General features: G+C 33.4%; 1 protein-coding gene and 4 long non-coding RNA genes across 16 annotated transcripts; 2 read left to right on the top strand and 3 right to left on the bottom strand.

The window, feature by feature from the left end:
* Positions 1-16,456: 16,456 nt before the first annotated feature.
* On the top strand, positions 16,457-18,504 carry LOC125062940. The gene is made up of 2 exons (XR_007119428.1): positions 16,457-17,845; positions 17,974-18,504. It is a non-coding gene; the product is annotated as an uncharacterized LOC125062940 (long non-coding RNA).
* Positions 18,505-45,927: 27,423 nt separating this feature from the next.
* On the top strand, positions 45,928-89,066 carry LOC125062932. 12 transcript variants are annotated; one of them, XR_007119415.1, is made up of 14 exons: positions 45,928-48,741; positions 53,036-54,573; positions 58,867-60,404; positions 64,392-64,519; positions 64,698-66,235; positions 70,224-70,351; positions 70,530-72,067; positions 76,056-76,183; positions 76,362-77,899; positions 81,888-82,015; positions 82,194-82,382; positions 83,145-83,731; positions 88,572-88,699; positions 88,878-89,066. It is a non-coding gene; the product is annotated as an uncharacterized LOC125062932 (long non-coding RNA). The 12 variants fall into 12 exon arrangements; XR_007119414.1 differs by having other exon boundaries at positions 76,362-76,550; positions 77,313-77,899; positions 82,194-83,731; XR_007119418.1 differs by lacking the exon at positions 83,145-83,731.
* Positions 89,067-89,965: 899 nt separating this feature from the next.
* On the bottom strand, positions 89,966-93,760 carry LOC125062910. Its single transcript, XM_047669120.1, has 2 exons — positions 93,743-93,760; positions 89,966-93,494 (listed from the first exon to the last, which is right to left on the bottom strand). The coding sequence occupies exons 1-2, from the start codon at positions 93,758-93,760 to the stop codon at positions 92,238-92,240; spliced, it is 1,275 nt and encodes a 424-aa protein (XP_047525076.1). The 3' UTR covers positions 89,966-92,237.
* Positions 93,761-98,936: 5,176 nt separating this feature from the next.
* Positions 98,937-100,531, bottom strand: LOC125062904. The gene is made up of 3 exons (XR_007119361.1): positions 100,351-100,531; positions 100,042-100,211; positions 98,937-98,966 (listed from the first exon to the last, which is right to left on the bottom strand). It is a non-coding gene; the product is annotated as an uncharacterized LOC125062904 (long non-coding RNA).
* A 3,942-nt stretch (positions 100,532-104,473) lies between these two features.
* On the bottom strand, positions 104,474-105,118 carry LOC125062906. Its single transcript, XR_007119363.1, has 3 exons — positions 105,059-105,118; positions 104,718-104,957; positions 104,474-104,519 (listed from the first exon to the last, which is right to left on the bottom strand). It is a non-coding gene; the product is annotated as an uncharacterized LOC125062906 (long non-coding RNA).
* Between the last annotated feature and the right edge of the window lie 39,061 nt (positions 105,119-144,179).

Genomic DNA, 144,179 nt, shown 5'->3' on the forward strand with positions numbered 1-144,179 from the left:
GTCTTTGGCACATTTGGGAATTGGAAATTTTTGTACAGCTTCGATTTTCTTTGGATCAGGTTTCACACCATGTTCGGTAATAATATGGCCTAGATACCCCACTTCTTTTCGTAGGAATTCGCATTTATCGGCTTGTAGTTTTAGGTTATGACTTCGAAGTTTTTGAAATACGGACTTAAGATTTTTAATATGAGACTTTAAATCATATGAATACACTACTATGTCGTCTAAATATACAAAACAACGTTCACCTTGAAGACCAGCTAGCACGTTGTTCATTAGTCTCTGAAAAGTCGCTGGTGCATTTTTAAGGCCAAATGGCATACGAGTAAATTCATAATGACCTTGAGGTACACTAAATGCCGTCTTATTAGTGTCCTGTGATTTTACCTTTATCTGATGGAAACCCGAGCTTAAGTCTAAAGTTGTAAAATATTTGGATTTACCTAATTGATCAAGGATTTCAGTGATGTTTGGTATCGGATAAGTATCGCCTATAGTGATGTCATTTAGTTTGCGATAATCAATAACAATCCTCCATTTTTGGGTTCCAGAAGCATCTATTTTCTTAGGTACCACCCATATAGGTGCAGACCATGGAGATGAAGATGGCTTAATTATGCCTTGATGTAGCATTTTTTCGACTTGTGTTTGTACTTCCTTTTTGTGTGCCTCTGGGAAACGATACGTTTTTACACTTATAGGATTGTTTGTGTCGGTATTTATTTCATGTTGTAGAGTGTCGGTTGCTGTCAACGATTCGTTTGGGAAATGGAATATATCAATGTATTGGGCACAAATATCAAAGAGGGACTTAGATTCTTCTTCATTTAAATGAGTTGTGCGTAATGATTCAATTACTCTTCTCGAGCGGTCAATAGCAGATTCAGAGAAATGATGTTCAAGATTGGGTGTTGGATGATATTCAATTGGATGCAGAGTAATTAACATATTTGGATTTAGTGATATTGGGTTTTCTGACACATTAACAATGGATACATTTACTCTATTATTCTCTTTGACTTTCACGATACAATTTGCGAGTAATAATTTGTCTGAAACGTATTCATCTAGTATAAGGCCTTCTTTAACTTCGGGATTTACGACGGAACATTCTACAATAGTCTCAGATCGAGGAGGTATTTCATAGGTAGGTTCGTTAAAGTGGAGTTTGATTTTATTACCATCCGGTCCTTCTAAGTGTCCTGTTTTATAATTAATTTTCATGTCGAAAGTTGTAAAGAAGTCATTGCCTAGTATGCCGTCATATTGAAGACATATTTCCTCAACAATATGAAACTCGTAAGAAATAGCAAGTTTATCTACCTGAAACTCGAGATTTGTAGTACCGAGACTACGGATTGGTTCATCCTTAATATCTACTCCTTTAATAGTAACTATGTTATTTTTATTAATTGTTTGAATCTGAGATAGGCACGAGCGCTTAAGCAAACATATAGAGGATCCAGTGTCTACTAAGAGATTTATAAGTTGATAGGATTTAGAGGTTCGTAATACAACACAAGGTAAATATCTTTTAGAATTCGTATTGATTTTATATATTTTTTCAGCTCAACTCAAGCTCAATCAGACCTAAATGTTCTATCTTCTTGGTTTCAACAAAATCTTCTAACAATTAATATTTCAAAAACATCTTATGTAATATTCAAGGCAACAAATAAACTCATTCCTATCTTTCAACCGCTTAAAGTTCAAGACGTTGAAATCAATAACAAAAAATGGGAGAAATATCTGGGTCTTAGAATGGATACAAATTTAAAATGGAACTTTCATATATCACACATAATTACCAAACTAAAATCACTTATAGGCAGATTTTGGTCAATATCTAAATGCATTCCGCAATCTGTACGTCATTTGATCTATAATTGTTTAGTCAAGCCACATTTCATATACCTAATTGAAATATGGGGTACAGATTATTATTATATATTATTATATATTATATATTGGGGCCCATTAGACTAAAATTAGGTTAACTGATGACGACGTGTATCTCGTTCGTATATACTTAATATTAAATTTCTCATGTAAATAAAAAACAATTTTTGTAATGAGAAATAAAGTTCTTTAAACATTAAACATTTCAGGAAGATCATTTGATAATAGTGAACCAGTGGGCATAGTGCTCATTATAGGTTTAGAAATGGTTGACGTAGTTGATACGGTGAATGCGAGAGTTTTGGGAACTGTGGATAAAGAGGATACAGTGGACACAGTGGGTTCAACGGATGTAGAGGAAACAGAGGATACAGAGGATGCAGTGGATCTAGAGGTTGCAGTGTTTCTACATAATGTAGAGGATATAGAGGATGCAGTGGATACAGTGGATACAGAGGATGCAGTGGATCTAGAGGTTGCAGTGGATCTAGAGGTTGCAGTGTTTCTACATAATGTAGAGGATACAGAGGATGCAGTGGATACAGTGGATACAGTGGATACAGAGGATGCAGTGGATACAGTGGATACAGAGGATGCAGTGGATACAGTGGATACAGAGGATGCAGTGGATACAGTGGATACAGAGGATGCAGTGGATACAGTGGATACAGAGGATGCAGAGGATATAGCATTTCTTCGCAATACAGAGGGTTCAGTGAATACGGTCTTACTATATGATGCAGAGGATACGGCGGATGTACTGTTATTGTATGATGCAGAGGATACAGCGTTTTTACGTGATGCAGAGGATTCAGTGGATACAGTGTTTTTACGTGATGCAGTGGATACGGCGGATGTAGCTTTTTTATATGATGTAGAGGATACAGTGTTTTTACGTGATACAAAGGATTCAGTGGATGTAGTGTTATTATATGATGCAGAGGAAACAGTGTTTTTATATGATGCAGTGGATACAGCGTTTCTGTGTGGTACAGAGGATTCAGTGGATACAGCGTTAATAAATTTGGTATCGGCTTTGAAATTATTATTTTTATTTCCCGGGCGATACCATTCGGGAAACCGATTTAGTTTAAATTACCTTGGGAGATATATTCGTCACTATTATCCTGGTAATTAAAATGTGTGTCAATATGTTTTATTTATTTATTTATTTATTTAATAACAGCACAATGGCCAAACTTAGACTAAAAAACACAATAAACAATACAATAAAATACAATTAAGATTTACAAATTACAACACAGGGTAGCATTACCCCCTTATCCCCTCCAGGTACACTCTGAAAGCACAGTATACCACCCCCATAAGCTTCCTAAACAGGTCGCTCTCCGGTGAAGAGTCGAGAAACCCATTAAGCAGTGAGAGTAGCCGGGGAATGGGCGCTTGTTGTCGCTGGACAGTGCGAGCCGAACGCACAGCGAAAAGGTTATGTTTCCGGCAGCGGTAATATTTGTCCGGGACGTATAGCCTCATGATCTCTTCCAGCAAGTATGCGCTTTCCGTTTCATTCTTTGTTGTGCGCGATTCTGAGTAAAGTTTTGATTGCGATTTTGATTAGAGTTAGGATTACGATTAGGGTTTCGGCTGTTATTATATTGTCTTTTACGGCAATTTTCTATACTATGACCCATGTTTTTGCAATATCTACAAGTTATTACGTTTGCAGTATTATTTGAGGAGAAGTTTGGTCTCGAGAAACGATTAGGTGTTGAATTAGGACGTGGTATGTTGTTATGTTTTTTATTTGTCATACCCAATATCTTTTCTTCTGCTATCGCGAAAGCAATTGCTTCCGAAAGCGTCGATGGGTCCTTGCATCTCACTATTGTGGAGAGTTGTGGCTGAAGGCCGGTTGTGAAAATGTTTAATGCTAAATCTTGCATTGCTGCTACGCGACCTACGAGTTCATCCTTTTTTTTCGTGGGTATTGATATGTTTATTTCAGCCAATAGTTTTGAAAGGCATGACTCCACCTTCAGGGAGTATTGGCTGATAGTTTCATTCGTGGACTGTTTACAGTCTTGTAAGTCTGCCAAAAGATATGCATAATGTTTCTTATCGCCGAACTGGGCTTTTAAGAAATCCTCAAGTTGAGGCCATTTATTAAAATCTCTAATTGAACACGCTGATTCTGCCTTTCCTTCTAGCCTACTCAGAATATATTTTAAAAGGACATCGGTTTGCGATGGTGTGGCCATACTCATCGCATTTTGACAATTTGTTAAGAATGGGCCTAACTTTTCTCGTGACCCATCGAATGTAGTAATGAACTTGAGTAGTATGTTTAAGTCGATTTCTGACATTTTGCTGGAACTACTGTCTTCGGTTTTTAAGTTTTTAGACATATATTTTTACACAAAATAAGATATAGAAAAATGAACGAGTCACAAATGAAAAGAATACACTGTCTCTTAGACTACCTAACTCTGAGCTCTGATAAGTGTTTGGGACTTACAGCGCAACGATGATCGCAGTAACCTTGAAGAGCATAACTTCACTGGAGATATATATAACTTGTAACACTTTACTACACTCACTTAACAGGCCAAATAAAACTATTGTTTAATTACCACTTGAAACACACACGAGATAATTATATACGGAACTTCGGAGTCGTATTCGGGTAGGGGATTTTCGTATCCCACCGCTGCCACCATTTAATGTTATATGGGTTCTTAAAATAACCTTTTTAAAAAACAAAATGATTTTATTTAGATTTAGTAATAGAATACAGAGGTGTAACCTTAATGGATACCGAATAAAGACTGACCCTGCTCCCGCTTGCTATGCTTATATGCTTTCCTTTCGATTACTTGGCATATTTAGATAATCAAGAGGTCAGCCATTACTCCTACATATTAAGGGTATAACAGTTCCGAAGGAATCGGAGGTCACACTTTCCCCTTGCCCGAGGAGCGCGTCCTAAGGGTAGTTATCAAGGGCATCCCGAAGGAAATAGACTCCGGGGTCGTCCAAATAGATTTGACCGAGCAGGGATACCCCGTAAGGGATGTATTCCGTATGCTAAACCGCACCACCAAAGAAGAGTACGATATGGTACTTGTAGTCTTAGACCCTACTCCGAGCGGGAAAAAGATTTTTAACCTTCGGGAGTGCTGTAAGTTCTCGGGGTTGAGGGTTGAAACTCCCCTCAAACACTCTTTTACACGGCAGTGTCATCGCTGTCAACTCTACGGGCACGCAGCCCGAAACTGCTTTGCGAGGGCGCGGTGCGTCAAGTGTTTAGGCGACCATGGCACCTCGGACTGTAAGCGGACACTCCCGTGCGCTGAGCCGCCGGCATGTGTGCTTTGCGGGCAACATGGGCACCCTGCGAATTATCGCGGTTGCCCTAGAGCCCCCAAGGCGCAAAAGCCGTCGGCTAGGCGCATGGTGGGACGCGATGCGGCCCGTCGTGGCATGGGAGCAAAGCCCACTTACATACCGGCCCCGCCTCCTGAATTTAGTCCCTGGGCCAAGCTCCCCGCTACGGAGGGCCCTCCCCAACTCACGACAGAAGCCTTCCCGCCTCTGCCATCTAAACCGGCAACCGCAGCGCCTTCCCAGGTCCCTGCGCCAACCTCCATCCTAAAAGAGAGGCCCACATTAAATGCGAGCCCTCCCACCAAAGCCCTCAGCCCTCCCGTGAAGGCATCTGAGGAATCAGGCAACGTCCGCGACGCCTTTAATCTTGCGTTTAGCGTAATAGGCGCTATAGACTTAGACGCACTCGTCGCATTCGCGGAAGCATTTGAGTCCGCTAAAAGCGCGTCCACCAAGGTGGAGGTAATAACCGAGCACGCCCTGCTCCTTAAATCCGTGCGGCAATTCGTAGATTCTAACACACCGCAATAGCTACGACCACGTCTAGGGTCAAGGCTCGATCACTGTCCGTAGTGACTTTCAACGCAAACGGTTTCAAGCCACAGTCAGATTTAGTTCGGGATTTCCTCGTTCGTCACCCAATTGATATTTTCCTAGTACAGGAAACGTTCCTAAAGCCCAGCGTTCGCGCACCTAGATTCGCGAACTACGTCGCGGTGCGAAACGACCGACCCACGGCGAAAGGCGGTACGCTCATTTATTATAGACGTGCGCTTCACTGCTCACCGCTAGACCCGCCCTCCCTAACCAACATAGAGTGCTCTGTGTTACGCGTGGCTATGACCGGTCATCAGCCTGTCTGCACTGGGCCCCTCGGTCTTACTGGCCGGGGACCTGAATAGCAAGCACGGGGACTGGAATAGTTCAAAACAAAACCCTAATGGGCGAGCCCTCAGTAGGCTCGGCATCTGATATGCTTACTAGTGGCTATATTCAATTGCCTTCTCGAAAACTGCACCTTCCCGGCGCAGTGGAAAGAGGCCATTGTAATTGGTATTCACAAACCAGGCAAGCCCCGTAACAATCCCACCAGTTACCGCCCTATCAGCCTTCTCAACACGCTAAGCAAGCTATTCGAGAAGGTAGTTAAAAAGCGCCTCCTAGACTTTGCCCTAGAAAAGGGGCTCATTCCCGATGAGCAGTTTGGCTTTAGACCAGGCCACTCGTGCGTCCACCAAGTCCACAGAATCACGGAGCACATCCTTTCCGGGCTGAATAACAGCACCAGGAGACCGAGAGCCACGGGTGCGCTCTTCTTAGACATAGCGAAGGCTTTCGACAAGGTCTGGCACAACGGCTTGGTTTACAAGCTCTACCACCTTCAAGTGCCATTAAGACTCGTGCGTATAGTACACGACTTCTTGTCCGACCGCTCTATGCGCTATCGTGTCGAAGGGACGTTATCGTCCCCTAGACCCATCATGGCCGGAGTCCCTCAAGGCTCGGTCCTCTCGCCCCTTCTTTTCACGCTGTTTACAGGCGACATTCCTATGGCTCCTAACGTGGAACTAGCCCTCTATGCCGATGACACCGCTCTCTATACCACTCACAAAGACAGAGGTGTCATCGTGGACAGACTCCAGACCGCTACCACGTCGCTAGGCGAATGGTTTCGGAAATGGGGCTTCCAAATAAATCCCGAGAAAAGCGTCGCAGTTCTCTTTGCCAGGGGTAACCCCGGTGCGAACGCTCTTTCTCGGGAAAAATTCCGCCTCAAAAAAGAGGTAACCCTATACGGGCAAGCCATCCCGTGGCAAAAATCCGTCAAATATCTAGGAGTAACGCTCGATAGCGACATGTCTTTCCGTAAGCATGTAGCCGCCATTCGAAAGAAGGCCTCTCTCGTCCTCTCTCGCCTCCATTTCCTCCTAAACAAAAGGAGTAACATGTCCCTTAGACACAAGGTGACATTGTACAAGGCCTGCATCCGACCGTGCATGACTTACGCTAGCGTAGTATTTGCGCATTGTGCCCCCTCCCTTATCCACCGGCTACAGGCGCTTCAGATGCGATTCATGAGAGTTGCGACCGGGGCGCCCCTCTATGTGAGAAACGTCGATCTCCACCACGACCTGGAGCTCCCTACCATATCCCAATGGATGAAGTTGGCGTCCGCACGCCACTTCGACAAGGCTAAACACCATCCCAACCCTTTGGTGCGTAAAAGCATCAACTATTATCCCTTCCCGCCGACAAAAAAGAGTCATAGGAGGCCCCGACACACACTAACGGATCCGGATGATCCAATTACCGTAGCAAACAATAAATTAAAAGCCGCCCGCGCGGCCAATAATAACAATCAAAGTATTCAGACACAGATTAGGGTTAAAAACCGCCTTCACCGGGGAAGGCGAGGACCACGCACTTCGCACTTCGCTCACTCCAGTGAGTTTCCGTCCTGCCCTTCAGGCGATTGACCACCCCGTGACGGCCCAAGCCGAGGTTCGAGTCTCACAGGAGACGCCCTTGCGCTAGTCGCGGGAAAAACGCTCTTTCTGGTCGAGCTACGCTCGCCAAAACAGCCCGAGCTGAGCTGTCAAGGCCCTAAAGGCCAACAGCGAGATCCCTTCCACAAAAAAAAAAAAAAAAAAAGTTGGCCTTTTTCTGCACGCAGCCGTCGAAGCGTACGAACGTGTTCTTCTCAGAACACTTCGGTATCGTAGCCTTACGATAACGCTAAAAACTGTCCTTTTCAGGACAAATTATCGTATCTCGACTAAACGTCTAACAACTGTCCTTTTCAGGACATATTATTCTTGTTTCACGACGAAAACGTTTAACAACTGTCCTTGTCAGGACATATTACCGTGTCTTACGACACGATGAAACTGTTCTTTTCAGAACACACGACCGTATCTATTCTGATATGTTCTTCTCAGAACACATCACTGTTTCAATACGACACGTTAATCAATCACCTACAGGATTCCCCCTCTAGCGAAGCGTACCGGCAGGCGTATAACGCGGCCTCGGCGAGTTGTCTTTGTAGGTATTGAGTTGTTCCCAATGTCTTGTTGTTTCAGGTCGTTGTCATTTTGATGTTTCAGGTTGTTATCGTTTTGATGTTTCAGGTTGTTGTCGTTTTGATGTTTCAGGCTATTTAATGGTTCATGTGTTTCGTTCGCACTTGATGTGATTTGCTTGTTGCAGGTACTCGGTATTGTATCAGTGGGCACATCTGGCTCGGCGATTATGTAGGCGGGTTTGAGTCTGTCAATAGAGATATTGGTTTCGCGGTTCGGTAACTGCAGCGTGAATATCTTGCTGTCTCGTTTCAGCACGCGATAGGGTCCGTAGGGTGCTTGTAATGGCTTCTTTACGGCGTCTATGCGTACGAATACGTATTCACATGTTTGCAGGTCGCGGTGTATGAATATAGGTTTTGTGTTGCTGTGTGGTTGGTTAGGCATTGGTTGCAAGTTACGTATTGCGTCGCGCAGCTGATCGATGTAGGCAGAGTCCATAATGACGTTATCGCGGGTCGTTGATAAGAAATCACCGGGTAAGCGTATGTTGCATCCGTAGGTAAGTTGGGCGGCGCATACGCCGGTGTCACTTCGCATAGCGGCGCGTAATCCGAGTAAGACGGTTGGTAGCTCGTTAATCCAGCTTCTTGCGGTCTGTAGTCTTGCTTTCAATGCGGCCTTAAGGACACGGTGCCATCTTTCGATGATACCGTTACACTGTGCATGGTATGATGTTGTACGCGTTTTCTCAATTCCGAGTAAGCGAGAAAGAGATGCAAATACTCTGCTTTCGAATTGGCGTCCTTGGTCCGTTGTAATTGTAGCAGGGCAACCGAAACGGGAAATCCAACCTTCGTATAATGCTTTGGCTACGTCTTCCGCTGTTATTTCGCATAATGGGTATGCTTCGGGCCATCTCGTCGCTCTGTCGATCATTGTCACGAGGTATCGATGACCGGTGGCCGCGGTAGGTAGCGGACCAACGATATCGATGTGCACGTGTTCGAATCGTTCGGTTGGTGAAAAAATTGATAATGGACTTGTTGTGTGGCGTTGTATTTTGGCACACTGACACTGTAGGCATACTTTTGCCCACTTGCCGACATCTGCGTTCATTGAGGGCCAAAAGTAGCGTTGCGTAATTATAATCAGCCACCAACAAACCTTACACAAACCACATGTCTTTGCACTGTATCAGAAAACTTAAGACACGATCCCGTGTTCATTTGTGCACATTTAAAACCTGTTATTCAAAGAATAAAGTTACTTACACCAGATTTGAAGCAGCTGCATGTACTCAGTGATGGGCCTACTACCCAGTATCGTAATAAAACAGCAAATCTTAGCAAAATTTCAAAAGCAGAAATCATTAACTGGCATTTCAGCGAGGCAGGACATGGCAAAGGTGCTACTGATGGGGTAGGTGGATGCATAAAACGGACATGCGATAATGCAGTTACAAATGGCCAAGATAAATCAAACATTGATAGTTTTATTTCATGTTTAAAAGGTAACTGTGAAGGCATTGAAATTATTCGTATTGATAATGAAGTATCTAATATACAAGAAATTGCAAACGTCAAACTTCGTCCTTTTTAAAGGGACCTTCAAGATTCATCAGGTTGCACGGAGTGCAAAAGCACCTAACATTATACGTTGCAGACGATTGAGCTGCTTATTATGTGCAGCCCATATTGAATGTACCCATTTTGAAATTGGACAAATAGAGGTTGAGGGCATTTCGTGTAATTTTATAGAAACACAACTTCTACAGAATTTTACATCTTCTTCAACCCCCAGTCCAGCAACCACTAATAACACTACATCAGCCTCTACAGCCACTAGACCGACAACCCCAACTCTGCTTGAACCCTTGTTTAATACACCATCATTGGAATCATCACCAAGCCCAACCCGTCAACCATTAACCCCACAAAAGCCAAATTTAATTAATACACACTCTGATGACTCAGTAACTCCTAATAAATTCAGGTTATTTCCAACCCTTGATGTAAGTGACTTGGAAAACTCAATTACACCACCAAAAGTAACACCTAAAAAATCCAGAGTCCGTGCATTCCCAGAATACAGTGACTCTGACGACTCAAATGCACCACAAAAGAAATGTAAAGGCCGTTCATTTTTTGATTCGAGTGATGATGATAAACTTTTAAAATCATTTTTTTACTTTGTATTGTTTATATGAATAACTTTTTAAGACTAACGTAACGATTGTTTTTGTTTTTGTTCTATTCTGTGGAAGTATGTCCCTTCAGTGGTCACAAAAAAAATTAAAAGTTTAATATTTCAGTCAAAACTGAAAAACGATCTTGTTTTATATTGTCATTTAAATGCTATGATTATAAGGTAATAAATAAGACTGATTTCGTAAAAGTTCTCACTATGTTTTTTTTTCACAAAATTCTGACTCGTTTTGTGTATGATATATATTACATTTAAAAGGGGTAACGCTTGTACTTGGAGCTTACGTTGGAGGTAAAAAAGCAGGTAGGTGAAGTAACGCTATATTTATGGATGTGCCGTGGGCATGTGTCAAGCTGAAGTCGAAAGACGTATTTCTCGGACAGCTTTTGGAGCAAATGGAGAGATAATGATAACCCATCTCTATAGCACTCAAAATAATGGTTTTCAGTGCATCCTGCCTGGTTATACTCATGGAGCCGAAACCATACCGCTCACACAACGCACGACGGGAAGCCTGAGTCACGCAGTGGGCGATGGATCACGCAATGCGAGGCATTTCCCTTCGCGATCGTCTACGAAATGAGGCCATTCTTGAAAAGACCAGCGTGAGAGACGTCATCGTAAAGTCTGTCGCGACATCAAAGTGGCGGTGGTGGCAGACCAGGATGAACCCGGAGTCTCCTTGAATGGAGCCATCGACAAAACAAAAGACCGCGCGGCCGCCTTCCAACTAAGTGGACTGACGATATCGTCAAGACGGTTGGCTCCCAGTGGATGCAGAGATGGAGAAAAAACCTACATCCAGAAATGGAGAAAAACAGAGAGGCTGATGATGATTATCAAAATTAAAAACCCGAGCTCCAGCCGTGCGAAGATATACCTCATATGTAATATGGTCAAATTAATTGATAAATTGGAATGTTATTTACGCAAAAATATTATGAAAACGATTAACATGCTTCCGCAAAGCAGATTAATTGCGTAATCTATATTGATTTGTTCCGTTAAAAGTATAAAATTGTGTTACGATTAATATTACAAAACTTTGTTATACGGTTTAAGATTTTGTAAAGCTTTCGTTTTTGTTGGACTCAATCGAGATTCTAATTTAAGTTTTAATTAGCCTGTCGCACATTTAGTAATAATTTTATTCATTGAGTTGGTAGAAATAATTTCTTGACGTTATAGTTACAATTAAGTAGTAATAAGTTAAGGCGGAAACATACTACTAAAACGCGACGCTACACCACGCCATCCGACGCATGTCAGTACTTATCAATCCCCATATATTTAATATGGTCAGGTGCACATATACAACACGCCATGTGATCACACGCGGTAATATTCAATCGATTTGGATCAGCGTGTTGTCGTGTTGTTGACGCCAAGCGTCAAACGTTCGAGTTTTTGGCACAAATGTCAATTTATATACTTACATATTTTTGGATTTATTTATTTGGCGAAATGAACGACCAACAATTAACTGAGTTGGTGAAACAATATTCTGTTCTATATGACATAAGATTAGCCCAATACAGCGACCATACTGTGAGAAATAATGCATGGGAAGAAATAGCCGAACAAATGAATACAAGCGGAAAGTTTTATTAAAATATAATATTAAAAGACTTTTGTATGAGTTGCAAGTTTTTAATTTTGTCTACCTTTCCTCACTATATCAAGCTGTCACGGAACGGCGCCTACACCACCAAAATATTCCTTAAATTGTTTCTTACTGAAAATGCATACTGTGTGGAATTTCTACGAAATGGATTTAAGTCGTGGTGTCGCGTGTTGGTAATGTGCACGATGGACATCGGGTGTCGACACGTTGCGTCGCGTGGCGTTTTAGTAGTATGTTTGCACCTTTAAGATTTTGTGAAAATGTTACCAGTTTTCGAATTTGATCCTTACAAATATACAAAACCTTTTTATAATATAAATTATCTATGGCATTTTTCGTATTTTTTCTAACATACATGTATATATAATAATAATAATTTATTAGCAAGAATATGGTACAAATTATTATGGTGTTAGTATTACAATCTAAAGTTTGCAATTCTGCCACACATGGCGATTGGCGGCCAATTTGTCTTAAAAGGAATTTTACATAGAAGTTACATACATTATGGTTCTGACATGTGACACATTAATAGTGTTATGGCTAGTGAGCCATAAGCAATCTCTTCTAAGCAATATGATGTATTAGTTTTATAGAAGACATTGAAAATAACCTATATTTAAACCAATCCGAGCAATGGATGGTTCATATACAATAAAAAAAAGTGAAAAAAAGTTGAAAGTTATAAAGGTAAAATCTTAATGTGAAATAATACCACATTTATTCCTATGTGATCAATTGCTTATAATAATAATCCAGTGGCGCTACAACATATAGGCCGCAGATTGTACCTGTTCAGGTAATCAGCCTTCGAAATGGCTGTAAGTCACACAGGAGAAGTATGGCATGACACTGCCGCCCCTTATTTTTTTGTGGTCTATCAGAAAACACTAGAATTTTTGTGGAAGAAATCGTTTGACACCCTAATTAATCCCACACGATTGGGCGATCATTTTTCTTTTTTTCATTGCATAATAAGACCCCTGAAGAACCGCCATACTGGTACAAATGACCCACTATTTTGTGTCACTATCCCCCGGCCTAAGAGCTTCGAGCTTTATGTTCTAGTTGTCAAGATCAGGGGGCCTACCATGAACTCTTATTGCGAGCCTATTGACAACCTACAACTGAGATGCATCGCTAATTCGTACCATGACATCGAAAAAACGAGACAGTTTATGTTCCCACGTGACCTTAGCGGTTATCAGATTTCCTTCGTTTAATTTGTATGAAAATCCGTACCATGGCCGCTCGGCTGAACCGCAATTTGACAGTTGCGCCTTCCAACTATGACAGAATAAGCGATTCTAAAAAAGTTACTTTTTGTTTAACTTTTTTGTATCGAAATGTCCAAATAATAGTTTAGAACCTATAAAATTCAATATTTGTATTAAAACTTGTTGATAAAGTTAAAATAATAAGATTTATCTACTATGGCTAATATAGGAAAAAAAATATAATTTTTATATTTACGATATTTTGGAGTATTTTGAGTTTAGAGTGTGATTATAAATAAATTATTAAAATATAGACGGAGATGAGAAACAAGACGGCAATGCCCTTCCGACTACCGACTTCGTAGATATTGAGTTTATAATTTACTATAGATTATTGACTTTGATTCATTGAAGATTTCAGTGTACCTACAAATAATTGCACATTGTTCAATAATATTCAATTAATGTCTAACAAAAACATAATCCCCCAATATAATATCATATTTTACAATAAATAAGAATGCCATATTACTAGCAGATATTTATTATAATTACATTTTTCCTCACTATGTTCATGAATTGTATTATTCTCCTCTGCTTTTTGTTGTTGAAAAAAACATAGGTATTTTTAAATTTATAATGTGTAAATAATAAGCCATTTAAAAAAAATTAAAATAACAGTATTTATTTAGTTAGGACTCCATCAAGATAGAAAAAGATGTCTTCAGGCAATGTTCAATTGGATATAAACATTTATTCATATAGTCTCAATTTAGCAATTTTGTCAGGTTAAGCTGTAAAGAAAATTATTATTATTACAGCCTCTTTATTTCCATAATGAATAACATGTTAAACAAGTATATCATAAGATTAATTATTACAAAATATGCATTAAAAAATACAATATTATTATTTATAATCTTTAAATTATGAATATTAAATAATCTTTAAATATTATTAATTATGATTGGAATCAATCATAATTAATAATTTCAATGTATATAAGTTTGAAATGATAAATAAATTAATAAGAATCAAACCAAAATTCATTTTTATAAATCATTATAAAGTATCATTAAATCGTTATGGACCCCTACAGGTAAAGGCCTCCTCCATTTTGCTCCACATCTGTCTGTCTTTTGCTTTGGTGGTCCAGTTTTCACCAGCTTTTCTTTTTATTTCATCAATCCAGTTTTACTTTGGTCTACCTCTTAATCTTTTTGTTGGTTCTCGCCAGGATACCCTTGGTGTCCATTTTTCCTTGTCCATGCAAGCAGTAAGACCCGCCCAATTACATTTTTGTCTAAAGCGTCAATTATTTTTGTTGTTTTCCTTATTTCTGTATTTCTCTTCCGATGTTGTCTTTGTATGTTTAGTAGTGTTAAACTGAACGCAACCACTTAATATTATGTAGTCTGTATCTGTCAATGTAATCTGTATCTGTCAATGTAGTCTGTTATAATAATTGTATCGCCCCTGTCTGTTCCAAGAAATTGAGCGGTTCGCACCATTGTCTAACTCAGCTGTTTTATTTATTTCTCTTTACTAAATTCCTACTCTAAAATAGTTTGTAACAGGTTATGGGCCCAGACGCCCGGATAGAAATAGGAAAGTAGGATTAATAAAGTGAAAGGCATCACGTTGATGCAAATTGATTTCGTGATACGTCGCGACGTCATTAACTTTTCAGCTTACAATGGCGGACCCCCGTTTTGCTCAAATTGATCGTTTGGCGGGCCGTGATAATTATCCTACATGGAGTTTCGCGATGAAAACCTTTTTAGAGCATGAAGATTTGTGGAAATGTGTCGAGACATCGGGCATGGCTTTTACGAAGACCGAAGATACGAAGGCAAGGTCAAAAATAGTCCTACTAGTTGACCCTATGAACTATGTTCATATCCAGGATGCCACCACGGCTAAGGAGGTATGGGATAACCTGAGAAAGGCTTTTGATGACTCCGGCTTGTTGAGGAAGGTAGGTCTTCTGCGAGAACTAATTACAACAGATCTGGAAAGTTGTGGTAGTTTTGAGAACTATGTCAACAAAATCATCACATGTGCACACAAGCTTCGTTATATTAAATTCATTGTAGATGATGAGTGGCTCGGCACATTATTATTAGCCGGGTTACCAGAGTCATATAGGCCTATGATTATGGCTATGGAAAGCTCAGGTGTGTCCATCACTGCTGATTTAGTTAAAACAAAGATTTTACAGGATGTAAAGTCTCCGGACAACTCATCTGTTTTTTTTTCAAATTTCCACAAAGGCAAGGCAAAGAATAGTAAATGTTCAGGTTCTAAAGCAAATAGTAAAGGTCCCAGGTGCTTTAGGTGCAATAGGCATGGTCATTTAGCCAAATTTTGTGCCTCAAACAGCTCAAATCAAAAGAATAAGTCTGAAACTATTAATACTTCTTCTAGCTATGTTGCAGCGTTTCCAGCCTCACCAGGCCTAGAGAGTGGATGCTGGTACATTGATTCAGGAGCTGCAATGCACATGACAAACAATAGAGATTGGCTTTATGATTACGGACCTGCTTTAGTAACAAACATTAAAGTTGCAGACAACAAAATATTATATATTATATAAAAGGCTGTGGTAAAGTAAATATAGAAACATATGATGGTGAAAGTGAATTAAAAATTGGTACAATACAAGTAAAAAATGTTTTATATGTGCCAGATTTGGCTGTTAATCTTATGTCAGTCCGCCAAATGACACAGAATAACTGTCAAGTAAAATTTAGTAAGAATACATGTAATGTTTATAAAGAGTCTAAATTAATTCTCACTGGATATATAAAGAACAATTTATATGTGGTTCATAATGAAACTTATGCTTTGATGTCATCTGTACATCTATGGCATCAAAGGATGGGTCATCTAAATTATAATGATCTTCAGAAACTTAATGAGTCTACAGAAGGAGCAGATATAGAATCAAGTAGAGAGGAGCATGTGGTATGTAATACTTGCTTAAAAGGTAAGCAAACAAGGCAACCATTCAAACATGCTGGCACAAGGGCTTCCGCCCTCCTGGAGTTGGTGCATTCAGACGTATGTGGGCCAATGGAGGAAAAGTCTCTCGGTGGTGCCAGATATTATGTCACTTTTGTCGACGATTGGTCTAGAAAGGTATTCGTTTACTTTATCAGCTCTAAATCACAAGTACTCGAAAAGTTTAAAGATTTTAAGCTACTAGTAGAGAATCAATTAAATGCTAAAATTAAAACACTAAGATCTGACAATGGAAAGGAGTATGTCAATGAAGCATTTGATAAGGTTTGTAGGGATTCTGGTATCAAACGTCAACTCACTATACCCTATACCCCCGAACAGAACGGCATGAGTGAGAGGATGAACCGAACTTTAACAGAACGTGCTAAATATATGCTTATTAATTCTGGCCTACCTAAGAAGTTATGGTCTGAGGCAGTAGCCACCGCTGCATATGTTATCAATCGCTCACCAACAAAGTCTTTACAATATAAAACTCCTGAGGAATTATGGTCCGGCATTAAACCTAATATCAGTAACATTAAAGTGTTTGGTTGCAGAGCTATGATGCATGTGCCAAAGGAGAAGAGGTTAAAATGGGACTGTAAGTCAAAAGAGCTTATATTTGTAGGTTATTGTTTAGAGTCCAAGGGTTATAGATTGTTTGACAAAACTGAAGGAAAAGTAATGAGAAGCAGAGATGTAATCTTCCTAGAAGAGAGTGTAAATAAAGATTTTGCTTTTCTACCACTTACTGAATCGCAAGTAGTTATAAATGAAGATAATTTAGATGATACTACTGACATGACTTTAAAGGAAATTGATAGTGCAGTCTGTGCAAGTGATGATGATTATGTCCCGGAGCATTCTATATCCAGGAGTGAATCACCTATAAACAGAATTAATTTAAGGCCTAGAAAACACAGAGCTATGCCTACCTTCCTCTGTCAGAAGGAAATTAAGAAATCTATTGAGCCAGATCCTGAAACATTGGAGCAAGCCTTTAAGTTAATTTTTTGAAGTAATATTGGTTTTTTCAAAATCGAATGTAGATCCTTGTGTCTACTATAAATATGAAAATGAACATGTTATGTTTATAACTATATATGACATTTTGTTGTTTCACAACTGTCATGAGTCAGCAAACAATATAAAAATAAAAATGAAGAATAATTTCAAAATGAATGAGCTTGAAATTGCTTATTGTTATATTGGACTTTGTATTTCATACATTTCAGAAGGAATAGCCATTGATCAAACTAGGTACATAGAAAATACATTAAGACGTTTTGGTATGGAACAATGTAACTCAGTAGGAACTCCAATGGAACCGAATATCAAGTTTTCAAGTTCTGAAAAATTTGAAAGTATACCTTACCAGGAAGCCACTGGCTGCTTATTATACATCTCACAAGGAACTAGGCCAGATATATGCTATGCAGTGCATACATTATGTCGATATAATAGTTCTCATACAGAAGAGCATTGGAATGCTGTTAAGAGGTTATTTCGATACTTACAAGGTACAAAGTATCTACAGCTTGTATACAAAAGTAATGTTGATGAAGAAATTACTGGATACTCAGACTCTGATTGGGCTTCCTGTACTGAAGACAGAAAGTCATGTACTGGGTACATTTTTAATTTCCAGGGTGCAGCGATATCTTGGAATTCAAAAAGGCAGCAAACTGTTGCCTTGTCTACTACTGAGGCAGAGTATATGGCGCTCTCAGCTGCTACTCAAGAAGCTATGTGGCTGAGACAGTTGCACTGTGAACTGTGGCCTTCTTTAAAGGTTACACCTATTACTTTGTACTGTGATAATCAAAGTGCTATTAAACTTACAGGTACTTACAGTTATCATGCTAGGAGTAAACACATTGATGTTCGTCACCACTATCTGAGGAACAAAGTTGAATGTGGTGATGTCAAGATTGAATATGTGGGCACTGATTCGATTGTTGCTGACTACCTCACCAAAGCCCTACCGAAGCCCAAACACCAGCACTTCCTCATCGCTATGGGTTTGCGTTCAAGGGAGGATGTTAAACTGAACGCAACCACTTAATATTATGTAGTCTGTATCTGTCAATGTAATCTGTATCTGTCAATGTAGTCTGTTATAATAATTGTATCGCCCCTGTCTGTTCCAAGAAATTGAGCGGTTCGCACCATTGTCTAACTCAGCTGTTTTATTTATTTCTCTTTACTAAATTCCTACTCTAAAATAGTTTGTAACAAGTAGACTCCTTTCCATCATTCTCTGGCACACTTGTATTTTGTTTTTGGTGTAGTTATTGTAAATCCATGTCTGGAAGCCATAATATGTAAGACAAGCTATTAAATATGAGTCCATTTTTTTTTCTTAAGTTTTAAAATTCTGATTTAAGGGTTTCTTTATTGCTCCAGGATTTATTCCAGGTTATGATGACTCGTCTTTTAAAGGTCTTTTAAAGCTCATCGTCGTGTCTTGTCTTTGAGAAAGATACTTGTTGACCAGGTAAAGATAGTTTTAAACATATTGTAATGTACTGTTATTAACCTTTATTGGAATAGTTTGGTGGTTCGTCATAATAATAATCTTTCATTTGATAGAAAAGATTTTGCATTGTAAGTGCATACATCGAAGTTTTGTACTGGAGATGGAAGGTTGTAGTCATTATCCCCCGCGGTGACCAGCCGTATTGGGAGATGAAGAGGGGCTTCCCTGTAAAGAAAGTATAATTATTTATATTATATGAATTAGTTAACGTATAAATTGAGTTTGTACAATTTGAAGGAATTAATTTTTACTATAGTTACTTATGATTTTAGAGTAATAAGTTGATTTGTAATATCTTTTTTAATAAACAAATTTGTGAACAATACTTACCCCATACCATTATTTTATAAGTGAAACAATTTGTAAAACTATATTTATAAAACCGAAGTTTTGTAAACACCAAAATATTGAAAGCTCCTATCAAAATTTGAAGGAAACGTTTAAAAATAATAAGTGTCAACTGTCATAGCACCAGAGAACTTTCCGTCTAAAATATATCAAAAGAATAGTTTTATATAAAATAAATATATATATTAAGACATAATAGCTTATTGTCATTGATGAATTATTTTATATTTTATTTATTTTCATAGAAACATCTGTCGAAGTAAGTTTGACAGTTAAATTTCTAAACGTACTCAGAAACCACAAACAAAATTATCGTTCTTTCATTCGGTCTTGCGATGCTAATACGTTTCAGCTTATAGGCGGTCATGGTACGAAAAAATGCTATTGACTTTAGGTACCTAAACTCCGCTGCATCTCAACAGGATTGTTTTAAGAAAGTTCTTGGTAGGCCCCCAGATAACAACAGCTTAGATATGAAATACGGAAGTGTCAAGCAGAATATAATATTTAAAAGTATTTTATAATAATAGTTTAATATGAAAATAATTACGAATTATATTTATCATTGTCACTGATTTGTACACGTGATGGAGGATATGATTTCAGTTACTTCTAACTTAACTTCCTATTTCTTTATAAGCTAATCTCTTTAAATAAATGTGACAAAGATCGATGGAACGATTATAGGGAATTAAAGGGAAGAAAATTATAGAGAAGAAAAGAATAGACAAAATAAATAATACAGCTTTAAGAAAAACAACTAAGGTAACAGATGTTACAATACAAATAAATAATCTAAAGTGGAAATGGATGGGGCACATGGCAAGTTATTAAATATATTTATTAAAATATTTTTTTAAGCTATTGCATAGATTTTATCGCGGGCTTTGAGCGCGGCGACCGAATCAAGAAATTCCGTAACGAAATAAACCTAACACACGATGACGTAACATAGGTGCGGCCAATACGCGTTAGAGCGGGACAGAACGCATACTGCGTCTCACATCGGTTTAGCGTGATCGGATAGGCGTGTTAGTCTGAGTCTGGTAGAATGGTAGATTGAGTTAATATCAAAGAAAAAAAATACTGCAAAAAATAAATAATTATATTGCATACGTTTATAAAAAATGCTACACTTTACCGCGGCAGTCCCCGATTGCCACACGTATTTTTTTTTTATTTGAATCCAAGAACTCGTATAACAGTACGAAGACCGCGATAAAGGTTATTCACGAAATAATGAAATTAAAAATATTTTATTTCATATATTTTACAACACCTTACCGTAACTTTGTTTATCATGCTCTTAATGAGGTAAAAGTTTTCATTTACGTTTTTAGTTATTATTATTTATTTGTGGGTGCTTGTTTAATTTTTTCCCTTGCTAATGTTCTAATCTAAGCCGTGTACAAATTATTTGAAGAAGTCTATTAAGTATGAGGGTGTGCAATTATTTAATCAATTACTGTCTTAAATTCGTAATATTCGGGTGTTTAAGCAATTCAAAAGGGCATTAAAGATACATATCAGAATGAGCCTAGTAGACAAAACTTAGGATGGCCGATGGCGATATACGTTATATTAATTTTCTCATGTAAAAAAACAATTTTTTTTTGTAATGAGAAATAAAGTTCTTTAAACATTAAACATTAATTGATGTTTGTAAAATTTGTGATGTCATATTTTCTTGTATAATTTTATGCGTACACATTGTTTTATAACTTATAAGTAAATAAATAAAAATAAAAAGCCTTTTTATTTCTTGCAAAAGAACAAAGTAAACTTAATACTATACTACTGATATATATATTTTTAAGAAAATAAATGACACTATTTTTTTTGAGCCTCCCCACCAAGTGACCCACTTATGGTCATCATATAATATATCGACGCTTGAAAGGCAAAAATATCTAATCGACAAAAATACCTAAAATGAGTTCTATATACCATTCGAATCGTCAATTTTTCTGCGTCGTTTGGTCTACTCGTCGTGCGTTTACGACGCATTTCATGTCGCTTAGATATTGAGGAATTTACACAAAATCACCAATTATGTGCTTACTAACCGACGAAAAAAAAGGGGTTTTTCGAAAATTCTACACTTAAGAAAATTAGGAAATGGCTATATCAACTTAGTATATTGTTCATGTCTTTAATGTTTTATTTGTTTGGACTTAATTATTTTTACTTGTTTGAAAATTTCTCTTCGAAAATACTTAGTAGATTCTACCCGTAAAAAAATATTATGAATTGTACCTACAGTTATATTTACTTGATGCCTTTATTTTGTGAAATTGTGACTTATAAGATTTTACCTGTACTGAAATGGAATATTATTGGTGCTTAGATGTTTTGACTACTTTAAAACAATATAACTTTTTGAATTCTAGATATTTTTACTTGATAACTTTTTTATCAATGATGTCGGTTAGATATTTTTACAAAACATATTAAATCTTAATATTTTGTAGTTTTTGAAGACTGATTGATTAATTATTCCTACCTTAAAAATTATTTAAGCATTAATGTTGCTATTATTTGTAAGGATGTTTTGTTTGCCAAAGGTTTACTTTATGTTTTATTAATGCAGAGCACAAGAGCTACTTTTTTGTTATTGTTTTTGAAGACTGGTTTTGATACTAATATTGATCTAATTTTATGCCTTAAAGTTCCGAACTACATAAATTTATAAGTGTTCTATAATACAAATTACACAATACAAATTAAATACAATACAATATTGTTTTGATTTTATAGATTTATTTTAAATAAAGAATTTTATTCAACATAACTTTTTTTAATTTCATGTGTGTTATATGTGTTATTAATTATTTATTACTTTTAGTAAAATATTGTCGGTTAAGAAGGATCATTCGCATTAATTTTATCTATTAAGATACATTTTAAGTGGTTGATACTAAATGTACAATAACATTTATACAACTTAACTTGATTTTTTTATAAACTATTAGATCATTTAGTTACTTATTTCTGTATATAAATTCTAAAGCCTTTTGAATTTATCTATTTCTACCTGGTGCCGCGGAAATTTTAATGATAGCTTATATAATTTTACATATTGCTGCTAATATTTCGGAAAAGAATTATATAATTTCACTTGTTATTACAAAACTTTCATTGATAGCTTAGATAATTTTACCTGTTTATCATAAGGGGTAAATTTTTATCTAAGCGACATAAAGTGCCTTTTATACAAGAGCTATATTATGGCTTATTTTAATATCATAAATAGCTATAAAAAATATAATACATATATACGTATGTTAAAAGTATCGAAATCCGACCATTAGGTAAATTTTTATGATTTTTTTTCTAAAAATTTGAACTTTAAATCACTCTCCTGTAAAGTTTACTAAATGTCGCTTAGATATGTTTGCCTTTCAAGCGTCGATATAATAAATTTATCAACAGGTAAAACAGACTTGGCCGTACAAATAATATCTAACCTGTACCACAACTTCCCATGGCAACGGACGTTGGTAGTAACTCATAGTAACCAGGCTCTCAACCAGCTCTTCGAGAAGGTGGCAGAACTCGATGTTGATGAGAGACATTTACTGCGTCACGGTGAAGAGGAATTGCAGACGGATAAAGATTTCTCAAGGTAAGAAAAAAATTATGTCGTGAGAGCACAACTTATGGTTTTACGCGCGATTTCTGATTCCTAATTCTAAAGAAAAATATATCTTCAATTATTTCTCGGATTTCGAAAACGACAGGTTTAATTTGAATTTTTTTTTGTGCTGCTAGTTCATGTATTTGAACATATACTGTAAAATTGTGGCGCTCTGTGTAAATTCAGCCGTAGGTGGGCACCCAAAAAAGTCGTAATGTAAATATATACTGCTCAAAACAATTACGGGAACAAAACTTTAAAGTAGAACTAAACTTTTTACCTAAGGTTTTAATTATTACGGGCCACTAGATAATGTTAAGGTATTGTCGAAGAAAATAAAAAACAAAAGAGCATCGGCGTTTTGGTTAGTAGTCCTATAATAAAGTGGCAGTGTGTCTAGAAACACCTAAAAACAAAGTGACGTCTTTGAATTTTCATTACTTTCTAATCACAGAAAACACATTTTAAGTAGTTTTTTTCAATCTATTGAGTATTAATAGAAATTGAAGTGAGCCTTTTGAGTATTGTTATTCATTGAAGCGAGTGAGTTTAGGTCATAATGCCAGATCTGACTGAATTGCATGTCTCCCGAGCTATCGCTTTGCTTGAAGAGGGTCGAACTATGCGTTATGTAGGAAATGATCTAGGAGTAGCCCCTTCTGTTATCTACAGACTTTGGAAGCAATACCGTAAGACGGGAGAATACTCACGAAGGCGTGGTCAAGGTCGAAAGAGAAAAACTACACGTTTGCAAAATCGCTACATCGTCAACTGTGCTTTACGTAACCGCACCACAACTGCAAGAGATCTACAAAATACACTAAGGACGGCTACTGGTGTAGAAATTTCCGACCAGACGGTAAGAAATAGGTTGTTGGAAGCCAATTTGAGATCACGCCGACCAGTTCGGGCTGTGCGTCTAACAATTCAACATAGACAAGCTCGCCGACAGTTCGCGCAAAATCACGCTAATTGGCAACTTCGACATTGGAGGCCAGTGCTTTTTACTGACGAACGATTCCGTCTAACACGTTGCGATGGTCGTCTCCGTGTTTACAGACGCCCAGGCGAACGATACAGTGCAGCAGTAGTCCAGGAATATGACAAATTTGGATGTGGCTCTGTGATGGTTTGGGGCGGAGTTAGTTTGGACGAGCGCACAGATCTCGTCGTTGTTCCCGGGCGCTTGTGTGCTCAAACTTACATTGAAAATGTGCTCGAAGATCATGTTTGGCCCGCAGCATATGGTATGGGCCCAGATTTTCTTTTAATGCAAGATAATGCCAGGCCGCATACTGCAGCCATCACGTCAGATTACTTACGACAGCAGGAAATCCGTGTAATGGAGTGGCCTTCCATGAGCCCTGACCTAAATCCAATTGAACACATTTGGGACTTGCTTGACAGGCGCATCCGGAAGCGTCCGATTGCACCTCAAACACTGCAGCAGTTCACTGAAGCGTTGATTGAAGAATGGGAGCGAATTCCACAAGAAGATATTCGGAGGATCATACGAAGCATGCCGCGTCGTTGTCAAGCCGTGATTAGGCTCATGGAGGCCACACACGTTACTGAAAGTCACTAAAGACGAATATTCAAACGATATAAGAATATTTCTTTGATGGACCTTTTTTATCACCAATTAGTTTTTCGTCTACAATGCACATTTTAATTTTTTTTTAATAAAAAATATACAAATTGACTTTTAGCTATTTTGTAAAAAATAGCGTACAAGTTAATTTAAATCTAATTTTAGTTTAAGCAATAGAAAGGAGAAAAACCTTGTTCCGCTAATTGTTTTGAGCAGTATATAATATATTTTCAGCTCCGACTTTTTTTTCTACAATTCACTTTAATAAATTAAACACATCAATAGTTTAAATAGTGGCCACAGAAATATGAAATATGATTTTCAATTATTTAGAAAATAATATTATAATAACAATACATCAATAAAATATCGAAATCTAGGATAATAACTTACGTTTAATTTTTATAACAGTGACAAGTCATTCCCTTTTTGATGAATTTTGTCCGACTGGTCAGTTGCGGGGGCAACGGCGGGTATGCCGCTTAAATACCTACCGTATTGCCGAAAGTTTCGGGACTCTTTCAGTTTGTCTGAATGTATAAATTCCAAACTCCCGTTAAACGTAAATTAATCAATAAAGGTTTTTACAAATTTGACGATTAATTTAAATGATCCTCATCCTTGGGATTGATTTGCTCCAGTTTCAACAATTGTATTCAAATCTTGGCGATTAAAAAGAGTGGCGGACAGTTTCTCGCCAGTCCTTCTTGCCCGCTCTATACCCTTGACTTGCGAACTTGTAGTAAATGTAAATTTAGAATCAATGTAATATCTTTTCTGTTGACGTTCATAAGTGTACTTGGTTATCTATATGAATTAAGTTATTTTGAGTTTTGAGTTTGAAAAATAATAATAATAAAGTCATTATTACTTGTTATATAATAAAACTACGGAATCCCTAAAAAAATAATATTCGTTAGTAACACACCGACGAATGTTAATATGTCAATGTGTGCGTTAGTGTGACACGTTTCATGTGTATTACTCATGCTGCCGTCAGAACGAACCGACGTTGTACAAAGTGACTAGATAAATTATTATAGTATGACTTAGTGACACTTAAATTGTTTGTGTGTTTCGCTAGTGATTTCTTCCTAAAACCTATAATTAAGTTTATTTTTTATTTATAGAAATACATATCCTTACAGTACTAAGCTAATACGATAATGTCGAAAGAAAGTATAAGGTAATAAAATATATAATATTAAATACATAAGATACACAATATCGCTACAGTGAACAAATAAAGATGTCGATAGTGTCGGAGACAGCATTCATTAAGCGCAAATTTAAAAAAGAAGTGCCTACTTTGCTCTTACAACTCAATTATTAACCGATGAAAATATTTATATATTTTACAACAATCTTCCAACTTACCGTAACTTTGTTTATAATTCTCTTAATGTCTCGTTTTTTGTTTTTATATTTTGTGGTTGCTTGTTTAATTTTTCCCTTGCTAGCTTGCTTATGTTTTAATATAATTGTGTACCTACCTATGTGTGTAAAATTTGTGATGTCATATTTACACGTTGCTTCAGAACTTATATATAAATATGGTTTATCAAATACGACAGGAATAAAAAAATACATTTAAAGCAAAAGGAACAAATTAATATATATTTTTTAAATTAACCTACTTTTTGTATTTGCTACAACAATGATATTTCTGTTTTAAATGTATTCGGCTGTAAGTTAAGATGGGTTTATATGGCGATTTAATTTTAATATCAATTAAAATAACGACTAACGGCGAGTAATCTCTGCCTTTAACCTGTCCTAGTTGAATTAGCGACGCATTAACTTATAAGTCAGGAGTTGATTTTCTTTATTCGATACAGTCCAAAAAAGGCAGTCATCACAGCCCACGGACATCGATTTTAGTGGGTGCGTTGCCAATCTTTGTAAGAAGAGTATTTATACTCTTTCTTTAAACAATTGGTCGCATATCACAGGGAAGACCGGGAGTCGATTCCACAGTTCACTAAAGAAAGTGTCTTGTATAAAATAACAGCAATAATATTAAAATAGGTTAGATTAATATAAATAACACAAGATTCATTACAATAATAAAATAGGTCAACTATCACATTTCATATTTAAAAAAATGTCTATTGCCGATATTTAGTCAGTGTACGTGACTGCATATTATCATGTCTCGTGTTTGATTCCCAGATAGGGCTGAAATATAAAATACGCAATTTCGATTTCACTACGAAAAATTTCAATAGAATTCAGTAGTTGTATAAACACAATTGTCCTGTGGAACATGTAACACCTGCGCCTACTCTGGTAAATCTGCCGTCATTTTGGAAATCCGTTCCATAGTAATTTGAAAGTTATACATAATATTAAAGCCACTTTAATTCAATACTGTTAAAAAATTAAAAATGGGTGTTACTTTTGTTATTATGCTCTTAGTCTACGTTAGTTTTGTGTTCTGAAGTATGGGTTTTTATTTTATATAACAACAACAAAAAACGTCGTATTGAACCGCTCACATTGTTCTTTTTGGAGTCGGTTAAAAAGTACATTTGAGGCTTTACGAATATAGTAGTGAGTACTATATTACATTCTACGTTCATGGCAATTGTCGATAGAAATATAACCAAGTCAGCATGGAGAACATAATATGTAGGACGGTGGGTACAAAATATTTCTTTATAAAAAATTATTCAATACTATTTATTGGACTTCTTTACTTAGTGTTAATTTTTACAATTATTATTTTTATGATATATTCTATAAATAAACACATAAAACTAATAATAAAATAATATACATTGAAATAAATAACTAAACTTAACATAAACTAAAATATATCATTAAAAGGAGTCCCTTTAGGCAAGGTTCCGAAGATACTGGCAGCGTTCCCCCTTTGAATTGCTAGACTAATTCTTTGTCCGAGGTAGCTGCCAGATCTTCGGTCTCCTGTGATGTCGACTAACCTTTTTGAAATTTCTTTAAAAAGCCTAAAGAATGGTAAATTATTAAATTATTTTATTGTGACAGCGTCATGTAGTCCAATCTTAAGCAAACAATACCTTGATAAACTCAACGTTGGACGGACGGAATCAATAAATAACTATTTCGTATTCAATTTTATTCTAAGATAAGCATTTTCAGATGAAACTAAAACGTAGTCTTTCATAATTTTAAAATGATTATTATTTTGAGGCTACAGACTTTGCGTAAGCATTAAGAGAAAATGCTATAGGTACATAAGGTTAAAACCATGATAATGAGGTCAAAAATAAACATTAATTATACTTTTTTATAATGTATGCTGTGATTTAATGTGTATTTTTATGTTATAAAAAAAATATATTTTTAGTTATGTTTCTTCTGTACCAACAATAAAGCACTAAGTATAAAGATTATCCTATTTAAATATTAAGTAATCGAAAAGAACTTTAAAGTCACATCTATGTCCCGACTTCATTGTGATCCTTTTCTATTTAAAATTTAGGTTAAAAATTATCTTGGTAATCATTATACAAACAGCCGAAGTGGTACCTAATTTGACTGTGTCGTGTTATGGTGTAAAAGTTAGGGGAAAGTATGTGAAGGTGTGTATGTGGGTTATGCTCATGATGGAGGTGATTTTGCGCTATGGATATTCTTAATACTCCTTTTAACTATATTCCGCGATAGCTTAAACAAGTCAAGACATAAATATTGGTCGTTGTATGTCCGGGCTGCGCGATATGGTCTGGCACTTGTGTCACATGCTGGTTCATGTCTGACCGGGGAGCACTACGGGTGTCCAAAGCTCAACTCCGCAGGCACAGTGAAGTACTTGGGAGTCATGCTAGATACCTATCTAAATTTCCAAGCTCATATTGACCTACTGGCAGGTAGAATTAGAAAACTGATTTATGTATTCAAAATTTTGAGGCACATTGCTAATAACACAATTATAAAAACTGTCTACCTGTCGCTAGGTCAATCCATTCTGAGCTATTGCATCTCTATTTGGGGTGGCTCAGCAAAAACCCACCTTCTGAAAATAGAGAGAGCTCAGAGGGCAATAGTCAAGGTTAGTGCCTCCCTTTCTTTCATTTGTCCCACCACAGAGGTATACAGACATTGGAGGTACTCTCTGTGCGTCAAATGTTCATTCTTGCCACAATTTTACGTAAGCACTCACTTATCAATTATGACCAACACCTTAAAGATAACAAGTGTAGAAAAGGCATAGTGTGCACTTCAAAGCCCTTTCGCACAAGTTTTGCCCAGAAATTCTTCTGTTTTTTGGGGGATTACTTGTATAATAAGGTCAACTCTTCCGTTTCCACATATCCCCTAACGAAACATGAGTGCAAGAAGACGGTTGCACTGTGGCTATTGGACCTCAACTATGAGGAAACAGAAAAAATGCTGACAATAATTAAATAGTTGAGTATAGAGTTGATTTTTAGTATAATAGTTTAAGCTTTAATAGACTAACACTTAAGTAATAAAATATAAAACATACACAGCCACACACCCACACACATATACATAATTTACACATACACACATACCCCATCTGGTTTCCTCTATATACTATATATTGTAATGTATTGTATCTTCTGTCAATCCGAAGTAGTGGAGGCCTGATGACCTGTAACACAGGTACTCTTACCTTTATCAGGCATCAGTCTCACACAGACTTGCTTTTTCCATTAACAGAAGTAAGATTATAGTTGTCACTTGCCTATGTTCTAAGTTTAAGTTTTTGTGAGAAAAATAAATAAATAAATACAAAACTGATTTTTTTGCATAGTTAGTGTTGATGTGGGGATCATGTAACAAACAACGATTACGAGTCTGGTAGGCAGGAGTAAGGAAGGAATACAAGGAATTTTACCTACATGCTGTGACGGGATGACCTGGAGCGGCAAACTTTAGGGGGCCGGCAAATATGGGTAAACTATATTGCAGTAGTAATACACACACATAAAGAGTTATACTTTAGTATATTTTACTAAATCACCTTGATAGCTGGAAGTCGGAATGCGAACTAGCGAACTGTCAATCGACTCCCGGTGGGGGTCTTCTCGGGGGAGATACGAAATTCAATTGTTTAAAAAAGAGCATAATCCTTCCTCAAAGGCCGGCGACGCAACCACTAAAATGGGTGTCCATCGGCTGCGATGATATCAAAATCGTGATTTGTATGAATAACCTATGAACTGACCCCTAAGTTCACATTCATACCTACTAATAACGGAAAGAGATGTAATTAATAACCACATAATAGTGATAAACAAATCATAAAATTGCAATGTAATTCACAAAAAATAAATTATTATTTTAAACTATATGCTTGAATTGGAGAGGTTAGTAGGGGCGGCAAAAATTTAAAAGCCTACCGCCGCTGCATGGTTACATTTGTAAAGGGATTTTTGTGTTTGTATTTTAAGGTACACTGTTATTCAAAACTGTAAATAGTATTAGTATTAGTAAATTTATAATAAAAATAATATTTTAACCACTTATTCATAAGACCTAAATCGTTCTAAATACTCCGTTAACAAAAGAACGTCTCTTTTTACCATAACGTAAATACAATTTGCATGAAAGAGACAAAAGAGTAATGTAGACAGTTTTAGTTCTTAAGGTTATAAGGACATAATATATTTATACCATGCGCTAAATCGGTGAGAAAAAAATGAAATATCCGTTTTGTTATTAAATCTTCAGTTATAAAAATTTCAAAACTTATAGGTCTGGGCCTCAATTTCTGTATCTTTTTCGTGATCGGCACAAAACGACGGTATATAGGTATGTCAGTGACATATACCGTCGACTTTTGGGTGTAAGGCATGCCGGTTTCCTCACGATATTTTCCTTCACAGTACGAGCGACTTGCACAGCCGGGGTGCGAACGTAAGATATCAGGGATAGAATTTACATACAGCTATGTCAACAATGCTCATATATGATTATGACATCTTAGTTAAAACTATTGTTTTAACGGTTCCTTGCTCTATTTTAAAGAAAAAAAGAAAGATATCGGTTCTGCGCCTGCATCCAACCTATCACGACAGTTGCGGAATGTACTTTTGACTGCGCACACAGTTGTACAGTTCACCTGGGTAAATGCCCATGGTCTGCCTTGCGAATCTGAAACTGACTTTTCGAACTCTCACAGCGGTTTCCGCAGCGGCGGTCGCGCTCAAATCAGTCGTGAAGCAGTAATTTTACGATTTGGTATTCTGATAAACAATAAACTACACAAGCTCCCTCCGCTTGTCAAGACGTAATGTGAAATTGCTTAACAGAGATTCCAAAAATGACGTGAGTGACGAAGGGAGGCTCCCTTAGTGCGAGGTGAACTCACGGTATGTACAAACTTTTATTTTAAATGACAAAAAATTAAGTAGCTTAAGTGAAAACCCCAAACGAAAATGCACATATTTATTATTATTAAGATATTCGTATAGCCTTTTATAACCTCCATAAGTAGGTTATATCTAACTATACTGGCCAAACTACGATGAAACTCTAATATTATGAATATGTACGCCGTACGAAAAAACTGTTTACCATAATATTTAAACAAACCTATTTATAATACAATAATATTTTTTTTCTGTACTTAATCATGTGAGGATTTCTCTCAAGTAGTGAATAACAAAAATGCAACAAAAATATCTACTATTCCATGATTCTGACAGATCATTAAAAATATTTGCGTGATTTGGTATTAGTCCCGCAATATGAAGTACATGTGCTTCTTAAACCAATATTGTGGGAGAACTAATTATACCAGCTATGTTGAATCAAATACATTGTTATCTATAAAAAACCAAAGATAAAAATAATGAAGCGATAATTCTATACTAAATTACCCTTAGCATAATCCTCAAACCTTTAATTAGCCTCATAGCTCGTTACACTAATTGGGTATGCGGCCATCGATCACATCGACCCAATTACACAGAATAGCTCAAGTTCCCAATCTGCTTTTAACTAGATACAACTGGCTAGAAATACCACAAGATTAAAGTCTATCCGCGAATAGAGACATTGAATGGCATGAAAAGCTTCAAAATAATGCAGTCAGTATATTTTTGTACCGTAATAATTAACATTTTGATTATATATATATTTTTCCGAGAATTCGGTTACATAAGTGAAAAAGTATTTAATAAAATAGTGTACAGTGTGTTGCAGAATTTAATTTTTACACACGCATTCTTATCAAACATTCAAACATTTTCACATAGCAAACATTTTCTATTAATTTGAGATATTTTTGAAAAATAATATCAAGTAGTAAATTATGCGCGTAATGAATGTTTACATCTCTCTAGAAATTGATCTATTCACTTTTTGATATATTTTATTCTGAAATGATTTATAAGATATTTGAAGTTTATGATTCTATTAACCATTTGTATATTCATACATGTTTTCATGAAAAACTCAATAGATGACTGTTTCTACATTAAAATAAATAAAAATTGTGCGTGTACTAGGTGTACACACGTAAGAAGTGAAACTTTTTTATGATCTTATTTATCGAAAAATGATCTACCATATGCAACTTTACAGAAATTCGTTAAATTAGATAAAGTTTAACAAAAGGCTTTTATTATCATAGACATGAATACAAATACAATTATTTCATTTTACCTTATTACTACGAAGATTATTATAGAATTTCATTAATTGTAATAGAATTATTACTATCATTATTATCGTTATTATATATTTTTGTTATAATGGCTTCGAATCTCTTCGGATCAACCGTGGTACGGACAAGAAAAAGATGGCGCGTAACCGAAAAATGTGACGGTATTTTTTTTTCCAACGCCGATAAAGAAGTTTGACTTCAAAAAGCAACATCGCGCGTAACCTAAAAACGTGACGATTTGCTACAAAATTTCTCCCATACGTCGATAAAGAAGTTTCATTCCAACGCCGATAAAGAAGTTTGACTTCAAAAAGCAACATGGCGCGTAACCGAAAAATGTGACGCGTAACGAAAAAATGTTACACTAAATTTTTTTCCAACCCCGATAAAGAAGTTTCACTTCAAAAATTATAAAAGCCAGTCGGTCACGTCTAAGTTAACCGTTTATACGTGGGTCAAACTCATGGGCTAGTTCAGGTTGAGGATTGTTTAAAAATAATACTTTTTTTATGCTGATATATATTTTGATATATTATTCACAAATATTCCTTCATTTACGTTTGCTAAATATGGAATTATTTAGCAAACGTAAATGACAAACGAATTAACAAACAAATAGATGTGAGTAAAGTTTTTATCACTCAGAAAAAATGTATTAGGGCTATCATGGGCGTTGGACCTCTTGTAAGTTGTAGACCAATTTTCCACGAACTCGGTATTCTGACAGTACCGAGTTTGTATATCTATGAAGCAGTCATGACTGTCAAGAAGCATCCACAGTTATTTAAAACTTACAAAGAAACTTGCTTATATATACCCAGGGATCCAACACGGCTGCGGGTGCCTGCATGTTGCACCGCGTTATACTCGAAAAATTGTTACGCCATGACTGTGAGAATATTTAATCACCTTCCTAAAAATTATAGATCGCTGCCATATAATGTTTTCAAGGGGAAGGTGATTAGGTTTTTGAAGTCAAGGTGCTTCTATAGCGTAACTGAATACTTAGAACATAAGTTTAGAACATAAATTTAATAACGTATGATATGATATGTACAATAATATAATGATACAAATAATATAAAAACTGACCAATTCATATGACTAATAATGTAAAATGTAAAATTCCTTTAAATACAAATTTGCGCGCCATTGTGTGTGGCAGAATATGCGAACTTATGATTATACATACCACCTGACACATTTTTGTACCATATTCTTGCAATAAATTATTATTATTATTAATATGGTGGCGACCATGGCATATTCCGTTCAACCAATCAGCGCGTGGCATATTCCGTTCAACCAATCAGCGCGCGAGGTGCGTACCGTTTCACAATTTGACGATTTCACTTTGATAGATTATGATCTACCGAATAATAATACGTTAAATTGTAAGCAGTACGTTGAGTTCAAAATCTTTCGACAGTTTATAATCTCGCGAGATAGATTACAATCTAACGGTATTTACAATTTTACGTTAACATATATCTAGCTAAACCTACACAATTAGCAATAAACAGTTGGTTACGCATAGTTAACGTCTTTTCTGTAGACCTAAAAATCAATCGATTTTATCGAGCTAACTCAAAATACTTTTCACAATTATTTTTTTGTACTTATTATTTTGGTAATTTTTATTGATGTTTTTATTTGTTCTGTTTCAGCTACCGATGACGACGAGGATGCCACAAAAGCACAACTTTCACTTCATACATGTGTGTACTACTCGTCAAATAATCAGCCACCAACAAACCTTACACAAACCACATGTCTTTGCACTGTATCAGAAAACTTAAGACACGATCCCGTGTTCATTTGTGCACATTTAAAACCTGTTATTCAAAGAATTAAGTTACTTACACCAGATTTGCAGAGATGCAGAGCAGCTGCATGTACTCAGTGATGGGCCTACTACCCAGTATCGTAATAAAACAATGTTTCATTTAATAGCAAACTATCTTAGCAAAATTTCAAAAGCAGAAATCATTAACTGGCATTTCAGCGAGGCAGGACATGGCGAAGGTGCTCCTGATGGGGTAGGTGGATGCGGACATGCGATAATGTAATTGCAAATGGCCAAGATATATCGAACATTGATAGTTTTATTTCATGTTTAAAAGGTAACTGTAAAGGCATTGAAATTATTCGTATTGATAATGAAGTATCTAATATACAAGAAATTGCAAACGTCAAACTTCGTCCTTTTAAAGGGACCTTCAAGATTCATCAGGTTGCATGGAGTGCAAAAGCACCTAACATTATACGTTGCAGACGATTGAGCTGCTTATAATGTGCAGCCCATATTGAATGTACCCATTTTGAAATTGTACAAATAGAGGTTAAGGGCATTTCGTGTAATTTTATAGAAACACAATTTCTACAGAATTTTACATCTTCTTCAACCCTGGGGGTCCAGCAACCACTAATAACACTACATCAGCCTCTACAGCCACTGGACCGACAAACCCAACTCTGCTTGAACCCTTGTTCAATACACCATCATTGGAATCATCACCAAGCCCAACCCGTCAACCGTTAACCCCATAAAAGCCAAATTTAATTAATACAGACTCTGATGACTCAGTAACTCCTAATAAATTCAGGATCTGTCCAACCCTTGATGTAAGTGACTTGAAACTCAATTACACCACCAAAAGTAACACCCAAAAAATCCAGAGTCCGTGCATTCCCAGAATACTCTGACGACTCAAATGCACCACAAAAGAAATATAAAGGCCGTTCATTTTTTGATTCGAGTGATGATGATATCTTTTAAAATCCTTTTTTTACTTTGTATTGTTTATTATGAATAATTTTTTAAGACTAACGTAACGATTGTTTTTGTTTTTTTTTGTTTTTGTTCTATTCTGTGGAAGTATGTCCCTTCAGTGGTCACAAAAAAAAAATTAAAAGTTTATTATTTCAGTCAAAACTGAAAAACGATCTTGTTTTATATTGTCATTTATATGCTATGATTATAAGGTAATAAATAAGACTGATTTCGTAAAAGTTCTGACTATGTTCTTTTTTACAAAATTCTGACTCGTTTTGTGTATGACCCACGTAGGAGGAAAAATAGCAACTAGTTTTTCTTTAAATTTAGTTTAAAACGTCAACTTATGTTATTATAATGAAAGGTACGACTTGAATATTCTAAGATTTTTACACTTTAAAGTAATTACTTCTTTAGTCATATGTCTTTTTAGGTGGTTATTTTTGAAGTGAAACTTCTTTATCGGGGTTAGAAAAAAATTTAGTGTAACATTTTTTCGTTACGCGTCACATTTTTCGGTTACGCGTCACATGTTTCGGTTACGCGTCACATTTGACCGTTACGCGCGTCTTTTTCTTGTCCCTACCAGGGTTGATTCAAAGACATAGACATAGACATAACATTTATCACAAACGAAAACACACACACATAAACACACAAAATAACAATACTTAAAGAAAACATAAAATAAAATAAGACATCACAAACAATAAAAATTAAAATTAAAATTCAAACAAACAAAGAGATTCTAAACCATTAATAACAAAAATTTATAATAACGATTACAATGATACTAAAAATTATATTACAATTTATGAAATTCTGTAATAATCTTAGTGGTAATAAGGTAAAATGAAATAATTGTATTATTTGTATTCAAGTCTGTGATATTAAAAGCCTTTTATTAAACTTTATCTAATTTAACTTTATTTAACCAATTTCTGTAAAGTTGCATTTAGATAATTTTTCGAAAAATAAGGTCATAAAGAAGTTTCACATCTAACGTGTGTACACTAGTACACGCACATTTTTTTTTTTGTTTGTAGGGATTATAGTTTTTTTAAATAGTGTTTTAAATCGTTTTTTGTAATTAGTTATATTCGCCGTTTATTATTATTTAATTTTTTTTGTTAAATTTTTTGTGCTATTGTTTGTACTCATAACTTTTATAATGGCGGTCTCGCACAAGGCACAAATAGCTGGTGTATTACGGTGGCTAGGATCGGCCGTTTTTAATATTTCGCGAAAAGATCGCGTTCAGGCGCTTCTATCAAGAAGTGACGCGTTAGAGGATAGAATGAAAGATTTATATAAATCGTATCAGGCATTACTTGAGTTGGGTTTGGAACCGGAGGTGATGGACAAGGTTTCTGCAGACATGGATCAGGCTGAGGATTTGGCTGATCAAATTAGGGAAGCCGTTGGGATTATTAAATCTTCGGTTAATCAGTCAAATAACCTTCAATCGAAGGATAGTTTAACTTTTTCAAGTGGTATTATAGGTAGGTTACCCAAACTAGATTTGCCCCATTTTAGTGGCGATTTAAGCCAATGGGTGGCGTTTATTCATTTATTTGATAGTTTAGTGCACTCAAGAGTTGATTTAACATCTGCTCAAAAGTTGGCATATTTGTTGACTAGTCTCACCGGGGAGGCTAAAGGGTTAGTCCAACATTTAGTACTTGTGGACAATAATTATGATATAGCTAGAGATTTACTTATGCGGCGTTATCAAAACATACGTAAGCTGGCGGATAGCCACGTAGATGTCATATTAAATTTACAGAGTAACGTGCAGAGCCATAACTTAAGAATTCAAGTTTTAAATCCTTTATTAGTGGCAATTAATGCCTTAAGGGGTTTAAATTTACCTGTAGATAGTTGGTCTTTTATTTTGTTGCATATAACGTTACAAAAACTAAATTTAGACATGCGCACCCGATTTGAACAGGCGTATGGTGGAGATTCCTCCACTCATCTTCCCTCGTTTGATGAATTGATTTTGTTTTTAGAGGATGAGTGTCGCAGACAGGATAATGTTCCAGCGCCGTCCACAACGCCGGCCCCAATTTCTACTGGGCCGCGACAACAGCATATGCGCTTAGTACGACGCCCTGACCAGCGAGTTTATAACGTGGCAACTCAACATCCAGGCAAACGTTGCGTTTATTGTCGAGTCCCTGATCACACCGTGGTGTCATGTCAAAAGTTTTTGGCATTACGTTTTCAAGCACGACGTAATAGTGCCAGACAGCGGAAGTGGTGTTATGGTTGTTTAGGTAATCACCTGGCATCACAATGCCAAGTGTCACGACCATGCAAACAATGTAATGGCAATCATCACATTATACTTTGCGGTAATGCGAATGGTTCACCCCAATCAGCTGCACCGGCACAGGAGTTTGTTGAAGCCATTCAAAATACAGGTGATCAGTGGACTGGTGGTGTGCAGGTTAGAACCCATACTTTTGGTCATACTTCCAGGCACCAAACAGTAAATAAAAATAAAAAAAATGTGCGTGTACTAGTGTACACACGTAAGAAGTGAAACTTCTTTATGACCTTATTTTTCGAAAAATTATCTATATGCAACTTTACAGAAATTGGTTAAATAAAGTTAAATTAGATAAAGTTTAACAAAAGGCTTTTAATATCACAGACTTGAATACAAATAATACAATTATTTCATTTTACCTTATTACCACTAAGATTATTACAGAATTTCATAAATTGTAATAGAATTTTTAGTATCATGGTCACGGTAACACCGTTATTATACATTTTTGTTATTAAGGCCTACAACGCACTAGCGGCTGGCCGTGATGCGGTATGCCGCTGCGGCAGGCCGCAGTATATACGGTCTGCCGTAGCGGCATGCCGTATTCCGGCTAACCGTCCCTATTGCGGTCCTATTGCGGTCTGCCGCAATCGTCACTCGTCAGTGCTTGTCGTTCTTGAAATATTACAAATTCAAATTTAATGACGTGGAATAAGTGATACATGTATCTTATGTTCCATAATAAACATATTTTATTTTTTTATTTTTTACTCTTTTAAGATAGGTTTACAATATTTTGTTTACATTTGTTAAATAATTATATGTGATGACGTAGGTAGGACGGCTAACCGCGCCGAGTGCGTGGAGGGGACGTGGCGCGCCGCATCATTGAACTGGTGCGGCTCGCCGCAGCTCCAGATCAACCGGAGCGGTTGACGGTTGACCGCAAGTCAGTGCGTTGTTATCGTGCGGTTTCATGTAATAATCGATGTGCGGCCCGCCGCAGCGGCACACCGCATTGCGGCCAGCCGCTAGTGCGTTGTAGGTCTAATGGTTTAGAATCTCTTTGAATAGGGACAAAAAAAAGACGCACGTAACGGTCAAATGTGACGCGTAACCGAAACATGTGACGCGTAACCGAAAAATGTGACGCGTAACGAAAAAATTTTACACTAAATTTTTTTCTAACCCCGATAAAGAAGTTTCACTTCAATAATAGTAAATAATTGTTCGGTAGTATAAGTCCTGGGTTCATAACTTATTAATGTATTATTATTTTTTTGAAGTGAAACTTCTTTATCGGGGTTGGAAAAAAATTTTGTGTAACATTTTTTCGTTACGCGTCACATTTTTCGGTTACGCGTCACATGTTTCGGTTACGCGTCACATTTGACCGTTACGTGCGTCTTTTTCTTGTCCCTATTCAAAGAGATTCTAAACCATTAGACCTACAACGCACTAGCGGCTGGCCGCAATGCGGTGTGCCGCTGCGGCGGGCCGCACATCGATTATTACATGAAACCGCACGATAACAACGCACTGACTTGCGGTCAACCGTCAACCGCTCCGGTTGATCTGGAGCTGCGGCGAGCCGCACCGGTTCAATGATGCGGCGCGCCGCGTCCCCTCCACGCACTCGGCGCGGTTAGCCGTCCTACCTACGTCATCACATATAATTATTTAACAAATGTAAACAAAATATTGTAAACCTATTTTAAAAGAGTAAAAAAATAAAAAAATAAAATATGTTTATTATGGAACATAAGATACATGTATCACTTATTCCACGTAGTACGCAGACCGTATATACTGCGGCCTGCCGCAGCGGCACACCGCATCACGGCCAGCCGCTAGTGCGTTGTAGGCCTTAATAACAAAAATGTATAATAACAATGATACTAAAAATTCTATTACAATTTATGAAATTCTGTAATAATCTTAGTGGTAATAAGGTAAAATGAAATAATTGTATTATTTGTATTCAAGTCTGTGATATTAAAAGCCTTTTGTTAAACTTTATCTAATTTAACTTTATTTAACCAATTTCTGTAAAGTTGCATATAGATAATTTTTCGAAAAATAAGGTCATAAAGAAGTTACACTTCTTACGTGTGTACACTAGTACACGCATATTTTTTGTGCTGTAAATAAGTACTTTAATCTGTTCTCATTGACATATTTATTATTAAACTTACATTAAAACAAATTTCACATATAATCTTTAATTATAAAGATTAAAAAATATAATAATATGAATATAATAATATGAAGTCAAAACTAATATACTACATTTGAGACCGACCGTAACACATTTGTCACTAGGGCGCATCCTGATAACAGCCTAGAGCGGTCAGGACTCTTGATCAGTCTCAGATCTCACCCAAGGGAAAGATCTTCTCAGAAGCACCAACTCAGAAGAAAAGGACGTAAGCGTCATTACAGCTTAGTAAAAAATTAAAATTAATGTATCATTTTATAATAAGAGCAAATCTATAAAAGGGTGGGTGGGTTTATGTAGCGTTCGCTTCATAGGTCACACAGCCAAAGTCAGAACTTTGCCTCTTTAAATTATATATGTTAAAGATTTTCTTCTTTAAATTTTATAAAAATAAATTGTGAAAAAATGGCATTAAAGTGAGACCCTATTCAGGCCCTAGAAGTGTTCTATGTCCCTGCCTACAGTTGTAACAGAGTTTACGATAAGTTTTATCTAATAAACACAGAAAATATGGTTAAATTTATATACATGTACAGGGTGGGCCATAAAGGTGTTGGCGATTTAATTCTTCAATTTCTCGGAAACGCGTGGCGCGGGGCAGCTGCGGCATATGTTGTTAGCTGCCCCGCTTCCTGGAAATTTAGTCGCCATGGAGCCGTACACGGGAGCGCAGCGTGCATTTTGTATCCGAGCGTATTACGAAAACAATAAATCTGTAATTTCTGCACGTTTGTATCGACATGAACACGGTTTACGCGATTTAAGTGAAGTTCCAAGCGCCAATGTGATACGGAAATGGATCAGAATGTTCGAAACAACCGGCTCAACAGTACTGTACCACAAAGAACGGTTCGGTGGCCGTCGATACACAATTCATATTAAAATAATAAGTCCTGAGTACATACCTCGTCAATGTCTCTTCACAGGAAAAATAGTGTTAGTATGGGCACAAAAAGAGGTTAGACTGATGATAATTATTGATACCTTGCCTCAATAGTTCTCAAACACGCACTATAACACTCACAATACATACAATACAATTTTAAATAGTGGACGTGTCTATAATCATCTATATTTAACAAAAGTATATATCCAAAAAAAAAAAAAATGCTAGACGCACGAGAACACGTAACCCGACAAGCTCAACAACGACTAACCATGTGTCGATCGGCCGTGTAAAAATATTTGAGATCACCCTCATCAAATTAAATAAAATTAAAATTATGTATTTCGAACAAGTACCAATTACGCCTAGTGGTCGCCCAGCTTCTGCAAGATCAACCGACATTGTGGAGCGAGTTCATGTTTCAGTTCAGGCAAGCGATGATGGTTAAGGCTAACAATTATTGCAACATGATAAAAGACTTTTTGGTGCCAGCTTTGCAAGAACTTCAAGGCAATACCTCGGGGATGTGGTTTCAACAGGATGGGGCCACATGTCATACGGCTAGGGTATCCATAGAGCTGCTGAAAAATGTGTTTCCCGGAAAACTCATTTTGAAAAGGGGGATATTGAATGGCCACCACGTGGCCCCGATCTCTCTCCATGCGATTATTTTCTATGGGGCTACCCCAAATCGGTAGTCTCCGAAAATAATCCGACCAATTTGGAGCAGCTGAAGACGAATATTATTCGGGAAAGTAGCAAAATACCGAAAACAACTTTTAAACGAGTTTTCCAAAATTTGCGACTTCGGTTCCTAGAGTGCCAAGCAGTCGAGGGAGGTCATTAGGACAACACTATTTTTAGGTCTTAAAATTCCTGTGTTTCTAGTTTTTAAAAATACAAATATATTTTTGTTATGTCTCGTAGTTTTTTTTTAATTGAATATTGAAACCGCCAACACCCTTATGGCCCACCCTGTATAACGCATACAACGGTACCTGTTTATTAAAATCAAACAGCCGTGCTTTATTCTGATTGATAATCAAAATCGATACTTTCATATCAATACATCGAATGCTTATTATAAACCGATTATCCCGTCAATCTGTTATTTCGATTTTCTATTGATTCTTAATTCAAATGAATTACCTCTTTACTAAGACTCGTTACCGACTTTTATGTTTACGATTTTCTTGAACAGATAATGTATAGCATGCAAGTTCCCAATTAACATTGAATTATCATATAGAGAACAGGGTATTGAGATAAAAGAATTTGCGTCAGACTTGGCCCACTAACACCAAACGAATTTGTATGAAAATGGTCACGTGACAAAGTTAATGCCATTCTCATACAAATTCCTTCGGCGGTGATAGGCCACGCCAGTCGAAACTGATTTTGTCTAAAGCCCCTGAACAATCATCAGATGTTTAATGTAAATTGTCATCTATCACGAGAAGAAAAGCGCAAGTTGTGAACGACCGCGAGCAAAGTTTATTGTGTTATAATTTAAAATACACTCGTTATTTAATTAGAATCCATCAGAATTTATGAGATTGAAGCAAAAAGTCAACCAAAGAGAACCCACAGGTAGCAAAATAACCGTTGTTCTTAATTTGTTTTTGTTTACAAAAAGTTCATGACGAGATCGAATTCATTACAACCTCCTTTCAGGAATAATTGGCTGTTTCGTACTCTTTGGCGATTTAAATTAGATGGCGGGTCTTATTATGTTAACAAAAATTATATCGAATGGTACGAGTGTGATATAATTATCGAACTTCCATTTTGTACCTAAATCTGTTCCATATTGATGTCATCTTATATTCATAATAATTTTAAAAGAAGATACAATAAAAGGAGTAATTTAAATATACTCTTTAATTGAGCTGTAAATAAGTACTTTAATCTGTTCTCATTGACATATTTATTATTAAACTTACATTAAAACAAATTTCACATATAATCTTTAATTATAACTTTAAAATTATCCCAACGTTTTGCATACTTTACATATTTTGAAAATGCACACCAAAAGGGACGTGGTTTTTATTTTGATTTTATTTTTAACTTGTTTTTAATTAATACTTTTGTTAAAATATGTGCAACAAGATTTAAGTTTAGCCTGAAATTGTCTTTGTTACTCACAAACTATATCTAATAAATACGCAGTGACACGATTCGATAAAAATTGCTACGTAAAATATCTTGCATGTGCGAATCAGACCCTAATAAAAACCGGCGCGTGCGCAACTTGCAAATAATTACGATGCCAAATAGTCGGTTAAAGTAGCGAATTGAGTCGATTTGAACCCGGTAATAATGTTATGGGTTTTCATTATCCTTTCCCCAAATATATACTGTATACTCTATATTTTGGTGAAAGAAAAAGAAATGTATGAATATATCAATTACTGTTCTGGTGGTATCGATGATAGTCATACCTCGGAGCTATTGAGTCGGATTACCATCAAATATCATCTTATTGAAAGACTTAAGATGAAAATCGTATTGTATTTGACATGCAGTACTTATACTTGACTACGTCTTGACTTTGACTCAGTGCTGTTCGAAGTTGCGTTCGCATACATATTTAGATAGATTTTGTAAAAGGCCTTTTTTAAATTTAGAACATCAAAAACATAATTTATTCCTTGAAGACAATGTTCTTATTTTAAATAAAGTTTGACAGTCAAAAATGTTGTTTAAAAATTTAAATATCGAACGTCATTCGTTGGCGCGGTAATTAAGCCTCTAAGTATACAGAATGAAAATGATGTTACACGTGTCTATGGACAATCTATTATAATTCTGGTAGCAATTACTGCATTCCGGGCCGCTCGACAATTACCTCGTAAAAATTTGATTTCAATTAAGCAATGCCGAATTGAAATTCAATTTGCATATAAATAGGGTTTATGGGTAAAGAAATATTAAAATTTTAAAGTGGTTTTGATAACATTGTCTGAAGTTTAGGCTGTCAAACTTTTCATCTAGATCTCTTCGTAGAACCGTCCTAGGTTCTAGTATCCCTAGAATGTTTATGTTAGCTTATAAATTTACGCTGAAATTAAACCCTTCCATCACAGATTTGCAGATATATATGTACATATATATATATTTATCATAACAATATTTTTCGTTTTTAAATCATATATATATATATAGTTTAGCCTGCCTGTTACAGACAATTCGTTTTTATTATTTATAGATATTAATGCAATGCCCGTTGGCAAATAAACCTTTTTTTAATAAATAGACGAATTGGCGCCATATTTGTTACAATGTTCGCGTTTGGAAATTCTAGTAACGAGGTATTTATTTCTTTAGTTCGGCAATTTTGACAGCTCTCAAGATGAAATGTATTTTGACATATAGGGCTGGGATAGTATTATATAACTAACGTAGTATAGTATAGTATAATATACGTAGTATATATATAATATTTGTGCCATTGACAGATCTGTTAACTGATTTTGAAAACTATCTTATATTTCCATAGACACTACACCGGACATAATCGAGACGGCCGAAGCCACAGTTTCGCTAGTTAAAATGGTTCATGTCTATGAAACCACATAACAAAAACCAACTGACCACTAAATAAACCTATCAGATCAAATAAGTCAAATCATACACCGTACTGTGTTGCATCTTGGCATCTTTAGACGAATCAACTGACAGTGTAAAAGGTTTATTTTGATCATAATATGTCAAGACAGGGGCTTTAGTTATAGTCTCTTTTAATACATTAAATTCTATGTTATGTCTCTCTTGCCAAGACCATTCATTTTCTTTAGACAAAAGCATTCTTAAATTAGAAGTTTTTTCTGACAGATTCTCTATGTATGAGCCTAAGTATGTTACCATACCTAAAAATCTTTGTAATTCTGTGACATTTGTAGGGGGTGGCATACTGCAAATGGCTTTGACTTTGTTTTCATCAACTTTCACACCATCTTTAGAAAAGATGTGTCTTAAGTACTTGCCTTTACTTTTAGATATATTAGACTTTTCTTTATTAAATTTTATTCCTAACTCCCTAGCTCTATCTAAGACTTGTTTTAATCTAAAATCATGTTCTTCTTTTGTTTGACCATAAATTAGGAAATCGTCCATCATAATTTGGACTCCTGAAATGTCACTGAATCTGTTTGTCATGATGGAATGAAACAGTTCTGGAGCTGCATTTATCCCGAAGGGTAGTCTTAGGAATCTATATCTACCTTGAGGTGTGATGAATGTACATAGCTTTGAAGAAGCTTCATCTAATTTAAGCATATAAAAACCTTTGTTTGCGTACCAGAGAGGCTGGATTTAATTTCATCAATAGTTGGAAATTGATAATGAGGACGCACAATGGCTTTATTAAGTTTTCTTGGATCAATGCACAGGCGTAGTTTACCATTCTTTTTTGAGGCAATTACAATTGAGCTAACCCATTTAGTAGGTTCCTCGACTTTGGTTATAATTTGATCTTTTTCTAACATGGCTTATTCTTCTTTTAATTGTTCTAAGAGACTGAATGGACATCTATAGATGGTACAGCATCAGGCTTCATTGACAAATGACATTCGTAATCTTTAAGACAACCTATTCCTGAGAAGAGATCTTTATATTCAACAAGCTGTGATACATTGACAGACTCATGAAATTGGACATTATGGACTCTTTTGACTAATTTTAAATTCTCACAATTGTTGCGACCAATAATATTTCTACAAGGTATATCTATAATGTGGAAATTGACATTGTATACTTTGTTGTTATGTGTGACAGACAGAATGCATTGACCTACTGTAGGTAATACTTCACCGCTAAAGGTTGAAAGTTTGTGATTACTTTTCTTTAAACTACTCAATGACAAATTAAGTTTTTTGTAAGAGTTAAATGATAAAATGTTAGTGTCAGCACCTGTGTCAAGTAAAAAGTCTACATTCTTACTATTTATGGACAAAGTTATATGATAAGGGTTTCTTTGGCTGACAGAAATCTCATTAGTGAAAAGACTATTTAGAAAATAAGTATCAATGTGATTACCCATACTTTTTTCTTCTATGAATCTCACATGTGTGCTGCGGCAACACTTGGCAAAGTGATTCGGCTTGTGGCAGTTGTTACAGATGACTCCCATGGCTGGACATTTTGTACGGTGAACTTGACCACATCTGGAGCAGTTCCTTATACAAAAACATACATATAAAAAAGTAGGTTACATAAGTTATTAGGCAACGGGCGGCGTTATCGCTAACAAGCGATTTCTTCCAGGCAACCCTAGTATGGTAAAATATAGAAAGAAACACATACAGAGGATAAAGTACAAGAAGTGCATAAATAATTTTTAAAAAAAAATCGTAAAATAACATGTAACACTAACTATAACTAAAGTAAACTAAAATCTAAGTTAATCTAAAATCTAAGTTAATAATCTATTTAATATATAAAATTCTCGTGTCACAATAATTGTTTTCCCATACTCCTCCGAAACGGCTTAACCAATTCTTATAAAAATTTTTATGCATATTCAGTAAGTTTGAGAATCGGACAACATCTATTTTTCATCCCCCTAAATGTTAAGGGTGGTCCCACACCTAAATTTTTATTTTTTACACAAAACTTTTTGTTTTATTTTTTTTATGATACAGCATACAAAAATACATACAACCCTTAATTGTCATCCCTCTACGATCAACCCCTATTTTTTATAATAGTAGATAATTATTTTTATTGAACTAAAAAAATGTTTCCTAGAAATTATATACCTACAGTCCAAAACGACGTTTTCCGGGTCAGCTAGTAATAATATTTAAACAAATATGTAAAAGTTAATCCTAGGATTATCGAGTCACAACAGCTATTATATATATGTAGCTAATTACGAGGCAGGAGATAAATGCTCAAAAAGAAGATTTAAAAAAAAAAAATTAAAGACAGCTCGTCTGATACCAAGAGGTAAGGAGTTCCAAAGCAGAAGACTGCACAGTAAAGGAAGAGTGATAGAATAAATGTAATATTAAGTAGATTAATAAAATAAAACTGTTATTATTTTTTATTGTATTATTATTTAACATAAAAGATATAAAGCAGTTTTGGTGTAGTGGTATCAGCATGTTATTCTCATCCTTAGGGTCGTAGGTTCGAACCCCGGCTGTTTACCAATGTAATTTCTGTATATTTTTTTAAAAATCGCTCGTACGGTGGTGTATAAAATTGTAAAGAAACCGAGTTGCCATATACACAAAAGTCGGCGGGGTATGTCAGGCACAGAAGGCTCATACGTGCTACGTGCCTATTTGATGAACAAAACCAAGGATCACGAAACATACAAAAACCTGAAAAGGTTGTAGCGCCACTTATTTTTTTATAAAGAATAAATCAGAAAAAGAAGTTATCAGCCTGTTAATAAAGTGAAACAGTTTCGATTGTAGTTGTACAATATTGATTGATGCATGTAGTAATTTAAACTCGCTAATTGGTTAAAAAGAAACATTGTACCAAAGAAATAATAAACATACAGTTTATTCATAAAAACTAAATCAATTTAATTTAATCACCCTTGTTACTAAAGTACTAATTTGTCTCTTTCTGTCAAATTGTGGTAAAGCTGTGATGAAAAGAGAGATGTGTACTTTAGTCAAAACGATGCAATTAGATATTTTTTGAATTGTCTCTTAGGACGAGTTTTAAATAATTTTACCAGACTGAGATCGCGGACGAACCCTGGTCGAGCCTATAGTGTAGATCCAGTTAAAATTATCTTTTATCTAGAAATTCTTACTACGACTTTCGAAAATACTTCTCACGTAAGTACTTGTCTAAAATACTGAATTGAAATTATGTAATTTTTACTTCACTAAAAATTACTTCATTTTTCTACGGTCCATTTAAAACTCATAATTATTCAACAATAATTTCTTTTTTTGTTTACAATTGTTTATATAATTTGTTTTTATCTGTCTTATATTATTTCTGTTTTCTTAGAAAAAGAGGGGTTTCTTACGTTCGCGTAAAGAAGACGACAGAGGCGTTCAGTAACTCAGTAACTTCCTAGGCGTAGGTGCGACCAGGTCTTCAGCGTATGTGCCGAAGTCTGCCCGAGAGAGGGAACTTGATAGAAGATCAGATGATAGCGATCAGCTTAAATCGTGGGGATCGGCAGATAATATACAGGTACTGTCTGCGTGTTATTGTGTTTAAAAATTAAATTTTGTGTACATGTCTAATCAAATGATACAGTTATAATAATTTTAGTAAAAACAAATATTATGTCTAGGACATTGTCAATACATAATATTTTCTGAAACAACGCCATCTATGAATGTAGTATATGATTAGTTCACGTGTCTTAAATTTCAAAATTAATGGTCCAAACTGGCATCGACAACTTAGTTTATTCGTTTTCCGCTAGATGTCTCTATATCAAATTTCTAAACTTACGTAATATCCAATAGATGTCACGACTGTTTCTTTTAACTTCGTTTTAACACAGTAAAACTACTTAATATACAAAACAGTGTTTGTTCGAACACTTATAACTCGAGAACGGTAGGATCGATTTGAATGATTTATAGAATAGCAGAATATGTAACTATTAAAACATTGGTTGGTTGAAGAATAACATACGATTCCATCATTTAAGGTTCATTCCGTCGATCCGGTAAACTCTTCCCTCATCTGAACATATTTAATTAAAGATAGTGATGAGATAATGACGTATTTTAGATGTAAAAAATGTAGAATAATGTGAGTAATGAAAGATGATCGATATACCTATTTGGCTGACAAATTTTGTAATGTTGAGAAGCGCAATTTGGTGATAGGGATTCGGCTTTCAACTATTACGTCACGCAATTTTTGGAGATAATTGAGCAACGCGCCGTAACGTTTTACTATACCCAAGTGTATAATAATTGTGTAAATATTATTATTCAGGCAGAATACAGATGTTAATGATAATTGTCATCAGACACTATCAGCATGTGGCAAACACAAACATGTCATGTATTGAAACGTGTATCGTGTTATGGTGGGTGGCCAGGTAAGCGGTTATTAAAATAAGACGACATTACTGTTATTCATAAACATATGTTCAGCCATGACAGGCGGTCCGAGACATACTACAGGAAACGGAAACCCATAGATAATATTAAATCATAGATACGTAACATCTCCCTTATTAAGAAAAGAAAACATGGCATGAAGTGGAACATAGTACGTACGTAAGTATACACTTTTGTTTTTTTTTACATTGACAAAATTCTTACATACTATTAGACTGAAATAATGGTACGGAACATTGACTTGACTGACATTTTCAATTTTGACAGTTCTCACATTGACGTCTACTAAATTGACATAACTGTGTTTTGACAGCTACACAAAACAAAATTAGGTTAAAGACATTAAACAATACATTTACAAACTAAGTACAAATTATGAACTTAATCTAGATTCTAGACTAATTACCAAAATCTTCGGGGCTTTATGATAGCTCTGCCGAATGAAGAATAAGTTGTGTGGTGAGTACGTGTATTTGGTGTATGTGATGTGTTTGTTTTAGATTCTTGGACAGGATTATTTCTACCAGGGGATTGATAATTCGATGGAGAAGACGGCGATACATTGGAAGGGGACGTTGGATCAGTATCTTGTGGAACTGACGGGGATGGAAGTGAACTACTACTAGGAGGGGACTCAGAGGGTGAAAGTTTTGGTTGTAGGATGTGTTGGCGATTAAGACGAAAAGTACCTTCCGGGGAGACATCATATACTATATATGATCTAGGCTGTGGACCTATGTCAGAAACAGTACCAGGTGTCCAAATACTGTCTGGCTGTTTCTTGAAGTATATTTTATCACCAATGTTTAGGGAAGACAACGGTTACGGTTACGGCTACTGGTATAATGACACTGTTGTTTTTGAAGACAATGCCATTAATAATGTGTATATCAGTTTTTAAAGGAAAATAAGACCTAAGGATGTCTGGAAGTAATTTTTTATGTTCAGGCCAACCTTCTATGCAACATTTACTTAAGAGTGACAATTCCTTGTCTTGGGAAGTTAGTTCTTGAATAGATTTAAGTTTATTTGGACTAACTGACAGTGATCTAATGACTAAATTGACATGTAAATCTAGGTCAGAATCAAGATCATGTAATGACTGTTCTGGTAAAGCTGCTCTGGGCAGAGTATCAGCTACATAAAGATATTTACCTGGTTTGTAAGTTACATTGAGGTCATATGGTTGTAATCTCAGCATTATTCTTTGAAGACGGGGTGGAATGTTGTAAATTGGTTTTTTATAGATACTATTGGTTTGAGGTCTGTTTCAACCAAAGTGTGGCGACCATAGACATATTGGTGAAACTTTGTACAACCAAATAGGATTGCTAATAGCTCTTTCTCAATCTGAGAGTATGACTGTTGACATGAGCTTAATGAAGCTGAAGCATATGCAATGGGGTGTTTATCATGGCAAATCACTGCACCCATGGCATCTTTAGACGAATCAACTGACAGTGTAAAAGGTTTATTTTGATCATAATATGTCAAGACAGGGGCTTTAGTTATAGTCTCTTTTAATACATTAAATTCTATGTTATGTCTCTCTTGCCAAGACCATTCATTTTCTTTAGACAAAAGCATTCTTAAATTAGAAGTTTTTTCTGACAGATTCTCTATGTATGAGCCTAAGTATGTTACCATACCTAAAAATCTTTGTAATTCTGTGACATTTGTAGGGGGTGGCATACTGCAAATGGCTTTGACTTTGTTTTCATCAACTTTCACACCATCTTTAGAAAAGATGTGTCTTAAGTACTTGCCTTTACTTTTAGATATATTAGACTTTTCTTTATTAAATTTTATTCCTAACTCCCTAGCTCTATCTAAGACTTGTTTTAATCTAAAATCATGTTCTTCTTTTGTTTGACCATAAATTAGGAAATCGTCCATCATAATTTGGACTCCTGAAATGTCACTGAATCTGTTTGTCATGATGGAATGAAACAGTTCTGGAGCTGCATTTATCCCGAAGGGTAGTCTTAGGAATCTATATCTACCTTGAGGTGTGATGAATGTACATAGCTTTGAAGAAGCTTCATCTAATTTAAGCATATAAAAACCTTTGTTTGCGTACCAGAGAGGCTGGATTTAATTTCATCAATAGTTGGAAATTGATAATGAGGACGCACAATGGCTTTATTAAGTTTTCTTGGATCAATGCACAGGCGTAGTTTACCATTCTTTTTTGAGGCAATTACAATTGAGCTAACCCATTTAGTAGGTTCCTCGACTTTGGTTATAATTTGATCTTTTTCTAACATGGCTTATTCTTCTTTTAATTGTTCTAAGAGACTGAATGGACATCTATAGATGGTACAGCATCAGGCTTCATTGACAAATGACATTCGTAATCTTTAAGACAACCTATTCCTGAGAAGAGATCTTTATATTCAACAAGCTGTGATACATTGACAGACTCATGAAATTGGACATTATGGACTCTTTTGACTAATTTTAAATTCTCACAACTGTTGCGACCAATAATATTTCTACAAGGTATATCTATAATGTGGAAATTGACATTGTATACTTTGTTGTTATGTGTGACAGACAGAATGCATTGACCTACTGTAGGTAATACTTCACCGCTAAAGGTTGAAAGTTTGTGATTACTTTTCTTTAAACTACTCAATGACAAATTAAGTTTTTTGTAAGAGTTAAATGATAAAATGTTAGTGTCAGCACCTGTGTCAAGTAAAAAGTCTACATTCTTACTATTTATGGACAAAGTTATATGATAAGGGTTTCTTTGGCTGACAGAAATCTCATTAGTGAAAAGACTATTTAGAAAATAAGTATCAATGGGATTACCCATACTTTTTTCTTCTATGAATCTCACATGTGTGCTGCGGCAACACTTGGCAAAGTGATTCGGCTTGTGGCAGTTGTTACAGATGACTCCCATGGCTGGACATTTTGTACGGTGAACTTGACCACATCTGGAGCAGTTCCTTATACAAAAACATACATATAAAAAAGTAGGTTACATAAGTTATTAGGCAACGGGCGGCGTTATCGCTAACAAGCGATTTCTTCCAGGCAACCCTAGTATGGTAAAATATAGAAAGAAACACATACAGAGGATAAAGTACAAGAAGTGCATAAATAATTTTTAAAAAAAAATCGTAAAATAACATGTAACACTAACTATAACTAAAGTAAACTAAAATCTAAGTTAATCTAAAATCTAAGTTAATAATCTATTTAATATATAAAATTCTCGTGTCACAATAATTGTTTTCCCATACTCCTCCGAAACGGCTTAACCAATTCTTATAAAAATTTTTATGCATATTCAGTAAGTTTGAGAATCGGACAACATCTATTTTTCATCCCCCTAAATGTTAAGGGTGGTCCCACACCTAAATTTTTATTTTTTACACAAAACTTTTTGTTTTATTTTTTTTATGATACAGCATACAAAAATACATACAACCCTTAATTGTCATCCCTCTACGATCAACCCCTATTTTTTATAATAGTAGATAATTATTTTTATTGAACTAAAAAAATGTTTCCTAGAAATTATATACCTACAGTCCAAAACGACGTTTTCCGGGTCAGCTAGTAATAATATTTAAACAAATATGTAAAAGTTAATCCTAGGATTATCGAGTCACAACAGCTATTATATATATGTAGCTAATTACGAGGCAGGAGATAAATGCTCAAAAAGAAGATTTAAAAAAAAAAAATTAAAGACAGCTCGTCTGATACCAAGAGGTAAGGAGTTCCAAAGCAGAAGACTGCACAGTAAAGGAAGAGTGATAGAATAAATGTAATATTAAGTAGATTAATAAAATAAAACTGTTATTATTTTTTATTGTATTATTATTTAACATAAAAGATATAAAGCAGTTTTGGTGTAGTGGTATCAGCATGTTATTCTCATCCTTAGGGTCGTAGGTTCGAACCCCGGCTGTTTACCAATGTAATTTCTGTATATTTTTTTAAAAATCGCTCGTACGGTGGTGTATAAAATTGTAAAGAAACCGAGTTGCCATATACACAAAAGTCGGCGGGGTATGTCAGGCACAGAAGGCTCATCTACGTGCCTATTTGATGAACAAAACCAAGGATCACGAAACATACAAAAACCTGAAAAGGTTGTAGCGCCACTTATTTTTTTATAAAGAATAAATCAGAAAAAGAAGTTATCAGCCTGTTAATAAAGTGAAACAGTTTCGATTGTAGTTGTACAATATTGATTGATGCATGTAGTAATTTAAACTCGCTAATTGGTTAAAAAGAAACATTGTACCAAAGAAATAATAAACATACAGTTTATTCATAAAAACTAAATCAATTTAATTTAATCACCCTTGTTACTAAAGTACTAATTTGTCTCTTTCTGTCAAATTGTGGTAAAGCTGTGATGAAAAGAGAGATGTGTACTTTAGTCAAAACGATGCAATTAGATATTTTTTGAATTGTCTCTTAGGACGAGTTTTAAATAATTTTACCAGACTGAGATCGCGGACGAACCCTGGTCGAGCCTATAGTGTAGATCCAGTTAAAATTATCTTTTATCTAGAAATTCTTACTACGACTTTCGAAAATACTTCTCACGTAAGTACTTATCTAAAATACTGAATTGAAATTATGTAATTTTTACTTCACTAAAAATTACTTCATTTTTCTACGGTCCATTTAAAACTCATAATTATTCAACAATAATTTCTTTTTTTGTTTACAATTGTTTATATAATTTGTTTTTATCTGTCTTATATTATTTCTGTTTTCTTAGAAAAAGAGGGGTTTCTTACGTTCGCGTAAAGAAGACGACAGAGGCGTTCAGTAACTCAGTAACTTCCTAGGCGTAGGTGCGACCAGGTCTTCAGCGTATGTGCCGAAGTCTGCCCGAGAGAGGGAACTTGATAGAAGATCAGATGATAGCGATCAGCTTAAATCGTGGGGATCGGCAGATAATATACAGGTACTGTCTGCGTGTTATTGTGTTTAAAAATTAAATTTTGTGTACATGTCTAATCAAATGATACAGTTATAATAATTTTAGTAAAAACAAATATTATGTCTAGGACATTGTCAATACATAATATTTTCTGAAACAACGCCATCTATGAATGTAGTATATGATTAGTTCACGTGTCTTAAATTTCAAAATTAATGGTCCAAACTGGCATCGACAACTTAGTTTATTCGTTTTCCGCTAGATGTCTCTATATCAAATTTCTAAACTTACGTAATATCCAATAGATGTCGCGACTGTTTCTTTTAACTTCGTTTTAACACAGTAAAACTACTTAATATACAAAACAGTGTTTGTTCGAACACTTATAACTCGAGAACGGTAGGATCGATTTGAATGATTTATAGAATAGCAGAATATGTAACTATTAAAACATTGGTTGGTTGAAGAATAACATACGATTCCATCATTTAAGGTTCATTCCGTCGATCCGGTAAACTCTTCCCTCATCTGAACATATTTAATTAAAGATAGTGATGAGATAATGACGTATTTTAGATGTAAAAAATGTAGAATAATGTGAGTAATGAAAGATGATCGATATACCTATTTGGCTGACAAATTTTGTAATGTTGAGAAGCGCAATTTGGTGATAGGGATTCGGCTTTCAACTATTACGTCACGCAATTTTTGGAGATAATTGAGCAACGCGCCGTAACGTTTTACTATACCCAAGTGTATAATAATTGTGTAAATATTATTATTCAGGCAGAATGCAGATGTTAATGATAATTGTCATCAGACACTATCAGCATGTGGCAAACACAAACATGTCATGTATTGAAACGTGTATCGTGTTATGGTGGGTGGCCAGGTAAGCGGTTATTAAAATAAGACGACATTACTGTTATTCATAAACATATATTCAGCCATGACAGGCGGTCCGAGACATACTACAGGAAACGGAAACCCATAGATAATATTAAATCATAGATACGTAACATCTCCCTTATTAAGAAAAGAAAACATGGCATGAAGTGGAACATAGTACGTACGTAAGTATACACTTTAGTTTTTTTTTACATTGACAAAATTCTTACATACTATTAGACTGAAATAATGGTACGGAACATTGACTTGACTGACATTTTCAATTTTGACAGTTCTCACATTGACGTCTACTAAATTGACATAACTGTGTTTTGACAGCTACACAAAACAAAATTAGGTTAAAGACATTAAACAATACATTTACAAACTAAGTACAAATTATGAACTTAATCTAGATTCTAGACTAATTACCAAAATCTTCGGGGCTTTATGATAGCTCTGCCGAATGAAGAATAAGTTGTGTGGTGAGTACGTGTATTTGGTGTATGTGATGTGTTTGTTTTAGATTCTTGGACAGGATTATTTCTACCAGGGGATTGATAATTCGATGGAGAAGACGGCGATACATTGGAAGGGGACGTTGGATCAGTATCTTGTGGAACTGACGGGGATGGAAGTGAACTACTACTAGGAGGGGACTCAGAGGGTGAAAGTTTTGGTTGTAGGATGTGTTGGCGATTACGACGAAAAGTACCTTCCGGGGAGACATCATATACTATATATGATCTAGGCTGTGGACCTATGTCAGAAACAGTACCAGGTGTCCAAATACTGTCTGGCTGTTTCTTGAAGTATATTTTATCACCAATGTTTAGGGAAGACAACGGTTACGGTTACGGCTACTGGTATAATGACACTGTTGTTTTTGAAGACAATGCCATTAATAATGTGTATATCAGTTTTTAAAGGAAAATAAGACCTAAGGATGTCTGGAAGTAATTTTTTATGTTCAGGCCAACCTTCTATGCAACATTTACTTAAGAGTGACAATTCCTTGTCTTGGGAAGTTAGTTCTTGAATAGATTTAAGTTTATTTGGACTAACTGACAGTGATCTAATGACTAAATTGACATGTAAATCTAGGTCAGAATCAAGATCATGTAATGACTGTTCTGGTAAAGCTGCTCTGGGCAGAGTATCAGCTACATAAAGATATTTACCTGGTTTGTAAGTTACATTGAGGTCATATGGTTGTAATCTCAGCATTATTCTTTGAAGACGGGGTGGAATGTTGTAAATTGGTTTTTTATAGATACTATTGGTTTGAGGTCTGTTTCAACCAAAGTGTGGCGACCATAGACATATTGGTGAAACTTTGTACAACCAAATAGGATTGCTAATAGCTCTTTCTCAATCTGAGAGTATGACTGTTGACATGAGCTTAATGAAGCTGAAGCATATGCAATGGGGTGTTTATCATGGCAAATCACTGCACCCATGGCATCTTTAGACGAATCAACTGACAGTGTAAAAGGTTTATTTTGATCATAATATGTCAAGACAGGGGCTTTAGTTATAGTCTCTTTTAATACATTAAATTCTATGTTATGTCTCTCTTGCCAAGACCATTCATTTTCTTTAGACAAAAGCATTCTTAAATTAGAAGTTTTTTCTGACAGATTCTCTATGTATGAGCCTAAGTATGTTACCATACCTAAAAATCTTTGTAATTCTGTGACATTTGTAGGGGGTGGCATACTGCAAATGGCTTTGACTTTGTTTTCATCAACTTTCACACCATCTTTAGAAAAGATGTGTCTTAAGTACTTGCCTTTACTTTTAGATATATTAGACTTTTCTTTATTAAATTTTATTCCTAACTCCCTAGCTCTATCTAAGACTTGTTTTAATCTAAAATCATGTTCTTCTTTTGTTTGACCATAAATTAGGAAATCGTCCATCATAATTTGGACTCCTGAAATGTCACTGAATCTGTTTGTCATGATGGAATGAAACAGTTCTGGAGCTGCATTTATCCCGAAGGGTAGTCTTAGGAATCTATATCTACCTTGAGGTGTGATGAATGTACATAGCTTTGAAGAAGCTTCATCTAATTTAAGCATATAAAAACCTTTGTTTGCGTACCAGAGAGGCTGGATTTAATTTCATCAATAGTTGGAAATTGATAATGAGGACGCACAATGGCTTTATTAAGTTTTCTTGGATCAATGCACAGGCGTAGTTTACCATTCTTTTTTGAGGCAATTACAATTGAGCTAACCCATTTAGTAGGTTCCTCGACTTTGGTTATAATTTGATCTTTTTCTAACATGGCTTATTCTTCTTTTAATTGTTCTAAGAGACTGAATGGACATCTATAGATGGTACAGCATCAGGCTTCATTGACAAATGACATTCGTAATCTTTAAGACAACCTATTCCTGAGAAGAGATCTTTATATTCAACAAGCTGTGATACATTGACAGACTCATGAAATTGGACATTATGGACTCTTTTGACTAATTTTAAATTCTCACAACTGTTGCGACCAATAATATTTCTACAAGGTATATCTATAATGTGGAAATTGACATTGTATACTTTGTTGTTATGTGTGACAGACAGAATGCATTGACCTACTGTAGGTAATACTTCACCGCTAAAGGTTGAAAGTTTGTGATTACTTTTCTTTAAACTACTCAATGACAAATTAAGTTTTTTGTAAGAGTTAAATGATAAAATGTTAGTGTCAGCACCTGTGTCAAGTAAAAAGTCTACATTCTTACTATTTATGGACAAAGTTATATGATAAGGGTTTCTTTGGCTGACAGAAATCTCATTAGTGAAAAGACTATTTAGAAAATAAGTATCAATGGGATTACCCATACTTTTTTCTTCTATGAATCTCACATGTGTGCTGCGGCAACACTTGGCAAAGTGATTCGGCTTGTGGCAGTTGTTACAGATGACTCCCATGGCTGGACATTTTGTACGGTGAACTTGACCACATCTGGAGCAGTTCCTTATACAAAAACATACATATAAAAAAGTAGGTTACATAAGTTATTAGGCAACGGGCGGCGTTATCGCTAACAAGCGATTTCTTCCAGGCAACCCTAGTATGGTAAAATATAGAAAGAAACACATACAGAGGATAAAGTACAAGAAGTGCATAAATAATTTTTAAAAAAAAAAGTAAAATAACATGTAACACTAACTATAACTAAAGTAAACTAAAATCTAAGTTAATCTAAAATCTAAGTTAATAATCTATTTAATATATAAAATTCTCGTGTCACAATAATTGTTTTCCCATACTCCTCCGAAACGGCTTAACCAATTCTTATAAAAAAATTTATGCATAATTAGTAAGTTTGAGAATCGGACAACATCTATTTTTCATCCCCCTAAATGTTAAGGGTGGTCCCACACCTAAATTTTTATTTTTTACACAAAACTTTTTGTTTTATTTTTTTTATGATACAGCATACAAAAATACATACAACCCTTAATTGTCATCCCTCTACAGTCAACCCCTATTTTTTATAATAGTAGATAATTATTTTTATTGAACTAAAAAACTGTTTCCTAGAAATTATATACCTACAGTCCAAAACGACGTTTTCCGGGTCAGCTAGTAATAATATTTAAACAAATATGTAAAAGTTAATCCTAGGATTATCGAGTCACAACAGCTATTATATATATGTAGCTAATTACGAGGCAGGAGATAAATGCTCAAAAAGAAGATTTAAAAAAAAAAAATTAAAGACAGCTCGTCTGATACCAAGAGGTAAGGAGTTCCAAAGCAGAAGACTGCACAGTAAAGGAAGAGTGATAGAATAAATGTAATATTAAGTAGATTAATAAAATAAAACTGTTATTATTTTTTATTGTATTATTATTTAACATAAAAGATATAAAGCAGTTTTGGTGTAGTGGTATCAGCATGTTATTCTCATCCTTAGGGTCGTAGGTTCGAACCCCGGCTGTTTACCAATGTAATTTCTGTATATTTTTTTAAAAATCGCTCGTACGGTGGTGTATAAAATTGTAAAGAAACCGAGTTGCCATATACACAAAAGTCGGCGGGGTATGTCAGGCACAGAAGGCTCATCTACGTGCCTATTTGATGAACAAAACCAAGGATCACGAAACCTACAAAAACCTGAAAAGGTTGTAGCGCCACTTATTTTTTTATAAAGAATAAATCAGAAAAAGAAGTTATCAGCCTGTTAATAAAGTGAAACAGTTTCGATTGTAGTTGTACAATATTGATTGATGCATGTAGTAATTTAAACTCGCTAATTGGTTAAAAAGAAACATTGTACCAAAGAAATAATAAACATACAGTTTATTCATAAAAACTAAATCAATTTAATTTAATCACCCTTGTTACTAAAGTACTAATTTGTCTCTTTCTGTCAAATTGTGGTAAAGCTGTGATGAAAAGAGAGATGTGTACTTTAGTCAAAACGATGCAATTAGATATTTTTTGAATTGTCTCTTAGGACGAGTTTTAAATAATTTTACCAGACTGAGATCGCGGACGAACCCTGGTCGAGCCTATAGTGTAGATCCAGTTAAAATTATCTTTTATCTAGAAATTCTTACTACGACTTTCGAAAATACTTCTCACGTAAGTACTTATCTAAAATACTGAATTGAAATTATGTAATTTTTACTTCACTAAAAATTACTTCATTTTTCTACGGTCCATTTAAAACTCATAATTATTCAACAATAATTTCTTTTTTTGTTTACAATTGTTTATATAATTTGTTTTCATCTGTCTTATATTATTTCTGTTTTCTTAGAAAAAGAGGGGTTTCTTACGTTCGCGTAAAGAAGACGACAGAGGCGTTCAGTAACTCAGTAACTTCCTAGGCGTAGGTGCGACCAGGTCTTCAGCGTATGTGCCGAAGTCTGCCCGAGAGAGGGAACTTGATAGAAGATCAGATGATAGCGATCAGCTTAAATCGTGGGGATCGGCAGATAATATACAGGTACTGTCTGCGTGTTATTGTGTTTAAAAATTAAATTTTGTGTACATGTCTAATCAAATGATACAGTTATAATAATTTTAGTAAAAACAAATATTATGTCTAGGACATTGTCAATACATAATATTTTCTGAAACAACGCCATCTATGAATGTAGTATATGATTAGTTCACGTGTCTTAAATTTCAAAATTAATGGTCCAAACTGGCATCGACAACTTAGTTTATTCGTTTTCCGCTAGATGTCTCTATATCAAATTTCTAAACTTACGTAATATCCAATAGATGTCGCGACTGTTTCTTTTAACTTCGTTTTAACACAGTAAAACTACTTAATATACAAAACAGTGTTTGTTCGAACACTTATAACTCGAGAACGGTAGGATCGATTTGAATGATTTATAGAATAGCAGAATATGTAACTATTAAAACATTGGTTGGTTGAAGAATAACATACGATTCCATCATTTAAGGTTCATTCCGTCGATCCGGTAAACTCTTCCCTCATCTGAACATATTTAATTAAAGATAGTGATGAGATAATGACGTATTTTAGATGTAAAAAATGTAGAATAATGTGAGTAATGAAAGATGATCGATATACCTATTTGGCTGACAAATTTTGTAATGTTGAGAAGCGCAATTTGGTGATAGGGATTCGGCTTTCAACTATTACGTCACGCAATTTTTGGAGATAATTGAGCAACGCGCCGTAACGTTTTACTATACCCAAGTGTATAATAATTGTGTAAATATTATTATTCAGGCAGAATGCAGATGTTAATGATAATTGTCATCAGACACTATCAGCATGTGGCAAACACAAACATGTCATGTATTGAAACGTGTATCGTGTTATGGTGGGTGGCCAGGTAAGCGGTTATTAAAATAAGACGACATTACTGTTATTCATAAACATATATTCAGCCATGACAGGCGGTCCGAGACATACTACAGGAAACGGAAACCCATAGATAATATTAAATCATAGATACGTAACATCTCCCTTATTAAGAAAAGAAAACATGGCATGAAGTGGAACATAGTACGTACGTAAGTATACACTTTTGTTTTTTTTTACATTGACAAAATTCTTACATACTATTAGACTGAAATAATGGTACGGAACATTGACTTGACTGACATTTTCAATTTTGACAGTTCTCACATTGACGTCTACTAAATTGACATAACTGTGTTTTGACAGCTACACAAAACAAAATTAGGTTAAAGACATTAAACAATACATTTACAAACTAAGTACAAATTATGAACTTAATCTAGATTCTAGACTAATTACCAAAATCTTCGGGCCTTTATGATAGCTCTGCCGAATGAAGAATAAGTTGTGTGGTGAGTACGTGTATTTGGTGTATGTGATGTGTTTGTTTTAGATTCTTGGACAGGATTATTTCTACCAGGGGATTGATAATTCGATGGAGAAGACGGCGATACATTGGAAGGGGACGTTGGATCAGTATCTTGTGGAACTGACGGGGATGGAAGTGAACTACTACTAGGAGGGGACTCAGAGGGTGAAAGTTTTGGTTGTAGGATGTGTTGGCGATTACGACGAAAAGTACCTTCCGGGGAGACATCATATACTATATATGATCTAGGCTGTGGACCTATGTCAGAAACAGTACCAGGTGTCCAAATACTGTCTGGCTGTTTCTTGAAGTATATTTTATCACCAATGTTTAGGGAAGACAACGGTTACGGTTACGGCTACTGGTATAATGACACTGTTGTTTTTGAAGACAATGCCATTAATAATGTGTATATCAGTTTTTAAAGGAAAATAAGACCTAAGGATGTCTGGAAGTAATTTTTTATGTTCAGGCCAACCTTCTATGCAACATTTACTTAAGAGTGACAATTCCTTGTCTTGGGAAGTTAGTTCTTGAATAGATTTAAGTTTATTTGGACTAACTGACAGTGATCTAATGACTAAATTGACATGTAAATCTAGGTCAGAATCAAGATCATGTAATGACTGTTCTGGTAAAGCTGCTCTGGGCAGAGTATCAGCTACATAAAGATATTTACCTGGTTTGTAAGTTACATTGAGGTCATATGGTTGTAATCTCAGCATTATTCTTTGAAGACGGGGTGGAATGTTGTAAATTGGTTTTTTATAGATACTATTGGTTTGAGGTCTGTTTCAACCAAAGTGTGGCGACCATAGACATATTGGTGAAACTTTGTACAACCAAATAGGATTGCTAATAGCTCTTTCTCAATCTGAGAGTATGACTGTTGACATGAGCTTAATGAAGCTGAAGCATATGCAATGGGGTGTTTATCATGGCAAATCACTGCACCCATGGCATCTTTAGACGAATCAACTGACAGTGTAAAAGGTTTATTTTGATCATAATATGTCAAGACAGGGGCTTTAGTTATAGTCTCTTTTAATACATTAAATTCTATGTTATGTCTCTCTTGCCAAGACCATTCATTTTCTTTAGACAAAAGCATTCTTAAATTAGAAGTTTTTTCTGACAGATTCTCTATGTATGAGCCTAAGTATGTTACCATACCTAAAAATCTTTGTAATTCTGTGACATTTGTAGGGGGTGGCATACTGCAAATGGCTTTGACTTTGTTTTCATCAACTTTCACACCATCTTTAGAAAAGATGTGTCTTAAGTACTTGCCTTTACTTTTAGATATATTAGACTTTTCTTTATTAAATTTTATTCCTAACTCCCTAGCTCTATCTAAGACTTGTTTTAATCTAAAATCATGTTCTTCTTTTGTTTGACCATAAATTAGGAAATCGTCCATCATAATTTGGACTCCTGAAATGTCACTGAATCTGTTTGTCATGATGGAATGAAACAGTTCTGGAGCTGCATTTATCCCGAAGGGTAGTCTTAGGAATCTATATCTACCTTGAGGTGTGATGAATGTACATAGCTTTGAAGAAGCTTCATCTAATTTAAGCATATAAAAACCTTTGTTTGCGTACCAGAGAGGCTGGATTTAATTTCATCAATAGTTGGAAATTGATAATGAGGACGCACAATGGCTTTATTAAGTTTTCTTGGATCAATGCACAGGCGTAGTTTACCATTCTTTTTTGAGGCAATTACAATTGAGCTAACCCATTTAGTAGGTTCCTCGACTTTGGTTATAATTTGATCTTTTTCTAACATGGCTTATTCTTCTTTTAATTGTTCTAAGAGACTGAATGGACATCTATAGATGGTACAGCATCAGGCTTCATTGACAAATGACATTCGTAATCTTTAAGACAACCTATTCCTGAGAAGAGATCTTTATATTCAACAAGCTGTGATACATTGACAGACTCATGAAATTGGACATTATGGACTCTTTTGACTAATTTTAAATTCTCACAACTGTTGCGACCAATAATATTTCTACAAGGTATATCTATAATGTGGAAATTGACATTGTATACTTTGTTGTTATGTGTGACAGACAGAATGCATTGACCTACTGTAGGTAATACTTCACCGCTAAAGGTTGAAAGTTTGTGATTACTTTTCTTTAAACTACTCAATGACAAATTAAGTTTTTTGTAAGAGTTAAATGATAAAATGTTAGTGTCAGCACCTGTGTCAAGTAAAAAGTCTACATTCTTACTATTTATGGACAAAGTTATATGATAAGGGTTTCTTTGGCTGACAGAAATCTCATTAGTGAAAAGACTATTTAGAAAATAAGTATCAATGGGATTACCCATACTTTTTTCTTCTATGAATCTCACATGTGTGCTGCGGCAACACTTGGCAAAGTGATTCGGCTTGTGGCAGTTGTTACAGATGACTCCCATGGCTGGACATTTTGTACGGTGAACTTGACCACATCTGGAGCAGTTCCTTATACAAAAACATACATATAAAAAAGTAGGTTACATAAGTTATTAGGCAACGGGCGGCGTTATCGCTAACAAGCGATTTCTTCCAGGCAACCCTAGTATGGTAAAATATAGAAAGAAACACATACAGAGGATAAAGTACAAGAAGTGCATAAATAATTTTTAAAAAAAAAAGTAAAATAACATGTAACACTAACTATAACTAAAGTAAACTAAAATCTAAGTTAATCTAAAATCTAAGTTAATAATCTATTTAATATATAAAATTCTCGTGTCACAATAATTGTTTTCCCATACTCCTCCGAAACGGCTTAACCAATTCTTATAAAAAAATTTATGCATATTCAGTAAGTTTGAGAATCGGACAACATCTATTTTTCATCCCCCTAAATGTTAAGGGTGGTCCCACACCTAAATTTTTATTTTTTACACAAAACTTTTTGTTTTATTTTTTTTATGATACAGCATACAAAAATACATACAACCCTTAATTGTCATCCCTCTACAGTCAACCCCTATTTTTTATAATAGTAGATAATTATTTTTATTGAACTAAAAAACTGTTTCCTAGAAATTATATACCTACAGTCCAAAACGACGTTTTCCGGGTCAGCTAGTAATAATATTTAAACAAATATGTAAAAGTTAATCCTAGGATTATCGAGTCACAACAGCTATTATATATATGTAGCTAATTACGAGGCAGGAGATAAATGCTCAAAAAGAAGATTTAAAAAAAAAAAATTAAAGACAGCTCGTCTGATACCAAGAGGTAAGGAGTTCCAAAGCAGAAGACTGCACAGTAAAGGAAGAGTGATAGAATAAATGTAATATTAAGTAGATTAATAAAATAAAACTGTTATTATTTTTTATTGTATTATTATTTAACATAAAAGATATAAAGCAGTTTTGGTGTAGTGGTATCAGCATGTTATTCTCATCCTTAGGGTCGTAGGTTCGAACCCCGGCTGTTTACCAATGTAATTTCTGTATATTTTTTTAAAAATCGCTCGTACGGTGGTGTATAAAATTGTAAAGAAACCGAGTTGCCATATACACAAAAGTCGGCGGGGTATGTCAGGCACAGAAGGCTCATCTACGTGCCTATTTGATGAACAAAACCAAGGATCACGAAACATACAAAAACCTGAAAAGGTTGTAGCGCCACTTATTTTTTTATAAAGAATAAATCAGAAAAAGAAGTTATCAGCCTGTTAATAAAGTGAAACAGTTTCGATTGTAGTTGTACAATATTGATTGATGCATGTAGTAATTTAAACTCGCTAATTGGTTAAAAAGAAACATTGTACCAAAGAAATAATAAACATACAGTTTATTCATAAAAACTAAATCAATTTAATTTAATCACCCTTGTTACTAAAGTACTAATTTGTCTCTTTCTGTCAAATTGTGGTAAAGCTGTGATGAAAAGAGAGATGTGTACTTTAGTCAAAACGATGCAATTAGATATTTTTTGAATTGTCTCTTAGGACGAGTTTTAAATAATTTTACCAGACTGAGATCGCGGACGAACCCTGGTCGAGCCTATAGTGTAGATCCAGTTAAAATTATCTTTTATCTAGAAATTCTTACTACGACTTTCGAAAATACTTCTCACGTAAGTACTTATCTAAAATACTGAATTGAAATTATGTAATTTTTACTTCACTAAAAATTACTTCATTTTTCTACGGTCCATTTAAAACTCATAATTATTCAACAATAATTTCTTTTTTTGTTTACAATTGTTTATATAATTTGTTTTCATCTGTCTTATATTATTTCTGTTTTCTTAGAAAAAGAGGGGTTTCTTACGTTCGCGTAAAGAAGACGACAGAGGCGTTCAGTAACTCAGTAACTTCCTAGGCGTAGGTGCGACCAGGTCTTCAGCGTATGTGCCGAAGTCTGCCCGAGAGAGGGAACTTGATAGAAGATCAGATGATAGCGATCAGCTTAAATCGTGGGGATCGGCAGATAATATACAGGTACTGTCTGCGTGTTATTGTGTTTAAAAATTAAATTTTGTGTACATGTCTAATCAAATGATACAGTTATAATAATTTTAGTAAAAACAAATATTATGTCTAGGACATTGTCAATACATAATATTTTCTGAAACAACGCCATCTATGAATGTAGTATATGATTAGTTCACGTGTCTTAAATTTCAAAATTAATGGTCCAAACTGGCATCGACAACTTAGTTTATTCGTTTTCCGCTAGATGTCTCTATATCAAATTTCTAAACTTACGTAATATCCAATAGATGTCGCGACTGTTTCTTTTAACTTCGTTTTAACACAGTAAAACTACTTAATATACAAAACAGTGTTTGTTCGAACACTTATAACTCGAGAACGGTAGGATCGATTTGAATGATTTATAGAATAGCAGAATATGTAACTATTAAAACATTGGTTGGTTGAAGAATAACATACGATTCCATCATTTAAGGTTCATTCCGTCGATCCGGTAAACTCTTCCCTCATCTGAACATATTTAATTAAAGATAGTGATGAGATAATGACGTATTTTAGATGTAAAAAATGTAGAATAATGTGAGTAATGAAAGATGATCGATATACCTATTTGGCTGACAAATTTTGTAATGTTGAGAAGCGCAATTTGGTGATAGGGATTCGGCTTTCAACTATTACGTCACGCAATTTTTGGAGATAATTGAGCAACGCGCCGTAACGTTTTACTATACCCAAGTGTATAATAATTGTGTAAATATTATTATTCAGGCAGAATGCAGATGTTAATGATAATTGTCATCAGACACTATCAGCATGTGGCAAACACAAACATGTCATGTATTGAAACGTGTATCGTGTTATGGTGGGTGGCCAGGTAAGCGGTTATTAAAATAAGACGACATTACTGTTATTCATAAACATATATTCAGCCATGACAGGCGGTCCGAGACATACTACAGGAAACGGAAACCCATAGATAATATTAAATCATAGATACGTAACATCTCCCTTATTAAGAAAAGAAAACATGGCATGAAGTGGAACATAGTACGTACGTAAGTATACACTTTTGTTTTTTTTTACATTGACAAAATTCTTACATACTATTAGACTGAAATAATGGTACGGAACATTGACTTGACTGACATTTTCAATTTTGACAGTTCTCACATTGACGTCTACTAAATTGACATAACTGTGTTTTGACAGCTACACAAAACAAAATTAGGTTAAAGACATTAAACAATACATTTACAAACTAAGTACAAATTATGAACTTAATCTAGATTCTAGACTAATTACCAAAATCTTCGGGCCTTTATGATAGCTCTGCCGAATGAAGAATAAGTTGTGTGGTGAGTACGTGTATTTGGTGTATGTGATGTGTTTGTTTTAGATTCTTGGACAGGATTATTTCTACCAGGGGATTGATAATTCGATGGAGAAGACGGCGATACATTGGAAGGGGACGTTGGATCAGTATCTTGTGGAACTGACGGGGATGGAAGTGAACTACTACTAGGAGGGGACTCAGAGGGTGAAAGTTTTGGTTGTAGGATGTGTTGGCGATTACGACGAAAAGTACCTTCCGGGGAGACATCATATACTATATATGATCTAGGCTGTGGACCTATGTCAGAAACAGTACCAGGTGTCCAAATACTGTCTGGCTGTTTCTTGAAGTATATTTTATCACCAATGTTTAGGGAAGACAACGGTTACGGTTACGGCTACTGGTATAATGACACTGTTGTTTTTGAAGACAATGCCATTAATAATGTGTATATCAGTTTTTAAAGGAAAATAAGACCTAAGGATGTCTGGAAGTAATTTTTTATGTTCAGGCCAACCTTCTATGCAACATTTACTTAAGAGTGACAATTCCTTGTCTTGGGAAGTTAGTTCTTGAATAGATTTAAGTTTATTTGGACTAACTGACAGTGATCTAATGACTAAATTGACATGTAAATCTAGGTCAGAATCAAGATCATGTAATGACTGTTCTGGTAAAGCTGCTCTGGGCAGAGTATCAGCTACATAAAGATATTTACCTGGTTTGTAAGTTACATTGAGGTCATATGGTTGTAATCTCAGCATTATTCTTTGAAGACGGGGTGGAATGTTGTAAATTGGTTTTTTATAGATACTATTGGTTTGAGGTCTGTTTCAACCAAAGTGTGGCGACCATAGACATATTGGTGAAACTTTGTACAACCAAATAGGATTGCTAATAGCTCTTTCTCAATCTGAGAGTATGACTGTTGACATGAGCTTAATGAAGCTGAAGCATATGCAATGGGGTGTTTATCATGGCAAATCACTGCACCCATGGCATCTTTAGACGAATCAACTGACAGTGTAAAAGGTTTATTTTGATCATAATATGTCAAGACAGGGGCTTTAGTTATAGTCTCTTTTAATACATTAAATTCTATGTTATGTCTCTCTTGCCAAGACCATTCATTTTCTTTAGACAAAAGCATTCTTAAATTAGAAGTTTTTTCTGACAGATTCTCTATGTATGAGCCTAAGTATGTTACCATACCTAAAAATCTTTGTAATTCTGTGACATTTGTAGGGGGTGGCATACTGCAAATGGCTTTGACTTTGTTTTCATCAACTTTCACACCATCTTTAGAAAAGATGTGTCTTAAGTACTTGCCTTTACTTTTAGATATATTAGACTTTTCTTTATTAAATTTTATTCCTAACTCCCTAGCTCTATCTAAGACTTGTTTTAATCTAAAATCATGTTCTTCTTTTGTTTGACCATAAATTAGGAAATCGTCCATCATAATTTGGACTCCTGAAATGTCACTGAATCTGTTTGTCATGATGGAATGAAACAGTTCTGGAGCTGCATTTATCCCGAAGGGTAGTCTTAGGAATCTATATCTACCTTGAGGTGTGATGAATGTACATAGCTTTGAAGAAGCTTCATCTAATTTAAGCATATAAAAACCTTTGTTTGCGTACCAGAGAGGCTGGATTTAATTTCATCAATAGTTGGAAATTGATAATGAGGACGCACAATGGCTTTATTAAGTTTTCTTGGATCAATGCACAGGCGTAGTTTACCATTCTTTTTTGAGGCAATTACAATTGAGCTAACCCATTTAGTAGGTTCCTCGACTTTGGTTATAATTTGATCTTTTTCTAACATGGCTTATTCTTCTTTTAATTGTTCTAAGAGACTGAATGGACATCTATAGATGGTACAGCATCAGGCTTCATTGACAAATGACATTCGTAATCTTTAAGACAACCTATTCCTGAGAAGAGATCTTTATATTCAACAAGCTGTGATACATTGACAGACTCATGAAATTGGACATTATGGACTCTTTTGACTAATTTTAAATTCTCACAACTGTTGCGACCAATAATATTTCTACAAGGTATATCTATAATGTGGAAATTGACATTGTATACTTTGTTGTTATGTGTGACAGACAGAATGCATTGACCTACTGTAGGTAATACTTCACCGCTAAAGGTTGAAAGTTTGTGATTACTTTTCTTTAAACTACTCAATGACAAATTAAGTTTTTTGTAAGAGTTAAATGATAAAATGTTAGTGTCAGCACCTGTGTCAAGTAAAAAGTCTACATTCTTACTATTTATGGACAAAGTTATATGATAAGGGTTTCTTTGGCTGACAGAAATCTCATTAGTGAAAAGACTATTTAGAAAATAAGTATCAATGGGATTACCCATACTTTTTTCTTCTATGAATCTCACATGTGTGCTGCGGCAACACTTGGCAAAGTGATTCGGCTTGTGGCAGTTGTTACAGATGACTCCCATGGCTGGACATTTTGTACGGTGAACTTGACCACATCTGGAGCAGTTCCTTATACAAAAACATACATATAAAAAAGTAGGTTACATAAGTTATTAGGCAACGGGCGGCGTTATCGCTAACAAGCGATTTCTTCCAGGCAACCCTAGTATGGTAAAATATAGAAAGAAACACATACAGAGGATAAAGTACAAGAAGTGCATAAATAATTTTTAAAAAAAAATCGTAAAATAACATGTAACACTAACTATAACTAAAGTAAACTAAAATCTAAGTTAATCTAAAATCTAAGTTAATAATCTATTTAATATATAAAATTCTCGTGTCACAATAATTGTTTTCCCATACTCCTCCGAAACGGCTTAACCAATTCTTATAAAAAAATTTATGCATATTCAGTAAGTTTGAGAATCGGACAACATCTATTTTTCATCCCCCTAAATGTTAAGGGTGGTCCCACACCTAAATTTTTATTTTTTACACAAAACTTTTTGTTTTATTTTTTTTATGATACAGCATACAAAAATACATACAACCCTTAATTGTCATCCCTCTACAGTCAACCCCTATTTTTTATAATAGTAGATAATTATTTTTATTGAACTAAAAAACTGTTTCCTAGAAATTATATACCTACAGTCCAAAACGACGTTTTCCGGGTCAGCTAGTAATAATATTTAAACAAATATGTAAAAGTTAATCCTAGGATTATCGAGTCACAACAGCTATTATATATATGTAGCTAATTACGAGGCAGGAGATAAATGCTCAAAAAGAAGATTTAAAAAAAAAAAATTAAAGACAGCTCGTCTGATACCAAGAGGTAAGGAGTTCCAAAGCAGAAGACTGCACAGTAAAGGAAGAGTGATAGAATAAATGTAATATTAAGTAGATTAATAAAATAAAACTGTTATTATTTTTTATTGTATTATTATTTAACATAAAAGATATAAAGCAGTTTTGGTGTAGTGGTATCAGCATGTTATTCTCATCCTTAGGGTCGTAGGTTCGAACCCCGGCTGTTTACCAATGTAATTTCTGTATATTTTTTTAAAAATCGCTCGTACGGTGGTGTATAAAATTGTAAAGAAACCGAGTTGCCATATACACAAAAGTCGGCGGGGTATGTCAGGCACAGAAGGCTCATCTACGTGCCTATTTGATGAACAAAACCAAGGATCACGAAACCTACAAAAACCTGAAAAGGTTGTAGCGCCACTTATTTTTTTATAAAGAATAAATCAGAAAAAGAAGTTATCAGCCTGTTAATAAAGTGAAACAGTTTCGATTGTAGTTGTACAATATTGATTGATGCATGTAGTAATTTAAACTCGCTAATTGGTTAAAAAGAAACATTGTACCAAAGAAATAATAAACATACAGTTTATTCATAAAAACTAAATCAATTTAATTTAATCACCCTTGTTACTAAAGTACTAATTTGTCTCTTTCTGTCAAATTGTGGTAAAGCTGTGATGAAAAGAGAGATGTGTACTTTAGTCAAAACGATGCAATTAGATATTTTTTGAATTGTCTCTTAGGACGAGTTTTAAATAATTTTACCAGACTGAGATCGCGGACGAACCCTGGTCGAGCCTATAGTGTAGATCCAGTTAAAATTATCTTTTATCTAGAAATTCTTACTACGACTTTCGAAAATACTTCTCACGTAAGTACTTATCTAAAATACTGAATTGAAATTATGTAATTTTTACTTCACTAAAAATTACTTCATTTTTCTACGGTCCATTTAAAACTCATAATTATTCAACAATAATTTCTTTTTTTGTTTACAATTGTTTATATAATTTGTTTTCATCTGTCTTATATTATTTCTGTTTTCTTAGAAAAAGAGGGGTTTCTTACGTTCGCGTAAAGAAGACGACAGAGGCGTTCAGTAACTCAGTAACTTCCTAGGCGTAGGTGCGACCAGGTCTTCAGCGTATGTGCCGAAGTCTGCCCGAGAGAGGGAACTTGATAGAAGATCAGATGATAGCGATCAGCTTAAATCGTGGGGATCGGCAGATAATATACAGGTACTGTCTGCGTGTTATTGTGTTTAAAAATTAAATTTTGTGTACATGTCTAATCAAATGATACAGTTATAATAATTTTAGTAAAAACAAATATTATGTCTAGGACATTGTCAATACATAATATTTTCTGAAACAACGCCATCTATGAATGTAGTATATGATTAGTTCACGTGTCTTAAATTTCAAAATTAATGGTCCAAACTGGCATCGACAACTTAGTTTATTCGTTTTCCGCTAGATGTCTCTATATCAAATTTCTAAACTTACGTAATATCCAATAGATGTCGCGACTGTTTCTTTTAACTTCGTTTTAACACAGTAAAACTACTTAATATACAAAACAGTGTTTGTTCGAACACTTATAACTCGAGAACGGTAGGATCGATTTGAATGATTTATAGAATAGCAGAATATGTAACTATTAAAACATTGGTTGGTTGAAGAATAACATACGATTCCATCATTTAAGGTTCATTCCGTCGATCCGGTAAACTCTTCCCTCATCTGAACATATTTAATTAAAGATAGTGATGAGATAATGACGTATTTTAGATGTAAAAAATGTAGAATAATGTGAGTAATGAAAGATGATCGATATACCTATTTGGCTGACAAATTTTGTAATGTTGAGAAGCGCAATTTGGTGATAGGGATTCGGCTTTCAACTATTACGTCACGCAATTTTTGGAGATAATTGAGCAACGCGCCGTAACGTTTTACTATACCCAAGTGTATAATAATTGTGTAAATATTATTATTCAGGCAGAATGCAGATGTTAATGATAATTGTCATCAGACACTATCAGCATGTGGCAAACACAAACATGTCATGTATTGAAACGTGTATCGTGTTATGGTGGGTGGCCAGGTAAGCGGTTATTAAAATAAGACGACATTACTGTTATTCATAAACATATATTCAGCCATGACAGGCGGTCCGAGACATACTACAGGAAACGGAAACCCATAGATAATATTAAATCATAGATACGTAACATCTCCCTTATTAAGAAAAGAAAACATGGCATGAAGTGGAACATAGTACGTACGTAAGTATACACTTTTGTTTTTTTTTACATTGACAAAATTCTTACATACTATTAGACTGAAATAATGGTACGGAACATTGACTTGACTGACATTTTCAATTTTGACAGTTCTCACATTGACGTCTACTAAATTGACATAACTGTGTTTTGACAGCTACACAAAACAAAATTAGGTTAAAGACATTAAACAATACATTTACAAACTAAGTACAAATTATGAACTTAATCTAGATTCTAGACTAATTACCAAAATCTTCGGGCCTTTATGATAGCTCTGCCGAATGAAGAATAAGTTGTGTGGTGAGTACGTGTATTTGGTGTATGTGATGTGTTTGTTTTAGATTCTTGGACAGGATTATTTCTACCAGGGGATTGATAATTCGATGGAGAAGACGGCGATACATTGGAAGGGGACGTTGGATCAGTATCTTGTGGAACTGACGGGGATGGAAGTGAACTACTACTAGGAGGGGACTCAGAGGGTGAAAGTTTTGGTTGTAGGATGTGTTGGCGATTACGACGAAAAGTACCTTCCGGGGAGACATCATATACTATATATGATCTAGGCTGTGGACCTATGTCAGAAACAGTACCAGGTGTCCAAATACTGTCTGGCTGTTTCTTGAAGTATATTTTATCACCAATGTTTAGGGAAGACAACGGTTACGGTTACGGCTACTGGTATAATGACACTGTTGTTTTTGAAGACAATGCCATTAATAATGTGTATATCAGTTTTTAAAGGAAAATAAGACCTAAGGATGTCTGGAAGTAATTTTTTATGTTCAGGCCAACCTTCTATGCAACATTTACTTAAGAGTGACAATTCCTTGTCTTGGGAAGTTAGTTCTTGAATAGATTTAAGTTTATTTGGACTAACTGACAGTGATCTAATGACTAAATTGACATGTAAATCTAGGTCAGAATCAAGATCATGTAATGACTGTTCTGGTAAAGCTGCTCTGGGCAGAGTATCAGCTACATAAAGATATTTACCTGGTTTGTAAGTTACATTGAGGTCATATGGTTGTAATCTCAGCATTATTCTTTGAAGACGGGGTGGAATGTTGTAAATTGGTTTTTTATAGATACTATTGGTTTGAGGTCTGTTTCAACCAAAGTGTGGCGACCATAGACATATTGGTGAAACTTTGTACAACCAAATAGGATTGCTAATAGCTCTTTCTCAATCTGAGAGTATGACTGTTGACATGAGCTTAATGAAGCTGAAGCATATGCAATGGGGTGTTTATCATGGCAAATCACTGCACCCATGGCATCTTTAGACGAATCAACTGACAGTGTAAAAGGTTTATTTTGATCATAATATGTCAAGACAGGGGCTTTAGTTATAGTCTCTTTTAATACATTAAATTCTATGTTATGTCTCTCTTGCCAAGACCATTCATTTTCTTTAGACAAAAGCATTCTTAAATTAGAAGTTTTTTCTGACAGATTCTCTATGTATGAGCCTAAGTATGTTACCATACCTAAAAATCTTTGTAATTCTGTGACATTTGTAGGGGGTGGCATACTGCAAATGGCTTTGACTTTGTTTTCATCAACTTTGACACCATCTTTAGAAAAGATGTGTCTTAAGTACTTGCCTTTACTTTTAGATATATTAGACTTTTCTTTATTAAATTTTATTCCTAACTCCCTAGCTCTATCTAAGACTTGTTTTAATCTAAAATCATGTTCTTCTTTTGTTTGACCATAAATTAGGAAATCGTCCATCATAATTTGGACTCCTGAAATGTCACTGAATCTGTTTGTCATGATGGAATGAAACAGTTCTGGAGCTGCATTTATCCCGAAGGGTAGTCTTAGGAATCTATATCTACCTTGAGGTGTGATGAATGTACATAGCTTTGAAGAAGCTTCATCTAATTTAAGCATATAAAAACCTTTGTTTGCGTACCAGAGAGGCTGGATTTAATTTCATCAATAGTTGGAAATTGATAATGAGGACGCACAATGGCTTTATTAAGTTTTCTTGGATCAATGCACAGGCGTAGTTTACCATTCTTTTTTGAGGCAATTACAATTGAGCTAACCCATTTAGTAGGTTCCTCGACTTTGGTTATAATTTGATCTTTTTCTAACATGGCTTATTCTTCTTTTAATTGTTCTAAGAGACTGAATGGACATCTATAGATGGTACAGCATCAGGCTTCATTGACAAATGACATTCGTAATCTTTAAGACAACCTATTCCTGAGAAGAGATCTTTATATTCAACAAGCTGTGATACATTGACAGACTCATGAAATTGGACATTATGGACTCTTTTGACTAATTTTAAATTCTCACAACTGTTGCGACCAATAATATTTCTACAAGGTATATCTATAATGTGGAAATTGACATTGTATACTTTGTTGTTATGTGTGACAGACAGAATGCATTGACCTACTGTAGGTAATACTTCACCGCTAAAGGTTGAAAGTTTGTGATTACTTTTCTTTAAACTACTCAATGACAAATTAAGTTTTTTGTAAGAGTTAAATGATAAAATGTTAGTGTCAGCACCTGTGTCAAGTAAAAAGTCTACATTCTTACTATTTATGGACAAAGTTATATGATAAGGGTTTCTTTGGCTGACAGAAATCTCATTAGTGAAAAGACTATTTAGAAAATAAGTATCAATGGGATTACCCATACTTTTTTCTTCTATGAATCTCACATGTGTGCTGCGGCAACACTTGGCAAAGTGATTCGGCTTGTGGCAGTTGTTACAGATGACTCCCATGGCTGGACATTTTGTACGGTGAACTTGACCACATCTGGAGCAGTTCCTTATACAAAAACATACATATAAAAAAGTAGGTTACATAAGTTATTAGGCAACGGGCGGCGTTATCGCTAACAAGCGATTTCTTCCAGGCAACCCTAGTATGGTAAAATATAGAAAGAAACACATACAGAGGATAAAGTACAAGAAGTGCATAAATAATTTTTAAAAAAAAATCGTAAAATAACATGTAACACTAACTATAACTAAAGTAAACTAAAATCTAAGTTAATCTAAAATCTAAGTTAATAATCTATTTAATATATAAAATTCTCGTGTCACAATAATTGTTTTCCCATACTCCTCCGAAACGGCTTAACCAATTCTTATAAAAAAATTTATGCATATTCAGTAAGTTTGAGAATCGGACAACATCTATTTTTCATCCCCCTAAATGTTAAGGGTGGTCCCACACCTAAATTTTTATTTTTTACACAAAACTTTTTGTTTTATTTTTTTTATGATACAGCATACAAAAATACATACAACCCTTAATTGTCATCCCTCTACAGTCAACCCCTATTTTTTATAATAGTAGATAATTATTTTTATTGAACTAAAAAACTGTTTCCTAGAAATTATATACCTACAGTCCAAAACGACGTTTTCCGGGTCAGCTAGTAATAATATTTAAACAAATATGTAAAAGTTAATCCTAGGATTATCGAGTCACAACAGCTATTATATATATGTAGCTAATTACGAGGCAGGAGATAAATGCTCAAAAAGAAGATTTAAAAAAAAAAAATTAAAGACAGCTCGTCTGATACCAAGAGGTAAGGAGTTCCAAAGCAGAAGACTGCACAGTAAAGGAAGAGTGATAGAATAAATGTAATATTAAGTAGATTAATAAAATAAAACTGTTATTATTTTTTATTGTATTATTATTTAACATAAAAGATATAAAGCAGTTTTGGTGTAGTGGTATCAGCATGTTATTCTCATCCTTAGGGTCGTAGGTTCGAACCCCGGCTGTTTACCAATGTAATTTCTGTATATTTTTTTAAAAATCGCTCGTACGGTGGTGTATAAAATTGTAAAGAAACCGAGTTGCCATATACACAAAAGTCGGCGGGGTATGTCAGGCACAGAAGGCTCATCTACGTGCCTATTTGATGAACAAAACCAAGGATCACGAAACCTACAAAAACCTGAAAAGGTTGTAGCGCCACTTATTTTTTTATAAAGAATAAATCAGAAAAAGAAGTTATCAGCCTGTTAATAAAGTGAAACAGTTTCGATTGTAGTTGTACAATATTGATTGATGCATGTAGTAATTTAAACTCGCTAATTGGTTAAAAAGAAACATTGTACCAAAGAAATAATAAACATACAGTTTATTCATAAAAACTAAATCAATTTAATTTAATCACCCTTGTTACTAAAGTACTAATTTGTCTCTTTCTGTCAAATTGTGGTAAAGCTGTGATGAAAAGAGAGATGTGTACTTTAGTCAAAACGATGCAATTAGATATTTTTTGAATTGTCTCTTAGGACGAGTTTTAAATAATTTTACCAGACTGAGATCGCGGACGAACCCTGGTCGAGCCTATAGTGTAGATCCAGTTAAAATTATCTTTTATCTAGAAATTCTTACTACGACTTTCGAAAATACTTCTCACGTAAGTACTTATCTAAAATACTGAATTGAAATTATGTAATTTTTACTTCACTAAAAATTACTTCATTTTTCTACGGTCCATTTAAAACTCATAATTATTCAACAATAATTTCTTTTTTTGTTTACAATTGTTTATATAATTTGTTTTCATCTGTCTTATATTATTTCTGTTTTCTTAGAAAAAGAGGGGTTTCTTACGTTCGCGTAAAGAAGACGACAGAGGCGTTCAGTAACTCAGTAACTTCCTAGGCGTAGGTGCGACCAGGTCTTCAGCGTATGTGCCGAAGTCTGCCCGAGAGAGGGAACTTGATAGAAGATCAGATGATAGCGATCAGCTTAAATCGTGGGGATCGGCAGATAATATACAGGTACTGTCTGCGTGTTATTGTGTTTAAAAATTAAATTTTGTGTACATGTCTAATCAAATGATACAGTTATAATAATTTTAGTAAAAACAAATATTATGTCTAGGACATTGTCAATACATAATATTTTCTGAAACAACGCCATCTATGAATGTAGTATATGATTAGTTCACGTGTCTTAAATTTCAAAATTAATGGTCCAAACTGGCATCGACAACTTAGTTTATTCGTTTTCCGCTAGATGTCTCTATATCAAATTTCTAAACTTACGTAATATCCAATAGATGTCGCGACTGTTTCTTTTAACTTCGTTTTAACACAGTAAAACTACTTAATATACAAAACAGTGTTTGTTCGAACACTTATAACTCGAGAACGGTAGGATCGATTTGAATGATTTATAGAATAGCAGAATATGTAACTATTAAAACATTGGTTGGTTGAAGAATAACATACGATTCCATCATTTAAGGTTCATTCCGTCGATCCGGTAAACTCTTCCCTCATCTGAACATATTTAATTAAAGATAGTGATGAGATAATGACGTATTTTAGATGTAAAAAATGTAGAATAATGTGAGTAATGAAAGATGATCGATATACCTATTTGGCTGACAAATTTTGTAATGTTGAGAAGCGCAATTTGGTGATAGGGATTCGGCTTTCAACTATTACGTCACGCAATTTTTGGAGATAATTGAGCAACGCGCCGTAACGTTTTACTATACCCAAGTGTATAATAATTGTGTAAATATTATTATTCAGGCAGAATGCAGATGTTAATGATAATTGTCATCAGACACTATCAGCATGTGGCAAACACAAACATGTCATGTATTGAAACGTGTATCGTGTTATGGTGGGTGGCCAGGTAAGCGGTTATTAAAATAAGACGACATTACTGTTATTCATAAACATATATTCAGCCATGACAGGCGGTCCGAGACATACTACAGGAAACGGAAACCCATAGATAATATTAAATCATAGATACGTAACATCTCCCTTATTAAGAAAAGAAAACATGGCATGAAGTGGAACATAGTACGTACGTAAGTATACACTTTTGTTTTTTTTTACATTGACAAAATTCTTACATACTATTAGACTGAAATAATGGTACGGAACATTGACTTGACTGACATTTTCAATTTTGACAGTTCTCACATTGACGTCTACTAAATTGACATAACTGTGTTTTGACAGCTACACAAAACAAAATTAGGTTAAAGACATTAAACAATACATTTACAAACTAAGTACAAATTATGAACTTAATCTAGATTCTAGACTAATTACCAAAATCTTCGGGCCTTTATGATAGCTCTGCCGAATGAAGAATAAGTTGTGTGGTGAGTACGTGTATTTGGTGTATGTGATGTGTTTGTTTTAGATTCTTGGACAGGATTATTTCTACCAGGGGATTGATAATTCGATGGAGAAGACGGCGATACATTGGAAGGGGACGTTGGATCAGTATCTTGTGGAACTGACGGGGATGGAAGTGAACTACTACTAGGAGGGGACTCAGAGGGTGAAAGTTTTGGTTGTAGGATGTGTTGGCGATTACGACGAAAAGTACCTTCCGGGGAGACATCATATACTATATATGATCTAGGCTGTGGACCTATGTCAGAAACAGTACCAGGTGTCCAAATACTGTCTGGCTGTTTCTTGAAGTATATTTTATCACCAATGTTTAGGGAAGACAACGGTTACGGTTACGGCTACTGGTATAATGACACTGTTGTTTTTGAAGACAATGCCATTAATAATGTGTATATCAGTTTTTAAAGGAAAATAAGACCTAAGGATGTCTGGAAGTAATTTTTTATGTTCAGGCCAACCTTCTATGCAACATTTACTTAAGAGTGACAATTCCTTGTCTTGGGAAGTTAGTTCTTGAATAGATTTAAGTTTATTTGGACTAACTGACAGTGATCTAATGACTAAATTGACATGTAAATCTAGGTCAGAATCAAGATCATGTAATGACTGTTCTGGTAAAGCTGCTCTGGGCAGAGTATCAGCTACATAAAGATATTTACCTGGTTTGTAAGTTACATTGAGGTCATATGGTTGTAATCTCAGCATTATTCTTTGAAGACGGGGTGGAATGTTGTAAATTGGTTTTTTATAGATACTATTGGTTTGAGGTCTGTTTCAACCAAAGTGTGGCGACCATAGACATATTGGTGAAACTTTGTACAACCAAATAGGATTGCTAATAGCTCTTTCTCAATCTGAGAGTATGACTGTTGACATGAGCTTAATGAAGCTGAAGCATATGCAATGGGGTGTTTATCATGGCAAATCACTGCACCCATGGCATCTTTAGACGAATCAACTGACAGTGTAAAAGGTTTATTTTGATCATAATATGTCAAGACAGGGGCTTTAGTTATAGTCTCTTTTAATACATTAAATTCTATGTTATGTCTCTCTTGCCAAGACCATTCATTTTCTTTAGACAAAAGCATTCTTAAATTAGAAGTTTTTTCTGACAGATTCTCTATGTATGAGCCTAAGTATGTTACCATACCTAAAAATCTTTGTAATTCTGTGACATTTGTAGGGGGTGGCATACTGCAAATGGCTTTGACTTTGTTTTCATCAACTTTCACACCATCTTTAGAAAAGATGTGTCTTAAGTACTTGCCTTTACTTTTAGATATATTAGACTTTTCTTTATTAAATTTTATTCCTAACTCCCTAGCTCTATCTAAGACTTGTTTTAATCTAAAATCATGTTCTTCTTTTGTTTGACCATAAATTAGGAAATCGTCCATCATAATTTGGACTCCTGAAATGTCACTGAATCTGTTTGTCATGATGGAATGAAACAGTTCTGGAGCTGCATTTATCCCGAAGGGTAGTCTTAGGAATCTATATCTACCTTGAGGTGTGATGAATGTACATAGCTTTGAAGAAGCTTCATCTAATTTAAGCATATAAAAACCTTTGTTTGCGTACCAGAGAGGCTGGATTTAATTTCATCAATAGTTGGAAATTGATAATGAGGACGCACAATGGCTTTATTAAGTTTTCTTGGATCAATGCACAGGCGTAGTTTACCATTCTTTTTTGAGGCAATTACAATTGAGCTAACCCATTTAGTAGGTTCCTCGACTTTGGTTATAATTTGATCTTTTTCTAACATGGCTTATTCTTCTTTTAATTGTTCTAAGAGACTGAATGGACATCTATAGATGGTACAGCATCAGGCTTCATTGACAAATGACATTCGTAATCTTTAAGACAACCTATTCCTGAGAAGAGATCTTTATATTCAACAAGCTGTGATACATTGACAGACTCATGAAATTGGACATTATGGACTCTTTTGACTAATTTTAAATTCTCACAACTGTTGCGACCAATAATATTTCTACAAGGTATATCTATAATGTGGAAATTGACATTGTATACTTTGTTGTTATGTGTGACAGACAGAATGCATTGACCTACTGTAGGTAATACTTCACCGCTAAAGGTTGAAAGTTTGTGATTACTTTTCTTTAAACTACTCAATGACAAATTAAGTTTTTTGTAAGAGTTAAATGATAAAATGTTAGTGTCAGCACCTGTGTCAAGTAAAAAGTCTACATTCTTACTATTTATGGACAAAGTTATATGATAAGGGTTTCTTTGGCTGACAGAAATCTCATTAGTGAAAAGACTATTTAGAAAATAAGTATCAATGGGATTACCCATACTTTTTTCTTCTATGAATCTCACATGTGTGCTGCGGCAACACTTGGCAAAGTGATTCGGCTTGTGGCAGTTGTTACAGATGACTCCCATGGCTGGACATTTTGTACGGTGAACTTGACCACATCTGGAGCAGTTCCTTATACAAAAACATACATATAAAAAAGTAGGTTACATAAGTTATTAGGCAACGGGCGGCGTTATCGCTAACAAGCGATTTCTTCCAGGCAACCCTAGTATGGTAAAATATAGAAAGAAACACATACAGAGGATAAAGTACAAGAAGTGCATAAATAATTTTTAAAAAAAAATCGTAAAATAACATGTAACACTAACTATAACTAAAGTAAACTAAAATCTAAGTTAATCTAAAATCTAAGTTAATAATCTATTTAATATATAAAATTCTCGTGTCACAATAATTGTTTTCCCATACTCCTCCGAAACGGCTTAACCAATTCTTATAAAAAAATTTATGCATATTCAGTAAGTTTGAGAATCGGACAACATCTATTTTTCATCCCCCTAAATGTTAAGGGTGGTCCCACACCTAAATTTTTATTTTTTACACAAAACTTTTTGTTTTATTTTTTTTATGATACAGCATACAAAAATACATACAACCCTTAATTGTCATCCCTCTACAGTCAACCCCTATTTTTTATAATAGTAGATAATTATTTTTATTGAACTAAAAAACTGTTTCCTAGAAATTATATACCTACAGTCCAAAACGACGTTTTCCGGGTCAGCTAGTAATAATATTTAAACAAATATGTAAAAGTTAATCCTAGGATTATCGAGTCACAACAGCTATTATATATATGTAGCTAATTACGAGGCAGGAGATAAATGCTCAAAAAGAAGATTTAAAAAAAAAAAATTAAAGACAGCTCGTCTGATACCAAGAGGTAAGGAGTTCCAAAGCAGAAGACTGCACAGTAAAGGAAGAGTGATAGAATAAATGTAATATTAAGTAGATTAATAAAATAAAACTGTTATTATTTTTTATTGTATTATTATTTAACATAAAAGATATAAAGCAGTTTTGGTGTAGTGGTATCAGCATGTTATTCTCATCCTTAGGGTCGTAGGTTCGAACCCCGGCTGTTTACCAATGTAATTTCTGTATATTTTTTTAAAAATCGCTCGTACGGTGGTGTATAAAATTGTAAAGAAACCGAGTTGCCATATACACAAAAGTCGGCGGGGTATGTCAGGCACAGAAGGCTCATCTACGTGCCTATTTGATGAACAAAACCAAGGATCACGAAACCTACAAAAACCTGAAAAGGTTGTAGCGCCACTTATTTTTTTATAAAGAATAAATCAGAAAAAGAAGTTATCAGCCTGTTAATAAAGTGAAACAGTTTCGATTGTAGTTGTACAATATTGATTGATGCATGTAGTAATTTAAACTCGCTAATTGGTTAAAAAGAAACATTGTACCAAAGAAATAATAAACATACAGTTTATTCATAAAAACTAAATCAATTTAATTTAATCACCCTTGTTACTAAAGTACTAATTTGTCTCTTTCTGTCAAATTGTGGTAAAGCTGTGATGAAAAGAGAGATGTGTACTTTAGTCAAAACGATGCAATTAGATATTTTTTGAATTGTCTCTTAGGACGAGTTTTAAATAATTTTACCAGACTGAGATCGCGGACGAACCCTGGTCGAGCCTATAGTGTAGATCCAGTTAAAATTATCTTTTATCTAGAAATTCTTACTACGACTTTCGAAAATACTTCTCACGTAAGTACTTATCTAAAATACTGAATTGAAATTATGTAATTTTTACTTCACTAAAAATTACTTCATTTTTCTACGGTCCATTTAAAACTCATAATTATTCAACAATAATTTCTTTTTTTGTTTACAATTGTTTATATAATTTGTTTTCATCTGTCTTATATTATTTCTGTTTTCTTAGAAAAAGAGGGGTTTCTTACGTTCGCGTAAAGAAGACGACAGAGGCGTTCAGTAACTCAGTAACTTCCTAGGCGTAGGTGCGACCAGGTCTTCAGCGTATGTGCCGAAGTCTGCCCGAGAGAGGGAACTTGATAGAAGATCAGATGATAGCGATCAGCTTAAATCGTGGGGATCGGCAGATAATATACAGGTACTGTCTGCGTGTTATTGTGTTTAAAAATTAAATTTTGTGTACATGTCTAATCAAATGATACAGTTATAATAATTTTAGTAAAAACAAATATTATGTCTAGGACATTGTCAATACATAATATTTTCTGAAACAACGCCATCTATGAATGTAGTATATGATTAGTTCACGTGTCTTAAATTTCAAAATTAATGGTCCAAACTGGCATCGACAACTTAGTTTATTCGTTTTCCGCTAGATGTCTCTATATCAAATTTCTAAACTTACGTAATATCCAATAGATGTCGCGACTGTTTCTTTTAACTTCGTTTTAACACAGTAAAACTACTTAATATACAAAACAGTGTTTGTTCGAACACTTATAACTCGAGAACGGTAGGATCGATTTGAATGATTTATAGAATAGCAGAATATGTAACTATTAAAACATTGGTTGGTTGAAGAATAACATACGATTCCATCATTTAAGGTTCATTCCGTCGATCCGGTAAACTCTTCCCTCATCTGAACATATTTAATTAAAGATAGTGATGAGATAATGACGTATTTTAGATGTAAAAAATGTAGAATAATGTGAGTAATGAAAGATGATCGATATACCTATTTGGCTGACAAATTTTGTAATGTTGAGAAGCGCAATTTGGTGATAGGGATTCGGCTTTCAACTATTACGTCACGCAATTTTTGGAGATAATTGAGCAACGCGCCGTAACGTTTTACTATACCCAAGTGTATAATAATTGTGTAAATATTATTATTCAGGCAGAATGCAGATGTTAATGATAATTGTCATCAGACACTATCAGCATGTGGCAAACACAAACATGTCATGTATTGAAACGTGTATCGTGTTATGGTGGGTGGCCAGGTAAGCGGTTATTAAAATAAGACGACATTACTGTTATTCATAAACATATATTCAGCCATGACAGGCGGTCCGAGACATACTACAGGAAACGGAAACCCATAGATAATATTAAATCATAGATACGTAACATCTCCCTTATTAAGAAAAGAAAACATGGCATGAAGTGGAACATAGTACGTACGTAAGTATACACTTTTGTTTTTTTTTACATTGACAAAATTCTTACATACTATTAGACTGAAATAATGGTACGGAACATTGACTTGACTGACATTTTCAATTTTGACAGTTCTCACATTGACGTCTACTAAATTGACATAACTGTGTTTTGACAGCTACACAAAACAAAATTAGGTTAAAGACATTAAACAATACATTTACAAACTAAGTACAAATTATGAACTTAATCTAGATTCTAGACTAATTACCAAAATCTTCGGGCCTTTATGATAGCTCTGCCGAATGAAGAATAAGTTGTGTGGTGAGTACGTGTATTTGGTGTATGTGATGTGTTTGTTTTAGATTCTTGGACAGGATTATTTCTACCAGGGGATTGATAATTCGATGGAGAAGACGGCGATACATTGGAAGGGGACGTTGGATCAGTATCTTGTGGAACTGACGGGGATGGAAGTGAACTACTACTAGGAGGGGACTCAGAGGGTGAAAGTTTTGGTTGTAGGATGTGTTGGCGATTACGACGAAAAGTACCTTCCGGGGAGACATCATATACTATATATGATCTAGGCTGTGGACCTATGTCAGAAACAGTACCAGGTGTCCAAATACTGTCTGGCTGTTTCTTGAAGTATATTTTATCACCAATGTTTAGGGAAGACAACGGTTACGGTTACGGCTACTGGTATAATGACACTGTTGTTTTTGAAGACAATGCCATTAATAATGTGTATATCAGTTTTTAAAGGAAAATAAGACCTAAGGATGTCTGGAAGTAATTTTTTATGTTCAGGCCAACCTTCTATGCAACATTTACTTAAGAGTGACAATTCCTTGTCTTGGGAAGTTAGTTCTTGAATAGATTTAAGTTTATTTGGACTAACTGACAGTGATCTAATGACTAAATTGACATGTAAATCTAGGTCAGAATCAAGATCATGTAATGACTGTTCTGGTAAAGCTGCTCTGGGCAGAGTATCAGCTACATAAAGATATTTACCTGGTTTGTAAGTTACATTGAGGTCATATGGTTGTAATCTCAGCATTATTCTTTGAAGACGGGGTGGAATGTTGTAAATTGGTTTTTTATAGATACTATTGGTTTGAGGTCTGTTTCAACCAAAGTGTGGCGACCATAGACATATTGGTGAAACTTTGTACAACCAAATAGGATTGCTAATAGCTCTTTCTCAATCTGAGAGTATGACTGTTGACATGAGCTTAATGAAGCTGAAGCATATGCAATGGGGTGTTTATCATGGCAAATCACTGCACCCATGGCATCTTTAGACGAATCAACTGACAGTGTAAAAGGTTTATTTTGATCATAATATGTCAAGACAGGGGCTTTAGTTATAGTCTCTTTTAATACATTAAATTCTATGTTATGTCTCTCTTGCCAAGACCATTCATTTTCTTTAGACAAAAGCATTCTTAAATTAGAAGTTTTTTCTGACAGATTCTCTATGTATGAGCCTAAGTATGTTACCATACCTAAAAATCTTTGTAATTCTGTGACATTTGTAGGGGGTGGCATACTGCAAATGGCTTTGACTTTGTTTTCATCAACTTTCACACCATCTTTAGAAAAGATGTGTCTTAAGTACTTGCCTTTACTTTTAGATATATTAGACTTTTCTTTATTAAATTTTATTCCTAACTCCCTAGCTCTATCTAAGACTTGTTTTAATCTAAAATCATGTTCTTCTTTTGTTTGACCATAAATTAGGAAATCGTCCATCATAATTTGGACTCCTGAAATGTCACTGAATCTGTTTGTCATGATGGAATGAAACAGTTCTGGAGCTGCATTTATCCCGAAGGGTAGTCTTAGGAATCTATATCTACCTTGAGGTGTGATGAATGTACATAGCTTTGAAGAAGCTTCATCTAATTTAAGCATATAAAAACCTTTGTTTGCGTACCAGAGAGGCTGGATTTAATTTCATCAATAGTTGGAAATTGATAATGAGGACGCACAATGGCTTTATTAAGTTTTCTTGGATCAATGCACAGGCGTAGTTTACCATTCTTTTTTGAGGCAATTACAATTGAGCTAACCCATTTAGTAGGTTCCTCGACTTTGGTTATAATTTGATCTTTTTCTAACATGGCTTATTCTTCTTTTAATTGTTCTAAGAGACTGAATGGACATCTATAGATGGTACAGCATCAGGCTTCATTGACAAATGACATTCGTAATCTTTAAGACAACCTATTCCTGAGAAGAGATCTTTATATTCAACAAGCTGTGATACATTGACAGACTCATGAAATTGGACATTATGGACTCTTTTGACTAATTTTAAATTCTCACAACTGTTGCGACCAATAATATTTCTACAAGGTATATCTATAATGTGGAAATTGACATTGTATACTTTGTTGTTATGTGTGACAGACAGAATGCATTGACCTACTGTAGGTAATACTTCACCGCTAAAGGTTGAAAGTTTGTGATTACTTTTCTTTAAACTACTCAATGACAAATTAAGTTTTTTGTAAGAGTTAAATGATAAAATGTTAGTGTCAGCACCTGTGTCAAGTAAAAAGTCTACATTCTTACTATTTATGGACAAAGTTATATGATAAGGGTTTCTTTGGCTGACAGAAATCTCATTAGTGAAAAGACTATTTAGAAAATAAGTATCAATGGGATTACCCATACTTTTTTCTTCTATGAATCTCACATGTGTGCTGCGGCAACACTTGGCAAAGTGATTCGGCTTGTGGCAGTTGTTACAGATGACTCCCATGGCTGGACATTTTGTACGGTGAACTTGACCACATCTGGAGCAGTTCCTTATACAAAAACATACATATAAAAAAGTAGGTTACATAAGTTATTAGGCAACGGGCGGCGTTATCGCTAACAAGCGATTTCTTCCAGGCAACCCTAGTATGGTAAAATATAGAAAGAAACACATACAGAGGATAAAGTACAAGAAGTGCATAAATAATTTTAAAAAAAAAATCGTAAAATAACATGTAACACTAACTATAACTAAAGTAAACTAAAATCTAAGTTAATCTAAAATCTAAGTTAATCTAAAATCTAAGTTAATAATCTATTTAATATATAAAATTCTCGTGTCACAATAATTGTTTTCCCATACTCCTCCGAAACGGCTTAACCAATTCTTATAAAAAAATTTATGCATATTCAGTAAGTTTGAGAATCGGACAACATCTATTTTTCATCCCCCTAAATGTTAAGGGTGGTCCCACACCTAAATTTTTATTTTTTACACAAAACTTTTTGTTTTATTTTTTTTATGATACAGCATACAAAAATACATACAACCCTTAATTGTCATCCCTCTACAGTCAACCCCTATTTTTTATAATAGTAGATAATTATTTTTATTGAACTAAAAAACTGTTTCCTAGAAATTATATACCTACAGTCCAAAACGACGTTTTCCGGGTCAGCTAGTAATAATATTTAAACAAATATGTAAAAGTTAATCCTAGGATTATCGAGTCACAACAGCTATTATATATATGTAGCTAATTACGAGGCAGGAGATAAATGCTCAAAAAGAAGATTTAAAAAAAAAAAATTAAAGACAGCTCGTCTGATACCAAGAGGTAAGGAGTTCCAAAGCAGAAGACTGCACAGTAAAGGAAGAGTGATAGAATAAATGTAATATTAAGTAGATTAATAAAATAAAACTGTTATTATTTTTTATTGTATTATTATTTAACATAAAAGATATAAAGCAGTTTTGGTGTAGTGGTATCAGCATGTTATTCTCATCCTTAGGGTCGTAGGTTCGAACCCCGGCTGTTTACCAATGTAATTTCTGTATATTTTTTTAAAAATCGCTCGTACGGTGGTGTATAAAATTGTAAAGAAACCGAGTTGCCATATACACAAAAGTCGGCGGGGTATGTCAGGCACAGAAGGCTCATCTACGTGCCTATTTGATGAACAAAACCAAGGATCACGAAACCTACAAAAACCTGAAAAGGTTGTAGCGCCACTTATTTTTTTATAAAGAATAAATCAGAAAAAGAAGTTATCAGCCTGTTAATAAAGTGAAACAGTTTCGATTGTAGTTGTACAATATTGATTGATGCATGTAGTAATTTAAACTCGCTAATTGGTTAAAAAATGTTTAAAGAACTTTATTTCTCATTACAAAAATTATTTTTTTATTTACATGAGAAATTTAATATTAAGTATATATACGAACGAGATACACGTCGCCATCAGCTAGCCCAATTCTAGTCTAATGGGCCCATTCTGATGTGTGTCTTTAATGCCCTTTTGAACTGATCAATCACGCTAATGTTACGAAGCTTAGACGGCAACCGATTAAACAATTGCACACCCTCATACCTAATAGATCTCTTTAAATAATTTGTGCGCGGCTTTGGCAAGATAAGCAAACTCGCTCGACGAGTATTGCGTGTAGTGGTGTATTTGATTTTATTAAATGATAAGTTACTATGTAGAGAGTTATTTAAAATTTTTTTAATAAGGATACAGGTGCTATAAACATATAGTTGTTTAATCGTCATAATTTTAGTTTCTTGGTAGATTTTATTAGTAGGTGTTAAAAAATTGTATCTGAATAGTGCTTTTATTAATTTATTTTGTAGTGTTTGTATTGTAGAAATTTTGTTTTTGCATGCTGTACCCCATATTTCAATTAGGTATATGAAATGTGGCTTGACTAAACAATTATAGATCAAATGACGTACAGATTGCGGAATGCATTTAGATATTGACCAAAATCTGCCTATAAGTGATTTTAGTTTGGTAATTATGTGTGATATATGAAAGTTCCATTTTAAATTTGTATCCATTCTAAGACCCAGATATTTCTCCCATTTTTTGTTATGGATTTCAACGTCTTGAACTTTAAGCGGTTGAAAGATAGGAATGAGTTTATTTGTTGCCTTGAATATTACATAAGATGTTTTTGAAATATTAATTGAAAAAAGAAAAATTGTACCAAAGAAATAATAAACATACAGTTTATTCATAAAAACTAAATCAATTTAATTTAATCACCCTTGTTACTAAAGTACTAATTTGTCTCTTTCTGTCAAATTGTGGTAAAGCTGTGATGAAAAGAGAGATGTGTACTTTAGTCAAAACGATGCAATTAGATATTTTTTGAATTGTCTCTTAGGACGAGTTTTAAATAATTTTACCAGACTGAGATCGCGGACGAACCCTGGTCGAGCCTATAGTGTAGATCCAGTTAAAATTATCTTTTATCTAGAAATTCTTACTACGACTTTCGAAAATACTTCTCACGTAAGTACTTATCTAAAATACTGAATTGAAATTATGTAATTTTTACTTCACTAAAAATTACTTCATTTTTCTACGGTCCATTTAAAACTCATAATTATTCAACAATAATTTCTTTTTTTGTTTACAATTGTTTATATAATTTGTTTTTATCTGTCTTATATTATTTCTGTTTTCTTAGAAAAAGAGGGGTTTCTTACGTTCGCGTAAAGAAGACGACAGAGGCGTTCAGTAACTCAGTAACTTCCTAGGCGTAGGTGCGACCAGGTCTTCAGCGTATGTGCCGAAGTCTGCCCGAGAGAGGGAACTTGATAGAAGATCAGATGATAGCGATCAGCTTAAATCGTGGGGATCGGCAGATAATATACAGGTACTGTCTGCGTGTTATTGTGTTTAAAAATTAAATTTTGTGTACATGTCTAATCAAATGATACAGTTATAATAATTTTAGTAAAAACAAATATTATGTCTAGGACATTGTCAATACATAATATTTTCTGAAACAACGCCATCTATGAATGTAGTATATGATTAGTTCACGTGTCTTAAATTTCAAAATTAATGGTCCAAACTGGCATCGACAACTTAGTTTATTCGTTTTCCGCTAGATGTCTCTATATCAAATTTCTAAACTTACGTAATATCCAATAGATGTCGCGACTGTTTCTTTTAACTTCGTTTTAACACAGTAAAACTACTTAATATACAAAACAGTGTTTGTTCGAACACTTATAACTCGAGAACGGTAGGATCGATTTGAATGATTTATAGAATAGCAGAATATGTAACTATTAAAACATTGGTTGGTTGAAGAATAACATACGATTCCATCATTTAAGGTTCATTCCGTCGATCCGGTAAACTCTTCCCTCATCTGAACATATTTAATTAAAGATAGTGATGAGATAATGACGTATTTTAGATGTAAAAAATGTAGAATAATGTGAGTAATGAAAGATGATCGATATACCTATTTGGCTGACAAATTTTGTAATGTTGAGAAGCGCAATTTGGTGATAGGGATTCGGCTTTCAACTATTACGTCACGCAATTTTTGGAGATAATTGAGCAACGCGCCGTAACGTTTTACTATACCCAAGTGTATAATAATTGTGTAAATATTATTATTCAGGCAGAATGCAGATGTTAATGATAATTGTCATCAGACACTATCAGCATGTGGCAAACACAAACATGTCATGTATTGAAACGTGTATCGTGTTATGGTGGGTGGCCAGGTAAGCGGTTATTAAAATAAGACGACATTACTGTTATTCATAAACATATATTCAGCCATGACAGGCGGTCCGAGACATACTACAGGAAACGGAAACCCATAGATAATATTAAATCATAGATACGTAACATCTCCCTTATTAAGAAAAGAAAACATGGCATGAAGTGGAACATAGTACGTACGTAAGTATACACTTTTGTTTTTTTTTACATTGACAAAATTCTTACATACTATTAGACTGAAATAATGGTACGGAACATTGACTTGACTGACATTTTCAATTTTGACAGTTCTCACATTGACGTCTACTAAATTGACATAACTGTGTTTTGACAGCTACACAAAACAAAATTAGGTTAAAGACATTAAACAATACATTTACAAACTAAGTACAAATTATGAACTTAATCTAGATTCTAGACTAATTACCAAAATCTTCGGGCCTTTATGATAGCTCTGCCGAATGAAGAATAAGTTGTGTGGTGAGTACGTGTATTTGGTGTATGTGATGTGTTTGTTTTAGATTCTTGGACAGGATTATTTCTACCAGGGGATTGATAATTCGATGGAGAAGACGGCGATACATTGGAAGGGGACGTTGGATCAGTATCTTGTGGAACTGACGGGGATGGAAGTGAACTACTACTAGGAGGGGACTCAGAGGGTGAAAGTTTTGGTTGTAGGATGTGTTGGCGATTACGACGAAAAGTACCTTCCGGGGAGACATCATATACTATATATGATCTAGGCTGTGGACCTATGTCAGAAACAGTACCAGGTGTCCAAATACTGTCTGGCTGTTTCTTGAAGTATATTTTATCACCAATGTTTAGGGAAGACAACGGTTACGGTTACGGCTACTGGTATAATGACACTGTTGTTTTTGAAGACAATGCCATTAATAATGCCATTTAAAGGAAAATAAGACCTAAGGATGTCTGGAAGTAATTTTTTATGTTCAGGCCAACCTTCTATGCAACATTTACTTAAGAGTGACAATTCCTTGTCTTGGGAAGTTAGTTCTTGAATAGATTTAAGTTTATTTGGACTAACTGACAGTGATCTAATGACTAAATTGACATGTAAATCTAGGTCAGAATCAAGATCATGTAATGACTGTTCTGGTAAAGCTGCTCTGGACAGAGTATCAGCTACATAAAGATATTTACCTGGTTTGTAAGTTACATTGAGGTCATATGGTTGTAATCTCAGCATTATTCTTTGAAGACGGGGTGGAATGTTGTAAATTGGTTTTTTATAGATACTATTGGTTTGAGGTCTGTTTCAACCAAAGTGTGGCGACCATAGACATATTGGTGAAACTTTGTACAACCAAATAGGATTGCTAATAGCTCTTTCTCAATCTGAGAGTATGACTGTTGACATGAGCTTAATGAAGCTGAAGCATATGCAATGGGGTGTTTATCATGGCAAATCACTGCACCCATGGCATCTTTAGACGAATCAACTGACAGTGTAAAAGGTTTATTTTGATCATAATATGTCAAGACAGGGGCTTTAGTTATAGTCTCTTTTAATACATTAAATTCTATGTTATGTCTCTCTTGCCAAGACCATTCATTTTCTTTAGACAAAAGCATTCTTAAATTAGAAGTTTTTTCTGACAGATTCTCTATGTATGAGCCTAAGTATGTTACCATACCTAAAAATCTTTGTAATTCTGTGACATTTGTAGGGGGTGGCATACTGCAAATGGCTTTGACTTTGTTTTCATCAACTTTCACACCATCTTTAGAAAAGATGTGTCTTAAGTACTTGCCTTTACTTTTAGATATATTAGACTTTTCTTTATTAAATTTTATTCCTAACTCCCTAGCTCTATCTAAGACTTGTTTTAATCTAAAATCATGTTCTTCTTTTGTTTGACCATAAATTAGGAAATCGTCCATCATAATTTGGACTCCTGAAATGTCACTGAATCTGTTTGTCATGATGGAATGAAACAGTTCTGGAGCTGCATTTATCCCGAAGGGTAGTCTTAGGAATCTATATCTACCTTGAGGTGTGATGAATGTACATAGCTTTGAAGAAGCTTCATCTAATTTAAGCATATAAAAACCTTTGTTTGCGTACCAGAGAGGCTGGATTTAATTTCATCAATAGTTGGAAATTGATAATGAGGACGCACAATGGCTTTATTAAGTTTTCTTGGATCAATGCACAGGCGTAGTTTACCATTCTTTTTTGAGGCAATTACAATTGAGCTAACCCATTTAGTAGGTTCCTCGACTTTGGTTATAATTTGATCTTTTTCTAACATGGCTTATTCTTCTTTTAATTGTTCTAAGAGACTGAATGGACATCTATAGATGGTACAGCATCAGGCTTCATTGACAAATGACATTCGTAATCTTTAAGACAACCTATTCCTGAGAAGAGATCTTTATATTCAACAAGCTGTGATACATTGACAGACTCATGAAATTGGACATTATGGACTCTTTTGACTAATTTTAAATTCTCACAACTGTTGCGACCAATAATATTTCTACAAGGTATATCTATAATGTGGAAATTGACATTGTATACTTTGTTGTTATGTGTGACAGACAGAATGCATTGACCTACTGTAGGTAATACTTCACCGCTAAAGGTTGAAAGTTTGTGATTACTTTTCTTTAAACTACTCAATGACAAATTAAGTTTTTTGTAAGAGTTAAATGATAAAATGTTAGTGTCAGCACCTGTGTCAAGTAAAAAGTCTACATTCTTACTATTTATGGACAAAGTTATATGATAAGGGTTTCTTTGGCTGACAGAAATCTCATTAGTGAAAAGACTATTTAGAAAATAAGTATCAATGGGATTACCCATACTTTTTTCTTCTATGAATCTCACATGTGTGCTGCGGCAACACTTGGCAAAGTGGTTCGGCTTGTGGCAGTTGTTACAGATGACTCCCATGGCTGGACATTTTGTACAGTGAACTTGACCACATCTGGAGCAGTTCTTGGATGACTGTTTAGACTGATGTTCTTGACTGGACGATGCTTCACTTGAGTGACGACTAAGACTTTCTTGACGGCTATGACTTCTTTGACGATTATGACTTCTTTGCCTATGACTCTCTTGATCACGTTTTGTTAGGCGACTGTGACGTGATTGACGACTGACGACACTTACTTCATGGCTTGATAAGGCTTTAGCCTCTAACCTTGTATTTCTTAGCGTTTTAGCTAGACTGACGGCTGCATCAAACGAAGATGGTTTCTCGATCAGGATACGTTCTCTGATGTATGAGCAAGATGAATTTAGGTTCCATGAGAATATGTCCTTTACTATATCATCGGCAAGACCTTCGAAATTGCATTGGATGCTTAGATTCTTGAGATCAGTGGCATATGTCTCAATTTCTTCATCTGGACCTTGTTTTCTATTGAACAGCTTATGCCTTTCGACAGAGATATTCACACGCGGCGTAAAATAGTCTTCAAATAGGTAGTAGAGTGCGAGTAGATATATGTAGGTGATCTTATCTATTTCAGTATTAAACGAGTAAAATATTTGGAGAGCGTCTGCCAATAGTTTGTAACAAAATGGCTACCTTTCTTTTGTCTGATTCTTTTTCCAAATCGTTGGCAATCATATAAATACCAAGACTAGTTTCTCCAAGCCAAAGGCATATTCGAGGCGTTAATATCAAGACTGAAATTACTCGGCGGCAGGGGGAGGGACAACTTGTACTTTTATCCGACATTTTTTAAGCTGAACCACACGGCGACGTTTTACGTGAAAATTTTTGTAGCGTTTATGTCTGTCGGCTTCTGTGTTCTTTTCCGGTTCACTACTTGAACTTCTGACACCATGTTATGGTGGGTGGCCAGGTAAGCGGTTATTAAAATAAGACGACATTACTGTTATTCATAAACATATATTCAGCCATGACAGGCGGTCCGACCGAGACATACTACAGGAAACGGAAACCCACAGATAATATGAAATCATAGATACGTAACACACACAACATTAAAATTGAGGCCATTAGAACCATAGTGGCCTAACTAATTTTCAATATTGAGTTTATGATTTTTTCCACTTCAAATTTATCATGTTGATAGAACCAGAGTGGCCTAAAAGTGATACAACGAATGTTCACTAGATAGCAGTATAAACACTGTTACGGTTTTTAGTTTGTGATCTAAATTTGAGGTGCCATATTGGCCTAAGTCAGATAGGCCACTATGGCTTAAACCCTCTTTAACTCCACTGTCACGATGACATTAGTTAGGCCATAATGATGAAGTAACAATGTATGTGTGGGATAAAACTATAACTTCTAGGGGTCCTCAGGAGATTGGTACCTGCTTGTTGCGTTTCATCAAAGAGAAAGTCAAGACTAAAAAGTTAATTATGTACTCAGTCCAGTGCAGTGGTCAAAATAGAAATATTAAAATGGCTACTCTTTGCCAGTATATTGTTGCCCATACAGATTACACAGTAGATAACATAGACCATAAGTTCTATGTCAGTGGGCACTCATACTTAGCATGTGACCAAGATTTTGGATTAGTAGAGAAGAAAAAGTTTTTCAAAAATATTTACTTACCTGATCACTGGACTACTGTTATTAGGGTAGCTAGGGACAGTAACCCATTTGATGTCATAAAAATGACAAGGGATGACTTTATTTCAACAAAAAAGCTGGAGAATAACATTACCAACAGGAAGATAACTACTGAAAAATCAAAGGTACAGTGGCTCAGCATGCAGTGGCTTTTGTTTAATAAAATGCATCCATTTACATTATTTTTTAAATATTCTAATAATGAAGATGTTTTATTTAAAAATGTAGATTTAAAGAAAAGAGGCTCTACAGATTTGACTGGTATTAAACTGGATTCTTTATACCCTGATGGACATTCCATCAGTTGTGAGAAAAAAAAGGATTTATTAGATCTATTGCCTTTTATACCAGTATCAAAGATAATGCGGCTGTAAGAAATGTCATAGATGTTGAGGATGATATTGATAATGACTAAGAATACCATTATTGTTATTTCTGTTGATGTCACTTCTTTTTTAAGTGTTTTATAATAAACAATTGGCCTAACAACCATTTTTTTCTCACCTTTTTATAAACACCTACTGCCAAAGTGGCCTATCTGTGTATAGAATATAGAAAAATAGCAATAAAGCTATTTTCTCACTATTAAAATCATAATTTGGAACATTAATAGGTCAAATAAAACATAAAATTAATAAAAAGTATGTATCCTGAAGAGTGCTAGTTGATTAAAAAAATACTGTTTTTATTTTCTATGGTACTCATAATACTTGTCAATTGAATTAAGCCACTATGGTTCTCATGGCCTGAAATAATAAACAGCTGGGTTATAAGTATAAGTACTTACTTTATTAAACTCTTTCCTGAATGAGGCAGGCAGGTGTCAATAGTGGCGTTAGGCGATTTGGTTTTATAAAAACTTAGCAAAACCTCTAATGCTGCATCGCGTTTTTGTTTGTTGTGGTAATTTATATCTGTCACATCCCACAAACACGTCAGGTCTCTAAACTTATAAATAAATTGATTAACAAAGTCACGGTTTGAACTCTTCACGAGCGAGCAAACCGTACGGCACGATGGCTCAGACCGACCGGACCGTTGGTTTTCCCCATTCGCGAGCGTGCCGCCTGCGTATGCGCGCTGCGCTAATTGACTCGGCGCGATGGACTTTCGCGCAGTTGGAATTCCATCGCGCCGAGCCAATCCATTTGGACCGACAGTGTTTTCACTTTTCACATTCATGGACGAGTTTTGGATCGACAGCGTGCCAAATGTATCGATGGATCGCCCGTGAATGGCCACCATAAGAGAGAAATTATCCGAAGGGGCTAAAGGTGACTTCGGAGAATTTCTTTTATTACAGATAGAATACAATTTAAACTTTAATATATAACAATTACTATAAGTATTTTACTTATTATGGGTAGCACCGAGATTGGTCTATAGTTTCCAGTATTAGTTTTAGGTCCAGATTTAAAGATGGGAGTAACTTTAGCTATTTTTAGAGAGTCTGGGAATTCTCCAATTTCTAATAATTTGTTAAAACATTTAGATAGGTTTTTAGCAATATGATCTTTTATACATTTTATGCTAATACCGTCCAGGCCTGCACTACAATGTGTATCCAAATTATTTATTACTTTTAAAATTTCGTCACTACTACATGGTTCTAGTATCATTAAGTTTGTAGACTGTTTAGTTGAAGGTAAAGCTTTTGAAAAATTATCATGATAGGTTTTTGGTATTTCGTCAGCCAGAATTTTACCTATTCCAGTAAAGTATCGGTTAAATTCCTCACAAATATTGTTTTTATTAGTAATTTCGATAGAATTTATTATAATTTTCGAAGGCCCACAGCTAGTATTTGTTTTATTTTTTGCTAGGTCATTTACAAGGTTCCACATTTTTTTCGGATTATTTTTTAATTTTATGAATTTTTGAAAGTAATAAGCATCTTTTGTATCCCTAATACGTTTACAAACATAGTTTTTATAGTCTTCGAATTCTTGCTTTGTAGTTTCACAGCCACGCATGTTTTTTAATTTTATCCATAGTTTATTTCTTTGGTTTATTTCGCTGATTAAATCCAATCCTTTTAGGGTTCATTAAGTTTTTTCTTTTTGATTATTTTACAGTTGTTAACGTGATCTATAATAGAATTTTCCAGTATCTTGTAGTCATCATTATCATATAACGTAATGTTGCCATTTATGAGTAAAAAAATTACCTATTTTATTTACATTTAGCAGATGTAATTTATCAAATAATACCTATTATTTTCTGCATACTTCGATGAAACAATATTTCTATTATGTAAAAAGTATATTTTTATTTACTTATATTAGCGGTGTTCTACCTACTTACAGGGAAAAGATGAGAAAATAGGGTAAAGAAAAGCAATACAATTTTTTATTCAGTTTTATTATATTATCATAATTGTTGGGTTACAACTTTTTTCGAAGTACACGCCGCTATTATACCTTCGTTTGTAATTCTTGTTACAGTTTTCTCTGACACACCTGCATTTAAATTATGAAATATTAAAAATAATAGTAACTTTAAATTTATAATTCTTATGTAATATATGTTTTAATTCCAGTGACCTAGTTTCATCACGTTATGTATTTATTCAATTTTGTCGCAAAAACGAATTTATATCATAAAAGTCCCATCAATACAGCAAAAAATTATTAAATGGCAACTCTAAAAAGTACCTGCCCTGCGATTCTGTAACTCGCTTCACTCACCCTCAGCGCTGATTTTTGCTGTCAAATCGTTCGTTTCGGTGTCATGTTACAATTTGGTATTCTGATAAACAATAACGGCGACAAAAGCGCCGCTCAAATGAGATTGTTCACATTTGGAACTAAAATTTGGCACTGCTACACTTACGCTCCAAAATTGTTGGTATTTGGTATTCTGATACATACCATTTGACATCTCATCTCACTTAAATGTACATTTTGTACGTCAAATTAAAAGTTGCTCTTCCCTCGCTGAAATCGTTGTTTACCAGTGAGTTAGGCATTTTTAGCGAAGTTAAAACTTGTTTTATGTGAAAATATTCTAACATAGGACAATCTATATGTATCTTGGGGTAAGTTTATAAAATAATATTTATCAATACAGAATTATTTTACGAAAAAAAAAAAAATATATATATAAACATTAATTGAACTTTGTTATTGTTACAGAAGGCCCGTTTCCACTTTTAAAGTTTAAACCTCTATTTCAAGAAATAAATGATGTAAACCATTAAAAAATACTTAATATAATATCTATAGATGGCGAAGAAAATGTAGGCACGAAACGACCAATTGGTTTCTCGGCGTTGGTTACTATCGCTTTTTTCCAATACTCAAGAAATTATATGGTATTGACGAAACCTAGAACATATGCTGCTGAGATGAACGAAGAGTCTAGTAAATAGATGATCTAAGGTAAACATTTTGATTATTTTAGCATTAAAAATATCATTTTGATCCTAGAACCAATTTTTCGATGCAGTCTTGATCATGTCTTGTCTCCAGCAGAGATAAGTCGAACAGAAAACGATAAATAAGTTAAGATAGGTAAATTTTGTTATACCTATATTTGTATTTTTCTACTATACTAAAATTATAAATCTAATAATTTCAGAGATCCCCAAATGTTCAAAATTTCTGATAGAAAAATACATTCTGCCTTTGAAGAAGAAGAATATTACATTTATATCATACGACAAGGCCCCTGGATATAAAAAGACACAATAGTGCAGACATTTTCAAATTATTGAATTTCGACTACTTATCCTTCAATTTATAATAAATGATAACACAGTACAATTTCAGTTCCTATATTTTTATAAAATATATTGATATAACATTAAGGTTTTGGATAAAAACATTATTCTGCTTTACACAAGTATGAAATACCATCATTACATACATGATGGTTTAAGTACTTATTAAGCTTTTTTAAATTTATCGTTCATAACTATTACTTTTTACAAACTAATTAGAAAATATATTAAAATAAATATATTTGTCTACAAAATAAAGTAGATTAGCTCTATGTGAGGCTGGGTTTTAATTAGTTTTTATTATACTTAAGTTTGTTTTACTGAAAGTTATTTTGTAGTGTGTTAAAAGTTTACTATAATCATTAAATTAAATGTGTAAGTTATTATATTGTTCTTTTATTCACCTATAAAGTAACATGGCTTATATATTTTTCATTTCGGCTTAGCTATGTATTTAACTCGGTTACTACGTTTTCTATAGGCAGTCATTAAATAAGTGGTAGATTTAATTAATCATTTTATTAATATAACAATATAATTAGATACAAAAAAAAAAATATTATGAAGTACACAATTACCTTAAACACGGTAATACAATTTTTCATATAAAAATCATAGTTGTCCAAACTGCATTCAAAATAGATTTGTGGTCTCGGTTTAATATCTCTTCTTAACATTTCAATAATTGGTCATTTTCTTCCTCATTCTTGACAACTACCGCTGATGGCTGTAATACAATAGTTATGTGTTAAAATTGTAAATAGGAAGATGTGGTAGGTCACTGTACTGACACAATAATATTGCATAACAATTTAATTATTGTAAAGTTAAGGAAAATAATAAAAAAACTTGCATAAAACACAAAAACTTTATGGGATATCTTTGTATTTCTAAGTAAAGTATCTTAAAAACATGTTTGATAATATTATAACTAAGCCAAATATTATTTAAAGTTTTATGGTAACAAAGCTTAGTAATTTCGCACACAGTTATTGATTCAGTACTATGAATAAAAAAAAATCTTGAGCAAATCTAAGTATGTACTTTAAATACAATTATTTATTAATGAAACAAATCCAAGACCCATAAAGGGTATGTTTAGTGCTAAAGTGTAGTGCTGACTACAATATAATAACAACTAAAATAGATTAACTATCTTTTGATGGCTTCTATGTTTATTAAATAAGTTATGGCAATGTCATTTCCAACATTTAAAATTAACGTTGATCACTTGAAATGGTATGAATTTGAGCAATTGAAAGCTTATATATTTGATCCAACATACCTAACATGATTATTTATACTTGTGTTCTGAAATCTGAACAATTAAATTAAATTCAACTTGATCAATTAAAATTAATACTTCTTATATTTCATGAATGGAATTTGAAGTTAGAAAACCTAAAAATATTTTTTATATTTGACATTTTTAACTAACAATTTAATTATTCTTTACAATGTCGCTTCGATTTAACCTAACAAACAAACTTTGTTAACTATTTTTCTAGACACTGCTTATTCCTATTTATTTACTATGATAGTTATTATATTTCTAAAATAGTTTTAATAGAATTCAGTTTTTAAGAGTGTTAGTAAAAACATAGGTAATATTGTTGTTGTGTGTTTGACCTCTGAATCACTTAAAAAGGTTGCAATAGTAGTTTCGTGGCATCTAAAAAGTACCAACACTTGCACTTACACTTAAATGAATAAATATATAAACACAAATTTTTCTTCTTTATAGATAGGTACCCTTTTATTTTATAATTACTCAACAAAATATTGAAAACATTGGCATTTACCTTTAGTAATATTTTGAAAATTTAAGATACCTATCCATCCTGTTTAGTTTGAATCCTTAGACCATTTGCTGAGAGAATCACTTTTAGCGTGACGTAATAATCTTTTTGTTAAGATAATATTCTTAAATTTTGTACTATATATCCAGATGATAGGTATCCCTTGTTTCGTGCTGAAACATAATTAATATTTTTAAGTTTCTGTCGCTCATATACACTACGGCTGGTCAGTTGTCGGCTAAATACGAAATATAAACTCTTAATGTTATAAACAAAATACGTAACTTAAGATGTACTAATAAATAAACTTACCTTTAAGCGGCCCCTTTGCCAGATGGCTTTAATAATTTTTCTATATTAATCTGGCTAATTATTTTCCATCAGATAAGTCATTTTTGAGATATTTTCACAGTTTATCTTTTTTTTAATATTATTAATTTTTCAAACGTCGACCATTTTGTTCTCTATTTTGTTTTATTAAAAATATTTTGTTTATGTATGATTAAAATTTTGACAATTAACTCTTTTTATAAAATAAAATGAGTCAATTGTCGTCACGATATTAATAGACAACAACTCACTAGGTTACCTCCCTCCACTTATCAAGACGTAATGTAAAATTTCTTAACAGAATACCATGAGATTCCAAAAATTACGTCAGTGACGAAGGGAGCGCTGTTACTGCGTAGTGGACTCACGGATTAACAGTGAGTTACAGAATCGCAGGGCTGGGCTGGATTATGTATACATAATATCGTAAAATCTTTTTCGGGGCATTTTAATTGTGTTCATAATATCAGTGAGCATGAAATCTTCCACATCATGAATTATATCGTCTTCTTTTTCGTTAGATAAGAACACGCCCACAGTATATATATATATATATAGGCAGAGGCTGATAAATTTAGAATAAGACAACAACGTCGTAAGAACAGAATTGTTCACAGCAACAACTAAATACCCTATGGTTTAAGACGAGTTTCCGTGAACATTTGGTGGACTTGCTTTGTTCCTTTCAGGGGCACAATATTATTTGGAATCGTTGTTGCTACCTTTTCTAAGTCTTACTCTGTCAAAATGAACCGTTTAAATTTGCTGGCATCTTGAAAGTGGATAAGAATTGGAACATCTGCAATATAGTTTCCTCTACCTACTATGGCATCACCTTGGCGTTTCATTGTCCCTCCAACCATCAGAAGCTCCTTTTCCATGCCCTGATTGAAAGAAGTTCCAGGATATTTGGCGAAACTTATAATCTTCGAAAAAATTGTTTGCCATTAGGTAAAAGTGTGACAGAGTTGACATGTGACGTAGGGGTAAAAACTTGTTGCTAAGTCGATAACATTTAAAAGCTGACATAGAATTTATAATTTACTCATTGACAACAAAATATTTCTTATAACGTAAGAGTAGACAACAAAAAGTAACAATAATAATTATATTTTGAATCCATTACTTACGTGACGAAGCGGTAGCCGAATAAAAACACACACCTTCTGTCACAGCTTTCGAGCGATTGACGCGCTGACTTTTGATCTCATAGGGGAAAGTGTACCAAGGGGGGGAAGGAGGTCTAAACCTTCAATCACAGGCCACAAAGACGAGCGGCACAAACGCGTATTTCGAAGGACAACCCACGTGACAGAATTTACAAAATAAAACACCAGGCAGTAGGAGACAAGTATTTGATATTTTTTAAATATTTTATTAAAAGTGATAAAAAATAATGGTTGCTATTGCATGATAGGCAATATATTTAGGAGCTATAAGATATTTTCATGTTTGGTGTCATCATATAATTTTTTCGTAATATTATGGATTAAACGCAAGCTGAAGTAGCGGGAGACATAGGGAATTTGTATGAGATACACTTCTGTCACGCGGATTTACTACTTTGTCACGTACTTTTATAATTAAATTATTCAATATATTTGTCATTTGATCGTGCATAGCCATTATGCATATAGTACAGTGCATGTTGAAATACAATTAAGAAAAAAATAATAGTAATTTCCTTGTTTATTTTCTCACTGATTGGTGGAGACAACTAATTGTAGGTTAAAAAGAAGAATGACCCAATTGTCAAAATTTTCATCATACATAAACAAAATATTTTTAATAAAACAAAATAGAGAACAAAATGGTCGACGTTTGAAATAAAATTAATAATATTAAAAAAAGATAAACTGTGAAAATATCTCAAAAATGACTTATCTGATGGAAGATAATTAGCAAGATTAATATCGAAAAATTATTAAACCCATCTGGCAAAGGGGCCGCTTAAAGGTAAGATTATTTAAATACATCTAAGTTACGTATTTTGTTTATAACATTAAGAGTTTATATTTCGTATTTAGCCGACAAGGGATACCTAACATCTGGATATATTGTAAAAAAAATTAAGAATATTATCTTAACAAAAAGATTATTATGTCACGCTAAAAGTGATTCTCTCAGCAAATGGTCTAAGGATTCAAACTAAACAGGATGGATAGGTATCTTAAATTTTCAAAATGTTACTAAAGGTGAATACCAATGTTTTCATATAATATTTTGTTGAGTAATTATAAAATAAAAGGGTATCTATCTATAAAGAAGAAAAATTAGTGTTTATATATTTATTCATTTGTGTAAGTGCAAGTGTTGGTACTTTTTAGATGCCATGAAACTACTATCGCAACCTTTTTAAGTGATTCAGAGGTCAAACACACAATAACAATATTACCTGTTTTTACTAACACTCATAAAAACTTAATTCTATTAAAACTATTTTAGAAATATAATAACTATCATAGTTAATAAATAGGAATAAGTAGTGTCTAGAAAAACAGTTAACAAAGTTTGTTTGATGGCAAATTTGAAGTCAAATGTAATAGGTTAAATTGAAGCGACATTGTAAAGAATAATGAAATTGTTGGTTAAACATGTCAAATAAAAAAAAAATTAGGTTTCCTATATGAGAAGTATTAATTATAACTGATCAAGTTGAATTTAATTTAATTGTTCAGATTTCAGAATACAAGTATAAATAATCATGTTAGGTATGTTGGATCAAATATATAAGCTTTCAATTGCTCAAATTCATACCATTTCAAGTAATCAACGTTAATTTTAAATGTTGGAAATGACATTGCCATAACTTTTTTTATAAACATAGAAGCAATCAAAAGATAGTTATTGCTGCTGACTACACTTTAGCACTAAACATACCCTTTATGGGTCTTGGATTTGTTTCATTCATAAATAATTGTTTTTAAAGTACATACTTGGATTTGGATTTTTGAGTCTAAATATAGGTGTGCTCAAGATTTTTTTTATTCATAGTACTGAATCAAATACTGTGTGCGAAATTACTAAGCCTTGTTACCATAAAACTTTTAATAATATTTGGCTTAGTTATAATATTATCAAACATGTTTTTAAGATACTTTACTTAGAAATACAAAGATATCCCATATATATGTTTTTGTGTGTTTTATGCAAGTTTTTTTATTATTTTACTTAACTTTACAATAATTCAATTGCTACACAATATTATTGTGTCAGTACAGTGACCTACCACATCTCCCTATTTACAATTTTAACAGATAACCATTGTATTACAGCCATCCGCGGTAGTTGTCAAGAATGAGGAAGAAAATGACCAATTATTGAAATGTTAAGAAGAAATATTAAACCGAGACCACTAATCTATTTTGAATGCAGTTTGGACAACTATGATTTTTATATGAAAAATTGTATTACCGTGTTTAAGATAATTGTGTACTTCATAATAATTTTTTTTGTATCTAATAATATTGTTATATTAATAAAATATTTAATTAAATCTACCACTTATTTAATGACTGCCTATAGAAAACGTAGTAACCGAGTTAAATACATAGCTAAGCCAAAATGAAAAATATATAAGCCATGTTACTTTATAGGTTAATAAAAGAACAATATAATAACTTACACATTTAATTTAATAATTATAGTAAACTTTTAACACACTACAAAATAACTTTCAGTAAAACAAACTTAAGTATAATAAAAACTAATTCAAACACAGCCTCACATAGAGCTAATCAATAACATCTACTTTATTTTGTAGACAAATATATTTATCTTAATATATTTCCTAATTAGTTTGTAAAAAGTAATAGTTATGAACGATAAATTTAAAAAAGCTTAATAAGTACTTAAACCATGATGTATGTAATGATGGTATTTCATACTTGTGTAAAGCAGAATAATGTTTTTATCCAAAACCTTAATGTTATATCAATATATTTTATAAAAATATAGGAACCGAAATTGTTTACTGTGTTATCATTTATTATAATTTGAAGGATAAGTAGTCGAAATTCAATAATTTGAAAATGTCTGCACTATTGTGTCTTTATATCCAGGGGCCTTGTTGTATGATACAAATGTAATATTCTTCTTCTTCAAAGGCAGAATGTATTTTTCTATCAGAAATTTTGAACATTTGGGGATCTCTGAAATTATTAGATTTATAATTTTAGTATAGTAGAAAAATACAAATATAGGTATAACAAAATTTACCTATCTTAACTTATTTATCGTTTTCTGTTCGACTTATCTCTGCTGGAGACAAGACATGATCAAGACTGCATCGAAAAATTGGTTCTAGGATAAAAATGATATTTTTAATGCTAAATAATCAAAATGTTTACCTTAGATCATCTATTTACTAGACTCTTCGTTCATCTCAGCAGCATATGTTCTAGGTTTCGTCAATACCATATAATTTCTTGAGTATTGGAAAAAAGCGATAGTAACCAACGCCGAGAAACCAATTGGGCGTTTCGTGCCTACATTTTCTTCGCCATCTATAGATATTATATTAAGAATTTGTTAATGGTCATTTATTTCTTGAAATAGAGGTTTAAACTTTTAAAGTGGAAACGGGCCTTCTGTAACAATAACAAAGTTCCATTTCACGAAGCTTAATGTTTATATATATAATTTTTTCGTAAAATAATGCTGTATTATAAATATTATTTTATAAACTTACCCCAAGATACATATAGATTGTCCTATGTTAGAATATTTTCACATAAAACAAGTTTTAACTTCGCTAAAATGGCTAACTCACTGGTAACGACCAGCCTCAGCCGCTACAGCTTTCATAATGCCAGTGCTTTGTTACAGCGGGTGGGGGCTGCTCTTCCTCCGCGCCTCCGATTATTTATATACACTCTAGGGGTAAGGCAGACAAGACCACGTGGATAGTGGGGTGCTCTGATTCGGTTTTGGGTACTATTTGAATAATTTAATAATTTTCGGAACCATACATTAATTAAAACATGAAGTTAATGTAATGTATGTACATTTGACAAGTAATGCTTAAATTAGGTTCAACTATAAAATTAACAAATGAGGAAATAATCGATTCGATTAGGTTCAACTTTAAAAATAACAAATGAGAAAATAATCGATCCAATTAATTTACCGAAAATGTCACATCACTTATAACCAATAGAAAACGACAATGACACATCACTTATAACCAATAGAAATCGAGAATGTCACATCTCTTATAACCAATAGAAAAGTAGTTAGATAATGGCGGATTGTTTATAATTTCAATACAATTGACAAAAGTTAAAAAAATTTTTTTAAAATACTTTGACGCTTATCCTTAAGCTAAAATCACTTGGAGGTGTTTCAATCAAGGGTCCCCGAGACTCCTGCACAATCAGTATCATCAAATCCAGGTTCGTTTGACTCACACCCAACCCAAACCAATGTTTCTTAACTTGTGAGCAGTGGTCATGATCTTGTTAACATAATCTTCAATGTTCAGACAATTTTCAAGTGTTGTATTGATCAGATCTCTCAACAGACCAACTCGGCGTGTCAAACCTTTGTCATCGAAAGCTTTGGCTAAATTATTCCAAACTTCTTTAGCTGTTTTGGCTTCTTGTATATGTACATAGTTGATGGGATGTACTAATAAGATAATTTTCGACTTCGCTTTTGTGTTAAGTTTGGGATCAATTGTTTCATTGTCTTTCACGGTGACACAACTCCATAATGCCTCATGTTTGAGGTAGGTTTGCACTGCAAATCTCCACGTAGGATAGTTTTCTCTTCCAGTCAGCTTTTCAATCAGTGCCATCGTATTATTTGAAGACATTTTTGCTGATGAAGAATATTGGAAAACGCGTGGCGAGTTTTGAGGTTATACTGAACTCAATTTCGCACTTTTCACTTTAACTATTTTGTTTTTTAAATAAAATCAGGTGGTCTGGGCCCATAACCTGTTAAATGAAACGAGTATTTTATTAATCACTGTGTTAATTATATTTTAATGTTAACCAGACAATGGCGAAAAAGGAAGTAAGCTTATACACATTACATAGAGCAAATCATAGATACCAGATATAACATAGACAATAAGTAATGTATTCTATAATTTCTGAAGGCGCCAAATTTACATTTCATAGACTAACACATTTAAATGAATCTGCCCTAATACAAATAGACAAATAGAGTAGAGAGGAAAACGAAATAATATACGAATAATAAGAGACACTACTACTATTAATCTATTTCTAAAAAAAAAAAACTACCTACGAGTCGTTGATGTGCTACGATACTCGCTACGAAAAACTTCGTGACTGTATTTTCATGTTCACTCCGTCGGAGGTCGAGTACCTACTAGTGTAAAACTTAAAAGACATGGACTTACTGTTGTTATAGTGTACGCATAAAGGCTATGTTTATTTTATTTATTTTCATGTTTGGGTAAGTATTATAAGTTAGCCAACCTACGCAGTGGCGTAACTATACCACCGGGGCCGGGGATAAACTTTGAGATTTTCAGCGTTCTTAATTACATGTTGTATATGTCCCACTAATGGCCAGAGGCCTCATCTCTTAGGCGAGAAGGAATGGTCAGTAGTCCCCACGCTAGCCCAATTGGAGATTTCACATTCATCCATAGTACATTATATATCTATTGGTCAGGGGCCAATTGTTACGTGATGTGATTTTTTCGATATGATCGATATTATGATCGTTTATTTTTGCCTGACACACATTTTGGTTTTAAGACAAGTCAGTTTTCTCACGATATTTGCCTTCAGCGTAGGTGCAAATGTTAATTGTGCACCTAGAAAGAAAATAATATGACCGTCGGACTCAGAGACGCACTATGTCACTGGGTCAACGCTGTTAATTGTGTCAGGAATGTCTATTATCGTTGTATTTTAATCTTATTGGATTTGAATGATAATATCATAGTAATATTTCCTAAATTGTGTTTAAACTACGTTTAAATATGTATTTTATTTAACGACAAGTATGACATGTTTTGATTAATATACATACAGTCAGTCGTTTCTGCAGTAATTTCTTATGCGATTGCAGAATGTAGAATATTACTTTGGTCCATCTAATGTCCTAAAACTTAAGCATGGGATTGAGAACAATATTATTAGGCTATAATAGTATCTATCTATACTTCATCTATCACATCTATAGGTACAATTTTTTCTATTATAGCTCACTCTAGCTGTTATGTAATTCTATTGAAATCAATACCTTACATTCGCATGTATATAACATTGAAAATAAAAACATTTCTTGGAATGGGTTGGGTGGGAGAGGCATTGAATGGGCGTGGTAGCTAGCCACGCCTACGTGTGTACTTACAACATTAATCATAAAATCAATAAATGGCGCAGTTGGTATATCGTTATTTATTTAAGGGTTGTTGCATAATGCATATTTTATATTACTTTATTCACGTGTAAATAATGTAACAAGATAAGATACATTTCTGCATTTCTTTGACAAACAACTGATCAGTTAATCTGTCAAGAGAAAGTAGTCGCTGCAATTGCGAATATCGTGTTGTGTGCAACAAGTGCTTTGAATGATACATTTTATCTATATATTTAAACTAGCTGACCGGCCAAGCGTTGCTGTGCCTAAGGTTTTTGTTATATTACATAGTAGTAAACTATTCAAGGGAAACGGTAGGAGAACACCAGTCATGGTGACAACCATGCTTTTTGGTGGTTATGCCATTAAATTGTAGCTTATGTGAAACGTTGGTACTTTCAACACGGCGCCATCTGTTAGAATTGTGACTATCAATAATAAACAAATATTTTGCAATAAAATAATATTGCGGGTATAAATTGAGATGTAAGCTATCCTATCTTTTAAGTTGGATCAAACTACATACGGTGTGCAAATTTGATTGATATCGGTTCGGTAGTTTAGGAGTCCATCGCGGACAAACAACGTGACACGTAATTTATATATATTAAGATTTATTAAAAACGTAACAAAATGATATCCAATATGTATAATTTGTACTTGATTTTGTATAATACTCAGTTGTTTTTAATGAAAATCCTCATACCAAGCGATATATCTTGGAAACCATTAAAAGGTATATTATACGCTTCATCAAAAGATTTTCGTACATCGACCCTTCTAAAAATATACGTGATTTATAGACGATTTGTTTATACAATACTTTTTCCTTTTCCCGATCTGACACGTTCCGTTTCCATGGTGTTGTAATTCCTACTAATTAGCTATCCGCCATTACCAGTATCGTTAAATATTTTGCTGTTGCTATGTTTTAAAAATCTTGAGAAATCAATACTATGATTGTTTTGATTCTATCTGTTTTAGATATATTGTAATGGAAGTTTAAAGTTTTAGAGAAATTACCACTGGTAGCAAAAGACTTGCAACTCAGTAAAGTATATTTTTTATAAGAAACTATATGTTAAAGGTTATTCTTATCTCGGAAAACGTTATTTCAAAAGTGTGTTAACCTTTAAGATTATATTATCGCTACTTTGGTATATCACATGTTAGTAAACTTTTCTATTTAAAGGCCACTAAGCGATGAATTAATCAATCAAGTTATTGACGGAAATGCTAATATTAAATATGCAATCTGCATAAATGTAAGATTTAGAGAAATTATCGAATTGTATTGTCTTTTATTGACATAACCTTTACACATTTACAGAATAAACTTTTTAACCGGATTAAAGTTATGTACGCACGCTGTAAAGCACGCGAAACGTCGGATAAATTTAAAATTATGTTAAATAATTGTAAATTTATAATAATACATAGCTTTAATCTGGTTAAAAAGTTTTTTCTTTAAATTATTGAATTGTAAAATGATGACTAGCAACCCTATGTCCAGTGGGTGTAAAAGGGTGGCCTCCCTGAAATCTGGGTGCAATGCTACGTGTTGCGGGTTGGGCGTGTAATTACCTCATCCCTCCATAGATGCAACTATAAAAGCTAGCTTTGCCCGGTCTCCCGCCAGTCTATCACAGCTCCTCAGACTACGCGCTCCTTTATTCCAAACTTTGTACCCAGTGAATATTAATTTTTGGAATTGAGCTATTTAGCTATTTAGCTATTTCTAATTCATATTATTGTGAACTTAAAGCAATTAAAATTTTGCGGCGTACAATTTTGATAATATTAAAGAAAGCAGTTGTCCCGCGTAAAGTGAAAAAAGTTCCTGGGATCAACTGGTAAGTATTTTCCATTGACTTATTTTAATAATATTATACATTTTGTTTATTGCTTTAGCGTAATTTTTTCCTTTCTTCCTTTTGATTAAAAGCTTAAAAAATTATGTTTTTTTTTAACAGCCTTTAATTTATTCCATTATTTTTTAAACTATTTTTTTCAATATTATTTTAATTTTAGTAAAATTTATAAAATGTTAAGTTTAGAAAAAAAATTATTTTGCGACGATTTAAGCGAATAATGTCGCATTTACGTTCAGTTTCTTTTAAATTTGTGCTTTTTATTTGAGTGAATCAAAGACTTAGAACCTAGATTATTCATCACTGAATAATTAAAAATAAAATCTTGCCTCCATTTTTTATTATATCCTATTTTGTTTTTTTTTATAAATTTGTTACGAACGATCAAACTATTTTGATTAGACTATTTAGATTAGAAAATTACAGTTAATGAGTAACTATCAGCATAATTAACTAATAAATATCGAAAAATCGTCAAATAAAAAGTTTATCGAATAATTCCCAGCAATCAAACAGGCAATCACTATTCACTCTCAAAAATCTTCTTTGTCTCGGTTAAACGTTTTTGGGTCAGCGCGTAAAACTCAAAGGTTGTGTTTGGCTCCCGAAAAAACAATTTTTTCGTATTTTTTAAAAAGTTAGTTTTTATTTGAAAATAGCAAAGATTGTTATTGAAGTGAAACTTCTTTATCGACGTATGGGAGAAATTTTGTAGAAAATCGTCACGTTTTTCAGTTACGCGCCATGTTATTTTTGAAGTCAAACTTCTTTATCAGCGTTGGAATTTACCGTCTCATTTTTCGGTTACGCGCCATCTTTTTCTTGTCCCTACCACGGTTGATCCGAAGAGATTCGAAGCCATTAATAACAAAAATATATAATAACGATAACAATGATAGAAATAATTCAACTACAATAAATGAAATTCTGTAATAATCTTAGTAGTAATAAGGTAAAATGAAATAATTGTATAGATAATGCGTTATAATAAAACTTTCAATGTATTAAATACCTTTTTTCTATTGTTAGTGTCGTTTTTACTACAAACGTAGTATAAGGCGAAAGATAAAAAAATTAAAAAGATTTTTATCTTGTTACGCCAAAGAAGCATAACTTCTAAGGCGTGTGGCATAAATACATCCACATTTTTTTATAACGTTTAGTTTGAATGAATTTTTTTATTAGTATGTAACCATAATTATTCTTACAGGTTCGGCTGCTAAGGATGGAGCGAAAAAGATTCGACATTGCTAGCATCGAGCGAAACCAGATGACTGGACTAGCTCTGTTTCACCGTGTGTGGCTGACGTTTTATTCAGCATATATACCTTTTGTATACAGGTTGTATACCTTTAACGACACTATTAATATTATTATTTAATCGGTAAGTTTATAGAAGAAATTTTGTTATATTCGACTTCTAAAGTAATATTATATATAAAACCTTTTTAAAATATTGTTAGAAAAAGTAATTCTTTCGTTTTATACAACTAAAGATAAGGAAAGTGGCAGCTAGGTGAGGGGTACCGGGTTCGATTCCCGGTTCGAGGGCAAGTTTTAATTTAAATTTGTTCTCGGCCTTTGGGAGGGTTGTGCGGTACCGGGCGAGTGCCTAAACCGTACATGGAGGACACGGTCGAATTTCTAAAGACAAGCGCGAATTATAAAAAATCCTATACTTAACGCTGGCTAATGCACAAATCGTGCCAGAGCCATAAAAAAAAAAAAGATAAGGAAATAAATTGTTATTAACAGGAATAAATAAATTAACGCTAACAAACTCACAAAGTTTTGCAAGACTGAAGTTTACCAAGATCTGAGTCTCATATGAAAATAGCTGTTTTAAAAACAATTTCTACAATAACATTCACGTATCTTCAAAGATTCACGTACTCGTATTACTATTGCGTGTTACAAATATATAATAAGTTAGTACATTAAAATATATTAGTAGCTGACCCGGCGAACTATGTTTTTCCATTTATATTATTTCTAGCAAACATTTTTTTAGTTAAAAAAAAAATAACGATCTACTATAATAAAAATAGGGGTTGATCATAGAGGGTTGATGGTTGTATGTATTTTTGTATGATGTATAACAAAAAAAATAAAAACAAAAAAATGTCTAAAAATCAAAATAAAAAAATTTGGGATTAACATTTAGGGGGATGAAAAACAGATTTTGTCCGATTGGCAGATCAAACCGATATGCACAGAAAATTTCATGAAAATCGGTTGGGCATTTCGGAGGATTTTAATTACGAACACAGTGACACGAGAATTTAATATATTTAATTAACATATTATAATTTTACAGGTAAACAATGACGGAAGAAATCAGGTCAGTACGCATTTTTATTTTCATTAAAACCCAAGAAGATGGCCCGAAGGAATTTTAATTTAAGTATTACCAAATTTTTCAATGTTTAGTCTAGGCGTTACTATTAGGAGGTACGCTCGCGCATATAATGTTATTAGTTTAAATATAAGACAACGTAGCCTATCTTTCACCAAAACTTTTATAAAATGAAGAATACCGATTTTTTGTATATTTCCAAAATTTTTGAATCTATAAAAAGACAATTTTTTAATTTATTTAGCTCAGGTAAAAGGAAGGTAAGCTGTGATCCATTCGTAAATTTTAAGGTTTTTAAATGATTCATGCGCCGTACGCGAGCAAGCAAATCGCATATTATGTATAGAAACTACAATTTGTTAGAATCACGTGCTTATCCACTAACACTGTACCATGTAAAAACATAGTCAAGAACAGCACATTAACAGGAAAATGTCTTAATTTAAGGTTAATAAAAATCAAGGTTGGCAGAAAAAAATATACTCGTATAAAAAAAAAGCATATTTAAAATTTATGGTCACGATTTTTTTTTTGACAATTCATACCATTTTTTTAAATAGTTAATATCCTCAATTGATCGCCGTGATCGGTAACTTTACGTCCACGATAATTTATGAAATAAATAATACGGGAAATACGGGAGCTTAGTAGAGTAGACGCACGTGCACATCGTGTATAGTATATGTATAATGACAGTAGAATATCGTTACTGCGTTTTATTGTTCCGTTCATTAATTATAATTATGAACATTCATTTTAATGATTTATAATCCCATAAAATATATTTAAAAATGAATATGAAAAAAAAGGATGCGTAATTTTTCGGCTGATTATATTTTTTTTCTATTTTGTCAGATAATTCTAACGGTGAGCTGATTTATAAAACAGTCAAAAATCGGTTCCAAAAAACATTTATTAGATTGAACAAAACCAAGATATCCGAAACTTTAAAACTAAAACATTATCAATTAAATAAACGCAATAATCAAAATTATAAAATAGTATAAATTATATATTAATTGTTGAACTTTATTTCTACAGTCATTATTTTTGAGCCACACAGAGCTTTCTAAACTACGAAATTATATTACTCTACGCTGCTACGCGCTACGCACATACTATAACTACTACGCCGTAGCGATGTATTATGTGCGTAGATGAATATAAGAACGGCTTCAACGTTTTAATTTTTTTTACAATTAATAATGTTGTAGCAATAATAGTTTCATAGGATTTTATTTTTACATTTATTTTGTTTATAAAATGTGTATATAAATATAGTTGTGAATTGTATATAAGGCACTAAAGGACTTATGGTGCTCTTGCTTAGCTTGCTATGGTATTATTAAATTATAGACTGGCATTTGCGAACAAAATCCATTTAACGCTAAAAAACAATTCCACTCGTGCTCAACGCTATTTCTCAAATGTACTCTTCAAGGTATCATATACACATCAGTTATTGAAGAATTGGTTAGATAAAAAAAATAATATGAACGAGTTTAGCAGTAAAATCCAACTAATATTACCGCTACAAATTAACTGCGCATTAATTCTTATAATAATATGTGTAAAAGTAAAATTACATATAATAAAACAACATTTTAAGTTCAAACAAGGTGTTAGGTTCAAAAATATATTTTTATCAGTACCAAAAAATCATCTTTAGATTAATTTGCTTATATTGAATAGTGGTGTTATATTCATGTAAATAATTATATAAGCCTCCGTCAGTACATGTGTCATATTTATTAGGAAATTAATCCTGACTAAATACAGACAATACATTTGCTAATTAAATTTAAAAATATAATAATTATAATATATAATAGCCTTCTATGCCTGAAATACACTGTCGGCGTTTGGGTCTAAGGCATGCTGATTTCCTTCACTCTACGAGTGTTAATGAGTATATAGTCACAGAAAATCAATTACACCCCATCGTAAATCGTAATCGTAACAAAAATTCACAAAAGTAACATAAAAAAAATCTAGTTAATTAATTAACTATATATTATTCATAAACTATTTTTATTATATATTATTTTAAAGTAATTAAACTTGTTACAAACAGCAGTGATAAATAGTTTTTTTAAAGATATAATCGCGATTTTTTTACATTACTTACATAAGCCTCTCGCTTATCACAATTGCTTAAACCCACAAATATTGAGTTATGTATCAATGTTTTTTTTTTTAAATAGAGCGCATCGTGCAATCAGTCTTCTGACTATGAGCAGATGAGTTGTAGGATGATTTGCGGGTGGAGATATTCCTTATTAGGAATATCTACCATAATAATATTAGCTCAGTCAATGCTGCTGAGCTCCAGGGTGATGTCCATCCATGTATCAATGTAATAATTTTATTACAAAAACAGTATTTTTCAACCAATAAAAAATAAAAAAATAAAAATGAACATAAATACTGTAAACGCTGAGTTCAGCGTAAATTAGTAGTTAATAATTTAGCAAACATAAGATTGTGTCAGGATTAACTTACATAATAAACCTGCTGTGTGTGCACTCGTAGGCTATAGGTTGTGAATGTATTGAATAAATGGCTGAAAAAGCATTATCATTTGGCTGTGATTCGCTATAGTAAAATTATTATGTACCTCGGTACAACTATTCTATAGGATTAGGCTTTGTATAAATGCGTGCCAGTACATTGTAACTTGCAATAGCGACTTTTAATTTCGTGCATTCTATTTGCATAGGAGTTATACCGGCGTGGGAGTTATTGGGAATAGTATTGTCTTTTATTGACATAACCTTTACACATATTTTAAAGAATTTTTTTTTTAACCGGATTAAAGTTATGTATTATTATAAATTTACAATTATTTAACATAATTTTAAATTTATCCTATCAAATTAACATCTAGTATAATAGTGATAACCTTTTTTCTATGAATAAAACAGAATGGTAATAATTACACACTATAAACACATTAAATTTATTTTGTTACCAAAATAATTTTTATGCTTTTGAATGAAAAGGGGAAAAGCTACTAGGAATATACGCTTTGAGATCTAATTAAATATCTATCATGACGAATACACCCTCATTACGTCACCGTCTGTCGTTCCACAGTTGTTTTTTAATTCAACACCTCGCACTAAAAGTTACTTTTTTTTACCTGTGTGCCAAGAGGAAAAGTACGAGACACAATAACGTACCATTTTAATAAAAGGAATGAATTTAGGTTAAATTTTTAAAATATCTTGTTTCGTAACGTTATTTTGACAATAATTAATATTGTTAATGTAAATAAAAATGGTCAAGCTTTAATTTCGTTTAGGTTTCATATAATAACTTAATTTGGACGCTGTAAGTCACAATAGATTTGTAAAAAAAATATAATACTCAATAGTAGTTAAATATAAGATGTGATAATAAATGAAGATGATCACTAGATGTGTAAACACAATAAAAAAAATACAATAAAATAATAAAAAATAACAAAAAATTATAAAAATTACAAAAAAATATAATAAAATAATATAATATATAATAATAACAAGAAAAATATAGTCCGTAGAAGTTATGAGCTATCTTGTATATAATATTGCAAAAAACCAACTGTACCTCCTAAGAGTGACCAATACTCCCGGGGGGCCCATTCTATGGTTGAAGCCCACGTTAGGAAGCGGGACGGGAGCTTCCTAAACCTTCTCATGAACTGTTTACATTGAGTTCATGAGAAGGTGGTGTATATGTCACCGTAAAATTGTAAACACCGTTAGTTTACAATTTTACGGTGACATAAAGGTCACATGTAAATATCAGTAGAATTTGCTCAGCCTTAAATAATAAGCATTCGAAATAAAATTTTGATTTTAAAATTAAATTAATTTGATATCCAAGAATGATAAGAAAGAATGATGAATTTATATATTAGTTTAAATAAGACAAGTGAATTATTAAGAATATAAACCCACATAAAATACAAAAAAATATATAAAATACTAAACCAAAAAAAATACAAAAACATAAAATACTAAACCAAAAAAAAATACAAAAAAAACTTCATAAAATATAGACTAATATCTTACCTAATTCCAGCTTTGCATACATGGTTTGACAGCTGTAAATATTGCATGAGCTTAACACAGTTGCGACGTGAAGGACAAAAAAACAATAAATGAAACTTAATTTTTTTGCGTATTTGCCAGGCAATGGAGAACTCGTGATAGTTATTTTGGTTGGAGTTCACAGTAAACGAACGATGAAAAGTTTGGCTCATTACTAGCGTCCCTCATATATCAATTAATGACATTTGAACTATAGTAGAAGACGTGTAAATAATCATCATACATTCAATCATAATAATATTATGTAATAGGATTTAGCCTAAAAAAATTAGCTTAAGTTAAAAACTGTGATATTATATTTTAATCCGTTATTGTAAACTGTAATTTTTTTGCCCCTATCAAATTTGAACTGATTTAAATATATTTCAATTAATTTATAGTATTTTAACGACCAGTGTACATATGTTTTTTATTTTTTTGTCTACAGAAGTGTAATATACTTACAGTGCTAAAACAATTGTACATAAAAAGTTAATTTTGGTATATGCACTTCGTAATACACTTTATATGTTATAATAGTATATTTTTTTCATCGGGTTCTATTCCTCATTAAAATAGCTGATAGATAGAAATAGGTTAAGTAATAGATGGAAAGAGCATAGAACGTTCTTGTAAATAAATGTAAAAAATAGAATAATAGCATTATGTAATTAAAAAACAAAAAATTAAAAATGAGCATTTTTAAGGGAAATCGAATAAGGTTGTTATTTTAAAATTTAATTTAAAAAATATAGATCTATCTACCTTTATTTTTGTTTTCTGCAAGTATTTGCAAGAAGCCCTAAGGGTATGAGCGAATTTATTCTGTGGTGCTGTCATGTAGATAACTATCTTAATAAGATTAAGGATTCATATAAAAGATAAACTCACAGAAAATACAAAAAAATATAAAAAAACAAATTTTTTTAAAAAAAGCTCGCTTCGCTAAATAAGCATTTTTAAGGGAGTAGATTAAGTTAGTATTGAGGAGGACTCTTCGCAGTGCTTATGGATGGGGTTCACTGTGGGGGGCGAGGCTGGGGCTCTCTACCAAGTTTAATGAGAAATAAAGGCACAATTATTTTATTAAAATATATATTATATACTAAATTATTCAACGCTTTAATACGATATATATATATATATATATATATATATCGTATTATATATATATATATATATATATATATATATATATATATCGTATTATATATATATATATATATATATAAAGAATTTTCATGACATTGGGTATTTGCTTTTCTTGATACACTTACTTTTATAATAATATATATATCTTAATTTTTTTCATCGTGTTTCTAATTCTCATTAAAATTGCTAATAGATAGAAATAGAGTAATAAAAAGATAGAATATACATATATATACCAGTCTTTGTAATTATATTTTTTATTTATTTATTATTCACTAGACTGCGAGTATAATATGTGTATGAATTAAGAAAGGTAGCTAAAAAGAAAAACTTGGGTAAATCTCACTGATCACTGTGTAATTGTGTATATACATAAATAGATTAGTGTAGAGGAGGATTCATGATATGTTGGTTGGAATTCACTGTGAGGGGCGGAAGACGGGCCCCTTCGCAACCTGTATAATACCAGTTATAATTTTAATAAGGCTACTTTGGCCAAAATTGTTGTCAAAATTCTTACCCAGTAATCTTTTTTTTTTTAAAGACAATTCACACCAATTGACCTAGTCCCAAGCTAAGCTGGTGAAGCTTGTGTTATGGGTACTAGGCATCGGATATACATATATATTATAGATAGACATATAAATACATATTTAAACACCCAAGACCTAAGCACAACACCAAATGCTCATCACATCGATGTTCGTCTCAGCCGGGGATCGAACCCGGGACCCATGGATTCGCAGTCAGGGGTACTAACCACTAGACCAATGAGTCGTCAAAACCAAATCTGTAATCTGTAGTAGTAGTGTATCAAAATCTGTAGCAAAACTATACATATATTTCCTATGTATAAAAAAATAAGAAAATGAATTGTGTAAATGAAGTTTACTCTATAATTCTTTAGGATTAACAGGGTTTTAAACTTTGTAATACCTTAAAGATAATTTAAGCGTTGCTTTGCTTATGATTTGACGCTGAGTATGACTCATTTGTAGCGGTTGGCGAGGACCAAAAATTTTCTGCACTCTTGCGCTTACGCTTTAAAAGTCGTAACACAAAGTTAGTACAAGATCAATCGAATTTGTTTTAAGATTTAAATCATAAACAATCATCTTGATACGAATTTTAGTTTCCGACCAATTTGCTGTTTAAACATATATACACTTACGAAATTGGTTCGTGCTTAACGCCAGGAGAACAATTCAAAGCATTCAAATCCAAAGTTCTATATAAAGATCTATTATCAATAGCAGCCTTAGGCATTACGCGGGTAACGTGGTTAGGTCAGCAACGAAGCATCTGGAATGGACTATCTTTACACCGGTTTCTGTCCAGCGCCTCTCTTATGACAGAGTACTGATTTGAGGTAGATGAGTTTTTTACTTGATCGGTCCATCTGCTTGGTAAACGGCAACGTGCCTTTCCTTTGCCTTCTGTGTTACCAACCACGATCAGTTTCTTCAAGTTCTCATCGCCCCTGCTCATTGTATGGCCGAAATAAGATTCGTCTCTCTATATTAACCTCTGTCTCTGTATGTAGTTGTCTAAAACGCAGTTCATCCGTCAGCCGTAGATAGTATGTTGGCACATGAAAAAATGCTTGTAGATATTTGTAAATCATAAAATGTCTCATAACTAAAATAAAAAATAGTATATAGAAATAAAATAGGATATTTTAAATTACAACTAGCCAATCTCTTTAGCACTGCCTAGAACTATTAATTAAAATACTAATTTTAGATGTGTATACTACATCAAATAAAAACACAATAAAAATTACAAAACAAACAAAACTACAATAAAATAATAAAAAATAACAAAAATAATAAAAATATATAATAAAATAAGATAATATATAATAATAACAAGAAAAATAAAGTCCGCAGAAGTTATGAGCTATCTTGTATATTGCAAAAAGCCAACTGTACCTCCTAAGAGTGACCAATACTCCCGGGGGGCTTATTCTATGGTTGAAGTCCACGTTAGGAAGCGGGTCGGGAGCTTCCTAAACCTTCTCATGAGCTTTTTACATTGAGTTCATGAGAAGGTGGTGTATATGTCACCGTAAAATTGTAAACACCGTTAGTTTACAATTTTACGGTGACATAAAGGTCACATGTAAATATCAGTAGAATTTGCTCAGCCTTAAATAATAAGCATTCGAAATAAAATTTTGATTTTAAAATTAAATTAATTTGATATCCAAGAATGATAAGAAAGAATGATGAATTTATATATTAGTTTAAATAAGACAAGTGAATTATTAAGAATATAAACCCACATAAAATACAAAAAAAATATATAAAATACTAAACCAAAAAAAAATACAAAAACATAAAATACTAAACCAAAAAAAAATACAAAAAAAACTTCATAAACTATAGACTAATATCTTACCTAATTCCAGCTTTACATACATGGTTTGACAGCTGTAAATATTGCATGAGCTTAACACAGTTGCGACGTGAAGGACAAAAAAAACAATAAATGAAACTTAATTTTTTTGCGTATTTGCCAGGCAATGGAGAACTCGTGATAGTTATTTTGGTTGGAGTTCACAGTAAACGAACGATGAAAAGTTTGGCTCATTACTAGCGTCCCTCATATATCAATTAATGACATTTGAACTATAGTAGAAGACGTGTAAATAATCATCATACATTCAATCATAATAATATTATGTAATAGGATTTAGCCTAAAAAAATTAGCTTAAGTTAAAAACTGTGATATTATATTTTAATCCGTTATTGTAAACTGTAATTTTTTTGCCCCTATCAAATTTGAGCTGATTTAAATATATTTCAATTAATTTATAGTATTTTAACGACCAGTGTACATATGTTTTTTATTTTTTTGTCTACAGAAGTGTAATATACTTACAGTGCTAAAACAATTGTACATAAAAAGTTAATTTTGGTATATGCCCTTCGTAATACACTTAATAGTATATTTTTTTCATCGGGTTCTATTCCTCATTAAAATAGCTGATAGATAGAAATAGGTTAAGTAATAGATGGAAAGAGCATAGAACGTTCCTGTATAAATATAAAATAGTATGTATAAATGTAAAAAATAGAATAATAGCATTATGTAATTAAAAAACAAAAAAATAAAAATGAGCATTTTTAAGGGAAATCGAATAAGGTTGTTATTTTAAAATTTAATTTAAAAAATATAGATCTATCTACCTTTATTTTTGTTTTCTGCAAGTATTTGCAAGAAGCCCTAAGGGTATGAGCGAATTTATTCTGTGGTGCTGTCATGTAGATAACTATCTTAATAAGATTAAGGATTCATATAAAAGATAAACTCACAGAAAATATAAAAAAACAAAAATTTTTAAAAAAAGCTCGCTTCGCTTTAGTAGTATTGAGGAGGACTCTTCGCAGTGCTTATGGATGGGGTTCACTGTGGGGGGCGAGGCTGGGGCTCTCTACCAAGTTTAATGAGAATTAAATCCACAGTTATTTTATTAAAATATATATCATATACTGAGATGAGATGGAATGTTCCTACACATAAAATTAATTAGATATATTAAAATAATCATAAATAGGATTTAAATGATCACTGTGTATATACATAAATAGATTAGTGTAGAGGAGGATTCATGATATGTTGGTTGGAATTCACTGTGGGGGGCGGAGGACGGGGCCCCTTCGCAACCTGTATAATACCAGTTATCATTTAAGTACCTAATGTGCAGTGTAAATAAAGTAAAGGATTAACAGGGTTTAAAACTTTGTTATTCCTTTAAGTTAATTTAATTGATGCTTTGCTTTTTTTTACGCTGAGTATGACTCATTTGTAGCGGTTCGCGAGGACCAAAATTTTTCTGCACTCTTGCGCTTACGCTTTAAAAGTCGTACGACAAAGTTAGTACATGATCTTTTTTGGAATTTGTTGAAAGTAAAGTTTAGGCCACCATCGACTTAAATTGAAAACTACTGAACCGAGCTTGATTATTGATTGAAATCATAAATAATCATCTTGATACGAATTTTAGTTTCCGACTAATTTGCTGATTAAACATATATACACTTACGAATTTGGTTCGTGCTAATCGCCAGGAGAACATTTCAAAGAATGCAAATCCAAAGTCATTTATACAGATCTATAATTTATCAATGGCAGTGATAGGCGTCTCGCGGTCCCTCTTTCATCGGCAGCTCATGTCTGAGCGTCGTGGTCAGCAACGAAGCATCTGGAGTGGACTATCTGTTTTCACCGGTTTCTGTCCAGCGCTTCTCTTATGACACTGTACAGTTATGAGGACGATGAGTTTTCACTTGTTTGGTCCATCTGGTTGGTGAACGGCACGTGATCTTTTGCTTTATGTGTTCCCAACCACGATCAGTTTCTCCAAGTTCTCATCACCTCTGCGCATTGTATGACCGAAATAATATACGTCTCGCGGTACCTGTAGCCATAAAATCAGAGTGCGATGATTCAAAATGATTCAAACAATTACAATTAATTTATTCGATGAAATGTGTTCTAACTATTGGAGTACCTCTGTACCGTAGATAGTATGTTGGCACATATAAAAATGCTTGTAGATATTTGTAAAAGGATTAGCGTAGTATCTAAAAATAAAATAGGATACTTTAAATTACAATTAGCCAATCTCTCAAGCTCTGTGTAGAATTTTTAATTAAAATACAAATTTTAGCCCACTTTCTATGGTCCATTTGGGGTAGCTCTAGGTAGCTATTCTGTATAAATTACAGCAGTATTCTGTTAAATAGCACAATAGGTAACGCGGGTAGCGCCGGGCAGCAGGCCCCGACTCGCCCATAAATATTATGATAATATTTCCGGAGTAGTTGTCGCCCAGGCCCGGCGGGAGACGCCAACCCTTTAAGAAAATAATGTTTTTTAATTCTTTTTAAGAAAGGGGAGATTTCGACACTCCCCTGCCGCTAAGCTACTTGGTCACATATCTGCTTGATTGCGTTTCTGATAGGATAGGATGTAGCCTGTATATATATAAAAAAAAATCTATTCTGTAGTCAAAAAGCGATACTCATTTTTTTATTTAGTTCCATAGATTCTGTATATTTTATTAGTTAAAAAATTCTTTTTCATTTATATTCTCGTTACCTTTGGCTGCCGTTGGACATCTTATTCATAAAAACTGTATGTCTAATTGCACTAATGTGTTTTTGACTAAAGTACTCATCTCTTTCTATGCATTTATGTTTACGCTGCAATTAAAATGCAAATGAAAAGAGACAGATGCGTTATTAAAGTACAACGTTTCAGTTGATTGATTTATTTTTTATCAATACGGTGGAAATTGTTGGATTGGCTAATTGATTTTTTTTGTCTGCATTTATAACTTATTCTTATCAGTTCTCATACATCAAATAATAATATAATATGATGTGTATTTTAAAGCATATATAGAAAATAATGTAGATCATAATTAAAAATATTTGAATAATCTTATCCAATAACAAAAATTCTTTAAATGAATTTAATAATACAATTATTTAGTAAAGTTTATGTTATTAAATACCAGTTATATTGATTGTGCTTATCCACTAACACTGTACCATGTAAAAAAATATTCAAGAATAGCATATTAATTTTAATTAACTATTTTTTATTATATATTTTATATTAAAGTTGTTTAACTTGTTACAAACAGCAGTAATAAATAGTTTTTAAAAGATATAATCGCGAATTTTTCACATTACTTCCATAAGCTTCTCGCTCATCACAATTGCTTTAAACCACTCGAAATATTTAGTTTTGTACTAATGTAATCATTTTTGGTTTATATTGGTAAATAAAGTTTTATTACAAATTAAGTATGTTTCTACCACTAAAATATAAAAAATAAAAATGAAGATAAATACTGTAAACGCTGAACTAATAATTTAGCAAACAGAAGATGATGTCAGGATTAACTTACGTAATAAACCTTCTGTGTGGGCACTCGTAGGCTATAGGTTGTGAATGTAGCTGTGATTAGCTATAGTAAAATTATTATGTACCTCGGTACAACTATTCTTTAAGATTAGGCTTTGTATATATGCGTGCCAGTACATTGTAACTTCAAATAGCGACTTTTGATTTCTTGCATTCTATTTGCATAGCTCTTTTGGGAATTATACCGGCGTATTTATACTTATAAATTATACTTAGCAATACTATTTATTTAATTATTTTTGTAGCTCCTCAAGGTTTTTCTGGAACAACTACCGAATTTTGAACACATGTAAAAGGACAAGGTCAAAATAATAAAAACTAACGGATTTTTTTTAATTAGGTCAAATTAAAAGCTAGTACATTATTGATAACCTTTTTTCGATGAATGATGAAACGCACACGCATATACATTATAAGCAAATTAAATTTATATAACTTTTATATTGTTGATTGAACAGGGGAAAAGCTGCTTTGAATATACGCTTTAAGATCTAATAAAATTTCTATCATGACGAATTCACCCTTATTACGTCACTGTCAGACGTTCCACAGTTGTTCTTTAATTGACCGCCTCGCAACGTTTGATTGTATCCTTGCGAAACGTAACGACTGACCGTGTCGCGTAATTGGGGGATGATTGACAAGTCACAATGCAGTAAAATTCAAAGTTTCCCTTTTTTTAAAAATCCGCGTTAAATCTGCGTTCTTGCAATAACTGTGTGCCAAGAAGTAAAATAATAATAACATACCATATTAATAAAAGAAATGGGTTAAAGTCAAATTTTTAAAATATTATCTGTTGTAATGTTATTTTGAGAATAATAATAGTTAATGTTGTAAATGTAAAAAAAATTTAAAATGGGCAAGCTTTAATTTTGTTTAGGTATCATATAATAATTTGATTAAGATGCTGTAAGTTACAATAGATTTGTAAAAAGAATATAAAACTTAATAGTAGTTAACTGTAAGATGATTACCAGATGTGTTCACTACATAAAAAACAAAATAAAAATTACAAAAATATAATTAAAACTAAAAAAAATATAAAATTACAAAAACCACCACCATAAATGTAATAAAAAAATGAGCAAATTTAATAAGAAATTGATATAAAAAAATCTGATTATTCCTTCTAAGTACATATGTTTAAATATTCAGTTATCGGAGCCCCATAAAAATATCAATGCAAAATTAAACTTGAATTGGGAAATTTTATTTTAAGCTTCAATACATATATTGTCTGAAATGATTTAGTTTTATTAATATTAAACAAACAATAGATAAATTTGTGAGTTTACAGAAAAATAGAGTCCGTAGAGTTATGAGCTATCCTGTATATATATATTGCAAAAAAACAACAGTACCTCCTAAGAGTGACCAATACTCCCGGGGGGCTTTTTCTATGGTTGAAGCTCATGTTAGGAAGCGGGACGGGAGCTTCCTAAACCTTCTCATGAGCTGTTTCCATTGAGTTCATGAGAAGGTGGTATGTATATATAAGGTCACTTGTAAATATCAATAGAATTTGCTTAGTCTTAAATAATAAGCATTCGAACTAAAATTGTGATTTTAAAATTTAATTAATTAGATATTTAGTGAAGAATTAATATACTAGTTTAAATAAGATTGGTGATTAATTTAGAAGATAAACTCACGAAAAATACAAAATACTAAACCAAAAAAAATAAAATACAAAAACATAAAATACTAAACCAAAAAAAACACAAAAAAAAACTTCATAAACTATAGACCAAATATCTTACCTAATTCCAGCTTTGAATACATGGTTTAACAGCTGTAAATATTGCATGAGCTTAACACAGTTGCGACGTGAAAGACAAAAAAACAATAAATGAAACTTAAATTTTATGCGAATTTGCCAGGCATTGGAGGACTCATGATAGTTATTTTGGTTGGAAATCACAGTAAACGAACGATGAAAAGTTTTGCTCATTACTACCGTCCCTCATATATCAATTAATGAAATTTTAACTATAGTAGAAGTTCACGTGTAAATAATCATCATCCATTCAATCATAATAATATGTACATAATAGGATTTAGCATAGCTTAAAAATTCATCTAAAGCTAGAAAAAACTGTGATACGCAATTTTAATTCGTTATAGTACTCGTAAATTGTATTTTTTTTGCCCCTATTGAGTTTGACCTGATTTAAATATAGTTCAATTAATTTATAATATTTTGACGCCCAGTGTACATACGTTTTTATTTTTTTTTGTCTACAAAAGTGTAATATACTTACAGTGCTTTAACAATTGTACATAAAAAGCATTCAAATTTTTCAAAAGCATTTTTAAGGTAGAAGATTAAGTTAGTATTGAGGAGGACTCTTCGTAGTGTTTATGGATGGGGTTCACTGTGGGGGGCGAGGCTGGGGCTCTCTACCAAATTTAATGGGAATTAAATCCACAGTTAATTTAATTAAAATATATATCATATACTAAATTATTCAACGTTTTCAACATGATATATACAATATATATTTAAAAATAATTTTCGTTTCTTGATACACTTACATTTATAGTAATATATATCTTCATTTTTTTCATCGTGTTTCTAATTCTTATTAAAATTGCTAATAGATAGAAATAGGGAATGAGTAGATAGAATGTACATACACATAACATAGTTGTGGAACCAGCTGCCCACTGAAGTATTTCCGAACCAATTCGACTTAGGGTCCTTCAAGAAAAGAGCGTACCAATTCTTAAAAGGCCGGCAACGCACTCACGAGCCCTTCGGCATTGAGAGTGTCTATGGGCGGCGGTATCACTTAACATCAGGTGAGCCTCCTACGTTTGCCCCCCGTTCTATAAAAAAAAAACAGTTTGTAATTATAAAAAGGTTTTATTTAATATGCACAAGTCTATAATATGTGTATGGATTGAATAAGTAGCTAAAAAAAAACTTAGGAATTAAATGATCACTGTGTATATACATAGATTAGAGTAGAGGAGGATTCATGATATGTTGGTTGGAATTCACTGTGGGGGGTGGAGGACGGGGCCCTTGACAACCTGTATAGTACGAGTTATCATTTAAGTAATGTACAGTGAAAATAAAGTAAAGGATTAAAAGGGTTTAAGTATTTTAACTTAAGTACTCGTTCCTTTCTATCTAGCTACAACGTTTCTATTTATATAGATTGGCTATTTGTTTTTTTTTTTTTGCCTTTATAACTTATTCTTGTCAGTTCTCATGCATCAAATAATAACATGATACTATTTTAAAGCAATTATAGAAAATAATGTAAATTTCTTAGATCATAATTAAAAATATTTGAATAATTTTATACAAAAACAAATAATCTTTAAATAAATTTAATAATACAATTATTTAGAAAAGTTTATGTCATTAAATACCAGTTGTATTGATTGTGCTTATCCACTGTACCATGTAAAAAAATAGTTATGCTGTTCTTGACTATTTTTAATTAATTAACAGGCAGATATTCTAATTTAAGGTCAATAAAAATCAAGGTTGGCAGAAAAAAAAATTGTCTATATATTCTTAAGTATTCGTCATAATCGGTATTCTTCAGAATGATGAAATTAGGTAAATTGTTAAACTATTTAAAAAAATATATTTCTTTGTTTAAACAGGCTCTGATTGGTATTTATAATAAAAGTTGTTGTAATTAATGTGTAGTGTTCTACTCTTATGATATGTTAACGAAATTAATAACTACATTCTCCTTTATTATTGTGTATAATTAATAAACCTATTGTGTTAGTTCTTAGTTATTAAAAAGCAAAAAGGACTTAAAAGTCCGTTAAAATTTTGCGTTACCTACATTTAGAATGTAATTTGAAGTTAGTGTCGTCAATGACATTAAAAGAAGTTGAATCGCTAAACTCCGCGCCACCACTCATTGCCGACGGGAAACTAAATTTATCGTTACAGTGAAATATTATTTTATTCGTTTTAAGGTTAAACATTAGAAGCAAATCTTGGAGACTAGTTCGCGAATTTCATATTAATTTATGTTACGTTGGGGTAAATTAGCATTGCACCTAGCACTAGCAACATATTACTACACCGCGCTACTCGGTAGCGCCGCGTCTACTGGCATTCAGTGGTGGCGCGGACTCTATTTAAAATATCGCAAAGACCGAAGACTATTTCCAATTTTAAATGTTACTTAGATTATTGTCAGAAAATGCACGGACATTGTAGTCTGTGACAGAATTAATTAATGTTGTTGTGCTATCACTTAAATGTATGTTATATATTGCGATTTTCATAATCATGTATGTGTTTCTAGAATAAAAACCTGTAATCCTTTAAAGAAAACACTTTTTTACCGGATTGAATTATGTATTATTATAAATTTACAATTATTTTACATAATTTTAATTTTTTTCGACGTTTCGCGTGCTTTACAGCGTGCTTGGTCATACGATAACTTCAATCCGTTAGTTAATAGTTCAATCCGAAAGTTATGTCAATAAAAGACAATACAATCTGTAATCCTGTCATTTTAACAGCACAGATAAAATACTTTTTACTCTTGTTTTTATTGTTGTAAATAAATAAATGTTGTGTTGTAATAAATAGATGTCACCAAAAATTTGTTTTATTTAATATATTTTATTGCACCCATTATTTTTAACAATTTGCTGTCCCCACAAATTTAGTTTTGCCTTAATATGATATGATCAGCCTTTTTTAAAAAAATCTCCTATTAAAAATCTTCTGCAGAGTCCAAGAATTTTTAAAATGTTAGTTCAGCCTGTTGAGTTTTGTGCTTAGCAATAGATGCCATGCCAATAAAATCTAAGTATTGGAGAAAGAAAGGTATGCTGGATGTTTTAATTAAATATTTTTGCTCTTTGAATCTATACCAACATAAACCTAAATAAAATAAAATAAAATATGTTTATTATGGAACATAAGATACATGTATCACTTATTCCACGTCATTAAATTTAAATTTGTAGGCAACCCTACTCATCGGCAAAGAAGACAGAGGGTGTAGGCCGAGAGAAAAAGTCGGCGTACAAAACTCTCGGTACTCTTTTAAAATAGCAATATTCTATTATAAAGAGATATGAATTTTCGTATGTTGGTGTAAAGAATAAAACAGTACCGATTAAAGAAAAAAGCTAAACCCTACCTTTTCTATTGTTGCATTATTTTACAGACGCTAGAACATTCACAATAATATAACAAAATCTCAGTACTTAAAAATATACAGTAAAAGAAAAGCAATGTTAGCAAAAATATAAATGCTTTTTTGCCCCGTCTCACCTCCCTCGGACAACGGACCTCGGCCTCAGAGCAGGAGGAAAATAATAAACGGCTCAAATATAAGAGTCCTCTAACTTCGATTTTGTTCCCTTTGGAGTAGAGATTCTTGGGCCGTGAGGTTCAAGTGCACAGGCCAATTAAAGATTTAAGTTGGCCCTGGTAGGTAAGTAGTACCGGTGACCCCAGAGCTGGTGCTTTCCTCGCTCAATGAATAAGTATCGCAATACAATGAGAAAATGCTGCCAGCGTTAAAGGTATACTGCCACGAAATTAATTACTTTTATTGTGATTATGTAGGTTAAGAAAAGTTTAGGTTTAAATAAACATTTACTATTACATTTATATAAAAACATTACATACATAAATCTGTGTGAAATGATGTGTATGCAAGTGTGTGTGTGTGGATGATCGTATGATCGGCTTCCGTCTGGACCTCAAACCACCAAAACAACGAGTAGTAATTTATCAGTACCTACTACCTCAGTATAACTCAGTATCTATAAAGGCTGATGGCAAGCAGTTTGTCATTTCCAGTACTTTGTATCTCGATAATTGAACCACCTTGGATACCAATAAGCCCAATTTAAAATTTTGTTAAAAAGAGGACTGGATACAGTGGATAATGAGTCAAAAAGAGCTACACAGCTGACTAATTAAACACCAATCGTCAAGACTACGCCTTGGTTAGTACGCCGATACGCTATCATTTTGGTACCTAATTATAAGGTTGTACAAATGAAATCAGTGGCGCTACAACCTTTTTAGGTCTGGGCTTGAGGCATTTCTGTACATGTTTCATGATCATTTGTCAATCTAATAGGCAAGTTGGGAATCAGCCTCTTGTGCCTGACACACGCCGTTGACTTTAACACTGCTCTAAGAAAGTAAAAGACGAATAGATAGACACATATCTTATCTATTAATTTACCAAGATTAAAGAAAGGGTTATTCACGATTGATTATTTTTAAAATTGGAAGTCTTTTTAATTACTATTTCTCTAAGCCATAATAACATCTCAAAGTTACTCATTAAGAATTAACGCTTACTTAAACCAAGATCCAATTAGAAGTTAAAAAACTTCTATCACTGTTGTATACGTCTTGAAAGTCCGTCCGTTAATCAAAAAATAAAATAAATAAATCAGTGGCGCTACAACCATTTTAGGTCAGATTTTTGTGTTATTTTGTTAATCTAATAGGCAAGTAGGTGATCAGCCTCCTGTGCCTGACACACGCCGTCTCTTTTTGGTTCTAAGGCAAGCCCGTTTCCTCACGATGTTTTCCTTTACCGTTTGAGCAAATGTTAAATGGGCATATAGAGAGGAAGTCCATCGATGCCGGGATTCCAGCCTTAGGGATGGGGGAGTATCACGCTGAAGACGAAGGCCAACAGGTAAGTCGCACAGTTCTATAAATTAATATTAAGTACAAACTAATACCAACTTATTTAAATTATTTTGAAAAAACACATAACGTATATCTATGAATCAGTAGTTCTCTATTTGGAATTTAACAACGAAATACAAACATAATGCTTACATAAGCTAGTCTAACTTAATAATTATTTTTGTTTTTCAATTGCATTAATGTAAATCCTAAGATTTACCAACGGAATGGTGATAAGAGTTCGAATCGCAAACCTTTTGGGACATTTACCATTAGGAATTGGTAGATCTTAGGTTTCACTGAAATATTTTAGGATTTACTGCAGTTCGAGCTTTTACAGTAACATATACATTTATATAAAACGTGGTTTATAGTTAAAAAAAAAATGGTAACTATGGTAACAAATACCGTCATAAATTTGACGTTTTAATAAGTATAAATAGATAACGCTTATGTTATAGAAATTGAAATGTAAACTTTATTAAAAATACACAAAAACTGCCACCCTCAATATATACGAGTACAACCTGCATGATACGAGAATCAGTCTTGAAACCGAACTTCAATAAAGCGATATAAATAATAATAAATAGGGAAAGAAGTCCTTTAACAAAAGAATTATTTTTAAGAAAACAATTATTTTTTAACAAATTAATTATTTTTTAAGACAACAATTATCCATATACATTTTAATCATATAATTTTTAGTAAGTCTATTTTGTGATAAAATAACACGTTTAGGGAACAATAACTGCCTTAAAATATTAATAAACGTTTATATAGATTTAGTGATATAGATACGTTTTACGTGGACCTGAATTCCCGTATTGAACTTTCTTTTTTAGATAATGATAAAAATAGGGACAGAAATTCTAGAACTCTAAATATGCCCAGTTGCTTTGAGCACAGGATGTTTATTATTACAGGATATTCACTTTTGCTGTGCAGCCTCCGGCGGAAGCTTTAAAAAACATTTTACCAGCCGTCAAAACATTTCAAGTAGCCGTACTATACCGACAAGCCACCCGAGGGGCGGAAGGGTGGCGAACTGCACCTGTTGATATAAACTTTGCCAGGAAATTCAGGGCAAGACGTACTTATATTTAAGCTTGGATTTTAGTATTTCTTCTTCACTTGGTTCGTTGAATTTTCTTAGTTAAGTTTAGTAGATTGTAGAAATGTTTATATCTTTTTACGAACTTTTAAACAACTACTATTTCGATTTTATTTGACAACCCGATATAATGATCATGTTAGCATAGTCTTGGAGATATCTTTATAGTTACGTACTGCAAGGAATCATTACAGCATTAGTTATTACTCGTTTATTGATTATTTATACTTTAAGCATCTTGTGCTATTGCTTATGAAATCAAAACTAAATATGGGATGAAAGGGAAGAGAATATCATAGGGAATCCACGAGATAAGTCCGTAAGTCTCTCATACGTGCGTTTTTGTACATTCATTCATTGTTCTCATTTATCCATTTGTACTTGGTCTGTAGAAAAAGTAAATATTTTACAACCATTTTATATAATTTATGCTATATTTCGTTTGCACTTTGTTTTGAAATTGGAGGTAATTTGAAGTTTGGAATTTGCAATTTGAGGTCTTTTGTTTTGTGATCCTATAGTAATGTTTGTCACTATGGACTCATTGATTGTGAACATTGGTATGCTGTGTACACTGTCCGCATCTGTTATCGAACACATACAATGGTAGCAAAATTTATAATTTCTATGCTGTGTTTTGGAGTGTGGCCTTGTTAGCACGGCTATTTGTAGATAAATTAATGTACAATGGCCTTAATTATTACGCTTTCCTGGACTTGATTTAAATTTATGCATAAAAAAAATATTTTGCGATAAAGTTACAAAGAAGACGTTGCCTGCAGGATGCGGCGGCTTCCTGTAAGGAAAAGAAATAATTAGAAAAAAGATAGCTAATTGAATAAAAAATAAAGATTGCGTTCGAGCCCATTTTTTTCATTGCTCTATCCTTCTACGTACAAGCATCCTTCCGGATATTATTTGAAAACGTATTTTACACTTTTGTTTTGGTTGAACGCGCTGATTTCATGAATAGATTTTATTAATTATTTCGACTATGTGTTTGCGTGTTGTTCCCACGAGAATGTAAGTGGGTGCTCCTATTTTACCATGCCTCCTGCTGATATAGGACAAATCTTTGTTTTTAATTTATGTTATTATTATTAATTACTTAAAATGTCACATGGGACATAGTGTAATGGTTGCAGCTCCTTACAAACATTTTGTAAAACAAAAAAAATGGCGATTAAAAAGAGTGACGGAGAGTTTATTGCCAGTTCTTCTCTCCCGTTCTTCGCCCTTAATTTGACAACTGGCAGTAAATGTGAAATTAGAAGCATTAATATGTATTTCTTTACTGACAAGTCATTAGTGTACATTATGTTACCTATGTGATTAAATGAATTTTTACTTTTTACTTTTACTAGAGAAACCTGCCATAACATACAGAGGGCTACTAAAAAAACCTAAAAAAAAAAACATAAGCCTATACATAATAATAATAATAATAATTTATTTTTTGCAAGAATATGGTACAAAATGTTAAGGTGATACAATCATAAATCGTTCGCATATTCTGCCACACACGATGGCGCGCAAATTTGTCTTAAAGTATTTCACATTATTATTCAAAGTCAATTCTTATATTATCTAGTCTATTATATTATATACATTACATCATTAGCTTTATATCAATTACGGTGTTTCATGCAAATAATCATTTATTGAATAGTACATTTTTTCTAAAAGTAATTCACTAAGTCGCTTTTTAAAGAATCTAGACGGAAGATCTTTTAATTCTTTTGGTAATTCATATCTATTTATACACATATATATATTACGTGAAATAAATTTATTTAAATTGGTTGTCTTTGTTATTTTCGTAAGTCCCATTCCTATCTATTAACAGATCAAACTGCCTCGGAGCTTTGTGGTGTATATTTTCGTCATTTTGGCAAAATCTATTTTTCTAAGAATAATTTTCACAGTTTAGAAGTTTGATCCACGGTTTTCGTGAAACAGTAACATCCCTCCCATACGGACTTTGATTTTATTATATATAGAGAGCATTTTTATTGCTACGCACTTAAACACACACTTACACACTTACGCACGGTCTGGGCCTCAAGTTTCTGTATTCGTTTTGTGACTGACACAAGTTAAGTGCCTGATACACGCCGTCTACTTTTTTCTACACATTACTGTCGATACGGTCTAATCATGTCGATTTAATCACGATTTTTCTTACCGTACTAGCGACTGTTGAATGCTCATAGACCTAAGTACCATTGGTGTTCAGCCGGGGTTTGAACCTACGACTTCAGGGATGAGAGAGGCTGAAACCACTAACACAACATCGCTATTAACACATACAGACATTATCTATATAATAAATTCAAACACAGGGTATATTCAGAATACTAAAATATAAAGAACGTATCTAAAAAATGTATAAAGATAAACAAGAAAGGTAAATTACTGTCTGGCTTGTTATACAACTCATTGAGGATGTGTGCGTTTATATCTCAAGATCGCATTACGCTATCAAATTTACAGGAAACTTGTTCGAACAATTTCACGTAGTTTCCAGCATTTGCAATGCCAGCGAGTTAAGGACGTCTTATTTTAATGAGCTCTGTTTATTTTGTACTCCTACGGATAACTGTATAAAACAAAAAACAATTATAGTAAAGATGTAATACATAATACAAAAAGGTTAAAACATTTACAAAACTAAGGAAATCTGTAATATAAAAATGAATCGCAAAATATGTTTGTAAGCGCATAACTCAACAACGCCTGGACCAATTTGGCCAATTCTTTTTTTATAATATTCCTTGAAGTACGAGGATGGTTCTTACGGAAAGAAAATTAAAAAAAAAATGAGTGAAAAAGTCTAAAAACAAGTTTTTAAAGATTCGTAATAATACTTAAAAGTCAATTTGAACTTTAATACCATATCATAAAGTTTAAGTGTTAGTGGAGGGGTTCCAGGAAGGTACATTTTTATTTTTTGACATAATGTATTTGTTGTCTTATCAACTTTCTTTTTTTTATCTTACTAGCTAGACCGGTGTCCCGAATAGCAGAATAAGTATTTAAAAAAAATAGAGAATCGACTGTTAGGTGGTACGATGTTCGCCAGGCCAGCTAGTAATCAATAAATATTATCAAATACATTCCACTAAGTATCGCTATAGCAAATCTAAATGCGGTTGTTGTGATTGCAATGTAACCACAAAATTTTGATTCAATAACTGACTGAACGTTTAAACTATTTCAAGTGAGGGAGATTATTACAGTACTAATAAAAAGCGGGGTTGGCGGTTGAGGTAAAAGTTTCGGATAAGGCTCTGCTGTTACCGCATCCCGCCCAAGGCGATTGTTGGTGGCACCTTGGGGTTTTAGTGTCCCATCGCGAGTCCCACATAACCCTCCCGCACTAAGCAGTCACTCCGCGGTAGGTTATGCGCAATGCATTTCCCCAAGTAAAAAAAAAAGTTTAGGATATACAGTCAAAACCGTTTACGACGACATTGTTTAGAACAACATACCAAAATCAAAGGTCCCGGCTGAATTCTATTGTATTAGGTACTTAATAACAACGTCATCGGCTGTTACGACTATCGGTTTTAACGACCAAATATGAGTAGTCCCTTCGATGTCGTTATAACAGATTTTGACTGGATTTATTTATGCCAGGCCATAAAGAACATTGTCTAAAAAAATCGAGGTGAGCCTTTCAAAGATCTTCCTACTAGAGATTTTAAAAATCGTCTAAGACATAGACATATCATTTATTACAAACAAAAACACAAACACACAAAATAACGATAATCAAATAAAAGATATAATGAGAGATAATTTTTTTTTCCTTTTCCCATTCGGTTCGTCTCAAGTATGTAATGCGTGTGTGCTGTAATTGACTTAATGGAATAATACTTTTGGAAAAAAATATCAATCTATAAATGATTTGTGTGAAACATTATAATTAATAATAACTTGATAACGTAATCACTACAATTAATATAAGAATTGACTAATTGATATGCCTCATAATGTATGTAACTTCTATGTAAAATTCCTATTAAGACAAATTTGCACGCCATTATGTGGCACGATATACGAACTTTCGATTGTAACACCATAACATGTTTGTGCCATATTCTAGCAAATAAATTATTATTATTTGGAATATAAAAATCACTGTTTCGGATGAGTATAACCATACTATATAGTATACCATACTTTAGTTACTATAAATACTGTGCCACAAGAATGTATGGATACTATAACAGACAAAAGGATCAACAGATATACATTTAAATTTAGCATAAAGGTAAGTACTTAGAAGCAAAGTCGATTTTATGGCTTTGATGCCAGCTTTCCAATTAATTTTTTCTTCGCTAAACGAAGCATATTAATTATCGTTATATACATATAGCAATATATTGTTGCATATCCGGAAATCGATCGCACACCCTTAGGGTAGAGGTTTTTGGTAGATAGACATTCATGATGTGTATAATACAAGTGATGTGATATGTTTTAAGTTTAATTTTTTCTTAAATATGTGTATACTATTTACCTTTTTAAACCTATACCATACAATCCGCATGGCATCTTAAAGAAAAGTACTTCAAGATTGTAGACGAAATTTGATTTGATCCCTTAAATTCATATTTTCTTTTATTAGTTCTCTTGTTCTATCTATATGTGGATATAATATACACACACTGCACACCCTTAGGGTTGAGAACTAGAGGCTTAAGAGAGGCTTAAGATTGTTATATTAATAGCAAGACAGTCCGCAATCCAAAATCAAACATAAATTAATATCGATTTAGCGAGCTGTAAATTAAACGACATTTTTAATCAATCGAATTTGTTTAATTAAAATTTCATGCAATCTGATTCCACAAATAGGCCCACACATCCTTTGTTAGAAAACCCCTCACATTGAGATAAAAACGAATTGCAAAATGATCACTATAATTATGCATTCATTTCGGATGTTTGGGCTTCGTAGCCATTGTAGCGTAGGCATGAGGCGTAGCGTTTCGTAGCTGACGGCACTAGTCATTGAATGCCGATCGATTTTCGAGATATCTAGAAATATAAAACATGTTATGAGAAGGGAGTACCGTATTCGTTAAGTAGCAAATCTATACTAATATTATAAAGAGGAAAGATTTGATTTTTTGTTTGTTTGAAATGAATAGGCTCCGAAACTACTGGACCGATATCAAAAATTCTCACCGTTGGCAAGCTACACCATTCCCGAGTGACATAGGCTATGTTTCATTTTCAAGGATGCTTACTAAAACATGAATAATCTAACCCAAGGTGTAAAAAAATAAACAAAAAACTTCCTTCAATCGCGTGCGCTGCGAAAACTATTAATGATAGAACAAAATGATGTAGTAAAATTTCAGGACACATCACTATCTATAAAAAATGTCGGGACAGCATGTCTCTATCTTTTATAGTTACGTCACAATAAGCGTCCTTTTATTAATTTTTTTTTAATTAAAATACGACCGCTAGAAAAGGCTCTTTATTCGTACCTAGGTATTGATCCTTATCAAAATAAATACCAACGTTTCATATAAGCTACAATTTAATGGCATAACCACCAAAAAAGCATGGTGGATTGGTGTTCTCCTGCCGTTTCTCTTGAATAGTTTACTAATATGTAATATAACAAAAATCTTAGCCACAGCAACGCTTGGCCGAGTCTACTAGTATGTTATATAATACAGAGACTTAAAGATAATGAAAATGTTACTTACACACCACTATACTCAACTTTACATTCACACTCAAGTAATGGACATATACACACAAGTATACTAAACGGCTTAAATATAAGAGTCTTTCCTTCAACTTCGATTTTGTTCCTTTTGGAATTCTTGGGCCGTGGGCTTCAAGTGCACAGGCGCTAATTAAAGGTTTAAGTTGGCACCTGGTAGATAGTAGCAATGACCCCAGAGCTGGTTATGTATGTTAAGAAAATTATAAATTCTGTATATTTGATTATTATGTTTAGGTTTTATTTAAATAAATTATATATTAGTATATTATTTATTTAAATTTACAAAATAACCAGACACAAATAAGCCTATAGTTTTACTTCAATACGTAGCAGCATAACTAATCACATCAATCAAAAATCAGAACGAAAGAGGGTTGCAAAAGCATAACGTATTTAGAACGTATCTACAATAGAGTTCATGTGCGAGAAATAATTGAATAGGGCACGTCCCTACGCCTGCGATAGTTTTTGTTAGTTAGACTTTGATGATGTAATTGTAATGTGTACATTTAAATATGTAATGTGTATTTTAATGCATATAGCAAGTTATTGTTGCATATCCGGAAATCGATCGCACACCCTTAGGCCCTTTCTCCACTGCTCCGGTCCGGCGTCGGAAACCGTAATCAGTCATAAGAAAAATATCGGAAGGCCGGATTGTGCTTCTCCACTTTATCCGACAATAATTTCAAATATAAATTAAAAATACGTTGATGTAGTAAAAAATAGCTGTTGTATTTATGTGAGTACATATTTATATAATATGTTAATCAATGACCGAATAATATTAATGAGATGAAACGATTCTTATTTTTTATTTCTTAACCCTTGAACATCTTGTATCCCCCTAAATTTGGGGGGAAAACACCCAAGTTGGCATCACTGTCGATCACTTCGGACCGATAAAACACCGCGTTCCGATCTAGCAAATTATCGGATCGTCAAAAACCGGATGCCGGAGTAGTGGAGAAGTACGTAAGTACTGTTGTGAGTTTCTAAATCGGATCGGTAATTAACGTTTGCCGGACCGGAGCAGTGGAGAAAGGGCCTTAGGGTAGAGGTTTTTGGTAGATAGACTTTGATGATGTATTAATACGAGTGACATGATATGTTTTAAGTTTCATTTTTTTTCTTATATGTATACTAGTTAACTTTTTTAAACCTATATTACTATACCATACAACCCGAGAGTTGCATTTACCTTTAAGAAAACTTCAAGATTGTAGACGAAATTTGATTTGATCCCTTAAAAATTCATATTTTCTTTTATTAGTTCTCTTGTTCTATATGTGGATATAATGTATATAGTACTTATTGAAATCATGCTTCAATTGAAAGAATTTATATGTAACTTATAAAAAAAAACAGTGGCGCTACAACCTCTTGAGGTCTTGGCCTCAGATTTCTGAATCTGTTTCATGATCATTTTTAAATCTAATAGGCAAGTAGGTGATCAGCCTCCAGTGCCTGAAACACGCCGTCGACTTTTTGGGTCTAAGACATGTCGGTCTCCTCACGATGTTTTCCTTAACCGTTCGATCAAATGTTAAATGCGCACATAGAAAGAAAGTCCATTGGTGCACAGCCGGAGATTGAACTTACGACCTCAGATATGAGAGTCGCACGCTGAAGCCACTAGGCCAACACAGCTCATACGTAAATGATCCGTGAACTTTAATCAAAATACCAATACTTTACCTCATATAAGTTATTTTACAAATGCATTGAAGCGGAAACGTACAATGAAAATATGGAAAATATTTTCCCTTTAATATCGGACAAAATTCATATTCAATAATGGAGTGTACAATTTTATTAATAGACTGAGCTCACCCGCTCACAAGGTCCGGGCAAATACATCCCAGCTGTTACCATGGCAACTCCAGGCTACGAGCGTACCTGCCTCCCTCATTCTAGGAACCCTGGATGTAGTTCAGTACACAACCGTAATCCTTCATCACAACATTGCCTACATGCCAGTCTCGCCTTTATTTCATACGCTTTAAGCCTGGTTTCCTATGCGGGTATTCGAGTTACAAATTTCACGTATATCAGTACTGTCCAATATTGTATTTGATGAATACCTTTGTATAGCTTAATATTTGCACTGGAGTTTCGGGGTATGTCAATGACGTTATTAAAGTTTACCGGAACTGATAAATTTATTTTAGAGTGTTGGGGAAATTAAACATTTCATTAATGTCAGCTATCAATTTGATATTTCAAACAAAGGATTGTCTAAACATGAGTCTTTGTGTTTATAATAGTAATCTGAAACTACTCAAGATAACATTTAATTCCATCTATTATATTGAAGATCTCAAGTCTCTTTTTGTCTCTCGTTTTCATTTTAGCAATTAATTTCTAGTAGTACAATTTAAAAATAAAAGAAAAAAACACGTTTGTATAAAATAATATAAAAGTTGACAAATGGGTCAATTTAGTTACCACATTCATAAATATTCAGAAGTGTGATGCAAAAATGTGTCCAAACGTAGAACGAGCCAGTACCAATTTATTTATACATTTATTAAACAAGACGCAAGCAGTTTATTTGTTAATTAATTACATATGCATTTAATATGACAAAACTTAAATTCTACGAAAGCAAAACATTGTTATTACGGCTTGTTGGTGTGGAGCTTAAATACAAAGTTTGATGTACGCGGCTAAAACTCAACGAATCAAATAAACTAGATATGTGGTAGTTGTGTAAACATATGGAACACGGAATGCGGTGAGCGAATACTAAATCAATATTGCGTACTGTACTATACGATGAAATTTTTTTGTGAATGTTAATGAAAACTCCACTCCTTCTTTTAATTAGAATTGATTTGGTTCCATGTTCACTGCTATAGCTTCTGCCTGCGTGGGTTTTGTGTACTTCAAGGCAATTTGCGACCTCTTTGATAATTTTGAATTCCTAAATCAGCTTTATTAGTGAAACCCGTACGAATATCATTCACTTAAGGGATATCATTTTGTATTGTGTAGGGCTCGCGTAGCTGTGTGTTAATTAGGGTCGGAAATTATTTAGGTACTATAATGTAAACTAAATTGATACATCTATCCAGTATCTTTTACTAATCCTATCTCTTCATACTTGACCTCAAATGTATCCGTGATAATTTCTTTATAGGTTAGTAGATCAATGCCAGACATGCGTCGCCCAATTTTTGATGTACGATCAGCAGGTCTTCTCACGCATATGAGAATTTTCTTTGTCTTGTGAAAATTCTATTGTTGGTGGTGGAATATTTTCGAATTTTACATATAATTCTATAAACTTGTACCCATTAGACATCCGAATAATATACTTTCAACATTTTATCAACATAATTTTAAAGCGAGTTGGAATTTGAATACCGGCCCAATAATTCAATGAAACAACTTAATGTACTTATAATAAAAAAGCGGATGAAATATAGTTTTAGTTCGGAATATTAAGGTTTTATAAAATGTCATTCCCATCACAGGCTTTTGCTAGGATATTGCACAAAGAAATTTAATTATGGCTTGTATTAACAGGAGCTAAGTCATATTGCAAAGGGAAGGTATTTTTGATTAACTACAAGATTGTTCGCGTCAAAACTTAAGAATCTCTTATATTACAGCGAAAAAATTATTTGTTTATGTATTAAATAACATAAATGGTACTGATTTTTAAAGAAATTATTGTAAAAATTGAAACGTCAAAGTTTGTGATCGTCTTTTGTCTGTCATTAAAACGCTTGACTAAAAACTAATATATATAATGTATAATAATTACGATTAGTGTGCGACACAGAGCAGTGTTGGCCTAGTGGCTTCAGCGTGCGACTCTCATACCTGAGGTCGTAGGTTCGATCCTCGGCTGTGCACCAATGGACTTTCTTTCTATGTGCGCATTTAGCATTTGCTCGAATGGTGAAGGAAAACATCGTGACATAATTTGTGCTCGGCTTTGGCAAGATCAGCAAACTCGCTCGACAAGTATTGCGTGTAGTGGTGTATTTGATTTTATTAAATGATAAGTTACTATGTAGAGAGTTATTTAATTTTTTTTAATAAGGATACAGGTGCTTTAAACATATAGTTGTTTAATCGTCATAATTTGGGTTTCTTGGTAGATTTTATTAGTAGGTGTTAAAAAATTGTATCTAAATAGTGCTTTTATTAATTTATTTTGTAGTGTTTGAATTTTAGAAATTTTGTTTTTGCATGCTGTACCCCATATTTCAATTAGGTATATGAAATGTGGCTTGACTAAACAATTATAAATCAAATGACGTACAGATTGCGGAATGCATTTAGATATTGACCAAAATCTGCCTATAAGTGATTTTAGTTTGGTAACTATGTGTGATATATGAAAGTTCCACTTTAAATTTGTATCCATTCTAAGACCCAGATATTTCTCCCATTTTTTGTTATTGATTTCAACGTCTTGAACTTTAAGCGGTAATATACTGTATATTATCTAAGATTATAATTCTTCCTATTATTACAAGTATAGTTAAAATAGCATACAAATGCAAATTTCCATATGTTCCAATCCATTCCGTCATGATTCAATTCATAGTGTAACAGTCTCTAAGTATCTATATTTTCCCCCATTAATTACACTACTATGTACACTCACATCACTAGCAACCTAAAGCCGACCAGGAAAAACCTAAACTGAAATTCGAATTTCACTTCCAATTAGCCGACATGATAAGTCAATTATTCTTTTCGCTCGCGGGTGTACCGCGCAGAGTCCATTTAGATTAAAACCCCATGGTGGTCTCGTCACCTTCAGCTAAAATTCAGTCAAGTAATTAAGTCACGGCTCATACGCAGTATGGCATATTTGCATCGTATATATTATTAATGCAAATTCTCAAAATAAGTGTAATATTTAGATATTTGTGTACGCTCTGATATAAACAAATTGTCAAGTGTAATAAAAACTATATATTCCTTTGTATTCTAAGAAGATATATATATAGAGTATATGTTACTAGCTGACACGGCAAACGTCGTTTTGCCATGTATATTATCATTTACAATAAAAAATAGGGATTGATCGTAGAGGGGTAAAAATTAGGGGTTGTATGTATTTTTTAATGCTGTATCATAAAAAAATAAAAATTTATCTAAAAATTTAAAAAAATATAATAATTTAGGGGTGGACTACCCTTGACATTTAGGGGGATGAAAAATAGATGTCCGATTCTCAGACATACCCAATGTGCACGAAAAATTTCATGAGAATCGGTCAAGCCGTTTCGGAGGAGTTTAACTACAAACACCGCGACACGAGAATTTTATATATTAGATAGATTGGCAATAAGGAGGTTATAATACTGTAGAAAATAATAATTTATTTCGGTATAATGTTATGTTTTAAATTAATTTAAGTAAGTAAAAAGTTATCAGTGAATCAAATACGGCACGCACGAGAAAACGGCTGGTATTTGACAAAGGAGACCGGAAAACGAATGATTTTTAATAAAACGGATTTGGAATCCTGCTAAGTTTAATAAGTTCTTTACTGCGTCCCTGCTGTCTATGCGCCTTTTGTTATCACATTTGACGTCTTTCACGTTGGCGTTACATGCTCGGTGTAACCTAATACCAGTAATGAATGACTTACTAATTAGTTAATGGCCGAGTTTCAATCACAGTAACAATGAACATTATAACAATGGCGATATAGTTCTTCTTATATTAGTAGATGTCGCTTGAAAATACGCGGTACAAAAACTTGACAATAAAATCAGAATCGCAACGGAAGTTATGTAGCTGGCTGGTAAATACAAAAAAAAAGAAATATCGGATAAAGGAGAATGTATGTTGTAGAAACTTTTTACAAAAGCACATGTATTCTGTGCAAGCGTTCCTACACGTAACAAACAGTTTTATCCTTATTAGAGTCGCATAATTTGAGTTCAAATATTGCATTCGCGAGACTGAATTGAAACTCACTTTATAAAGGCACAAAGGGTGGGGTGGAATTACAGGAAAGGGTAGCTGATATCTCAATTATGAAATGAAATATCATAAGCTGGTCCAGTTCAACGCGGCAACACCCCGACAAAGCTATGGAGCGAGCGATTTAGCATTTTTGAAGTTATACTTCTTTAGGCGCGTTATAAAAAATTAATGAGAGTGAAATTTTACGATGCGCGCGCACCGTGACACAAAATTAACAGAATGAAGTTACCCACGGAAGATGCTACGGCATTGGACATAATTTACAAACAACATTCGAATAATGATAGAATTTATGTTACATTTAATGTAAGAGAATAATAATAAATATTTATTTATTTAATTTTTCAAATGTAAACTGAACTTTATTGACTATAATTACTCCTTTTCCAGTCTTTTATTATTTAATTGTAATTAATTATTTGCATGCAATCAAAAACTATTTTTAATAATGCCAAATAAGTATAACCCTTTTTTATGTTTCATCAAGGTTGCCTGAAATTATATAGAATTCGAGAGCTTTTAAATGTATAGAACTCATGATTTAATATGTAGAAAGTAGAATTAGGTATTTAATATTTAGGTAATTAGCAATTATTTCATATTCGCGTGTTTCATGGCCGCCTAGCAAAGGCTACACTTTGTAACAATAATGAGACATGTACGCTTGTGTAAAAAGCATATTAATTTTTGCAAAATGAATTTTACAAAGTTACAATATAGCTTTGAAAAAGTTTTTGTAAATATTGTCAGTCACTCGTAGAATCGAGATAATTGTTTTATGTACTCTGTCTTGTTTGGTTATGTGAATATGTATGATATACTGTGATGGACATAGATAGTCGAAAACTAAATTAGTATGAATGTTTGTCGACACGAACTGTCATTTTCATTGTGTTGCCATATATAGATTATTATTTAACTACTAAGATCGCTATTGAATTATTTGCTATTAACAAATTCGCTCATTAAAATTTCTATAAAACAATAAAAATCAGTGGCGCCACAACCTCTTTAGGTCTTGGCCTCAGATTTCTGAATCTGTCTCATGATCATTTTTTAAATCTAATAGGCAAGTAGGTGATCAGCCTCCAGTGCCTGACACACACCGTCGACTTTTTTTGGGTCTAAGACATGTCGGTTTCCTCACGATGTTTTCCTTCACCGTTCGAGCAAATGTTAAATGCGCACATAGAAAGCAAGTCCATTGGTGCACAGCCGGGGGTAGAACCTACGACCTCAGGGATGAGAGTCGTACGCTGAAGCCACTAGGCCAACACTGCTCAGAATTTAATTTAAAACAATACCAAATGTTTAAAAACAATTCAAAGTATTCCGCATCGCATTTGCTCCGTAAATAATTCTTGTTTGGAGGCACAGGCGAGAAGTTGTAAACTAGAGGGAGCTTAAGGTAAGTTCAGTTCCAATACGAACTTCCGCCTGCTTCCTTTGTAATAATTTTTTTTCAGTTTCTTTGAAATAAGTTCCTGGCTATGAATTGTTGGAGAGCTTAGTCATGCATGTCAAGTTTCATAACATATTTTTTGTTTTTAAGTCATTTATTGCAGCTAGGTGAGGGGTAACGG

The sequence above is a fragment of the Pieris napi genome, assembly GCF_905475465.1.
Source record: "Pieris napi chromosome W unlocalized genomic scaffold, ilPieNapi1.2 SUPER_W_unloc_1, whole genome shotgun sequence".
Classification (NCBI taxonomy): Eukaryota; Metazoa; Arthropoda; class Insecta; order Lepidoptera; family Pieridae; genus Pieris; species Pieris napi.